General features: G+C 45.7%; 1 protein-coding gene across 1 annotated transcript; it reads left to right on the forward strand.

Annotated features, from left to right (window-relative positions):
* Positions 1 to 15316: 15316 nt before the first annotated feature.
* Positions 15317 to 119961, forward strand: GPC4 (glypican 4). Its single transcript, XM_032428274.1, has 9 exons — positions 15317 to 15696; positions 87489 to 87647; positions 100815 to 101206; positions 112420 to 112585; positions 117299 to 117429; positions 117553 to 117699; positions 118464 to 118600; positions 119244 to 119419; positions 119525 to 119961. The coding sequence occupies exons 1-9, from the start codon at positions 15537 to 15539 to the stop codon at positions 119725 to 119727; spliced, it is 1671 nt and encodes a 556-aa protein (XP_032284165.1). The 5' UTR covers positions 15317 to 15536; the 3' UTR covers positions 119728 to 119961.
* The last annotated feature ends 23653 nt before the right edge of the window (positions 119962 to 143614 follow it).

Consider the following 143614-nt stretch of genomic DNA (forward strand, 5'->3'; position numbering starts at 1 on the left):
CCAGTCACCAGTGAATGCCACTCAACACAACTTAAGCTGAAGCTTCTAACTAGCCTGTTGACCAGGTCCCCAAGGTCAGACAGTCTGCTACTTCGATGGAGGCTATGCCCTGTGTTGAGGACTGCTAGCCGCTATGAGAGCCACAGGGAACAAAAGAAGTAAAAGCCAGGGGCCCTTGTCCCCGACGGGTTTACAGGCCTAATTAGTGATCTCCAAGTGACTCTCTTGAGAAAAGATTTAAGGACACTTACAAAACAACATACAAGTGGGGTATAATAGGGAGAGAAGTGAGCCAAGGGGAGAGTCTAAGTTCCTTGAGGGGAGGGCCCTGCCTTTGTGTCCCTCCAGGAAGGGCCTCTCCACTTCCTTATTAACCTTTTGTCTGGAACCTTTAAAAGGAACTTTAGGCTGGCCAGCCTCCTCTTTCTCTCTGGTCTCAGGCTCGAGGATCAAGTTGACAACTGTGGGGACTTCATTGACTTTAGATGGGGGTATTTCAATATCTTGCTGAGATGACTGAATAGGCCTTTGAGGTACCTCCATTTGGAACTCAGCATTCCGGCGGGATAGGAATGATAAAGCTTTCCTCTTGAGGGTCTTCCCCTATCGTTTCCTGCTTTGTAATAATAATAGAAGTAATAATAATCATAACAGCAGCTGCTCATTATCCAAGCCCTAGTCTATGCTGGGCACTTTACATATGTTATTTTGTACTGTCTTTTATTTTATTCATTCAGAAACATCCGTCTGCAGAAACAAGAAGGCATTCATCCACTCCGCTTAGCACTGATGAAAACTGACCCAGAGGCCCGGGTCCAGCCTGAGGTTTTGCAGGAAGGTGAAAAATGAATCTGAAGAGGACACAGAAAAAAAAAAAAAATATCACCGAAGGAATAAAAAGTTTTGAACAGACAGGTGAGATCCTGTTATATAAATCATGGCATCCCAGCCACATCTCCCTATAGCAAAATACTGGCGAAAATGCTGGTATATTTACTGAAAGCAGTATTTAGAGCAATTGAGAAAATGAGCTCAATCCTTCACATGTTTTGAAATGGATTTTTGAAAGTCGGTGTGGCACATCAAGGGAAAGAAGGAAGGGAGCTGGGGCGCCCGGCTGGCTCCGTCGGTGGAGCATGGGACTCTTGACCTCAGGGGTTGTGAGTTCAAGCCCCACGTTGGGGGTAGAGTTTACTTAAAATAAATAAATAAATCTCCCCTCCCTGCAAATGGAAGGGCGCTAATATTTGTTATCTGTATTTTGTGTTCAAGATACTTTTAATCTTGGAGCACCTGGGTGGTGCAGACACTTGAGCATCTGACTCGGTTTCGGCTCAGGTCATGATCTCAGGGGCGGGAGATTGAGCCCCGCATCAGGCTCTGCGCTCAGCATGGAGTCTGCTTGAGTTTCTCACTCTCCTTCTGCCTTTGCCCCTCCTGCTCCTGCTCTCTCTCTCTTTCTAAAATAAATAAATTAAAAAAAATTTTTTTTAAAAGATACTTTAATCTTCACAACCACCCTTTGAGGAAGACACTATTTTTATTCCCATTTTCCAGATTAGGAAACAAGCCTGGAAAAATGAAATAATTTTCCCAAGATCGCATATGAACCAAGTGGCAGAAGATGCAAACACAAGTTTACCCAATTCCAAATCTAGGATTCTCTCCACTACATCATATTGCCCTCTAGCAATGGATGAGTTAAGCCAGACCATGGGACAGCAGAGGACAAACCCCAGGTGTGTTCATCCAGCTTCAGGCAGAGTGCTGAGCTGCTCTTCATCTCCCTGTGGGCCAGAGGAAGAGCCTCCAACCCTGAGCTGCAAGAGGGAGGGACCTCCCTTCTCCGAGCCTCGTCCCAGTAAAAGGGCAAGTGGCTGTCCAGGCTGCAGTTGGGGCTGAAAAGGCAGCCCTGTCCCAGGAGAGATGCCCAGGCTCACTTTGGCCTCCACGTGGGCCAGGCCGGCTCCCCTGGTCCCTCCGCAGCCTGCTGCCACTGCCACCAGGCCACAAACAAGGGCAAGGAGGCCCCCTCCTCCCTGCTGCCCTCCCTGGTGCATCTGGGGCAGCACTCTGTGCCTGTCAGGCTGCTTGAGCTCTGTGCCGGGTGCCCCGCTGGGCCGGTGGCCTTTCCCTTGACATCTTCAGCCACCCGCCTGGGTGGGTGGTCTGGTCCTGGACCTGCCTGACAGTAGGGGACCGGCCCTGGTGACCGACCCTTCTAGCACCGTGAGTCAGACTCCCCGAGGGCCCCAGGGCCCCGGGCGACAGGCAGGCCGCCTTGCTGGGACCACGTGGGAAGCCGAGGCTGGATGGATATTAGCCCAGGAGGCGGCTATGCAAGATGGTGCTGCCAGCACAGAGGGGCACCGTCTATCTTGCTTCTCCTTATGCAGAACGGATCATAATTATACTTGGAATGTATGTGAGGCCTGCTTTCCAGAAGCTCAAAGCCCAATAAGAGTACTTTAGCTTCTCAGTCGGTCTCTCACACACAGAGGCACGCACACACACTTTAAAGAGCAGGCCAAAAAGTGTTATAAATAAAATTCTAGAACATGAGTGGGAGGAATAAACAGGAAAATTTCACTGTAAAAGATGAAAATGCGCTAACTTCTTGCAGGATGGCATCACTCAGCCAACCCACAATTGTGCTATTAATCAGAACCCAGGCTAGATATGCCGTTGCTCTGCTTGGGCTTTTTCCTTTCCTTGTCAATACATGTTAGAGACGGTGTAAAGCCTGTTGGTTTTCGGGGTAAGGCTAGCAGGAAGAGAAAGAAGATGGGGTCTTCATGGGGACGGTAAGAGCGCATACCCCGATGGGTCACACTTACATTGCCAAGCATTCTTTCCATGCAGCCAGACAGGGCTCTGAGCTGCCAACCACGTCAGTAGGTGTGGCTCACTGGCTCTTCCCTCCCTCTGGTTCCACTCTTCCCCAAGCTGACCATCCCCCACTCTCCTCCCTCTGCCCATCTCCAAATTCTCATCCTCTAGACCTTTGTTCAAGGCATTCTGTTTATCTAACAGGCCCTCCTATCCCTTTACAGATCTTTGGTGTGGCTATCTCCCCTCGCCTGGACCCACCCACAGAAGGCCCAGTGACCTCACCCCTCCGCTGATCATGAGGACCACCGGCTATCTGGAGCTAACACACCCTGCCTGCCTTGTGAGTTAGTGGTGCAGTCCCTCCCGACAGTGGATGCTCCCGGATTACAGGCCAGCTCTGTGGCTTATTCCCTGTTCATAATATGTGCTTGACACGTGACCTTTTTCAAAACTTTAAAAGCAGAGTTGTCCAGGAGGCGGTCCTTGTTTTGATGACTTTAATTGAAGAAGCATAATTCACTAGATGGCTGTGTACATGATTCATAACTCCTGTGACAATTCCTCTATCACTCATTCTCCTCTTGGGTCCTTTCTCTCCCCACCCCACCCCCCATTTTTGGCTTAGTGTTTGTGATGGGCTAGTAATTCATATTTTGCAGGCCAAGGTAGTGTTTTCTAGAATAACATTCATAGCTCTAGAACTGCTTTCGGTTCTTAGATTCTACAAACTCAAGAAACGCACACACAGAGGTTGCTAGGAAGGAGAGAGACTTTTTTGTTGGCCTCCGCAAATTAGAAATAAAAGAGCCCTTGGGAAAAGATTGGGTCTGAACAGCTCAGAAGAACTCTTAGAGAATCTGCTAAATAATATTTTTGTCTGCTGTTTGTAAATGTGACTCGCTTTGAAACCATCTGTCATGCAGTCCTTTGCAGAGAGCTGAGAAGTATTTAAATCTGTGAAAATGAGTATATTTTTGTATATACCAAAGCAGTATTTTAATGGGTCCCTGCTGCATGTTGTCCAGTGCATTCTTTGAAACATGATTTTACCCAATTGTCAAGTAACATTTACAATGGAATTCAAAGAAGGGATGTGGCAGTGAATGGAGAGGGTGTGGTGCGGTTTGTAGCTGTGTTTTTTCACAGAACGAGCTGAGAGGCTGCAAGGCAGGTGGTGGAGCAGGGTTTCTTCAAGGGTCGGGGGGTAGGGTTGGGGTTTTTGCTCCTTTTCCTCCTGCTTAAGGAAGCAGCCCTTCCCCAGGGCGGGGGCGGGCGGAGGGGGGTTGGTGGGGAAGCAGGGAGGGGGATCGGGGCGGGACACCACGGCCAGCTGCCCCTCACTTCCTAGTAAAGTTCTAGCTTTGTGCAGCCGGCTTTGGGCATTGCTGACAATTCAGTGCCTCCATCTTTATGACATCGCTGTTTTCACTGCTGCCCTTGGTCCCTGCGGCTAATATCCCAACTGAGCAGAACCCAAGACGGCTAAATGACTGGCGGCGGCTGCAGCTGGTGCAGCAAAAAATTGGAACATCATTGAAAAGGCTTCCTCGTGTTGAATGGGGCAAGTAGGCTCAAAGAAAAACTTTCTCCAAACACCTGTGAGGCAAATCACTGGTGTTTCGCACATGCTGTTGTGGGTCATGAGTTGTCTCTTGGGGGATATGTCTTGCCTGCCCACTAAAATTGTAAGTTTCAGGGTGCCCGGCTGGCTCATTCAGTAGAGCACACGACTCTTGATCTTGGGGTCATGAGTTCAAGTCCCAACACACTGGGGGGTAGTGTTTACTTCAAAAATTTTTTTTAGATAAAATTGTAAGTTTCTCGAGGGCCAGGATCTTGTCTAAGGCAAAAATCAAGTGTCAGAGCTGGAAGAAACTCCAGAGCCCCAATCGCACAGATGAGAAAATTGGAGTCAAGAATAGTGGCAAAGTTAGGACTCAGTCGGAGGACTCTGATTCACAGCCCAGTGACTTCTCACCATGCCATTCTCCAAGCTCTGCCAAAGACAGACTACTCAGCTACTGCCCCACAAAAGGCAACAGGATAGAACCTTCTCTTAACAATACCGAGCCACAATCCGTGATAAAAAATAGTATGTCAAGGGGCGCCTGGGTGGCACAGTCGGTTAAGTGTCTGATTCTTGGTTTCGGCTCGGGTGGTGATCTCAGCGTCGTGAGATTGATCCTTGCATCGGGTTCCACACTCAGCATGGAGTCTGTCTGAGATTCTCTCTCCCTCTCCCTCTGCCCCTCCCACTTGTGTGCGTGCGAGCTCTCTCTAAAATAAATAAATCTTTAAAACAATAGTGTGTCAATACCCAGTGAGACCAGTGCTCACATACATGTGCATGCGTATCCATAGCAGCATTATTCACATAGCTAACAGGTGGGAAAAGCCTGATTGTCCATCAGAGGATGAATGGATTAACAAATTATAGTATATATACACACACAGTGAATATCCTTATAACTAATGATTTATGCATCTCCTTGGTTATTTCCTTAGGATAAATTCCTGGGCATGCAAAAAATGGAAACAACACAAATGTTTCCAAGCAATAATGGATAAATAAAACGTGTGTATCCACACGATGGAATATTATTCAGCCATAAAAAGGAATGAAGTATTGATGCATGCTACAACATGGATGAACCTCAAAGGCATTGTGCTAAGTGAAATGAGCCACACAGGGACCGATATTGTATGATTCCACTGTATGAAATGTCCAGAATAGACAAATTTATAGAGACCGGAAGTAGGTTAGCGGTTGTGAGGGGCTGCTGGTTGGGGGGGGTAAGTGGGGAGTTATTGCTTAATGGGTTATAGAGTTTCTTCTTGTGGTGATGAAGACTGTTTGGACCTAAGTAGAGGTGGTAGCTGGACAACCTTGAATGCCTTTATTCACAGTACCTAAAATAGTGACTAAAACCAGCAAATTTTCAAGATCATATCATTTGTATACATTTATTAAAGGTAGACGCATTAATATGAATCCATACTTTAAAGGAAATAAAGTTAGGAGTCATAGAAATTAGATTTGATTATTTAAAATCAGAAATTGGACTTCTGAAAATAAGTTTTTCTTTTTTTTTTGGACTTTTTTTTTTTAAGTAGGCACCACACCCAGCGTGGACCCCAGTGCGGGGCTTGAACTCACGACCCTGAGATCAAGACTTGAGCTGAGATCAAGAGTCAGATGCTCGACTGACTGAGCCATCCAGGCGCCCCAGCTTTTTTTTTTTTTTTTTTTTTTTTAATGTAAGGTCTGCACCCAACGTGGGGCTTGAACTCATGACCCTGAGATCAAGAGTCACATGCTTCACCACTGAGCCAGCCAGGCGCACCTACAGGTTTTTCTTGATACATTTTTTTTTTTAGCTGCCTCCTTCCCTTGACCCTGAGAAGTCAAGGGAAGAAAGGCAGGGTTCTCTTGGAGGTGGTGGAAATGAGTGAGTGTAAGCCCCTTCCTGGGTTCTGCCCACTTTTGTGCGTCCTTCCCCTTCCCCTGCCCCCCTCCCCCCAAGCCTGCATGCTGGAATACGGCACTGGGTACTCTGAGAATTAAGAAAATGTCGGTTTGAATTATCCAAAGTCATGCTGGGTAAGAGAAGCATGTATATGTGAGCATGAGCAGGGAGGGACATGGGAAAAGCCAATACCCACCCTCCCCACGCCCTGTGCTGTGTGTGCAGCCTGGATTCAGCTAGATGCTATGAATGTCTGTGCAGGTTCCTAGTTTCCTTGCTCATTTGAATTCATTATTGTTATAGCAACAGTTCTGTAGACATCACCCATCAGTGGTTAGAAAATGACAAATGTCAAACTATGTCTGACCCTGACTCTCTTCAGCTCTTTTTATCTGTGGTATCTCTTTGGAATAAAAATGCCTACTCCCTGCTGGGTCTTCTTAAAAATGCACATTGTCTCTTCACATAAAGGCAGGGATGATGGTGCTATGGAAAAAGAAGAAGAAAAAGAAGAGGAGGAGGAGGAGAAGGAGAAAAAGGAAAAGGAATTCCATCTGACTTTTCAGGTTGAAAGTGCAAGTCTCACTACCTGTAGGGTTCCCTTGGCATTTCATTAAGGGCCTTCTTATGTCGCTTAAAACATTCTGTCCCTTTCTAACTGGGCCTTGGTTTTGTGGCTGGGTTTCCTGATCCTCACGGTGGGGCGAGGGTGTGGGGTGGCGGGGGAGACAAGGTTTCATGATGTTCAGGGCCGGAGTTGGGGAGGGCACCCTTCAGATACTTGGAGCCCTGCGAGGTTGCGGGGGGGGGGGGGGGGGGGGGGGGGGGGGGGGGGCCGGGGGAGGGGCTGCCACCAGATAGCTTGTCTGTTTTTCCAAACAAGGTAGAGAATGAATATAAAATGCAGCATACGCTACCACATGTAACTACGTGTCCTTTGCAATCCCGAGGCACAACGTGCCTGAAACCTCGAAACCCTTGTTCCCTCTGAAACCCTTGTTCCCTCTGAAACCCTTGTTCCCTCTTGCCACCGTTCTAGTCAGAACCTATATTTTGCCTCTGACAGTCTTTCACGGGTTTGAAATTTCAAATGCAAAAGGAAAGGTCAAGTTTGAGGTGGATGGGCTAGACAAATGTCAAGGTCCCTTCCAGATCTCACATTCGAGTACCCTCTGCTTGGACAATGCTGGGCTGCCTGCCTCCATCCTGTCCTTTTGCTGGTGCAATTTTCTCAGCGGCTGCGTGCCATGTGGGAGAGTCGTACAAACCATTTTGAAAAATGAGTGTTTCAGAAGTACCTTCGCATGTATCGGTGGTTTTATTGAATCAAAAGGATAGGAAGAAATAATTTTCTTTCCATGAATGCTCCATTTATGTCCAGTGGGCAAATTAGAGAAGGAACTCTCCCAATTATATTGAAATGCATGTTTTACATCCAAAGCTGTAGGTCAAATCATAGGCCACAAACGAGGGTAATGAATATCTATGGCAACTGTTCTGCCATCACTGGGAAGTACACCCACTGAAAAGTGGGTTCTTTTTTTCAGTAATTACAAATGCTCTTTATAAATCAGACTATAGATAACAGCTTAGGGATAGAGAAGGCTAACCAGCTTTCCATACAGATTTTGGTCTTTGTTCTCCGATGAGCGTGAGATGTGAGTTGTCATTTTTTACAGAAGCTACGTACTTCGTGAAACCTTTGCCCCATTAGTAAAGTATGAGAACATATCAGTACCAGCGACACGAGAATGTCCATTTTACTCTCTGGGCCTCAGTTATCTCACTGGGAAAATGGGCACAAGAACACCTTTACTGGAGTGAGAGAACCCTAGTGGATAAAAATAACTCTGATCTCCCTGTGTTCAACAAGTTGTATAATTCAACGCTAACTATGGAGACCAATACGGATGTAATTCATATGTTCCAATACAAAATTATTAGACCAAGGGGCGCCTGGGTGGTGCAGTCCATTAAGCATCTGATTCTTGGTTTCAGCTCAGGTCATAATCTCAGGGCTGTGAGCCTGAGCCCCGCATTAGGCTCCACGCTCAGCGGGGAGTCTGCTTAAGTTTCTCTCTCCCTCTCTCTCCCTCTGCCCCTCACCCTCCCACTCTCTCTCTCTCAAATAAATAATCTTTCTTTTTTTTTTTTTTTTAAGACTGAGCCACCCAGGCGCCCCTCAAATAAATAAATCTTCAAAATCATTAGACTAGGGGAGCCTGGGTGGCTTGGTCGGTTAAGCATCTGCCTTCCGCTCAGGTCATGATCCTGGGGTCCTGGGATGGAGCCCCATGTCAGGGTCCCTGCTGAGCGGGGAGCCTGCTTTGCCCTCTCCCTCTGTGTGCTCGCATGCTCTCTCTCTCTCAAATAAATAAATCTAAAAAAAAATTATTAGACCAATATGCTATCATACTAAATAGCATTTCAATGCTGGCAAGGCTGGTTCTGAGCAAATTGTGAAGTGGATGGAATGTATAATAACCATAACGAGAGTATTAGCTAATATTTACTCTATTGAGCCCCAACTTTTAGGCCCCACGAGAGAAGGGATACTGTTTTATTCATAACTATGCTCCCAAAGCCTTAAAGAGTGTTGATCCCAGTAAATACTTGTTGAGTGAAGGAATGAGTGCATGGAGAGCAAATGAGTGCTTTGTACCAGGCAGGGTGCTAAGTGCTTTCTGATTACGTCCGTGTATTTCTGATTTCCATGCCTTGTGCTGAGGGCACAAAAAGCGCTCGGGGCCCAGAGGAATGTTTTTCATATGTTTTTCTCTTGTAATCCTCAAGGGGTAGGTGTGACACCTGAGAAAAAAAAACCCAGGCTCCAGAAGGGTAAGTTACTTATCTAAGGACACGCTGCCTGTAAATGGCAGAGCCGGGACTCGGCTCTCGGGCTGCCTGGCCCCACCGCCTAGCCTCTTTTACTGCCTTTCCCTTTGCATTTGTTTTCTGCTCTTCATCAGGAATCCCTGGATGAAGAAATGCCTGGGCCCTCACCACTTGGTGGAGGAGACGGCCGCGGCCTCTTTCAATCCATTCTATGCCTCCTGGCCTCCCCAGATCATTCTTTCTAAGGCACCACTTCTGTCTTTTCAGTCTCTGCTTATACGTCGTCAGTGTTGGTGGGATCAAGATAGCACGGTCATCCCAGGGTAGCGTGTCCCTGTTATCTGGCACCTTCTGTCATGATAGCCTCCCAGATGAACCTGGACTCAGCCCAAATCGGGTCTTTGCTAGCCTCCACTGGCCCTCTACATCCCCACTCCTCTCCCTGGCAATTCCTCCTGTCCTTCAGGGTCCAAAGGAAGTCCTACCTTCTCCAACATTTATCCATTAGCCTTGCACTGTCTTCGAAGTTTTCCTGGGTCTGTTTTGGGCTTGGGGCACAGTGAGAAGTGACTGTAATTGAACTTGGACTCAGAGGGCCTCAATTTAAGGCTCTGAACCAGTTTCCTCACCCATAAATTATGGAAAATAATACATATTTCACAGATAATACATGTGGAAGCAATTCCTAAACTCTGCAGTACTAAACAAATATCAATTATTGCAAGATTGGCTTCCCACAGAAGACTTTTTAGGCAAGGAGTGGGAAGCTTGCAAATGATGCTATCCGACTGATTTTGTGACAGCCCCTGGGTGGATGGATGGAGAGAGAGAGAGAGAGGTCAGAGGCTAGAAGACCTGTTAGGAGGTTGGCTCTATAGTCCAGACAAGAGGTAATGGAACCTGGACAAGTGTTGATGGCCATGGAGTAAAAAGGACGACTCGAATTGTCCGGGTGATTACTGAAGAAGAAGGGAGCACAGTGGGGAACACGGCACAAACAGGAAGTAAGGTGGCTAGGTACCCGTTGCTGGTGGTTAAAGTTGTAAACACAGATGAACTCTCTGAGGGAGAAGGAAAGGTAAGGCAACCTTCAAGTATTAGAGAAAGAATACTGAAGGGAAGTATGAAATTAGGAGACAGGAACAGACTACACACATCAACTCTTTCCAAGTGACTGATCCTTCAATTACGGGTACTTCTGTAAATCTCCAAAGGGACCAAGAGGAGGCTGACAACCATACAACAAAGAGCAACTTGAGGTGAACTTCCTGGGGGACAGGTCTTGCCTTGTGTTACCCTCATCAGTGTCTTTCTCCACGCAGCTATGGATCCCACCTCCCCAAGCAGACAGTCAGCTCTTTAAATGCTTCTGGTCTTCCAAGTTTCTAGAGCCTTCTCAGAACCAATCTTGCTACATAGCAAGTGGTCAGCAGGTATTACTCGCTTGGTTGCTTGAAAAGGAGAGTCACGGGGCGGGGTTTGGGGTGGGGGAGAACATTACTTGGTGAAATCTAGGCTGAAGACGGGCTGAGTTTGTGTGGCAAACTTTTATGATGTCTTAAGCAGTCACTAACATTTAAAAATCAGGAGATTTCAAATACAATTCAAGGTCTTTTATTCCTGTGGGACACGGGCTCAACAGATGAACCTGTACTCTTGCAAGCAGTAGGCATTCAAATCAAAATAAAGCCCGAGAGAGAGCGCTTGGAGGCTGGGGGCGGAGGAATCCTCATAGAAAACCTGACCAATGCATGGTCATGCTGGTGCAGCCAGTGCTTTGGAGGGCTCGAAGCGGGAGCCAGTAGTTCTGCTGGGGGGGAGCCAGGAAGGTTTTCCGGAAGAAGTGATATCTCAGCTGAGTTTCAATGGATGACTAGGAGGAAGTTGTCTAAGGAGTGGAGGGGAACGAAGGGTATTCCTAGCAGGGGCAGGGTATGGGTGCAAGAATGTCCATGGCATGATGGAGAAGGAGGGGCCGAGCACCAGATAGACAAGGTTGGGAAGGGCCAGTAAAAAAATAAATAAATAAAAATTAAAAAGATGGTAATGTAGATAATGGCCTGAGAGCCAAGATCCACATCTGCAGAACTATTTGGGAATTGATCTGGAAAGTGATGGGGTACCGTGGGGGGAGGGGCAGGGTTAAGCAGGGGAGGGACACTGTTCAGGTGGTGAGGTCAGAGGCTCACTCGGATGGCTGGGGGAAAGATGGGTTGGGTAAAGCGAGAGGCTAGAGGGCTGTAGGACAGCACCTATCCTAGGAAAGGAAGTCACATTCTACTCGCCATCCCTGTATTTGGCAACCAAGCTAGCTCCCCAGCAGGCCAGGAGAAGTGCCCGCAGAGCTGAGAGAGTGGACCTGACTCGACTAGTTCTTGGCTTGGAGGATAGCAGCGGTGAGTGCATACCTTGTTCTCTCTGCCCACCAGCGAATATACCCCAGGGCCTCATCAGGAGAAATGCCTCGCCTGGGAAAAGCAGGTACACCGTAAAGTCATTCTCTCTCTCTTACCCAGTGCATTCAACTGCAAACTCCGTCTGGCGTCTATGTCTTCCCTCCCTCTAGGGATGAGCAGCATCGGGCACACGGTGGGTGCTCAGTGAACATTTAGTTCTCTGAAATAGGGACGCTTCCACAGGATCTGGGCAGTTGCACATTCACAGCTGACCCTAAATGAGACCCAGACGACTGTGTTCCCTAACCAAAAAAAAAAAAAAAAAAAAAAAAAATCACACGGGATTTGGTCAGAGGCCTTATAATTTTCAGTCTTGGTTCAGCTACTCAGGATTTCCGTGGCTGTGAACGAGCCATGTAACCTTGCAGAGACCCAGTTTGCTCATCTACTTTTATTTTTTTTAAAAAGATTTTATTTGAGAGGGAGAGAGTGAGAGAGAGCACAAGCAGGGGGAGGGGCAGAGGGAGAGGGAGAAGCAGACTCTCCGTCTGAGCAGGTTGCGACGTGGGGCTCCATCCCAGGACCCTGGGATCATGACCTGAGCCGAAGGCAGACCAGATGCTTAACCGACTGAGCCACCCAGGTGCCCCTGCTCATCTATTAAAAAAAAAAACAAAACACTAAAAATGTCTAAGAGTAGAGGAGTGCCCCCGAATGCACTTTGCAAACGGTAAAGTACTATATGACCCAATGTAGCGTATCTGTAAAATGGAATACTATTCAGCCACAGAAAGGAAAGCAGTCCTAATATCTGCTCCCACATGGATGAATCTTGAAGACCTGATGCTAAATGAAAGAAGCCAGACACAGGTCACATATGGCAAGATTCCATTTATACCAAATGTCCAGAACAGGCAAATCTATAGATACATAAGGTGGATTAGTGGTTTCTGGGGGCTGAGGGGAGGGGGGAGAGGGGAATAGATTTTCCTTAATGGGTACGGGGTTTCCTTTTGGGATGATGAAAATATTCTGGAGCTAGATAGTGGTGATGGTGGCACACCTTTGTGAGTGTACTAAATGCCACTGAATTGTATACTTTAACATGGTGAAAATGGTAAATTTTATGTTTACGTATTCTACCACAATAAAAAAGCTCCCCCAAAAGTGCTATATGAGAGTTGATCACCGTGAGAAGCTGTTGATTCTTACATTCTACGTGCAGTACTCAATCCATTTTCTAGTATTCAGAGAACTTACAGAGTAGACGCATCTCCACTAAGGAGCCTCTTTATAAGAGAAAAGCTGGAGTGGGGGTGGGGGGAGGAAAGGAGGAGCTAGGGGCCATCTGAAAAGGGAAGCTGGATGGTATTTGTTTCGTAGATTGCCAGTTGTTCACCCTGTTTGTATTTAAATGAAAGGAGGCTTTGAAGTGGGAGCCGCCTCTGAGCAGGGCTTGGGGTTCCTGTCTTGTGTGGTAAAAGTTCAGACTTGTCCAGATCCGTTTCTAGCCAGAGGTTACTGTTTCTGGTGGAAAAGGCTCAAGTTTTGGTTAATAATACATGAACAGGAAAAGCAGGAGTAAATGGGGGGGGGGGGGCAAGGAATGAGTTCCCCCTGGACTTGTGAAAAGCAGCTTTCGGATTTGGGCTCCATGGTTTGGGAGGATCTTTTTTTCACTTATGGTCACTGGATTTCATTTTGTTATTACTGTTGGTTGCATCTCAGATTATATCATCTTTGGTAAAGAACATCTTTAAGTAAATGCAATCAATCAATGAAAGTTAAAAGTGCTGGGCTAAGCCCTAGCAAGAATTTGAATGGTATCAGTTTGAGAAAAAGGTGGACTATTCGAAAGTCTCTTGAAAATGGCAGAAAATTCACTGGGAGGGGAGTTTGCATATTTAGAAAAACTCCTCTGCTAGTTGCAGGGTTAAATGTTCTGCCAACCCACAGAAATTGTAAGTTTCACTAATAGACAGGTCACAATCTGTTTACCTTGATGATCTCCAAGAGTTAATAAAATGTAGAAGAGTCTGCAGTGGGCATTCAAAACAACAGCTGACCTAAGTTTCTACAACTCCACAGAGCCAACACGTCAACGTGGTTTACAAACAGCAGTGGACGACGTCTCAACAAACCCTATGAGGGTGATAATTGTAATGATGGTTCATATCTTCATCCTATGTAATTTTATGGGAATTGAGAGTCTAGCCAAATAATAAGTTCCAGCCCCTTTTATCTGCCCAGTTCCCAGCACATCCCGAGGTGTCTGAGGCACTGCTCACCCTAACCTCTTAAAGCAGATTGTAACAATAACAAGGGTAATGACAAGTTCCCAATCTGCACGGTTCCCTTCATTAAAGGAGCCCTGGGAGCTTCAAAAACACTCATTAATGGAATCTGACAAAGCTGGGAAGGTGGGAAGACTCGCCCATTTCCAGTTTTCTGGTGGCTAAGTGGAGACTGGGTCCTAGAGAGGTGTGTCTCCCTCAAGAGGCTTGACGGCAAAAGGGGATTGGGGGTCTTGGGCTACCTTTACTCCAGGTGACCTGGGAGTGTAGCCCAGGGTTCTGGACCCACATCTCAGCCTAATACTGTTAGCAAGTCGCTCCCCTTCTCTGGGCCTCAGTTTCCCCACATTCACGAGGAGGATTAGGGCCAGGTTTCCAAAGTCTCCGAGGTCATCCCTGACTGTCCCATCGCCTCGCTCTTGGGGTGGTGGGGGAGGGCTCTCTCACTTCAGGGTTTGGTTAGACTTGTAGCAGAACCGGGCGTGGCTGGGGGAAGGCGGGGGAGGAGAATGCCTGCCGGGGTTCCGAACAAGTCGGTGCTCATGGAGCACCGTTGGATGCGAAGCAGGGCAGAGAGGGCCAGGTGAGGGTCTAGGGCCAGCTGGGACTCCGAGGTGCCCTGGTGCCTGCAGCGAAACAGTGCGAGTCATGTCAGCGCCCTCTCCTCCTGGCGCAGGAGCCAGGCGGTTAGGGGTATCCTCCGGGCTGCGGGGCGGCCGGGAGGGCAGGTATCGAGGCGGGAGGGCTCCGCCCGGCTTTGGCCCACGGTCAGCGAGTCAGGTGGCCGCGTGCAGAAGGCCTGTGGCTCGGACGTGGGCTTCGGGACAAGTGCCCAGGCGCGTGGTCCCCCACGACTTGGGCCCTTCGCCCCGGAGAAGTTAGCCCTCCCTCTTCTGGGTGGGGGGCGGCGGGCATCTCCCGCCTCCCCGGGGGAGGGGAGGAGGGGAGGAGGGAGGAGCCCCGCGGGGCGTGTCGCGCGAGGGAGCGCCGCGCGCCCGGTGCGGCCCCCTAGGAAGTGGATTTGGCCGCTCCGGATCCCAGCCCGCTTCCAGGTTTTCTCCCGTCCCGGCCCTGCGTGCTCCCGCCCGTCTCTGGCCCCCCCCCCCCCCGCCCGCCGCCCGCCGCCCGCCCCCTCTCCCTGAGTGCCGCCCGCTGGGCCAAGTTTGCCGAGCGTCGCCGCGCACGCCGGCCAGTCAATCAGCGGCGGAGCTGAGGAGGGCACAGCCGCGCGGCCGAGGGCAGAGTGAGCCGAGCCGAGCCGAGCCACGAGAGCGGACCGGCGCCGGGCAGCCCGAGCAGCGCGCAGCGAGCGCCCGCCGCCGCCCACGCCCTCCGCGGCCCCGGCGGCGCCTGCCACCTTCCCCGCGCCCCTGTCCCGCTGCCGGCCGGCGCGCCCCGTCCGCCGCCCCGCGCAGCCCGGAGCCCACCGGCCCGTGCCTCCGCTCCCGTGGGCCGCGCACCGCTTCCACGCCCTCCTCCTCCTCCTCCCCCGGCTGGGCGCCTGGCACCGGGGACCGTTGCCTGACGCGCGAGGCCCAGCTCCACTTTTCGCCCCGCGTCTCCTCCTCGCGCTGGTCTCCCAACTCCTACCCCAGCTCCCTCGCCCTCTCGCTCCGCTCCGCTCGCGAGCCCCCGGCCCCGCGCCCCTCGGCCCGCGCCCGCCACTCTCCCCCGGTCCCAGAGGTGGGAGCGCGTCGGCCCCGGCCCGCACCATGGCCCGGTTCGGCTTGCCCGCGCTTCTCTGCACCCTGGCCGTGCTCTGCGCCGCGCTGCTGGCTGCCGAGCCCAAGTCGAAAAGTTGCTCGGAAGTGCGACGGCTCTACGTGTCCAAAGGCTTCAACAAGAACGATGCCCCCACGCACGAGATCAACGGTAGGTGGGGGGGCCCCCGGGAGGCGTGCGCGGAGGCAGGCACCCCGGGGAAGGGGCCGCGGAGTCCCCCCGCGCGGCCGCAGGTAGCCCGGGGCAGGGGGAGAGCCATGGGCAGGCGGGAGAGAGCGCGAGAGCGAGCCCCGGCGCAGCGCGGCCCCCCCAGGACTGCGAGTGGAGGGGCGCCGCCGACGGGCCGGGTGCCACCGCGCGTCTGCTCCCGCCCCGCCGCGTCTTCCCGGTCCCGGGGAGCCCCGAGGACTCTGGCCCGCAAAGTGCGTGTCACCGGCTCCCTCGCCTGTTCCGGGTTGAACTCCTTACTGGGCTCCCCGCTTTGTTGTGTGGGTGACGAGAGGCCGGGAGGTTGTGAGGGTCGCCGGTGGGGTGTGTGTGTGTGTGTGTGTGCGCGCGCGTGTGTGCGGGGGGGGGGGCAGCCTACAGCTTGCCGGCTTCCCGGGGACGCCAAACGTGGAACTCGAATGGAGGTTTCATTGATGTTCTTTAAAAACCCTCTCCCCGCCTCTCTTCCACCGCTGACGCGGATTAGGAGTTTCAGTAGCTACAGCGGCTTTAGAAGTCGCCCTTAAAAAGCAAACGACTCTCCAACCCCTCCAAACCCTGACTTTTGGGAACTCTCCTGCTTTCCGGAAGGTGCTGGACGGGAAGGGTACTTCCACCCCCCCCAACCCCCCACCCCCCGCTTTCTTTTTTCTCACCTCATTTTCAGGGTTAATTGCACATTCAATTACAAACCTTTCAAAGGACTGACTACAGGAAACCTGAATCGCAGTTTGGAGATGGTTATGCAAATGGAGAAGCCTTAGCCTGTGAAAAAGTTCACCGGATTTTGGCGCTGGGGGGTGCGTGGGGTGTTGGTGAGAGCCCTTCTTGGGGCGCTGGGGAGGCGGCTTTTCGGCGGGCGCCCTTCGCCCTTCCTCGGGAGGCCGGCGGCGGCGGTGGCCGGTCCCCTCCGGCTCGCTGTCTCTCATTCGCCGAGGGCAACTGTTGCGCGCAGCCCCGCGGGCCGCGCTGGGGCCAGCGGCGGCGCAGGTAGCCCGTTCGCCCTGAGGGTTCGGAAAGAACCACGGCTCTAGCTGGCTGCCGGCCAGCGTAACCTAACGGAGGAGAGAGAGCGGTTCGAGCCCCCGGGGGCCAAGCCTCCATTCCGAACCTTTCATGGAAGTGAGGCGAGCGCGCCTTTGCCTCGCGGGGCTGGTCACCCGGGTGGGGCGGGCAGGGGGCCGGCAGCCAGCAAAGGAAATACTGTAATTTTAACCAGGCGCTTCCAGAGGCTTAGGAAGACGCGGGGGTCATTTTTTGGAAGGGCTATTAATAACCTTGGAGATTAAGTGCAGTCATCAATTACATATAAATTACAAAGGTAATTGAGGGAAGTCGCTGGGCACTTTCCCAGTGTATTCGGCATCCGTCTAGAAATAGAACTCAAGAAATTGCTGGAGCAGCCGGGGAGCCCACTGCACCTTGGCAGTTATCAAGTAACTCGGCACACTACTGATTAGAGACTGTTTGCCCTTGAGCTGCCTGTCTTTTTGGGAACTCGAGTATGTCCTCACAGCGGCACGATTTTATTGGTTGTGGAGCCCTGAAAAGCCCTCTTTCTTTCCCCTCTCCCTCCCGCCCCGCCAGAAAAAGTGAAGTGAACCGGCAGCCACTGAAGCTTGGGGGCTCCACAGGTCAGACCCTGGGGTCTTTGTGCCCTGCACGGTTTGGGCCTGGGCCCAGCAGAGATGATTGGCGTGAAGGTTACAGTTGTCATTCCCACATTTTGAAGGCATAGATGCGGCGATGCGCTTAATGGGAAGGTGACAAGTTTTCATCTTCTGCTCCTGCAAACATTATGTGCCTTTGAGAGGGACCAGCGGCATTCGGGGAGGAGTGCGGTGTGAAGTTGCCCTCCCCACTTTCTCCAGCTTGGCTCTGTGCAGGCTCCTCATGGCAGGAACTCTTCCCCAGGCAGCATCTCAGGAGAAAGGAAGTTTGAAGGGTGCTCAAGGACTGCGCTAGGTGTTGCCTTTGACTGCCCTGGTCACCAGCCAACACCTGAGCGATATTTTTTGCATATATGTCTCTCTGGATATTTCCCCCCCCCAAAGATAGGAGAGTTATTAGTGACCAGCAGCAGGAAATGGAAGCTAATGTGCTCACACCCAAAACATTTTATTCTTTTTGTCTTGTCCTTCGTTTCCCTCCCAGAGCTGCTGCTTTTATTTCCCCTTTTGAATGACCTACTGGACTGCATTCTCCTGAGGAACAAAGGAAGTGCCTTTTTAGCTGGAATCCTTGGAAGACCACCAAGGACTTTAGCTCATGCAGTGCAATTTCGCACCACTTTCAACAATAACAAAAATGCATGACTGAATGGCTCAAAAATGTGGAGTGTTAGAGGCATTCATTTGAGTCTAGGACACTGTCACAACACAGACAGACCCAAGTAAATACCTTTAGACGGCCAGTATAGAAACGGGGTAATCTTTACCATCACCCTGGCCTGTCCAGATGCATACATTAGCCTTGTCTTCCCTGGGCTGCACTCAGATAATTGTGGTCATTTGGGGGAGCATAGTCCATATAGTGACTTGTATACAGGCCATGTCTGAATGAATTGCCAGGCACTTTCCCTGGCCAGGGGTGTGTGTGTGTGTGTGTGGTGCTGGTGGTGGGGGATGATGATCTATTTTATTTTATTTTTTATATGCAAAAAGTCCAGGATTATTTGCCAGGCAAAGGGTCAAAACGCCTGGGTGCCTAGAGCCAGGCTTAGCCCAAGTTTAAGGTTTTATTCCCCGACGGCCTTGTACTTGCCTTCTAGAGTTTTGAACAGGCTTTAAGAATACCGTGTTCTTAAGGAGGCTTAGTCTTTTTAGATCATAATTAAGATAATTTGATGTGCTCTCAAGGGTGTCAGGGAGTACATCTTGCTGACAGGGCTTCGGGACCCAGGCGAGGTCCCCCATTGCCTATCTGCTTGACCGCCGAACTTACCAAATAATGGGTAGATCAAAAGGGATCTTTACCACCAAGGATAAGGTTTTTGTTCAGCTTTCAACGGGCATATCTTTTTGGAGCACCTACTATGTGCAGGATTCGGTGCTGGGCATCGTGGAGGCAGCAAGAAGGTTTGGAGGGGCCTCTGCCGCCAGGACCTTTCCCAGGTAGTAGGGAGACAAGCCATGCGCACACGGAATCCGAATGCGACGTGGGACGGGAGAAGTACCGTCCCAGTGGTACAGATGAGGAGGGAGGAGCGCCCACAGGGTTCCAAAGGAGAAGGGATTTGGGACCAGATTATCAACTCGGTAATGCTAGTTCACTAGTAAATTTAAGGAAATTTATTTTTTTATTTTTTGTTTTTAAAGGTTTTATTTATTTATTTGCCAGAGAGTGACACAGCGAGAGAGGGAACACAAGCAGGGGGAGTGGGAGAGGGAGAAGCAGGCTCCCCGCGGAGCAGGGACTCAATCCCAGGACCCTGGGATCATGACGTGAGCCGAAGGCAGACGCTTAACGACTCAGCCACCCAGGCGCCCCAATTTAAGGAAATTTGAAAATCTAACCATTTTCATTGTGCCTCCGTTCCATAAAGACAGGGTTAGAGAGATGCAACAATTGGCATTTAATTTTATTTTTGATTTTTTAAAAAGTTTTTTAAGTAATCTCTACATCCAACATGGGGCTTGAACTCATGACCCTGAGATCAAGAGTCGCGTGCTCTACTGACTAAGCCAGCCAGGAGCCTCAACCATTGGGAGTTTATTACTAATCTAACTTTTGCTGAAATTGTCTTTAAGAGTGAGGCAGTTGGTTAGGGATGTTCTTAAGCCTGCCATAGGTCTCTTTCGTAGGGACATTGAAGGATACCAAGGAGAACTTCGTCATAGTTGTGATTTTTGGAGTGGTTTTTTTTTTTTTTTTCCCTGTTCCCATTCATGTTCATGAGCAATGCACTTGCAGGCACACATACACACATATGCACATATGTATGCTTCAAAGGATTCTGGGAATGACGAGCTATGTTAGGATTACGTGGCAAAAAGTATGTGTGTGTTGGAGAGGTAGGCATCCTTTCTGATACTGAGTTGATTATTGTATGTAAGACACAGCATATGTCCTCAAGATTTACATTTCCTCTTTCCCACTCTAAGTAGGTGGGTTGGATTTTGCAGAGAACTTGTGATCTTGTATTCTGTTGGAATCCTCAGTTTGGCTCCTTGGGTTTTGTATAAGAAAGAGGGTCTGATTGAGCCACAGGGCCTGTCAGTATAGAGATTGTCCCAAGTAGTATTGGAACTACTTCCTGGACATGCTCAAAAAAGAACTTAATAAAAGTTCTGGCTTATGCAGCTCAATCTCCAGTTAGAACATACAAATATAAAATGTTTGATTCAGCATAATTACTATTTTCCTTTTTTATTTGACTCACATTGGGTTGCATGCAATTTCAGGATTAGCTGGAGACTAGACTGAGGAATGAAAAGGAAGTTTCTTGTTGTCTCGACAAGGGAAACAACATCAGTGTTAATCTAAATCAGTTGGAAGGGAGTCTCTGGCTCCCCAGTAACATTAACTGTTTTAGCACTGACATTGTTCCCGCATATGTTCACAACAAATTTGTCCAAACATTTTGGCCTCAGGGAAAGAGTTTGTAGCTATTGGTTGCTTTCTCTGGACCTGGTCCTGAGCTAAGGGCTTTACATATTCTCTCAGTTAAAATCCACAACAACCACACGAAGTCAGAAGTATTATTATCTTCATCATCTTCCCCATTTTATGAGACAAGGAAACTGAGATTCAAAGGGATTTGGAAGTAGATTCACAGGCTCACAGCTAGTGAATGGTAGAAGTGGGACCAGAACCCAGGTCTTCCTTGACCCAGAAGAACAGTCTATGCATTGTTGTACAGGTCGTAAGACAGAGTACCTTCCCAACACCCATGGACGGCTGGCTTTAGAAATAGAAGCTACGAGAGGACCATCAACCAGCAAAAGACCATCCCAGCCCTGTTCTGATGGTGTGGTAGAGAGAGGATCCAGTCCTGTCCTTTGCAGGCAAGGTGTTAATACCCAGACACAGACAACCTAGTGTTACCAGTAGAAGGAATATAAATTGTATTTCTTGGGCCCTGGGGAGCTGGTGATGGTTTCTGAGGAGGGGAGTGTCATTAGTCAAACTGTTTTAGGAAGAGAGCCGGTGTCCCTGGGAGTTAAGGGTCAGTGAGGGCTGTCAGGAGGCTGTTTTAAGTATGCAGTTCTCTTTAAAAAATTTTTATTTTAATTCCAGTAGAGCGAACGTGCAGTGTTCTGTTCGTTTCATGTACACAATATAGTGACTCAACAGAAGTATGCAGTTCTTAACTGGTCTGCCTTCCTCTTGGCTTGTTAGCCTCTCATTCCATGCTGACCGGCCCAGCTTCCTTTCCTTCATGCCGTGCTTCGAACGGAGTCCTTCCTTGGCTCTGCTTCGAGCTTCAGTGGCTTCAGGTATCACCAATGATACTTTCATTAAGTCACCTCTGAACTTCCCAGAGTTATGTGCCCTCTTCCTCCTCATTCTTTGCTTGAATCAGATCGATGGTCTTTGCACATAACTGTCTCGTGTTATAGTTAATTGTGCGTGCAGGCACCTATGTGCCTTCTCAACTGTGAGCAACTCGAGGACAGAGGTCCAGCTCCTGGTGTTTTGAGTACTAAGTGCGATAGCTCAAGGCAATCTTCGGTAAATGTGCGCGGGGTGGGGGCTGGGGGATGACATAGACAATTCTTTCGCATTCTCTGCCAGGATCCCAGTGCCATAATGGGGTTTATGCTGCCTTGATGATAGATTGTCATCCCATGGTCTCATGCACTCCTGGGAATCCTTTGGAGCTAAGCATTCTGAAGTGAAATAAATTTAGAGTAAATCTCCGTGATACATCGATATAGCATATAATAAATGTTTTTATTCCATTTTTGGGGGGCGGTGGAGTACTCGTCTTAACCACTTCATTAATAACCAAGTGCCATAGGAATTTTTCAGCAAGATTCAGAATTGTTTTTCTTCTCGCTCTGAGATTTACTTCTTTAAGGAATAGATAACTGAGACTTCCGTGTTAGGTAATTTGGAGCAAATTCAGAGGAGTAATTTAGCACATCAGATTTGGCATGTGGAGCTGTTCGATGCACATTGGTCACCTTTTACAAAATAAAACCTGAAGTTTGTTGTCTTTACCAAGCAGAAGAACACAGGCTTAAGGATATCAGAATATTTTATATAAGCAGACCCACTAAAGCACGCACAGGTAAGAACTAGCATTTTCAATTCCACTTGGCGAAGCATCTGTTGCTTACTACAGAGAACATGAAAGTGCAGAAAATTCATGAAGCGATTCCATCCTGGAGGTAATTTGAAATGTTATATTTAAGTTCTGATGCATTTAATTCAGCAATCTGGTGGGAGAGAAAAATCAAAGCGATCCATCAGCCAGGTATTCAACTTTTGAAAAAGAAACTCTAACAAATGTTAGAAATTAGGAAAAAAATTGAATGGAAGAGTTACCCCCCCCCCAAAAAAGTCAATAACCTCCAGGAAGCCTGGAAACTATGTAAAAACATCTTATTGGAAGCCCAGATAAATGTGTGCCAGACATCAAAAAGACCAGCTGCTTGGGGGAAGAAAAAAAGAAGCCGGCATGACTAACTGGTAGAGTAAAAGAGGCTGCTGCTTCAGGGGAAAAGGAATCTTTCACAAAATGGAAAGAGCTTCGGCCAGGAGGAGAGGGGGAAGGCCACGAGGGACAGCAGGGCAGGTACAGACTAGAAAGCGAGCGAGCCGAAGGAATTGGAGGTGCACCTTGCAAGTGATTTGAAAGAAGGCCCATGTGAGGATAATGGGGAGAAGGGTGGGCTAAGTGAGTCCAGGAGGAAAAGCAGGATGGCTTCTTTAAGGGAAAACCATGCCTGACGAACCTCTCTTGAGTTCTTGGAGAGAAGAGAAGTGGATGCAGGGAAACAGGCAGCCATATAGGTTTTCGCGAATTATGCAATGGGATTCCAAGGCAAAGAATATTCAGAAAATGCATTTCCTTTGGGGTAGGTGGGGGATGTTGGTTTACTGAGGAGAGAAAATGGGAGAAACCCCACTGTCCTTGATGGAGTAGTTTTTGTTTTTGTTTTTAAAGATTTTATTTATTTATTTGACAGAGACACAGTGAGAGAGGGAACACAAGCAGGGGGAGTGGGAGAGGGAGAAGCAGGCTTCCCGCTGAGCAGGGAGCCCGATGCGGGGCTCCATCCCAGGACCCTGGGATCATGACCTGAGCTGAAGGCAGACGCTTAACAACTGAGCCACCCAGGCGCCCCTGGATGGAGTAGTTTTTACATGGAGAGGACGTGGTTTCCTGGAAGGGGCAGTCTAGCTTAGCCCTGACTGATTCGTTGTCTCCTACCTTTGCTCGAGTTCTTTCTCCTTTGTCTGAAAAATGGGAGCAGGGGTGTTAGAATGCTGTATTAGATCAGGGATTGTTGACTCTGGCTACACCTTAGAATCACCTGGAGAGCTTTTAAAATCTAACGCCTGGGCACCGCCCCAGACCAATTAAATCACACTTTCTGGCAGTGGGGCTAGGTCATGATCATTTTTTTTAAAGATTTCATTTATTTATTTGTCCGAAAGAGAGAGAGCTCAAGCAGGGGCTGCGGCAGGCAGAGGGAGAAGCAGGCTTCCCGCGGAGCAGGGAGCCCCATGCGGGGCTCGATCCCAGGACCCTGGGATCATGACCTGAGCCCAAGGCAGATGCTTAACGACTGAGCCACCCAGGCATACCGGTCATGATGATTTTTAAAAGCTCCCCACTGGTCCCAGTGAGCAGCCATGGTTGAGAACCACTGCCCTAGATTATGTCCCAGTCCCTTCCATCTCTGAGATTCTATGATTCAAAATTTTCCGATGAAATTCCTCAGAAAGTATTGTCTTAGAGGAGAGCTTTAATTTGCATGCAGTGCATGCTCATTGTAATTTTGGCTAACTTGGATTTAAGAGGAGGGTCTGCTGAACTTGGAGAAAAATATTTTTTCATCAAGGTGCAAGTGACCTGTAGCCTGTGGTGCTTTGCTGCGGGTAGAGAAGCAAGCCCAGGCCATTGAGAGTACTTTGGAGAGAATTAGAAAGGAATCCAGTCTTGCTTGTCCTTTATTAAGTGTCAGTGTGCTAGGTGATATTTCTTCCCTTTCTCCTTATTGGTAAAATAAAAAAGATCTCTTTATCCCTTACTTTAATGTCCTCTTTGCCATGTGTTTATTCTCTTCAAGTATCTTATCAAGAAATAGAAGTACAGTAAATCCCTAGGCTTCTGGCCGGCACAGCCCTCCAGAACACAGCTGGGAATGTGGAAGTAAGCAGAAAAGCTGCATGATGGAAACAGCTGTCATAAAGCCCGTGCATTCTACTTGGAGACAAGGCCTTTGGGAATTTATCATCAGCAATCAATGACTGAATAGCTCTTCTATCAAGAGCAAAATGCTAGGTGCTCGGGATTCAAAGAGGTTTAAAATGAGTCAAGCTTTTGAGGTGCTTGTGTTCAAATCCGGTGGGCGGTAAGAAGATAGAACGGTTATCCGGCTTCCCAGTCCCTGGCCGATGAGAAGTGGCCAGTAGTGCTGGTTGGGGAATGGAGGGGTCCCGGGGGGGATGGTTTTAGAGGCAGGCAAGACTTGACATCTGGGAAAAGTGAGAGTGAAACAGGGTGGGGGTGAGGGTGGCCAGGAGCTGAGCCGGTGGACCCAGGACTTGCTGATCTTGGCAGCACCTTTCAGTTCCTTGAGCCCCTCTAGGATGGGGCGAATGCTCAGAGGCAGCTCCCTAACCCCTGAGGGCACTAGAATGTTTCAGGGCAGTATTAAATAATAGTGTTTGGTATCATTAAATAGATAGAGCGTAGACTTTAGAAAGAGTAGACCTGTTTGAAATCCAAACTTGCTTTTGAAAGGGAGGAAGGTTCAGTTCACTTACACATTCACCCTTAGGGCAGGGCACCTCGTTTACCAGTGCTGGATCGATAAGGAGTCAAATTCTGTGTGTCACTTTGTCCTTTTCTTAAAAAAAAAAAAAAAAACAACAACTAAAGGCTGTATATTATTAATTCAGTGGCTTATTCACTTCAGAGCTTTTGGTTGGTGATCTCGCTCCTGCACACCTTCTCTTCTAAGTCCTCTGGGACATCCGAGTTCCATTTGGTTCCTTAATAATGTTACTGCCTGCCATGCTCTGCTTGGGACACAGGCATTCTGACCTGAAGTCACAAGAGGCAAGAGCTGGGTTTTGGTTAGAGGGGACAGGTTTAAATATTTGAATATTGATTTCCCTCTTAAACATTTACCAAGCTCAGTAAATGGATAATGATAATTAAAGAAGCATTAGAAGTTAAGGAGTACACACATTGCATAGTCCTTGTCTTTGACCATGTGCCTTATTTGAACCTTAAAAAAAAGAAGCCCTTCTTTGCCCCATCGTGCCTGATCTGAGGCCACATATCTCCAGTTTCTGTCGCACTGCAGGTGTTCGAGCCATGTTGGTGGTTCGAAGATAAGTTTGAGCGTGCTTTTTGACTCTTGTGTATTTTGAATATTTCTATTTGTCCCTTTTCAGTGAACTCATGTGAAGCTATTTGTTTGAAAATTTCTGCATTCAGTTCTCGACGCCTAAATAAGATAGGGCAAAAGGCAGAATCCTCTTTTCAAACCTACAACGGAGCATTACTTCTTGCTTGGAGGTGGGAGCGGAGTACTTCATGTGGTTTGCTTTAATCCTGGTGGACAAATGGTTGCTTCTTGTGCTGTCTGTTCCAGACGTTAAGAGGAACTCCGCTGTACCTGCAAATGTGCTTTTAGAAAAGGGAGGCTGGTTTTGCTCCTGTTCCTCGCTTCCAGCCAGAATGAAGCTGGGGGCAGGTCCCGGGCCGGCTTGGTGTTTTTGTCTCGTCTACCTCAAGGTCACCTGGCCTCACTTCATCCCAGCCATCCTTTTCATTCTAGTCCTTTCTTCTCCCAGCCACTCTGTCCGTTGGCTTTCGCAAGCCTCTTTAAGCCTGGCTTCATTCTTCTGTGTGGGGCTTCTGGGCTAGACTGGAAAGTGGTGGCTTTTGGACTTCAGAACTTTCCTTCATTCTCCAAAGCCTTGACGTGGGCATCCCAGCGAGCCCTAAGCCACAGGACTTTTTTTTTTTTTTACTCTCCAGTTATTGTTTCTATCCTACCACAGAGTTTGTCTCCATTTGCGTTTTCAGCCTGGTGTTTGGTTAGAGACGAAAACAAAGCACCAAGTCCTTGCAGACTGCAGTGTAAAGCGTGTGGGTAACAGTTACTACTTGCAATGGTCCAGTCTGAGTGGGAGTATCATTTTTCTTGGCAGTCACTTCACAGAAAGTCCTGCTTCTTTGGTGCCAGAATAAGCAGTCATTACATTCCTTACAATTTATAGTCAAATTATTATCTGCTATTGTTAAAATTGCCTTAATTATAGAATATTTCCCCATGCTAAGATTCTAAATTGCAAAACAAGACAACTTTGGGTTGTGCTTTGGGAAACCATGCTGCAAAATCACTCCCTGGCCTAGGATGTTGGAGGCTCTGAGGAGGAATGGTGTTTTGTGTTGATGGGAAGAATTTTTTCTTTTTTTTTTTTTTTTTTAAGGAGAGGAGTGCAGGGGGCTCGCTTTAGACTGAATTTGAACCGAAGGCCCCCGGTTGGCTGCTTGGTTACTGTTCTGCCTCGTTTTTTCCCCCAGTTTGGAACTAATTTTTTCTTTTTCCTGCCCCTTCAGGTCCGATGGGCCTAGGCACTCTTGGAAGAAGGCTCTGCTGATTGATCATTAAGCAGTGTGGCAATCTTAGAAGATGGCCTTGTATCTCTCCAGTTGGAGGGCAAATGAGGAAGTCACAGCCTTCCAAAATAAGGGACTGTGTTCCTGTGATCTGAACAGAGTCAGGAGACGGGGTGGAAAGTGGCTTCTGTGGAAACGCTCTTCCATAAGCTCTACGTTTGGGCACTGCTTTCAGGATGTATCCAGAACCTGTCCTTCTCTTACCGCCTGGGCGCCTACTGTCCTGGCCTCCTTTCCCATCCCCTCTTCCCCTGCCCAGTCTGTCTCAGCACATCAGCCAGTGCTATCCTTTTCTGTGAACCCTGATTCAGACCATGTCATTTCTCTGCTCAGAACCCTCCAGGGGCTCCCCTTGCCATCCGGAGTGACAGCCAAAGCTTATGAGGCCTTATGGGGTCTGCCCATGGCCCCCTCCCATGCCAGCCCACACTCTCTTCTCTTCTGTCATTCCCCCCAACTCCCCCCAGTCCCCCCCCCAACATGCTCGTCTCTCTGTTCCTTTGCCCTTATCCTCGGCACCTAGAACACTGCTCCCAGATAGCAGCATGGCTCACTCCCTCAAATGTTTTGGGGCTTTGCTTACCTATTCCCTCAACTGAGAAGCCTTTCCTGACCTCTGTGTAAAGTTGAACCCCCCCCCCCCAACACGCTTTGTCCCTCTCCCTCTCTGCTTTATTCTTTGCAATTACAGTTGTGATAACTATTTCCAAGGAGAAGCCCTTGGTCTTGGGAATGATGATCAGGGTGAAGCATAGTTTTCTTCAGCATTTATCCCTGTAGGGCTCTTCTCATCTCCCAGGAGTAGTGCTTTTGGACACCGTCACGAGGGCCCTGCTAGATATGGCCAGGGTCTTGTTTCTGTCATTGGGTCCCGAGGAGAATTCTGGAGTACTTGGTGGAGCAGTGCAGGGGAGACGGTCTAATTTAGTGAGGCTTACATGGAGCACTCTTCTCTGGTAATAAATCTCAGCCATCATTTTAGGGATTGGGATTACATGGGCACCCCAAAATGCAAAGGGAACTCTTACGTCCTTTTTTTCTGTTTTCGGAGTGGTCTGCAGAGGAACCACCCAGTAATGGGAGTACTAAAGCCTTCAGGTTTCTGGGGGAAAGTTTGGCGTCCACTTTTATGCCCACAGAGACTGAAGAAATAATAGGTTTTTTTGAATGAGTGGCTCCAAATGAAGCCCTCTGGTCCAGCAGTGATTGTTACAGAACTCTGGTTTGGCAAAGTATGGACCAGATGCGCCCTCCCCAAGCCTGTATTAATGGTGACCAAGTATGCAGAGGTTGCCCAGTGGGGAGGAAGGAGCTGGCTTGGGAAGCAAGTGTCCAGGGAGATAGGATTGTAAGCAAATACAGCCCCAGCAGTAAATTTGAGGAAGGAGCATCCCTGCCATGCACCTCAGCTCTGAGAACAGGGCTTTCTCCATTTCAAGAAAGATGGGTTTTCAGATTATTTATTTGTTTTTTAAGTAGGCTCCACACCCAGTGTGGAGCCCAACGCGGGGCTTGAACTCACGACCCTGAGATCAAGACCTGAGCTGAGATCAAGAGTCGGATGCTTAACCGACTGAGCCAACCAGGCGCCTCTCAGATTACTTGTTTTTAAAATCGAAATATGATGGATATTTTTCAGAAGTTTCTTTTATAAGTAATCTCTATGCCCAACGTGGGGCTTGAACTCACAGCCCTGAGATCAAGAAGCTCATGGTCAAAAAAAAAAAAAAGAGCGCCACATGGTCTACCCACTGTCAGCCGGTTGCCCTGTGATATTTTTCAGAATTTTAGATTAAAACTGTAAATAGGACCCTATTTTTGTTTGTTCAGAAACTTAAAGCCCTAAGGAGGAACTGAGGCTTGGAGTGTATATGGGCTTGACCTGGCAGGTTTACCCAGAGAGCCATGAGGAGTCTTGAAATCCCAGTATTCTCAGTGTTTCCTGGTGACAAGCCAGTGTTTCTAGCCATCTTCTAATTCAGACCCGTCCAGTTTTGAAGGGCAATCTGCAAGGCAGTGATACAGAACTGACTGCACTGTAGTAAATTGGGGCTATATGTTTATATGCAAGGGCCAAGTCTTGTTTGGACATGGAGATTAAAGTTGCCCTATTTAATTTATTTTTTTTAAATTTTTTCAAGTAGGCTGTACGCCCAATGCAGGGCTTGAACTCACGATCCTATGATCGAGGGTTTGCATGCTTTACGAATTGAGCCAGCCAGGTGCCCCTGAAAGTTTTTATTTTTAATATTAATTAATTAATGGAAAGCACACAGGCTGAACAGCAAAGGGAGAAAATAATGTTTATTTTTTAAAAGATATTATTCATTTGACAGAGCGCACAAGCCAGGGGAGTGGCAGGCAGAGGGAGAAGCAGGCTCCCCAATGACGCGGGGCTCGATCCCAGGTTCCTGGGTTGATGACCCGAGAGGAAGGCAGACGCTTAACCGACTGAGCCACCCAGGCGCCCCAGAGAAAATAAATTTTTATTTATTTTTTAATTTTTTTAAATTAAATTTGTTTTTTTTTAAAGATTTTATTTATTTGACAGAGAGAGACAGCGAGAGAGGGAACACAAGCAGGGGGAGAGGGAGAGGGAGAAGCAGACTTCCCGCGGAGCAGGGAACCCGATGTGGGGCTCGATCCCAGGACCCTGGGACCGCGACCTGAGCCGAAGGCAGACGCTTAACGACTGAGCCACCCAGGCGCCCCGAGAAAATAATTATCTATCTATTTATTTATTTATTTTTATTTTTATTTTTTAAAGATTTTATTTATTTATTTGACAGAGAAAATAATTCTTTAAAATGAGGATAGGGGCATCTGGCTGGCTCAGTCAGTAGAGCATGTGACTCTTGATGTCCAGGTTGTGAGTTTGAGCCCCATGTTGGGCATAGAGCTTACTTAAAAAAAAAGATGTCAAAAAAATAAAGTTGCCTTATTTTAAATATGAATTTAAACATAAAGATTATGACATGTGCCCTATTTAAAATACTATGGCTTGCTATCATTATAAGGATAAGTTGCCCGATTAAGGATAAAAATAAGCATTTTGTTTCTTGGGTTATCGATAGAATGGTCTATGTGCTGTGAAGTACTCCTGGTATGGGCTAAGATGTATGAGTTCATGATAGGGTGAATCAGTCCTTAGCTGTCTAAACATAGCTTTAAGTTTAGGGAGGAGTGATTGTCTCTGCTTTTATTTTTAAAGTAGACACAACATGTACTGTTTTCACCAATAACCTCTTAGTGTTTCCTTTGGAGCCCTGAGATTTTCTCGGTTGCTTCTAAGCTTAAGAATGAAGTAAACACACCATGAGATTCTGGGATAGTGGAGGCTGAGGCTGAGCTTGTTTATCTTAGCTGGGTCTATAATAAAAGGGTTTGCACATGAATGGCCTAAATAAAGTATTAGGGGTTGTTTAACACCTAGAGAGGGGAAGAGAGTATTTCCAAACACCTTAGAAACAACTGGTTTTGATTGAAACCATTGTGTTAGTTATCAGTGTATCTCTACTTATTAAAGTAGGTCTATCAATGTATCTCTACTTATTAAAGTAGGTCTCTAAGTTGCTTCAGTTACCCATACTTCTGGGGGAGGGTCACTTAGTGTTTGAAAGTGACAAGTGTGCATTTCTTTGCAGAGATATTGTATAGGTGTAGAGATATTGTAAAATATTGTATAATTCAGCCCATATTCCCTTTAATTAGTCAAATTTATAGAAGGCTGAATTACACTAGTCTCTCGTGTCACTTTCAAACACTAAGTGACCCTCTCGAGAGACTAGTGGCACCTCTGCTATTAGGATAGAGTATTTGTTTTCCTTCTTGAAGTTCCAGCAGCTTTTATATCGTATTTTGCAGAAAGGGAAAACAGCCCCCAAAATTGAGATGTGTTTTTAATGTGAGAGGAATGCAAGCTGATCACTAAGAATAAAGGGAAATGACTGCATTTGGCACAGTTATTAATTTCAGAAATGTCTTTGAATCTGTGCTGTATGCTTGAGCGTTATGCCAATGCTTTGTGTCTTCCTGGGGTGACATTTAAGAAATGTAGATTTAGATCCTACGTTTCGCCAAATAGAAATTGCCTCAAGTTTTAAGTATTTTTCCTAACAGAAATTGGTCGTAAAGGCATTTTTCACCATTTGCAACAGTTACTAGATGTGTGATCAGAGAGTTATGTCAAACCTTAAATTTATAGAGTGTTGTGTATTTAGTAGTGCTCTTGTGGAAGAAAGTATAACCCCCAACTGCAGACAGTTTCCAAGGGACCATTAAAATGTACTTCAAGTATTTCGATTGTGATTATCATTCTTTGAAATGAAGGGAAATTTTGATCAATTTAAATAAGGAGGAATAGCAAGGCATTTTACTCCAGATAAATGTAAAATGTTGGAAATTTCTTCAAATTCCACATAAGTGTGTTTTTTAGTTGTATTGAATTTTGTCCACTGAGGCTTTGACTCGGTGCTCGTGTTCCTTTTTAAACAATTTATTGTAACCCCGACTGGGCCTTTCTCATCTCTCTTCTCTTTCTCTCCTCATATTTGTTTTGTTTAATCAGTCAATATTGATCATTTTTTCCCCATTTAACAAAAACGACCAAGAAGAGACTGGCATGATTTCATCAGCCTTTGAATTGCTTTACTAATGGAAATCTGTTGGTCCTTAAACATCAAGGGTGCAGTTTTTATTTTTTTATTTTTTTGGAGGTTTATTTAATTTAGGGAGAGAGTGCACACGAACGTGGGGGGGGAGGCAGAGGGAGAAGCAGGCTCCCCGCTGAGCAGGGAGCCTGACGTGGGGCTCCATCCCAGGACCCCGGGATCATGACCCGAGCTAAAGGCAGGTGCTTAACCCACTGAGCCACCCAGGTGCTCTCAAGGGTGCAGGTTTAAAAGGAACTAGTGACCCATCCTTCAACCGTATGTCCTTAATATTTAAAAACCTTGCAGGACCTGCCACTTTAGGAAGTCATGTCATTTTCTTCCAAGGTTTTTAAATTTTTAATTGTAATATAAACCCTACCTACTTAAAATTATTTAGTCCATATTCAACAAGATTCCTACAATCACGGAGATAGGTGTTGTTAATTATTATCTTAGTAACCGTAGATAGCATTCATTCACCGAGCACTCACTATGGCTCTTTTTTGAATGCATTATGTAGATGAACCTATTTTATATAAACAGAAAAGAAAAAGACGCATGGAAGGAAGGTGGAATAAAGAACTTGAAAAGCAAGGCTATCATTACAGTGAATGAGCCATCCGCACTTGACCAGTAGGCTTTGCAGTTAGCGGAGGTAAAACAGGACGCTAAGCTGGTTCTGCATTTTCTGTTTATCTGATCAAAAGAAACCTTAACAGCTCCTTAGGCGAGACATTTCCTCCTTTTTGCTAAATCTAGAAAGCATTTGTTGCAGAGATCCTTAGGTCCAACAGTAAACAGTGTAATAATCCGTGTCATCAGGGAATTCGTTTCTTGTACCTATCTGCCATAAGAGCCCAAAGAAACGACACTTGAGAAGTCCGGTCAGGCTTTTGGGTCCACGGTATTGTCTTCAGTCTAAAGAATCAAACTCTTCTTATCTTTATTGGTAACTGCTTTCTTTTTGTGTATGAATTCATATCTCTTGGTCTCTGAGTCCAAGCTCTCCTGCTAAGTAGCTAATAACCCTACAATAACCGCAAACACAGCCGCCTGGAATGACCAGAAAACCAGAGTCGCACACTAGGGGAAAAGTGACCGCGGGCTAAGCCACTTGAGATCTAGGAATTCAAGCCGTTTGGGGGATGTGGACAGTACTTCCTCTGCTCCTTTGGCCATTTTTTCTTCTCCTTGCCCTAACTCTGCTCTTGGGACTTTGAACCTGGCACTGAGTTATTGTAGTGTCATTTGACCTCCAGAGATTATGGTTTATGGTAGGTTAAATTTTTTCCAATTGAGAAGATGGTATGACAACAATAACAAGGAGTAACTTCTAGATCCTTTGCATATCGTGGTCTGTTCCCTCCCTACGCGGTCTGTTCCCTCCCTACGCATGTGTATTTGTTTGCACTTGGTTTAAAGTGTAGTACATACTGCTTGGTAGATTCCTTCTTTTTTTTTTTTTTTTTTTTTGAAGATTTTATTTATTTATTTGACAGAGAGAGAGGCACAGCCAGAGAGGGCACACAAGCAGGGGGAGTGGGAGAGGGAGAAGCAGGCTTCCCGCCGAGCAGGGAGCCTGATGCGGGGCTCGATCCCAGGACCCCAGGACCGCGACCTGAGCCGAAGGCAGACGCTTAATGACTGAGCCACCCAGGCGCCCCAGATTTCTTCTTTTTAACGTAACATGAAAAATGCCCCCATTGTTACACACAGCTCTGTACAGTTACAGTTCAAATGGCTGCATAATATTCCCCAAAGTCAATGTCCCATCCTCTCTTTTGGGCTCCCCCTATGGACGTTGAGATTATTTCTGGTGGTTTGTAGGTGTTCATGTTTGTGTGTGTTTGGTTTTATATTGAACACAACAGTGATGATCTTCATTCCTCCATGTTTGGCTTCTGTTGCATAACTTCCTTAAGTTCAATTTTATGATGAGTTTCTTGTTTATTTTTTTTAAACTTTCAGAAGGTGTAAGAGCATGCAGCTTCCCCTCGTGCCTAAAGCCTAGCTGAAGGGCAGCGCACGCCAGGCCGCTGCTTTCCAGGTCTGCAAGGGGAGGAAATCTGAGGCTTAAACTCAGGTTGTTGGTCAGCTCTTAAGATTTCACTTTTTCCCTAGCATTTCCCAGATGCACCCTCTGAGCTCTTGCCAGGAACCTGCACCTACTTTGGTTCCTAAACACCTCGTTCAGCAGTATTCCCAGAAACAGCTAAAATGTTGGCTGGTGGGAGGAGATTCAACCCGAAGGTGAGTACAAATTAGTTGCTTGAAGGGCAGGGCCTTTATTCTGTGGTTCTTCTGCCCTTTGATTGGAGCAGAATGTCCCACATGTCTGTGTGTCTCACTTTAAACAACAAAACAAAGGGGAAGAAAACCCAAACAAAACCCTTCCTAAAACATTTGTCATCTAAACAGAACTTCCTAGAAAGCAGTGTCATTGTTTCTAAAAGGAGGAGCTCGTAATAACCCTCCATTCTCCCTCCTCTCCCACTTTTTTTACAATGAAGAGATTTTATGACTATTAGTTGTGAAATGGCTTAATTCAGCTGCTTCTTCTTTATGGAAAATGACTTTGCTATGCCTCATGTCTGCCTCTGGCCAAAGGGCGTTTCCTGTGTCATTGGCTTCCACGGTTTGTCTGCTTGCAGCTTTGTGATCGGGAGGGTACAGTCTCGCCTTTTAAATTGTCTGCTTCGTCTTTTATCTTTCAACAGGTCCTGGAAAGAAATCGTCCAACGGCTTCTTTCCAGTGTTAGTTTTTGAAAGATCCGTCGCTTGCTTTATTTTGACAGGTGGCTGGTGAAAGAGGTGCTTTTAAAGGGCGGGGTGGTGGAGGAGGGGCATGCGGGGGTGGGGGGGAGCAGGGGGAGAGGACCGAGGGTAGCTGCTGCTTTTGGGGCTGTCTGACAAATGGCGGGTGATTATTGTGCTCTTTTCCCTCAATGGGGCCTTGAAAGAGGAGTTTGCCAATAAGGCCTGCAGTTGGAAGACAGCTGTACGCTTTTTAGGACCATTTCTGGCTTTTCTGCCTTTTACTGGGGTGCCCTCTATGGAAACAGTGAGGACCCAGGAGAGGCGACTGGGTGGATGAATTTCCTGTAATGCACAGGAGTGATAAATCAACAGGAGTGATAAATCATTCACAACCTCGGTATCCTTATCAGGAGGAGCTGTCCCTTTGAGGGTCCAGGCCAGCACGGTGTCCCACTTGGTCCCAGGAACCCCAGTGTTCAGGGCTATCTCCCAGTATCCCTGACTTGGCTTTAGCTTGGCTTTCTTTAGTTGAGACTAGCTACTGGGGATAGCAGATTGGCAAATGAATGGCTCCTGGATGAGTTACTGCTTCTTTGTTGTAAGCGAAAGCACTCACCACTTCCTGTAACCTTTGGTTGTTGGTAGCCTCCTGAGATTGTCACGTCTAGGGTTCATGGGACTTGATGTCATGAGAATTATAACGATGTAGGTATCCCTTTAAATCTTCCCTCCTGTGCCAGACTCCCCCACCCCCATCCCCCGCCTTTCCTGAGCCATTTATGTTCAATTTATGTCTTGTTTCATGTGCACAGTACAGAATGATACAATAATATTCCAGGTGGTTTGAAGAAAGGTAGAATTTTTCTGATTCCCATGTCCTTCCTCTGTACATGAACAATTTTTTTTTTTTTTTTGGTATTGTCGGCTACAGTACATTTAACAGATTAAAGCCTGTTAATAATTAAGAGCAAGATGTAGGGTGCGAGCCGAGTTAAAGAGCTAACCAGTAGAAAGCACCGAAGCTACACTAGTGTATAATCACTAACAGGATCTGGGATCCAGGCAGTTCTTTTCCAGACCCCCTTTTCTTGCTCCCTCCCAGTCCTGGCTTACCAGTGGCCTCTTGGGAAGAAACGGAATGATCAGTAGGGTGAGTGCACGGAGCGAAAGCAGTCCACATTTGCCTTTTTGTGCTAGAACTCTGTTGTAACAATGAGTGGAAAGGGGGCCATCTGCTGAGGCCAAGAAAGCTTTCCGTCCTTGAAGGGAGGCTTGTTGCATGGTGTTGTAGGAATTCACTGTAACTTCTAGAGCCCTGATACTAAAGATGTCTCCGTCTCATAAGTGAAAGCAATTGATAGCAATAACAATTAAAATGTGATTGGGGAGGGATGTCTGGGAACTTGACAACATATATAGCGCTTTTAATTCCTTTTACTGAACTTTGCAGAAGTTCTAAGCTACTGTCTTTGCAGTTTGATGATGAATTTCAGAATTCATTACACTCTAAGCAAGCTGATTTTTGTCTTGTCTTGTTTTGCTGTTAAGTGGACACAAGCTATAACATAAGCACATAAGCATATCCCTGCCAGGGAGGAGAAAGCCTTGGGCCTGGAGCCAGGAGACCTGGGTGCTGTTCCCTGCCCTGCCACAGAATGGCTGGGTGATGGGCATTCAGGAAGTCAGCGTGTCAGGGCCCCGTTCCTGGTGTTCAGAATGAGGGCTTTGAACTTAGCTGGTCACTAAGATCCTGGCCAGCCCTGATATTCTGGGTTTCACTGCAAAGGCGTTGAGAGCTGATGAGATGATCTGGAAAGATAAGAGGAATAGGAGGAAAAGCCCTTTCCTCATTGCATATGTATCCTCGAATACAATAAAACCTTGAAATGAGCAGTTCTGGGTAACTGAGCTTTCTGAATGGTTTTTGTCTCCTTCCTTGCCGTCAGCTGTTATTCTGTACTGCTGTCAGCAGCGTGCCTGCTTTCAGCCACTTCTGTCCCTCCTTCTTGGCTGCTTCCCTTGTGGTCTTAGAAACTGGAGCATTAAGCTCATCAGAACTCTCTGCCAAGTTAAGTGCACATAGGTTGTGAGGAAGGGCCTCTCCTATGACTCCAGCCCTTGGACTTGGGCTGACCAGAGCCTCTGGGGGCTTATTTTTAGGCTCCAGATAGGCGATGTGTCACTATATCCCCATCTGTCTTAGGCTAGACATTAGTGTAGTTAATAAGCATATTTCTCCTCTGTACTAATTAATTAAGGAAGAACAGGTGGATAAGAGGAGGCAAGGGAACAGACCAAGGAGATGGGGCTGGGGAGGGGCCGGGGAGGCAGTCTATCCCCGGGTCCAGCCCTGCAGCTAAACCTGCATCAGAAGACACCTTGTTTCATAAAAGATAGATTAAAAAAAAAAAAAAGTTTGAGGTGAAGAGCTAGGCCAAGGAGCTGTTTGAGAAAGCTGGAGGCACACTTTTGAAGCTCGGATTCTAAAGAGAAAGCTGGCTTGGGTGCGCCTCTCTGCCTAAAGTGGGGTGCTGGACAGTACAAGCTGCCTCAGCCAGTGTGTTTATGGTTTGCTTATCTGGCTGGTGCCTGGCACTTTGCACACAAACTTCTGAGAGGCCACGGAGACCCCATTCCCCTTGTCTTGGGACATAGGCCAGAGTGGGAATTTGAACCAAACTCTTCTTCCTTCAGAAAGGTATAAACCACAAGGCATCAACATCCAGATATGTATCCTTACTCCAGAGTTTCTTTAAATTGCTCCTGCCCGAAACCTAACTCAAATGATCAACCACCATTGTGTTCGGAATAGTCTCTCCGGCTGTCAGACCAGTAGCGGGATGGACCCACCATCTGTGGTGCTGGCCACGTGTGTATTTTGTGGTTGCAACCATCATCTGAGGTGGAGGCCCTTTACCGCTCCACCCCCCACCCCCGATCTTTCTACCTCCCCAGTTTTATGTTCCCCTCTTCCCACACCTCATACTCTGTCTACACGTGGCCAAGTCAGACCCCTCATTCCCAGGGAATAGCTGGGACTGTCGCCTCATCCTGCTTCTGCCACTGAAACATTTTGCTCATCTCACATAGACCTTTGCATCCCTTTTCTCTGATACCCACGGGTGGACATCTCCCCTTCTTCCCCAGAGCATCCTGCTGTGAATGAGTAAGTGGAGAAATGAATGGACATCAGGATAGTGAATTGTTCATTTATTCCGCAAACATTTTATTAAACATCTTTGGTGTGCCCTGCTAAGTGTCAGGTACTAGGGATATAAAAACCAGAAAGACATGCGCTGTTAGCTAACAAAATTTAAATAAAATAAAGAAATGAATAAGACAGACGTAGTCTCAGTTCTTAAGGAAATAATACTTTATATTAAAATTGACTATTGGTTTTATTGCCTCTACAGGGTCATAAGCTCTCTGAAGTTAGGTATCGTGTCTTGTTCTGCTTTATAATCCCATCATGCCTTGCGAACCATCCAGGGGCTCACTGAATGTGTATTAGCTTGATTTGAAAAATACCCAACTTCTTTCCCATGACAACAAAGGGCATACATTCCCAGAAGCCCTTTCCAAAGCGGCATCTTTGGCATAGCACTTTGATCTAATGGTGGGGATGTTAGACTTTGAAGCACATTCTTCCCTCCATATTGAGCGGACTGAAAACACCGAGGGTTAAGACTGCTCACTGCCAGGTACAGGCAGGGTCTTCCTCTCAGTGTGAAGCCTCAGAAGTAAGGACTTCTGCCTGTTTGTGCTCCTGGATAAGTGCACACTCCAGCCTGCCACCTAACTTGTTATGCCCAGAGTTGCTAAAGTGCCTTTAGCTGCAAACCTTTGTTTATCTGTTGAAAGGATTTGATGCCATCTACTTAGCTATAGGAGAGCCCAGTGGTAGAATTGTCCCGGGAAGAAAATGGCTTTTATTTTTTTTTTTTTTTTAATATTTTATTTATTTATTTGACAGAGAGAGACACAGCGAGAGAGGGAATACAAGCAGGGGGAGTGGGAGAGGGAGAAGCAGGCTTCCCGCGGAGCAGGGAGCCCGATGCGGGGCTCGATCCCAGGACCCTGGGATCATGACCCGAGCCGAAGGCAGACGCTTAACGACTGAGCCACCCAGGCGCCCCAGAAAATGGCTTTTAGACCACACACAGGTGTTGGGGGAAACCAGCTTCTGATTGCCTAATTCTTGAGCTTGAGTCTAACATGAAGGCGATAGAGCTGGGGATCATTTACACTGAGTGTAAGTGGATGTTCAAAGTTAGAAACGGACAAGCTTACTGGGGGAAACTCCGTTCACGCATTTGAGCCCTCCTGTGTCAGGAAAATGAAGGGCTGCAGCCTCAGAAGTCCAACAATACCATGTGATTAATAATCAACAAACATTTCAAAGTACAAATGATAAAATTAAATCCAGCTCGCATTTACAGGAAACCCTGCCTCTAGTACAAATTATAGACTTATTAGGTTTATCTGGCCATGCCTGTCCTTTAAGTGGTGTATAATTATTCCTAAACCTTTCAGGAAAGAATTTGAGGATAACATTTTAAATCCATAAGCCCTAATTCACTAACAAGGTGGAAATCTCATTTAGTCTTCGGTGGACTCATTTATTTATTTACTTGATGTTCAGATATTAACCTTTACTCACCAGCATTGCTTCTACTTCTCTGCTGTTTCCACTCTGGCAGCGATAAACAAGGAATTAATATCACTGCAAAATGCTTCAGGAGAATTATTTGCAGCATATAATTGAAACCTACTGCTGTCTTTCATGCAGCATTACTACAATAACAGGAAATACTTGGAGACCAAAGGAGAGACTTTCAGCCCACCCCAGGGTAACTGTAGGCTTTCGTCCATAAAGCCACTTTGCTCTTGTGAACCGAGGCTGATGGCGTTGTGGCCGAGTAAGATTGAGTGGGCATTTGTGAAAACGGGCCTGTCGGGATCTGGCTGATCGTTAAGTCAGTGCGGATTTAAGCGGCCTGTTCACCAGAGGTGCAGGGACCCCTCCTTTATGTACTGCACGTTCCAACTTCTGCTGCCACCACCATGCCAGATTGCATGAGGAGTCCCTGATTGAGGGGACTGGGGGCTTCTGGCTACTGCCTCCCACCCCCCGGCCTGAGTATTAAGATAGAATCTGGTCTCTAATAGCCATGAGAATGAGCTTGGGCTCCTGAAGCACCGGGTGGATTAACACGTGAGTTATTTTTTTCTAAAATCGAATTCTGCATAAAATTAGCTCTAGTCTCAAAAACAAACTAAGCAGACTAGAAACTGGACGAGGGGGGAGTCCTTTGTACTCACAGAAGAGGTACTTCAAGTGTGTCAGGGCGAATTAGGACTATTAATGCTTTAACAACTCTGCCAGTTATTGAGCTGGTCCTTAAAACAAGGGAGGCAAGGGGGGGATCTGAATAGACAGATCTCTGACTTAATAGCCACTTCTCAGGTTGTTCTTCAGTCTCTGAGTATATGCACCTGCCTCCCATTTCCATTAATGGCATTAAGAGCGGCATATCGTGTGTAATACAGGATCATCAGGGTCTTTATTGCTGCTCTTTGAAAGGGAGTAAAATCATGTCCCTTTCATTCTCTCTGAAACATTACGTGTTAAAATTAAGAGCCCTTGTGCTTTGCCCAATTACTTTCCAGATAAAGTTTCTCGATAATGTGCCTCGAAGTAATTTTAATTTGAACAAGCAAATATGTATTCTTTGTTTAAACATTTTTCAATTCCATTTGTGTCCTTGCTAGAATCTTCTGAAAGAACTGCTTAGATTAAAGAAAGAAAGAAAGAAAGAAAGAAAACAAAAAACCCAAGTAAAATGGACTCCAGTGTCCTCACTGCTATTTAACCGCCTCCCCTCCCCCCGCAAGGCCCTCACATAGGAAAGCGCTGCACAAAAGAGCAGCATCGGTGCCCTCGCTGAAGCCGAAAGCCCAGTCCTATCCCTCTGCCAAACTGGTAGTAGTTCAGGAATGTCCTTTAATTTTAGCATTAGCTTGATTACACAGATGCATCCATACTCCATCCACAGATCAAACGTTAGTTTTGGCCGGGAGGTGGACCGTGGGGCGGCTGGGCAGTTTGAGGGCTTACGTTCCAACTAGTACTGCCGCGCCCGCCCTGGGTTAAGCGGGGGGCCGGGGACGCCCAGCATTGATCTCCGTGCATCTTCTCCCAACTTCACAAACCTCTCAGAAGCGGATTTTCATCTTCGTTTTTCTGATCGGAAACTGAGCCTCAGTTTCTGTAACTGTAAAATAGGATCATACCTTCAGAGCTTATGGTGAGGGCAGCATAATACATGTGAAGACGCTTTCAGTACCATATGAATGTGAGACATTCATGTCGCCATTGTTAAAACAGTTCCTTCTGGGCGCGCCTGGCTGGCTCAGTCGGTAGAGCCTGAGACTCTTTGATCTCAGGATCGTGAGTTCGAGCCCCACGTTGGGCATAGAGCCTGTCTTAGAAAGAAAAAACAAAACAAAACAGTTACTTCTGATGATAAGTACTTTTTAAGGAAAATTCAAAACCAAAGGAGCCCAATTCTTTTGACTGTTCCTGATGTTGAACAACTGAATTCCTTGGTGTTTCCTAAGACCATGGCGATGATAAACATTTTTATGCTCCTTTTCCCCTGCCACCCCATAAAAATTGATTCGTACATGTTACTGTAGGCCCCCCCAGTTTGCGAGCAGTACTGAGTCCTCGAACTAAATTCTCTACTACAAAGTCAAAAAGGACGCGTTCCTGTGAGGCAGAGGCTGTGTCACCTATAAACCCACTTACTTTATTCGCCCACAAGTTGGAAAAGTGCTGGAAATTGGTAAGGAAGTAATACTAGGCTCTTGGAGGCATCAATTACCTGTATCAAGATACATTTTAATATTTTTATGCAAGCAGAGGTGCATTCAGTATGAGTCTGGGCAGAGGGTTCCAGGCCCTGATATGAGGCCTCTGAGTTGAAAAGGGCTTTGGGGGGAGTCTGAAGGGCAGTGCTTCCCAGCAGGGCTAGAGATTGTACTGAGAAAGCCTTAGTTTGCAAGCGAGTCCAGATACTCTTCCTGTTTTGTTGGGAGCGTGGCGGTGGGGGGGGGGTCGGAAAGGGGAGTGCTGGCTAGTGAGAGATATGAGGGAGTGGGTGGGGATGGGTGAGCTTGAGAGCGGACATCTGTGCTGGTACCTTCTTAGGGCCCTGGGTTCCTGTTAAGGTCTTTGATGACACCCTTGGGGAGTGATGCCTGACCTTTCAAGGTCCCTTCTTGTACACATAGTTCGACGGCTCAAGGTCTGAAGCCTTCTGAAGCCTTCTGGAAATGCTTTACATGTGCCAAAGACAATGCCCAGAGTCTGCTTTTGGCTTGGGCTCTCCCTCCTACTCAGGTAATTGTGCGTCCTTATGTAACCTTTCAAACCGAAGACGGAGACATTTATAGCAACTTTCAAGTTCCTCTCCTCTCTCTTTCCTCTTTCAAAGTTTGAACTTCGAGATCCTCAGGGGGAAAAAAAAACCTTTCTTTTAAAGAAATAACTTTAATTCACTGCAGATTTAACAACAGGGTATGGCCCCACTCTGGTCTTCAGCTGAAGGACATGACTTTGTGTGACAGGGATCCCTGAGACAGACTAACTTTTACAAATTGGATAGCGCTATTCTTGCCATGAAGAAGAAAACGAAAGATTGCATGGCTTCTTTTTACACAGGAGTCAACATTGTCACAATTAGTTAGGCCTTTTACGTTTTATCTTGCACGTGGCCATTTGCTCTGGGTAGTGGGTTCGGTTGGACACCTTACAGTGCAATTCTTTGTGCATTTTTTTTTAAGATTTTTTATTTATTCATTTGAGACCGAGAGAGAGAGAGAGAGCATGAGCAGGAGGAGAGGCAGAGGGAGAGGCAGGCTTCCCGCTGAGCCGGGAGCCCGATGCGGGGCTCGATCCCAGGACTCTGGGATCATGACCTGAGCCAAAGGCAGACGCTTAACCGACTGAGCCACCCAGGCGCCCTCTTTGTGCATTTTGAGTTCTCTGGAGAAAATTCTCATGTTGCATTGTCACAATAATGAGTGTACATGTTTCTGAAAAGGCTTTTAACTTTGATTTGAGAGCTCTTAATATTTTTAATGGGCATTATTTTTTAGAGAAATTTTAGGCTCATAGCAAATTTGAGCAGAAAGTACAGAGTTCCCATGGACCTCCTGCACAGCCTCCCCTTGCATCAACATCCTGCTCCAGAGTGGGACATCTCTTACAACGGACGGACCTACACTGATATACCCTCATCACCCAAAGTCCATTCTTTACATTAGGGATCACTCCTGGTGATATACATTCTGTGGGCTTGGACAGTGTATAATGACATGTATCCATCACTGTACTATCATACAGAGGAGCTTCACTGCTCTAAAAATCACCTGTGCTCTGCCTGTTCATTCCTCCCTCCCTACAACCCCTGGCAACCACTCTTCTTTTTATTGTCTCCATAGTTTTGCCTTTTCCAGAACGTCATATAGTAGGAATCATCCAGTATGTGACCTTTTCAGTTTGGCTTGTTTCACTGAGTAATACAAATTTAAGCTTCCTCCATGTCTTTTCATGGCTTGATAGCTCACTTCATTTTAGCACCAAATAATATTTCCTTGTCTGGGTTGCCACAGATTATTTCTCCCATTTACCTCCTGAAGGCTATGTTGGCTGCTTCCAGGTTTTGGTAATTCTGTACAGAGCTTCTATAAACATCTGTGTGCAGGTTTTTGTGTGGAATAAATTTTCAGCACATTTGGATATATACCAAGGAACCCAAGTATCTTCAGTTTTGTAAGAAACTTCCAAACTGTCTTCCAAAGTGGCTGTACCATTTTGCATTCCCCCCAGTAACAAACGAGAGTTCCTGTTGCTTCACATCCCCAGCACCATTTGGTGGTGTCAGTGTTTTGGATTCTGGCCATTGTCATAGGTGTACAGTGGTATCTCGTTGTTGTTTTCATTTGCAATTCCCCAGTGACCTATGATGTAGAGCATTTTCTTATGTGCCATCTGTAGATCCTTTTTTTTTTTTTTTTTTTTTTTAGATTATTTATTTGACAGAGCACAAGCAGGGGGAGCAGCAGAGGGAGAGGGAGAAGCAGGCTCCCCACTGAGCAGGGAGCCCGAAGCGGGGCTCAGTCCCCGGACCCTGGGATCGTGACCCAAGCCGAAGGCAGACGCTTCACTGAGCCACCCAGGCGCCCCCATCTGTAGATCTTCTTTTGAGATACCTGCTCAGGTCTTTGCCCCATTTTTATTTATTTATTTATTTTTTTTTTTAAAGATTTTATTTATTTATTTGAGAGAGAGAATGAGACAGAGAGAGAGAGCATGAGAGGGGGGAGGATCAGAGGGAGAAGCAGACTCCCTGCCGAGCAGGGAGTCCGATGCGGGACTCAATCCAGGGACTCCAGGATCATGACCTGAGCCGAAGGCAGTCGCTTAACCAACTGAGCCACCCAGGCGCCCACTTTGCCCCATTTTTAAAGTCGGGTTGTTTTCTTATTATTCTTAATACTGTTTCATCCTGTGACGGATGTTAACTTGGTCCCTTCTGGCTGGCAGCTGGAAAGTGATTTTTGGTTACCTCCCCACTTAGATACGTAGGGTCTCGGGCACACATTGCCTGGTGTGTGTTCCCCTGGGTTTGTTGAAGGATTCACTTTATTAACCTGAAATTCTGGTGAAAGGGCAAGTAAAAAGTTAGTGATCAACTAAGTATGCAGCCGCCACTTAACCTATTGACGACACAGACCTGGCAAGAAAGTATAGTCAGTCCTGCTGTAACACAACATATTCATTCCTAAAGATCACTGTGCTCTGCACAATCTGGCAGTAAAACCACAGGCGTGGGAAGGTTGGGGTTAGGATATAGCACTAAAAAACTTAACTAGGGGCACATTTAAAAACTAAAGAACCTAATAAAGACAATTGCATAGTTCTGCACATGCTAAGTGCTTAGGAAATACATAAATACTACAAATATGGCGCAAGAATGCGAATGTGAAATTCACATGCTCATTGTTTCCTAAGAGATCAATCACATTGGAACAAATTCACATTTTTAAAATGAGCCTTATAGCCTAGCAGACTCAAATTAATACCCTTTGATGCATTCTTTTTTTTTTTTTTAAGATTTTATTTATTTGAGCGAGAGAGTGTGCTGGGGGGTGGTGGGGCGTGGAGGGAGGGGGGCAGGAACAGAGAGGGAGGGGGCGAGATAGGGGACTTTGTGCGGAACTCAGGGCCCAACGTGGGGCTCTGTCCCAGGACCCTGAGATCATGACCTGAGCTGAAACCAAACCAAGAGGGTCAGATGCTTAACCGACTGAGCCACCCGGGAGCCCCCGCTTTGATACATTCTTGAGCATAGTAGGTCCCCTAGGTTCTCGCAAATGACCTTTGTCAGTGCTGCCCGAAGTGCTGCCATCGACGGCCCACTGACCAGGGCTTTCATCACCAGTCTGCCCCCTCACCAAGGGCCTCTTGTGCTGCTTGGGAGGGCCAGGTAGCACGCAGAGAGCCGAGTTCTGGTTTTATATTGAGGGGTATGCTGGGTTGTTTGACCTCTTGCTCACTCAGAATTGCTGGTGTGGATGAAGCATTGGCCAGCGCCAAATGGCAAGAAGGCTTCCTTGGAGGCAGGTGAACTAGGGCTGGCTACCTATTTGAGCCCTCTGATGAACGGTCTTCACAGAGTCAGTGAAAGCATATTAGAAACAGGTCTATCCAGAGCTTGGCATGGATCTTCACAGGCCTGTATTCAGTCGTGTCTGCATCTCTTTTCTGTGCATTTTTCCCCTTATGGATTATGGAAACCATTTCTTCCTAGGGAAGCTTTCGATCATGTTAAAGACTCATTTTCAAAGGGAAAACAACGCCTTAGAGAGGAATTTGTTTTCAAAAATAGACATTCACATTGCATATAAATATATAGACAAGCGTTCTGACGACAACAACAACAAAATGCTGCCCTTCTGTTCTAGGAAAGAAATACCTTATTTTCTGTTTGGAGGGAAAGATTCCTCACAAACTACAAATGCTCTGTTCTGTGTGTATCATCTCCTATAATCCCCCTCACTAAAGATGCTTTGGACTCAGAGTGGCTCTATTATTCTTGAAAAGCCTTGGGTTTTTCTATATATTGGCTGAGATAGATTCTTAGCCTTAAAACTTTTTGCCATCCAGAAGCTACGTCAAATTTATGAAGCTGCTGTGCTTGATTGGGAATGGGTCCTCAGAGTTGGGGTCTGACGTTTTAAAAAGGTTTTGTAAAGAAAATTCTAGATTCTCCAGTCTCCAGGTCAGAGCAGTCCTGTTTTCATGGAGCCTCCAATTTCTCTATTATTTGCTACTTAAGACTACTCTTTTGTCTGCAGAAATGTTGACAGACGTGTCACTGTTTCAGGTAGAGAATAGTAGCTGGTATCTTCGCTCAGAGTGAGGGCAGTGGTTTTGATCCTTGGCTCACCAATGGCTTCTCTTACTCGAGAACTTCCTATGTGTTGGTACTGATTTCCATGTATTCCCTCCTTTAATTTTCACAAAAACGTCATCAAATCTATTTTGCACTTAATGGAACTGTGACTTCTGCCACTTGTACGGGATCAAGCAGCATGAGATTTGAACCCAGGATTTAAAAAAAAATTTTTTAAATGAAATCTTTACCCCCACTGTGGGGCTTGAACTCACAACCATGAGATCAAGAGTGTCACACACAGCACCAACTGAGCCAGCCAGCTGCCCCAGGATTTTTCCTTTATCTTTTTTCTTTTTTTCTTTAAAGATTTTATTTATTAGAGAGCATGAGCAGGGGTGAGGGGCAGAGGGAGAGGGAGAAGCCGACTCCCCGCTGACCGGGGGGCTCGACGTGGGGCTCTATCCCAGGACCCTGAGATCATGACCCCAGCCAAAGGCAGACAACCAACTGAGCCACCCAGGTGCCCCTGAAGTGTTAGCTTTTTATTTATTTATTTATTTATTTTTAAAGATTTTATTTATTTGTCAGAAGAGAGAGAGAGCAGCACAAGCAGGGGGAGTGGGAGAGGGAGAAGCAGGATCCCTGCTGAGCAAGGAGGCTGATCCGGGACTCGATCCCAGGACCCCAGGATCATGACCTGAGCCGAAGGCAGATGCTTAACTGACTGAGCCACCCAGGCGTCCCTTTTTTTTCTTTTTAAAGATTTTATTTATTTATTTATTTATTTATTTATTTTTTAATTTTATTTATTTGACAGAGAGAGACACAGCGAGAGAGGGAACACAAGCAGGGGGAGTGGGAGAGAGAGAAGCAGGCTTCCCGCCAAGCAGGGAGCCTGATGTGGGGCTCGATCCCAGGACCCTGGGACCATGACCTGAGCTGAAGGCAGACGCTTAACGACTGAGCCACCCAGGCACCCAGATTTTATTTATTTATTAAAGAGAGAGCACGCACCTGCGATTGTAAGAGCAGTGGGAGGGGCAGAGGGAGGGGGAGAGGGACAAGCACACTGCTTGCTGAGTGGGGAGCAGGACATGGGGCTCGATCCCAGGACCCTGAGATCATGACCTGAGCTGAAGGCAGATGCTGACTGAGCCACCCAGGCGCCCCAGGATTTTCTTTTGTAACTTTCTTTTTTAAAGTGTTAGCATCTTTTTTTTTTTTCTTTTAAAAGATTAATTATTGATTTTAGAGAGAAAGAGTGTGAGTGAGTGCGGGGAGGGGCAGGGGGGAGAGGGAGAGAGAAACTTGAGCAGACTCCTTGCTGAGTTTGGAGCCCAACACAGGGCTTGATCTCATGACCCTGAGATTATGAACCAACTGCACCACCCAGGTGTCCCCTTTTTTAACTCTTTTATTTATTTATTTATTTATTTATTTTGAGGTAAATTTCACATAACAGAAAATTTACCATTTCAACCATTTTAAAGGGTACAATCCACTGGCATTTAGTATATTTACAAAATTGTGCAACTGTCAACATTCAACACTCTCTAATTGTAGAACATCTTCATCCTCTCAGAAGTAAAATTCTGCACCTATTAAGCAACCACTCCTCATCTCCCAACCCCCAGCCATTGGTAATTATTAATCTCCTTTCTGTCCCTATGGATTTTGCATATTCCGGATATTTCATGTTAATGGAATCCTACAATATCTGACCCTTTGTGCCTACCTTCTGTCACTCAGCATAATGTTTTCAAGGTTTATCCCCAATTGTTGCATCTTTTGGGACTTGATTTCTGTTTATGGCTGAATAATATTCCATAGTGTGGACATACCGCATTTTTTATCCATTTGTCATTTGGCAGACATTGGGTTTCTGCCTTTTGGCTATTGTGGACAGTGCCGCTATGAACATTCACGCACAAATCTGTGGGACTTGATCCCGGGATCCTGGGATCATGAGCTGAAGGCAGACGCTTAACCGACTGAGCCACCCAGGTGCCCCCGACCGTTAGTGTTATCAGGTTTCTGGTCTATAGTAGGCTATTGGTAGTTTTCAGGGTATCTTGTTTTAAGCAGATTTTTGACTGCGTTGGTGGGGGATGGGGGTCAGTGCCCCTAACCCCTACGTTGTTCAGGGGTCAACTGTGTATATATACCTAGGAGTGGAGTTGCCAGGTCATATGGTAATTCTACGTTTAACTTTTTGGGGAGCTGCCTGACTGTTTTCCATGGTGGCTGTGCACCATTTTATGTTACTGTCAGCAGTGTGTGAGGTGAACACAGGTCTTTCCCACTCCAGAGACTGTGCCCATTTCTTGGGCCATGCTGTCTCCTACTAACTCCCCAAGGGCTCCGGTGTCCCCCTGGCACATCTCACCTCCAGCCACCAGCAGAAGCACGTGCACGGTCTCCTGTCTTGGGGGGAAATTGTTGGTTATAATATGGATTTGGCTTGGGGATGGAATGGGGGTTTGAGATTTGTCAGTGGACATCCTCCTCTTCCTCAGTGTCAGGTGGTGGTTAAGAGTATAGGTTCTGAACCACATACTATATGATTCCAGTTCTAAGAAAAGGTCCACAACGGGCAATTCCATAGAGTGTGTAGGATCAGTGGCTGCTGGCTAGATGCTTAGGACCTAGGAAGTGATGTGATGACTAAGGTATGGGGTTTCTTTTTGGGGGTAATATTGATTGTGGTGATGGTTGCACAACTCTAAATGCACTAAAAGCCATTGTGTTGCACACTTTAAATGGGTGAATTATATGGCATGTGAATTTTATCTCATTGAAACATTAAAAAACAGCGTAGGCCCTGGAACCTTACTGCCACTTACTAGCTCTGATCTTAGACAAGTTCCTTAGTGACTCTGCTCCAGGGTTCATATGTGTAGAAGGAGGTAAAATAAAATACCTACCTCATAGAATTGTGATGATCAAAGGAGATTAAATACAGATAATATAGTGCTTGGCATGGTGCCTGACACATAACAAGTGCTCAATGCATGTTGCTAACTATTAATATTAACATCATAAAATATTTTTTGAAGGTCCAACTGATAGATGGTATTCATGATAGGGCAACAAAGGCAGGAAATGGGTAGAATTGTTCTTAAAATTTAAGATCTTAGTTCAGCCCTGCTGCCAAGGGAAATGAACAATACAGGACAATGTAATGAGGCAATAATTCGGATAGTAATGAGAGATGAGGTCATGTGGCAGGGGGTGCTGGGTAGACCTAAGGGCTAGAAAAAGAATATTGGTGGTGATGCGGGAGAGGAAATTGTATTCAAAAGGCTTCCCTGCCCTCACTGACAACAGATGTTGGGAGGTCTTGGGCTCTGGGCTCCAGGGCCTGTGACCCCCTTGAAATTCTGTCCAGCTCCTTTGGAGGTCATGATCCCACAGTTGGAGGACTCCTGCTGTAGATTAGCTTCCTTGGGTATGTTTTCCTCTCTCTTTCTCGAATGCCTCCCTTCCCCAGGCTTTCGAGGACCTTGGAGGTAGGTGCTCATGCTAGTAAAGAAAGCAGCAGCTTTTCAAGGGAAACAGAGGAAAAGAACGGGACGGGGGCCGCCCGGCAGGAGTCTGAGCGACACGGATCTGTGAGTGAAAAGAAAGCAGAACAAAGCAGCCCGTCCAGTCGCTCTCAGGTTGAAGGCCCTCCAGAAAGAGCGTGCCCACTGCTGTCCGTGTTCGTCCTCGCCCACTGCAGGCGTGGAGCATCGGCCCGCCGCCTCCCAGTCAGTGGCCCCGGTGGGCGGGGGGGGGGGGGGGGGGGGGCAGACAAAGGCAGAGAGAGTCAGCCTCCCTCCCCCCAGCTCCTCGAGGAGGCAGGCCCAGAGCACACGCGCGAAGGGGCTGAAGAACCCTTGCAGACGACAAGCCGCGAGCGCAAAGCGGACAGGCGGGCCACCAAGTGCATGCAGGGCCCAGGCGGGCCGGGTCCCCGGCGGCGCGCAGGCGATGCTGCCTTACGGCCGGGAAACCCGTGCGCCACCAGCACGCCCAGTGACCTGTCACGGGGAGCGAGCGGGAGGCGTCCTCGCGCCGGGTTCCATCGTGGAGGCCGGAACGCCACGGTGGCTGGAGCCGCGTGCGCGCCCACGGCGCCCTGACGCGTGCTTGGGCAGTCGTGGCCGGAAGGCTGGCGAGTGTGAAATGCCACTGGCAAGGGGCGGGGGCCCGAGCGGGCAGCCCTGTCCCCCCCGGGGAGGTTCCTCTGCGCGGCGGGGAGAGGGCTCCGGGGTCAGATGTGTGGCTTCTCCCCGCCCCCTCCCGGCCTGCTGTCTGTCCATCAGCTGCAGGGTTGCCGGCCCCAGCACGCGGGCTGCTCCTTGGCTTTGAGCCAGTGGCGAGCTGGGAGCCTGTGACTTTGAGACTTGGCCCTTTTCAGTTCTCTTTGTTCAGAAAAAAGTTTCATCCTGGCTCTCTTCAGTGGCTGCCGAGGATTAGGAGAACCCCGGGGAGACTTGGCTATAGGACAGCTCTCAAAGCTGTGCTGGGAAATTTGAAGAGGGGCCATTTCTCTCTGTCTTATTTCAAGTTACATTCTTCTCTCCCTTCCTAAATGAGTTTTACTGTTGCAAACCCTACGGCATAATCCCCTGCAGCTATGGAGGGGATTAGACCAGTATCTGGACCAATAAAATATTTTAAGGACCGTTATAATGGACAATATGAAGGAAAGTTCAAATCTAGGCACTCGTTTTTAATAGTCGCACCAGTTAGAGCCGCTGCTTGCTTTCCTGGGTTAGCATTTCTCATTCTTGGGGGGGGGGGGGGGATGTCTGCTTTTCAGTGGCTGGAAAGCAAAAGAAAGAAGGGAGGCTTTGCTCTCCTGAACAGAGCTTGAGAATTGGATTGCTAAAGGGCCAAGGGCTGTGGTATTCCCAAGTACAAGTGGGCCATTTTCAAGAATGTGTAACTACTTGTAGTTTTCTCCAGTTAATATTCTTAAGAAATGGAAATTGCCTCAGCTGTAAAGTGGTTTCCTATTAAGCTTTCTTTTTTTAGTGTCAGTGGCTTTTACCTTTAAAAAAATGCTATTTAGTCTATGATTATGAAGAAATTGTTTTTGAGAATCTGGTTGTGACAATAGATAGATTTTTGCATTTTCCTTAAGCTGCCCTTTGGTATAAATCTACAAAAATGCCTCTATCCATCTTGTTACCATGCTTCTTTTGGTACTTGGGGAGAACTTTACTGTGAACTGCTTCCATTAAAATTATTTCCTTGAGGACACGTTAACAAAGCAGAAAGCTGTGGACTACTACATATACACATACCAGGGGTGGGTAGTTCAATTTCTGTAATCCCACAATATACAAATGTTGGCAGGATTTCAATGATCGTATTAATCCTGTGAGATACTTTGTCATGCATGATAGATGATATTTACAAATTGAGGACTAAATGGTCAGAAGCTTTGAAGATACTTTATTATGCAGTATGTGGAAGTGGAAGTGTTTATATTACTTGTTTTAGACGATATTGCCAACCAGGCAGCAAAAAATATACAGTCTCGTAATAGGCTGCAACAGTTTCATAACAAACCTGCAGGTTCCTGGGGAGTTTTTACAGCCTAAACCAACAACGTTTGTCAAAGGTTTTGCCAAGGTCTTAAAACCCTGTGGATACTCGGAGGGTTTTGATATCTCCTGTGAAATGCTAGTCCATTTGTATGCCATCCATATACCTGTTGAGTGACTTTCTTAGTAAATTTCTGTATTGGGAACTTAGAGTGGAATCTGATAGCCCTGCTATGAAGAGCTCCTGGTTCTTTAAGGGCTCTGCTTGATTAATGAGAAAGGATTTGAGCATAATTAGGAATCACAGTGCGTTTGAAGACTGGAAGTGGAAGCCCAAGAAGGGTCACTGATTTGTTCTCAAGGTCCTAGAGGCAGATTGACTTGTTTCCTCCCAACATGTGTAACCAACTGTAGGTTGCTTTCGTTTGCCCTTCTTCCCCCCACCCCCGCCAATTTTGGGTACTTTTAAGCTTTTAAAGGTTTCTGTGATCAAAGAAGCTCAGTTCACCCTGGCCATACTCTTTGTGACTTTGTACATTTTCTCTTTTCTTTCCCTGTTTCTCCCACTGGGCTTCTCCCTTCCTGTGACTTTTTCTTTTTTCTTTTCTCCCCCCCCCCCCCCCCCGCCCCTCTCCAGAAAGTCTATTCTGTAGTGTTCCTGAGCTGTAGAATAACATGGTACTCTGGGCACAATCGAATTACCTTTTTGTATAAAGAGTAGGGCTTTTCTCCTTAGGTGGCTGTGGGGGAGGTTTTGGTCTCAACCCCTCCCCATGATGCCAGGCACTTGCAGCCACAACAGTATGATAGATTGGTGGCTTTTTCTTCCCCAGTTTTATTGAAGTATAAGCCATATACTATAAAACTCACTCCAAGTATACAATTCAGTGGTTTTAGGATGTTTCCAGAATTGTGTGGCCATCACCACAGTCTGTTTAGAACATTTTTGTCACCCCAAGAAGAAACTTTGTACCTTTTAGCAATCAGTCTCCTTTCATCCCCCTTCTCTCAGGACTATGCAGCCACTAATCTGCTTTCTGGGCAGAGATTGATGTTTTGGGGGCCCAGTCTGCAGTCCTGTCCCTGTGATGAGGGGCCCCTGTGATGAGGGGCATCATTTGGCCGCCCACTTGCTCACCTTGGCGGTGGCCTTCCTGATTTTTGCCCATTCTCCCTCATTAGCCGGACCTGTCACTGACTACTTTAGAGGCAAGTCAACTTGAAGATGAGTGTATTCTGCACTGCCATTCCTATGCTAGAGATTCCAGAATCGGGCCTTGGAGAACCTCTCTGTGAACTTTCTCTCTGATGTCTGACTTCCTGCAACCTCATTTTTGTCAGAGGACCACTTACTCTTTGCCCCTAAGCCCTGGTGATGGGAAGCCCTGGACTGGAAGCTTCCTCAAGGCAGGGACTTTGTAACCCGAGCTTCAAGCCTAATGACTGCCTGCCACATAATAGACACAGTGTTCATTGAATGAGTGAACTTACACACTGATATTAACAAAGATTAAATTACCCTAGCTTTTATTTTTTAAAGATTTTATTTATTTTTTTAAAAGATTTTATTTATTTGACAGAGAGACACAGTGAGAGAGGGAACACAAGCAGGGGGAGTGGGAGAGGGAGAAGCAGGCCTCCCGCCAAGCAGGGAGCCCGGTGTGGGGCTCGATCCCAGGACCTTGGGATCATGACCTGAGCCGAAGGCAGACGCTTAATGACTGAGCCACCCAGGCGCCCCAAAGATTTTATTTATTTATTTAGAGAGAGAGCGAGCATGGGGGGGGGGGGGGAGCAGCACAGGGAGAAGGAGAGAGAGTCTTAAGCAGACTCCGCGCTGAGTGCAGAGCCCAACGTGGGGCTCAGTCCCATGACCCCAAGATCATGACCTGATCCGAAACCAAGAGCCAGACGCCCCAGAATTACCCTAGCTTTTGGACACATACCTGTCACGGTTTACTAATTGAGCTCATTTGTGCTGTTGTCCTTTTCTTTTTTCTTTTTGTGTGTGTTTGCTTTTTTGGGTGCTTTTCTTTAATTAACCTGACTGTAGAAATCATTAAAAAAAAAAAAATAGCATGTAAAGCGGATATCAGAATAAATTCTGGTTGTATCCCATTTTGGGTGCTGATCAGCAATGTACTCATTTCTCACTACCTTTTGTTTCTTGTGAGACTGGTTCCTATCCAGGAGCCAACAACATGATGCTCTGTGAAGTGTTAAGGGGAAATAAAAAAGAAGGTTTAGAGGACCAGTTATGTTTCTTTCCTACTAATGCTATAGAAATCTGTGGGCCAGGTAGCTGCTTTGATTCTTTGTAGCTCTTTATCTGCAGATGAGCATCTGGTAAGGAATGCTTTTACTTGCAATCGAGTACATGCCTGTTGCAGTCAGAAAATAAGTGGGAGTGAACAGTTTCTATCTCAGATTCCTCAGATTGCCGTCACTGTGGGCCTGGTGTAGAAGTCAAGAAAGTGTCAGTAAGCTGTTGTTAACGGGGCTCCCCCAAGAGCTCAGGGTGATCTGAGGCACAGCACCCGCCCGCCGCCCGCTGGCATCTGCCAGAATTCAAAAGTGAAGCCCATTGGGTCATTTGGTTCAGTGTTGTCCAACAATAGGATATTAAAAGCCACACACTCAGGAGCAGAATATTGAAAATTGCTTTGAACTTTCAAAGCTCGCTATCTAAAATATCCCAGCAACTTTGAAAAAAATGACAAGCAGGCAGTGCAGTGGTCCCTAAGACATGTGCTTGCTCTTAAGCAAACGCCTAAAATGTTCCTAATTTGTACCAGAGACCTTATCAAAGGGCTTTGCAAAACTTCCAGTTCGGCAATTATGCGTATTAGTTGAGCTTAACCTCTTGAGTCAGGGGTTGGGGAGGAGGGAATTATCATTTTGTTCTACTTTCAGCTATGGAGGCAGGTGGACCTCTCTCAGAGGAGACAGTGGCCTAGTGGGAAAGGGTTTGATAAGAAAAGGGAGGGAATTTGAGAGGATCCTCTTTTAGAAGTTGGCACAGCTTTCCTCCCGAGGCACTGTTCCAACTGTGCGCTGTAGACTCGCGCGCTCCGAGCAAAAATGTTCAAACCCCAGCAGTGCAAACCACCTCGTGTTAAGCTTTGGATTTTCACTGCTCCCACCCTCAGGCCCCATTTTAGCTATGATCCAACTAGGAAACAAGCCTTTTTTGAAAAATTGCTTCCACTGGTAATTCTTGGTAAAGGATGTTTAACAGTCCAAAAAGCAAAACTGCATGTTAGGAAAGTAAGTGACACGCACCTTGGTGTCTGTGGCCTTTACGTAATAATAATTCATTGTCCCAGAATTAGGATCTGTGTTTCTTCAGGAGAAGCTTTTAGGTAGATTGTAAAAGAGAGGGTCAGAGAAGTATTTTAGGAGATGCAAGGTATCTCACTTTGTAAAGACAACTGTCAGCAACCAGATTTTTAAGTGAGGCAATCTTCCTCAGGAAAGATGAAGGGATAGTGGTTTCCTTATCAGTAATCTTTTACTGTATTTTGCCATTTAGGAAAACTTATAATTAACTTTTGGGGGGTGTGTGTGTATGAGAGAGGGAGAGGGTGAGGGAGAGAAATATGTTCCCCTTTATGTCCTGGGTCTTGATTTTTAATCATTTCCAGAAAATTGTAGAAACTGGAAGAATTCTGAACGAGCTAGTAAGTAGATGTTATTATTGAACCAGAAACTGCATTTTCTGGTGTTTTCTCTGTGAACATCTCAGACTTGTGTTGCCAGGAGCAACCCTGAAGCTGATTGGGGGGGTGGGCTTGGTCACAAGTAGGTGTAGATGGTTGGAGAGTGGGTTCTAAGTGTTAAACTTTAGAGTGGTCAGGAGATTTCTTTCTAGAAAATGAACACCGGCCTGTTATGATTACCCTTAATTATACCCTTGGGTATATATTACAAAACAAAAAGACTTTCTGAAATTTAAAAGCAAAATTTGGGTTTCATGTAACCTCTTTCGAGCTGTGGAGTCTGGGTCTGGGTGGAGTAGCTTGGCGTTTGGGCTCAGGGATGAAGGAATGAATGCGCTCATTTAGGGTAGGAACAGCCGTCATTTCTGTGAAATCACCTGCAGCCCCCTTGGCTCAATTTTAGAATGACTTCTAGAATGTCCCGGAAAGTAAATTGTTTGTCTTGGGGCCTCAGTTTCTGTTGGGTGAGTTAATTGCCTTTCCCTACGAGAAACATGGTGACTGGTCTAGGGGCCTAAGTTTCCTTGTATTAACCAATTTGGAAAAAGAGAAATCAACTCAAACATAACCTTTTTTTCTTATCCAAGAATTGATATACCCATTTGATAGAATTGATATACCTGTTAAGGACAAGCCTCTCATATGAAGATGGCTTTATTTATATTTAGCAGTGATGGCTGCAGGCTTTTATTTGCTCTGCTTGAGATTACAAAATTGGAGCTTGTTACAGCATCGGGGCAGGGGAGGCTGCGGACTTGTCCCAAAAGGCAGCAGTGATTTGGGTAAAGCAGAGAAATTTGTAGGAGAGAGAGAGAGAGAGAGAGAGAGTGTGTGTGTGTGTGTGTGTGTGTGTAGTCCTGAAACTGAAAGTAACTTAAAATCATGAACACTGTGATTTAAACGACTGCATATTTGCCCTAAGAACATAACCAATTCAGAGTAACTTCTTAGCACTTTGTAGTTATGCCCTGTCTTGTTTGTTCCACTGGTCCCTGAGAAGAAGAGATAATGAGGCCAGTCTAGGCCTAAAACTCAAGAATTAAAGTAGGCTTTTAATTAACAGTTTTTAAATTTGTCATAGTTTGCAATTACGTTTATATTTGAACAGGAAGAAGGCTTAGGACTTGACTTATTTCCTAATGTGCTCCTGAAACGCTGAATGGGAACTTGCTCTTGAAGACTAATTTCAGATGTGTGTAAGGCCATACATACACGCACATCCAGACACACAGCAGCTACATTGGGATGCCATAGCTTGATGAATTTTTCAAATATTTTAGCAAAGGTTTCAGAGCACTCATGAAACAAAAGCATTAAGGATTGCTTGTCATAGTTAATAAAGTTTGCTTGGATCTCACTTAATTTTTCTGCTTCACTTCACAAAGTAATTGAAACTTCCTTTTTGCTTTGAGAGCCACCCCACCCCCCCAAGAGCTACAGTCTTAAAAGAACATCTCTTTTGGTTAGCAACTCTGTGGAATTTTTCTGAATGTAGAACTAGGTCCTCAAATCGTTATTGAGCTTATGGTCATTCAATCCTTGGAAGGGAAATTAGTTAAATCTGCAAGTGGCTTCTGGAGGCCAAAGAACATCCAAGGAGAAAAAGGGCTTATTACAACTAGAGCATTGAAAGCATCTCTTGGGTAAGGCTGGAAATGTGATCCAGGATGAAAAGTAGAGATGATGGAACTGTCCCTCTGGAACACAGAGGTATGAAAAACTAAGCTGCAACTGACAACAAAACTGAAGAACTTTATAGGAGCTATCAATGGATGCAGATGAGCTAAAATGATGAACTTCCCAGTGCTCCATGTCTAGCTGTTTGCTGCTTTATTTCAAGTGGTTCTCTAGAAAATTGCTTTTTCCAACAAATACAAACAACGCTGGAACTCTTAACTGACTCGTGCAAAATAGCTCCCTCTTCCCTCCCTTCTGACCATGTTTTGTTTTGGGTTAACAGTAAAAGACAAAATAGATTCTTGACTTTACCAGAAAATTTTGGGGACAGATTTTGCTCCTGAGGCTGCCGAGGTGAACAAAAGCCTCAGATTGCATATCCTCTCTTCTCAGGGCAAAAGCTTATTTTTGGAGCGTTGTGGGTGGGTTTTGAGGAGCTCTTCTGTTTTTGTTTTAAAGCATTTGGTAAGAAGACACTTGACTTTGAAATTTTATTTTCATATGTACTGGCTTGAGAGACCTGACCTCCCACCTCCACTCAATCTACCTTGTCAACTTTCATTTTTAACTAAGTAATCAACTAGTTGACAGAACTTGCTTATTTTAAAAGCAATCATATGGGAGTAATTTGGCCTTTTTTTTTTTTTTTTATCAAGTTGAGTGTTAATTATTTTGATCTGCCTCTTGAATGGCGGGTTGTTAATAGTAATATTAGTCGCAGCTGGGCTGTGAGTGCTTGACTCCAGATCCTTGGTTGAATCAATTTTCTGTTGAAAATGATTTATTTAAACCCCAGTTCTCAACCTCTGTCTTTCCCCCAATCCCTTAGGATAATTAAATGCCCAGTACTGTACGTCTAACTAGTTACTTGCTGTTCAAGAATCCTCATTTAAATGTTCATATCATATGCAGAAAGAATGATTTATTCTGGGAAGAAAGCTTTGTAAATACTGGGTTGTTTAATTCAATTTAAATTCATTTTGAAGAGAATAGCTCCGTGCATTGAGCATAGTACTTTTATCATCTAAGAAAATATTGAGAAAATTACTTCAATATAAAGTAATGTAATACTGGGTGATCAACACTTTTTAATGCTTTGACATGGTTTCTTTTATTTTAAAGAATTTATTTATTTAAATATTTGAGAGCAAGTGTGCATGCATGTGCACAGACGAGTCGGGGGCAGGTAGAGGGGATGAGAGAGAGAGAGTCCCAAGCAGACTCTGTGCCGAGTGTGGAGCCTGACTCGGGGCTCGATCTCATGACCCCGAGATCATGACCTGAGTCCAAACCAAGAGTCAGATGCTCAACCCACCGAGCCACCCAGGTGCCCCTACTTTGACGTGCCTTCTTGATTTTGTTCATATATCCAAGTGCAGAATTCTACCTTACACATAGGTGTATAGGTGGAAAGATGTCATAAATTACAGTACCTTAAGATATGCAAAACCAGGGAATTAATTGAGTGTGACTGCATTATAAGTCACTGTGCAAGTGAAGCATTTGAAAAATATTTTGACAGTCTTGACTAGGTTTTCATGTCATTTTTTAATCAACTGCATCATAATATTAGGTTTCATTGCTTAGCTCACACTGTCTAATGGTTATAAATACAGTATCATTTAAGACAGACTTGAATTATGTAAATGATGATAGTTCTGTGAGAACTATAACTTAACAGAAATATAAGAAAAACAGGAACTAGGGTCAAAAGCCCCACAGGGTATAAAAGGGTCATAACCTTTCTCTGAGGAGGCAAACTTAACTGATGTAATAGTTTTTCAAGAGCACTTGATTGTGTGAAGGAATATGGTAACAGGATTGAAAGCAAACCTAAAGCACCAATAAGGATTAAATTAATTGTACATCCTACTTCTTGGGGAGGGATTAAGGCTGTGGTTTTCTATGAAATTATTTAATTGCAAGTGGAATAAAATTAATTCCTTGGTTTTGCATGTCATAAGGTATTGTAATTTATGACATCTTCCACGTATATACCCATGTGTAAGGTAGGATCTGCTCTTGGATATATGAACAAAATCAAGAAGCCACATCCAAGTATAAAAACATGTTACCTGGGGTGCGTGGGTGGCCCGGTTGGTTAAGCATTTGCCTTTGGCTCTGGTCATGATCCTGGGGTCCTGGGATTGAGCCCCGCATGGGGCTCCCTGCTCAGTGGGGAGTCTGCTTTTCCATCTCCCTCTGCCCCTCCCCTCCCCTGCTCTTTCTCTCTCTCTCTCAAATAAATAAATAAAATCTTTAAAAAAAAGTTACCTAATATTATATTACTTTATATTGAAGTAATGTTCTTTTTTTTTTTTTGAAGTAGTGTTCTTAATGTTTTCTTAGATGATAAGATTACTGTGCTCTTAAAAATCTTAAGAGGGAAGCTGTAAATGAATCAACAAAACGTCTTAGATGATAAGGAGTATAAAACACGCTGAAAGACAGCTGATTTTGTTTTAAAGGTTTTATTTATTTATTTGAGAGAGAGAGCATGAGCAGGGGAAAGGGGCAGAGGGAGGTAGGGAGAGGGAGAAGCAGAAGCAGACTCCCCGCTGAGCAGGGAGCCGGATGCAGGGCTCGATCCCAGGACCCCAGGATCATGACCTGAGCCGAAGGCAGACGGCTTCACCCACTGCACCACCCAGGCGGCCCTGAAAGATGGCTGATTTTATTAACAGCCCTTTCATGAATCGAAAACATCCCTTTAGACTTTGGTGTGGAGGATAGAAGGAATGAGGTCTACAGTCAGTTTGGATGTTGGGAGTACTGAAAAATGTGCCGTATTGCTGTCTCCAGAGTGTCTTGTTCAGGGAGACCTGCATCTTCATTGAAGGGCCTACATTGGCCATCCAGATAATTGAGATGGAATTAAGACTTCGTATGCTGTCAGGAAAACAAGCGCATCCAGTTCATCTCCAGCACTGTTTCAAGATGATTCACAGTTGGGAGATGGCAAGGAGTTTAACAGTTACGTGGTTTTTTTGTTTTGTTTTGTTTTGTTTTAGCCTTTTTATTTGAAAGAATCTCAGCAGAAGATACTGTACTTGAAAGATTATAGGTAAGAGAGGAGCTCATTGTTCTGGTTTGCCTAGCTCAGCTCAGGCTCACACCTGTTGTCCCAGCGTGATGGTTGAAAGGGCCCCCTTTCGCTCTCAGATGTCCTGGTGTGGACTATCATTTATGGTCACTGTGAGGACAGGAAATGGGATGTTCGCGAAAAGAACTTGAGAGTTAAAAATGATTTGAGATAGTTTTGCTTCAAAAAAAAAAAGGCTAAGTGAACTTCAAATTTTTTTCTAGATGTAAGTCAGCCTAAGGTTGTGGAATGAAGCGCCATCAGGTTGATCTCCTGGCTGAGCAGGTTCTGCGTATGTTGGGAGAGTGCGTCTCAAAGAGGCAAGAAAGCCATATGTACCGATGTCTAAAAAAAATCCTACAGAACAGAATCGAGTCTGATTCTGATGGCACGCCAGGGCCGTCACTATGAACACCCCTTCTCGTCACCCTCGGCACGCACGCAGATAACAGTCGGAGTTGGGGCTCTCACCGTAGGAGAAGCTGTGTGGACTAACTCACAAATAGCTGCCTCCCTCCACGGAGCTTGTGTGTGAAAGTTGACTGCGTTCCTCCAGGGCCTGCCAACGTTTTGTTTTTGAAACGACCGATAAAGCAAATCTTTTATTCTTTATGCTCCTCTTCCCAGGGAGTAAGAGGGAGTAGCAGCGAAGCACTCTTTTCTGTTTTATTTGTGCATTTTGTTTTTTTTTTAACCTGGTTACGGTGCTGTAGGCTAAAGTATGAATTATGGTTTTGTGCCCAGTGATCAAATATCGTCAGCCTAGGGAACACCGTAAGACCTGAGCTGTGCAGAAATGTCCAAATAGTGTAGAATAGGTGTTTTGGAATCAGATTTATGTGTTTATTGTTATGGCATGTGGTTTAGTGGCCTTGGAGCTAGGAGACTGATTCCTGGGCTGTAGTAGATGACCTTGGATAAGTCACTTAATCCCTCTGTGCGTTCGGTCCCTTTTCTACTTTCTGAAGCTTAACAAGGATACAGAAATCCTCTTCGGGGTTAAAGAAGTGAGTTGCTTGCTTGCAGGAGATGAATGCACTCGCTCAGCCTCGGGCCTCACTTGCTAACATGGGGGAGGTCATGGAGGGCTTTCTGAGTGCCTTCAGCTCCAACCCTTGCTCCAAGCGAGCATAACGTGCTTCAGGATGTGGAGGGTCCCTGGACAAGAATGTGCCCCCCAAGTGTAGTGGGAGGTGGGAAGGCCTGCAGGATTAGGTTTAGTTCTGGGAACACAGGGGTAGGTCATCTCCCTTTCCAGTAAACTGGAGCCTTGAGTGGCAGGCCCTCGTGGTGAAGCCGTAAGTCCGGCCAGGGTGGGGTCCCAGTCGAGCCCTTGCTGATGACGGGAAAACATCGTTATTTGGGCAGCAGTGGGTTAAGACAGTTAAGATACTTGCCAGCGAATATCTCACGAAGATCACTGGGTTACCCTATAGCTGTTGCTAAGTGCCCCCGAAGCAGTCCGGTTCAGAGGGACCACAATAAGAGAGGGGAGGCAGCCCAAGAAGCAAGGATGGAGCCACAGATCTCCAGGTTTTGAAAGTACCTTAGCTCATAATGTCCAGATTCATTACCTGGAAGTTTCGGGAACCCTCTCAGCATGCTCTCCATGGAGCCACGTGGCCTTGCAGTTCATGGTCGAGGGTTTCAAGTGTGGACCGTTACAGTGGTGTGAACAGGTTAAGTTAGTCTTGCTGACTTCTGGTTTCGGGGGCCGTTAGAACACTTATTCCTTAGGATTCTATTATTTCAATCAATTGCAAGTGATTTCCCCTAGATTCCTTTTTACTGAAGTCTAGTTGACATACAGTGTTCCGTTAGTTTGAGGTGTACAACAGAGTGATGTGACAAATGTGTACGTTAAGCAGTGCTCATCACAACAGCTGTAGTCCCCATCTGTCACCGGACAACAATATTACAATATTATTGACTATGTTCCCCATATGACGCATTTATTTGTTTTATAACTGGAAGTTTGTGCCTCTTCGCCCCCTTCACCTGTTTGGCCCATCCTGCTGCACCCTGCCCTCCACAGCCACCAGTTTGTCTTCTGTACTTGTGAGTCTGCTTTTGTTTGTGTGCTTTGTTCTTTAGATTCCACATTTAAGGGAAATCGTTTGGTATTTGTCTTTCTCTGTCTGACTTCATTTCACTTAGCACAGTGCCCTCTAGGTCCATCCATATTGTTGTGAGTTAGCAAGATTTCACTCTTCTTTATGCCTGAGTAATATTCCAGTGTGTGTGTGTGTGTGTGTGTGTGTGTGTGTGTGTGTGTGTGTGTGTGTCTTCTTTATCCATTCATCTTCTTTATCCATTCACCTATGGATGGGCACTTAGGTTGCTCCCGTATCTTGGCTGTTGTAAATAATGCCACAATAAACATCAGGGTGCATATATCTTTTCCAATTAGTGTTTTCAGTTTCTTTGGGCAAATACCCAGTATTGGAATTACTGGATTATATGGTATTTCTATTTTTAATTTTTTAAGAAACCTTCCTGCTTTCTCCACAGTGGCTGCACCAATTTACATTCCCACCAACAGTGCAAGAGAGTTCCTTATTCTTTTTTTTTCCTAAGATTTTATGTATTTATTTAGCGAGGAGGTGAGCAGGGGGAGGGGCATAGGGAAAGGGAGAGAAAATCTCAAGCAGACTCTGCACTGAGTGTGGAACCTGACACAGGGTTTGATCTCGTGACCTGAGCCAAAACCAAGAGCTGGATGTTCAGTTGACTGAGCCACCCAGGCGCCCCGATGGTTCCCTGTTCTTTATGTCCTTGCCAACACCTGCTATTTCTTGTCTTTTTGATACTAGCCATTCTGACAGGTGTGAGGTGATATTTCATTGTGGTTCTGATTTGCATTTCCCTGATGATTAGTGCTGCTTTGCGTCTTTTCATGTCCTGTTGGCATTCTGCATGTCTTCTTTGGGAAAAAAAATAAAAGTCTGTTCAGGTCCCCAGCCTATTTTAATCAGATTATGATGTTTTCTTTGGGTGCTGAGTTTTATGAGGTCCTTATATATTTTGGATATTAAGCCCCTATCAGATATTATCATTTGTAGATCTCTTCTCCCATTCAGTAGGTTGGGGGTTCCTTTTGTTGATGGTTTCCTGGGCTGTGCAAAACCTTATTCACTTGAAGTAATCCCAATACTTTGTTTTCCCCTGGATTCTTTTAATTGAAAAATCACATAGACGAAGACCAGGGTACACTAGAACTGGAAGTAGCCTACAGGGCATCCAGTGTGAAAGGGGAAACTGAGCCCCTAAAAGTTAAGTGCTTTGCTTGGATACAATTTATGAAATTGGTCTTATGGCCCTATCTCCATCCTGCCAGGCTTGCACTGAGGGTAGGTTAGTCTGTCATTGGCCACGGGAAGAATGTTTTGCTCTAATTCATTACTGCTTTTCAGTCCTTCACCCTTGATAGAATGGCAATGATATTCTGTTTGTCAGTGGTATAAGTTTAAATGGGCTTCTAAAGCAAAAGTCTGCAAAGGGGCCCGTTTATTATCTCTAGAAATGTCCCCCCATTAGCTTTGGCAGGCTTCCAGCCCTGCAGACGTAATACCTCTGCTGGTTCTCAGCTTTTGGCATTCAGAGATTGGAATGTATAAACTGAACCACCCCGCAGAGGTAGACATAGCTTTAGTCTCATAATCTATTAAAATACAGCTACCCTATTTGCCCTGCTACTAAATGCAGAATGTAGAAATTGCCATTGAACTTGGAGAGGCAGGATTAGGGAAGAGAAAGTATGCTCACTGCAGAAGGAATCAGAAATTATCAGAAGATTTCCCTATGAGTCTCTAAGGACCTCAGTTGACTAAGAAATGAGAGATTTTGGTCTACATCTGTGGTTCTGAAGCCCTTTCCAGCCCTCACCTTCATCCAAAACAAGTATTTATTGAGGGCAACTCAGCCAGCTCCTGTTGCTCTCGGGATGCCCAGGTGAATAACATAAACTCTTGGCTACTGGAGAAGCGCTCAGTGGAGGAGCTCATTTGGGGGCTGATGTTCGTCAGCTCTGCCCTCCACGGGAGGCCCCTGGGTGCCCCTGAGCAACAGAATCATGGGAACATAAGATCTTAGAGCTCTTATGAATGTTGGAGCCAGACAGGAGGTCAGAAGTCATTTTACAGAATGAAGTCTTTGAGAGCCAGAAAGGGGGGATTCTTGCCTCCAAAGCACCCAGCCACTTTGTGGCAGGCAGTTTGAGGACCACGGTTTCTCATTGCTTCCTCATGGCTCCTTAAATGATACTGTGCTGTGTTGAACTCTCCCTTTTTGGCTCCCAACAGAATGTGGTTTGATGTCATCTGTGGTGGCCGTTTGCTGAGTACATAAGTGAGAAGGGTTCACTGTCCTTTTTTCTAAACCGTTTTGATAATTTGTCTTAAGTGACTCAGCTCATTGAATTTTTACCCACAACTTTTTCTGCCCACACGGTCTCATGAACTGGCTACGTTCTAGTCCCCGATGATTTCCCTGCACGGTAGTGCTGAGTGTTGGCTGCAGTGGATCCCCACCTTTTGTAGTCTGAGAAAACCATAGTGTGTTCTGTAAGTGAGACCGTATTCAGTGTGGAGAGAGTCCTTGGCAGACCTGTAAGTCCGTAGACTTTGGAAAATACCTCTAAGACCCACAGGATGGGAACCACTGAACAGAACCATTGAAAACATATGTGTATGATTTATGTAATGATAACATTTGGAGCTTGGGTCTTGGAACTTGATATTATGAACTGAAATGCTTTTAAACTTGAATCATCTCCATGCATACCTGATTCGTGCCTTCATTACATTTGACCTGAAATCCATGAAGCTGATAAGAACTTGAGAAGGCTGCCCTGATAGCATGTAAACACTTGGAGAGCCCATGAATGACCTGCTACAGTATTCTGTCCTTCCTGCACAGCTCCTGAGGGATTGCTTATGAACGTTTCACCATCCAGCCGTTTGCCATTTCTGATCTTACTGTCTAAAACATATGCCCTCTAACCTAACATCCAGGGTAGGACGCTGCTCCATCTTTTTGCAGAGAAAAGCTTGCAAAACAGCTGCAACTATTTAGGAAAGATGAGTAATGCAGAAAATAGTGCATATTTGCAGGTTTTAACAGGCTTGTTTCCTTTTTCTACCAAAAAATAAAGAAAAACCTACAGACTGTGATTAAAAAAAAAAACCTTAGAAAATAAAATCATTCTAACTTTAGCTTATTAAAATAAGGGTGGAGATGAAGATTCTCATGTTCAGAAGAGATTTCCCTTTCAATGTTTGTATCCTGTCGCAGAGGGTCTCCTGGGAAGAGGGAACATCAAGACAGCCAGTTCTCAAACTCAGTAGGCTCTCAAATAGATAGTTTTGACGTGGACACTTGGTAGGATGTTGTCATAACTGGGAGGGAAATGGAAATGGGAAGGAGGGTGCACTGCTGGAATAATCTGTCCTAGACTCTGAGCTCCTTTAGGGCAGAGAGTGTGCTCATTTCTTATCCTCAGAATTTGGCACCATGCCTGACATATATGAGGTAGCCAGTAAATGTTCATGGACCAGAGAAAGAAAGGAGAGCTCGTGGGAATATAGATAGAACAAGCATGGGAGTGATGAAAGGTTAATGAAATTGGGATGAAAAGGTGAAATTTTAAAAATTAGGTGGAAACCATGGGGGTGTGCCTTCCAGGCAGCCACCAAAACTTATACTTGAAATGGAATAAAACATTAAGAAACAAGAAATCGGGGAGGTTGTAAAAAATTACTTATTTGGCTTTGGGGCTAAAATTCTGCAGCTGTGATCAGGGAAAATGCTCTGCACAATAGCCTGAGTAATGAATAAAAAGAATCTTCAGAATGAAAAGAAATCAATAAGCTCTGTGCCTCTCCATAGAAAGGCCCATTGCTGCCCCCCCCATCTTTGACAAGAATGACCTTTTACCCACCCAGGCTGTCCTCCTAAAATGAGTTGATAAGGTTTGCATTAGTAGGGTCTCTTAATAGAGAATGGGACTATCTTAAAATGTCTTAGTTACTCTAGGAAGCATAGTTTTTTAGCTGTGTCAGGAAGAGTGGATGTTCTTAGATTTTCAGCAGCGTTCATATCTAGATCTCTTTGAGATAATTTGTGTTCCTATCCAGAAAGTTATGTATTCCTTTTACCATTCCTGAAAGATGTAATTCATATGGGAGTTATTAAAGAAAGGTGGGTATCTGATTCTTATTTACCATTTCATTCCACTTTTACAATTATGCATGTGTATTGAAGTTCAGAATGCCTTGTCTAAATTTTCGGATGAAAACAGGAAGTAGTGACTAAATTTAAGCGTGTTTTCTTATTTGAGAGATTAAAACCCACGTTTTGGACTTTGTTTTGTTTTGGTCATCACTCCCAATTTAAATGTCATTGTTGTTTCTGGTGGCCAGAGCAGCTAGCTTGTGGAGACCAGTAACTTGTGTTAAGCTCATATCTGAGGCCAGTCCAGATGGAATTCTTAACTCCAAAAGGTCGATGGGTGGCAGATTCCCGAGAAGTTCAGCATAGACTTTTTGGCCTATGTGACCCAGCGCTTCCACTGCTAGGTATGTGTATATATATACCTAAAAGAATTTGAAACCCTTTGGGCAAAAGAAGAAAGAAAAGAAAAAAACAGAACTAAGTTTGGGTATTACTAAGATTTTAGTGTTGCTGAGAGAGTTTCCTGTCAATGTCTGTATCCAATGTCGAAATAAAAATCAAATAATATAATTTAAGGATGTTTGTGGCAGCATTATTCATGGTTGTGAAGAGGTAGAAACAATCAATATTCATCAACTGATAAATGGATAAACAAAACATGGTATAGTCCACACAGTGGAATAACATTCAGCCATAGGAGGAAGGAAGTACTGAGACACGCTACAACGGATGAACCTGAACAACCTGGTGCTTCATGAAAAAAGCCAGTACAGAAGGACTCCATGTTGTACATTTCCTTTTATATAAGATGTCCAGAATAGGCAAGCCCACAGAGACAGAAAAAAGATTAGTGGTTGCCTAGACCTGAAGTGTGTGGGTGTGTGGAGGGGATGGAGTGGCAGTGACTGCTAATAGGTATGAAATTTCTTTTTGGGGTGATGCAAAAGTTCTGGAAGTAGATAGTAGTGATTGTGCAACTCAGTGAATAAACTAAAACCCAATGAATTGTACACGTTAAATGCATGAATTGGATGGTATGTGAATTATATTTCGATTAAAGAATAGTTGGGGGAAGATACTAAAAAATAGTTGGGGCTGGGGGATAAGCTATGGGTCTAGCACCACGTTGGACTCGTGAATTTCCCATTTGCTTTTCCCTAATGGCTAAATGTAAGGGTTCACTTGATTGACAAAGGGATACAAAAATCCCAACCCGGATGACAGGAGACCCCCCGTAACTTAGTGCCATGCCGCCTTGGACAGTTTTACCCATATTTGCAGGGAACTTCATCTTTTCTTCCATAGACTGAGGGACTCAGATCTCAGGGCCACGGGTTCCTTCCAGTTCTTAGTGGTTGGAAACTTTGATAGCCTTTACTTAACATAGAACCTTATTTCACCGTTTTCCATCCTCCAGAGAAGGCAGGCAATGTTGGCAGGTGAGGAGTGGGTAAATGGCATCTTTTCATAATAAAAGGCTTGAGGGTATTTGGGGAAGGGTGAGAGAAAAAACTAGCTTGTCTCAGTCTGTTTTGGCTCCTATAACAAAATCCCCGAGACTCTGTGTCAAACAACAGAAGTGTATTTCCCAGGGTTCCAGTGACTGGGAAGTCCCAAGATCAAGGTGCCCCGGAGATTCAGGGTCTGCTGTGAGGGCCCCCGGGGTCCCTTTTATAAGGGCATTAATCCCATTGCTGGGGGATCCACCCTCATGACCTAACTACTTCCAAAGTACCACCTCCAAACACCCTCCTCACATGCTCAGTTTCCACATGTGAAATTGGGAGCAAGACAAGCATATTCAGTCTATAGCAAAGCTGTGTGTTTAAAAACAAACCTTACTTGTCAGCTCATTGGCTGAGGGCTTGCATGTGTGGTTCATTCCTGCTACAGAACCATTAATGCTGATGACCCTGACCCAGGCGCCTCTTGACGTTCCCGGCTCGCTGTCACACCCCGGCTTTCTGTCAGACGAGCAAACCATCACCAGCATTTGTCTTACTTGCTGAAAGGCCCATCCTCCCCTCCCCCTTCCTACCTTTAGCCAGGCTTTCCTGACTCGACTCACCTGTTTCTTGTAGTGGGCGAGAGCAGTGCGGTGGAAGGAGCTCGAGGGGGTCCAGACCCACAGCAGCACTCATTCAGCTTTCCAAGAGGAAACCAGGAGTGGACAAGCTTTCACTGAAAAGTCACCATTGTGTAGGTTTTCATGAAATAAAGATTGTGTGAGCCACCACAGAGGGCTGTTTTCAGGACAGCCCTTACAGAGGATGTTTGTTTCTCTCGGAAATGCTGGCAATCTTGTAAGCTTTTCATCCCTTCTTTAGCAAGGCATCACCCTGGCGCTTTTAGTGCCCGATCCTGCTAAGAAGTAGGAAATGTTAAGAGGCCATTGTTCCAAAGACACGATCTCCGAATATCAGTGCTAAGTGCCGTCTGTAACCACACACATGTTCATTTATAAAACGGTCTGCAAGAGACTGGGAGCAATGATGGGTTTAGATCAGAGTGCAGTCTCCAGACCAAGGCTATTTAAAACTGTAAAACCGTTCTTACCTCGTTCTTTCAAATGTAGACCATTTGTACTGTGTTACATGCAGGTTACAGATAGGGCACGTGACATTTTGTACACTGGCATTTGTAGGATGAAAATGAGTGAGCCGCCGTTTCCCCCGCCCCTTTTCTGTCCATTTTATTTTTTCAATGTCTTTGTTTCCACTATTGTATTTCATTTGTTCGGGGGTCTTTTCCTTACTCAGAATCCTGCCTTGTCACTTTTTCTTTTCTGTGAGAGATGAGAACTTTTGCATTTGGGTCTCTGATAGAAAGGAGAAGGAACGATAGAATTTTTGCAATCTAGTTTTCCAGAAAACGTTGCTATTTTGGCCTTCCATGCTGTTACCCAGGGTTTGTTTCATTTCATTTCCCTGGAGCACTTAATACACATTATGACAAAGACCAGAAATGGTGCTTCTCTGGTGTGCACAGTGGCCTGTCCTGAGGCACGTGGTTGGAGAGTTGGCTTTCCTTGAGCATCTGATTTTCGTTTTCTTCTCAGATATGTTGGATCTTTTTCCTTCACCAAGCCCAAGTTGTCTTGAGAGAAAGAAAGAATGGTGTGAAGTACAGTTAGCAGAGTCTCTCTTCCCAAAGGGGAAATATGTGTTTGAAGAAATAAATAAGCCCATTCTAAGAAATAAACCTTATTTTCATGTTTACTTAACTCTTTTCTTCTAAGTCTTCTGGGATTAATGTTTTTGGTAATATGAATCAGCTGTTTGATGTCTTTTGAAAGGAAAAACAGCTTTGCCGCCTGGGTCCATTCTCAGGTCAGTTGTGTCTCTGGCAAGGACACCATGGTCAGGTGGAAGGAAAATGAATGTTCTTTTTTGGAACACAAATTCAAAGCATCTAAATATATACAACACAAGTGAATTTTCCTTAATAAATCACCCTGTTGATCTGCTCTCTGAATACATCTAGAACTTTTGTGAAGCTTTTGAGTTGCATCCTGTTCCAACTGTTGACCTTAATGCTTGTGGCTTTAAAATAACATTTTTGTTATCTTGCTTCATCTGAAAAGGAAATATTTTGAGTACGAGATTTTTCCAGATAATTACCCTTTCACATATCAAACAGTTTTAAAAAATGTTCTAAACATTTCAATGAAAATATTTCTGGAATATTTATTCCCCTGGCTTACAAACAGAAGGATTAAAAACTGTAATCAAGGAAGACCCACAGTCATCATCATGAAAATCATATAAGAAAGGGTACGCTAATGCAGTCATGTCCTCGGGGCTCTTTTTAATCCAGGGCAGAACTGAATGTCTAGAAATCAGACAGCAGAGTTGGTTAAATATGCAACTGGAATATTGGTGTGCAAAATAAAAGGCTATGTCTCAGAGGGCGGCTCCAGTATTCTACAGTAAATTTCACAGACTTTGAATGATTTTTTCTTATCCTTCCTTTTTTTTTTGGTTAGACCAAGACTTCCCTTGCTTATTGGGTTGTTCCAAAAGTTGGAGCAATGTGTGAGTGAGCTGTTGCTCTACTTCTAGGGTTGCTGATTGAATAAGTTCAGTATATCAGGAGGCTATAAAAGAACACTTCTAAAGCCTCTCCATATGCTTGATTAAAAGAAATAACATTCCCATCTTTCCACACCAAACCTTAATTTATTTTCCTTTGTCTCTCCCACACCCCTTAAAGAATTGCCCCAGTCTTTTCATCTAACCTCCAATTTTTGCCGATCTCCTCTCTCTACCTTTTAAGATTCAATGCCAGGACATGGGGGCATAGGTACAGGGTAATCTTTTCTGTTGTGTTTTTAGCACCCCTGTACATTTTATCTTCAGGGCCCCCTTTATCCAACTGCACGTTTTTCTTGCACTGCCCACCCCAGGAACTCTGGTTTATTAGATGACTTGATTTGTCTCCTTCGCCAAAATATTTGATTTTCTCTTCCTCCCTCCCCATAGGCTTTATTTTTGTAAATGTGCAGTGACTGCACCTTTGTTGTCAAGTTTGCCAGCCTGCTTGATATGGAAATGAGTCTTACTAGTTTCTACTTCCCAGGGTCCCTCCTGGAACCCTTCTTATGAATAGGAATCGCATTGACAAGCACCAGTCTCTCGGGCACAGTGGCTGTTTGTAAAGACGGCCTACACATGTTGGCCAAAACAATTTCACCCTCGACTTACTTCAAAACTGGCTGGTGGATACCATCTGGTCACAGTGATTTATCTACTCCTGGTTTGTTGATTAGATGCAGAGCATCATGTTTACCACTATTTGATCTAGTACCTCTGACCTGCCGAGTTCAGTGTTCTGGTTTGGGAATGCGAATCTCCTTAGAAGACAAAGAATTCATTCAGTCTATCGACCATCTCCTTTTTAGTCCGGTGACTGTGATTAAGTGGGTCTGCCGATGCTCTAAATGGTTTCCTCCCTTTGATAGAGCGAAAACAGCCTCTTACTCTCTTGGCTTTGCAATCTCTCGCAAGTTGCTCCCGGCCTGGTTTTTAGTTTGTGTCTAATCTGCAATGCCTTATGGGCTTTTCGCTCTTCTCTGCTTGGACTAGCTCTTTATCTCATCAAAGATACCTTCACTTCTTTTCACTCTGCCTTTTAGCCACACTAAAGGATCCCTTCTCTCTGCAGCCCTCTTGAAATCTTAAGGACTTGGGAGCACTTATTCTGAGGTAACAATAGGTAAGGCTTGTTTTTCTCTCTGTTTTTAAACCAGTCTCCAGGCATCTTGCATGTTGTTTACTCTTGGAACTCTTTCTTTCTCCCTCAATAATAATGCCTGGTTTTGCCAGAGCTTCTTAGCCTTAAATAGGAAAAAGACATTGAATGAGTTTGGAACTTTTCTTTTCCTCATCACGCTGTTGGATTTAATAGTGCTGCCCTCACATGCTTGTTGATCCTGTTACTTGGTGCCCTCCGTCCTATATACTACTCAGGACCAAGGCCAGGGTATCTCCCGGAGCACCTGTTCCTCCCTCCCTCCCTGCACGCTCCGCCCACACACGCTTCTAGAAACACTTGTTCAGGAAGCCCTCATTTTTCATCTCCAAACCTTGCCTACACATCTTGGCAGGTTAAGCGTTATGTTGATGAATTTTCTTTTTCTTATTCATGTCTGTGAATCTTCTGCATAATTGTAAGGGGGTAATGGAGGGAAATCTATGGTACCCGTCTAAAACCTAGCAGAGGAAGATGTATTTGACAGAAATATTTAAGAAATAGAGTATGAGGAGGTGATCAGGTGCTAAACTGACAGACAATCTGAGGTTGATACACTCTCATCAGAAACATCAAAAAAAATCGGCACTTAAATGCATCACAATTGTGCAGGGAGCTGTCATTTCCATCTTTGTTCTCCCTTCCTTTGATGTGACAGGGAACAAACTCCCTTCATCTCAGGGTGGGTTCATTGGGGTTTTTTTTCTTTTTTCTTTTCTTTCTTTCATTTTTTTGTTGTTTTTTTTCCTGACATACGTTTATCCTTAGATATTCCAAATATCTGAATCATCTACCTTTATTTGATAGAGCTTTCAGCAAAGCGATTGCCACAGTGGAGGAGCCGATCATTAGTCAGGACACTGCAGTGACATAGTGCACACCCTAGACACACACATTTTTTTTTAAGATTTTATTTATTTGACAGAGAGAGCACAAGAGAGCATGCACAAGCAGGGGGAGTGGCAGGCAGAGGGAGAAGCAGGCGCCCTGCTAAGCAGGGAGCCTGATGTGGGACTTGATCCCAGGACCCCAGATCAGGACCTGAGCTGAAGGCAGATGCTTAACCAACTGAGCCACCTAGGTGTCCCAACACACACATTTTTTAAAAAGCAAGATGCACGTTTAAGGAAGTAAATATTACTGTCTTTCACACTTCTGAATTGTATTCACGAGTGCCGGAATTCTAGAATGCAAACGGTTCATAGTTGATATGTAGAGATATTTGGATGTTGATACAAAGTTGATTCCTCAAAATCATCAGGCCAGGCTATATAAAATTGCTGATACTTGACCTTTTTGACCTAAAACAATGGCAGTTTCATATGAATCAACCTTTACTTTGCTTTTCATTAATTTCCAAGGTTATAACAGGCATTCTAGAGCTAAAGAAAAGATTGTCTAGCCTGTAATCCCAGAGTGGTATTGCTGTAGCCTGGATTTTTACCAACAGACCATTTATATTTGGCTAAATAAAGCTAAATTGCTCTTTGGTGGGTAAATTTTAAAAATAAATGCTTCCAAAGATGATGACGATGACTACTACTAGTAGTAGTAATAGGAAGTAACAGTAATAGGAAAACAACACTCTTCCTTTCAATATAGCCAAACTGAGAGCATGGAAAGGATCCCCCTTCTGAGGAATACAGAGTTCTCTTCTGATGGCAGTATTTATAATAATAGCTACTATTGAGTGAGGCACCATATACATTTAATGCTTTCAGTGATTCTGTGAGGTAGGTTCTGGTTTTGTCCCTATTTTCTAGAAGACGAACTAGTCTCCAAAGTGAAGAGACTGATGCAGAGTTACACAGAACTGAGTTCAAGTTTAGTCCTGTTTAACTCGGAAGTCCTTACGCTCTCCGTATCACGTGGAGCCTGCCTGTCTTAGAGACCTAGAGCAGGACTGTGTGTAGAAAGCTTTTCTAGTCCCTTTATTTCGTGAGTCTCCTACTTGTTGTGACTTTCTTCATTTGTTTTGTACTGAAAAAGCAGCTTGGCTTCTGGCTGCTCTCTCAGGGCCACCAAATTTGTCAGTGCTATTATAAGAGTTTTAACCAATAAGCAAAATGTGTCATGACCTTTTTTTTTTTTTTTTTTTTTAAACACAGGCTCGTTTCGTAATAATTCCTGGCATAATTTGTGTTTCTGTTTGCTCCCACAAATCATGAAATCATGAAAGTTCATCTCACAAGAATGAAACCATGCCTTTTAAAAAAAGATTTATTTATTTGAGAGAGAGCTTGTGTGCACGCACATGAGTGTGAGTGGGGGGGGAGGGGAAGAGGGGGAGGAAGAGGGAGAGAAACTGAAGCGGACTCCCACCGAGCACAGAGCCCAAAGCAGGGCTTGATCTCCCCATCCATGAGATCATGAGCTGAGCCAAAACCAAGAGTCGGACACTTAACTGACTGAGCCACCCAGGCTCCTCAAAACCATGCCTTTTTATAAGTATGCCCTACACTTAACCATACCCATCTGGTCATTTAGGCAAAATGAAAGCTCAGACTTGTGCTACCAAGCACCTCCTCAAATGTTTGTGAAACCTGAGATCAAACTGTGCCTCTTCTCCAAGCTTTTTGTAGTATTATCATTCTGTATGATTGACTTTATCACAGTAGAGTTACCGTTGAGTTAGGTTAGTTGATGTTTTTTTTTATAAATTTTTTTTTTTTAAGATTTTATTTATTTGACAGAGAGAGACACAGCGAGAGAGGGAACACAAGCAGGGGGGAGTGGGAGAGGGAGAAGCAGGCTTCCCGTGGAGCAGAGAGCCCGATGCGGGGCTCGATCCCAGGACCCTGGGATCATGACCTGAGCCGAAGGCAGACGCTCAACGACTGAGCCACCCAGGCGCCCCAGTTGATGTTTTTATATTAGGCTGGAATGATATATTAACAATAGAGATACCCATGGACAGAAACCTAAGTATTTTTCCCCGTAGCCTGGTCAGACTCATTCTAACTTAAGGCCGCTTATTTGCAAAAAGCAGGACTTATAATGCTGGACATTTGCTTTCGCTTCAGCTTTTGAAGTGGCTCCTTTCCCCCACATTGAAACTGATTTCCAGAATATGATTTAAAATCTTGCACTGTGGTAATGTATGTGCTCCTTTAACATTGGCTAGACTAGGGATTATGATTTAGTTTCAACCTAAGATTAGGTAGATTAAGAAAAGAACTAAAATGGGACCTTGCATGGTTTGTGATCCTATAAAAGACAAAGAGAACAAAGCGAGCTCTTCTCTTTTCTTTCATATTTCTAGTTACTAATATCCATCTAAGTACATGAAAATATGTACTAATTCCAACGGATAAGCACAGCACCACCAAGTGTTACCTTTAAACCAAGACTGACATTTGTCTGTTGCCATTTGTTCTCATCCTTAAAGACTTTTATTTTTATTATTTGTTTTGAGTTCTTTTAAAGTAATCTCTACACCCAACATGGGGCTTGAACCCACAACCCTGAGATCAAGAGTCACACATTCCACTGACTGAGCCAGCCAGGCGCCCCATGACCGTTTTTAAAATGACCTCTTGTTGGTTACTGTGGGAGCAGGACAAACTAGGAGCTTGTGCAAATCACACGTGTGTCTGCAAGGAGAAGTTTACTCTTTTATTTTCCTTTGAAGTACCCTCAAATGTACTCTTAAAATATATCATGAACCACATACCATTATTCGTTTTCCACATGGGATAAAACGTCTTGAAGGGGAGAAGCTGAAAACACGTATATTAAACTGATGACCTCTTTTCTGGCAGAAGGTCCTGGTAAGAAATTGGTCCTTGAATTTTGCAAAGGAGGCTATATTTATTGCCCTTCTTTTTCTAAGAAGGGCCATTTTAATAATTTTTGCTCTCACATCAAAGACTTTTCATAATTATAGCCAATAATTGCAGTAGTAATGGTGTGCCATCTGCAGGCTCTGTATAATGGAAACTAGAGAGAAAAACCTCTCCCTGTGCCTGCTAAGACTTACCGTGGAACCTGAGCACCAGATTGCCACTACTCAGCCCCCGGTCATTACACCATCTTCCTTGTCTTCCTCCCTCCCCCACTTCTCGTCCGTTCTTTCTCTCTCACTCCTGTGGCTTTCATGATGCGTCACATTCTGGAACTGGGGGAGTGATTGGAACTTCCTTGGGATCAGATATTTGGCCAAATTAATTGCCTTTCAAGTGAACAGTTGACCCATGACCCCAAAGATTTACGGAAGGCAAGTTGGATATTGACATAATGAAACAAGCACCCACTTATCCAGTTGGTCCAGCCCATAGCAAGCTGTCTGACGCCGGACTATGGACATCCATCTCAAGCTTGACTTTTGCCCAGGTTTTGAAGCTCTGCTGTCTTTCTTAGGTCCTATGATGGCACCGTTCTACAGTGACTCCAATGTCAGCCCTATGACAGCAACTTCCATATCTTCCTAGAGGCTCAAACTAGAATGGCCTCTTTCCTTTCATCCCCACCCGAAGCAAAAAATGGTAACAGGCAGCCCTTCATTCTTGGTTATCTGACAGCTCGGCACTAATGAGGGCCAGGCTACCTCCAATGCGTTAGGTTGTGGGTTTTTTTTTTTTTTTTTTTTTTGAACATTCACATCTATGTGGCCCTGGGGTAACTATAAGGCCTCTTATCTGGCAGGCCTGCATCTGAGGATGGTCAGGAATTGAATAGGCCTGTGGGGACTTGAATGCAGAGCAAACGACTGGTTTCTTTCTTTTCCTTGTCACTTGCTGGCAAAGCAGCAAACACTGTTCCATCATCTTCTGTAAGGAAGTAAATTTTTTCATGTCGTCAATAAATAATCACATTAATACTTCAATTTAGTGCTCAAGATCTGCCTTTACTTTTCCCTCTCTGTGATACTTAAGAAGTAAGAGTAAAATGGTAGGTGGTTGGCATGGCGGCAGTCCAGCTGAAGAATTCTCTAACTGATACCTTACGTTTTGCTTCAAGCACTTTTTTATCAGAGTTCCAGAGCCCAGAACAAACAGGGATAATTCCCAGTGTGGCACAGAGGAGTTGTGGGGTATCTCAGCTCCTTTGCTGTTTGGTGTGTCGGTCACTTGAAGGCATAAAAGCTCTTCTCCTGAGACCTCACTTGCAAAAATTGAATGGGACCATGTCAGTGATTTATTGCCTGTTGGAATATAAGTTTAGGGAAGCTCAGCCTTAAATGACCAGAGTTTGATACTTGTAAAAATCAAAGCATTAACATCCTCTTAGAGGTGGGAGGCTTTAAAATAAATTTGGATGTTTAGTGACGTGACGTGTCAAGCCAAATAACTAAAAATAGCATTTGTGTGAGAAGTTTTTTTTTTGCTTTGCCGATTTTGCTTCGTTGACCAAGGAAGGTAGCAGTACCAGATCCCCAAGGAGTTCGCTTATTCCCTTCATTACGGGATTCTCCTTTGAGTCCAAACGAACATCTGTTTTGGATGACTCAAAAAATGTGTGTGACTCTTGCTCCCAGTTTGTCCAAAGGCACCTCCAAAAGCACCTCTGCCGAAGTCCCGGTGTGAGAAGCATGGGTTGGATGGCTTTGCCCCGGGTAGGGTCAACTCTCCTGTCTTTTGAACTTGAGTTGTTCTAAGAGAAGATCCGAGGACCTCAGAGATTCTGGGGGCTAGGGGCTGGAGGAATTCAGATTAGAGAGTAAGAGGGAGAAAGAAAAAGCCTGTAGAGCAACAATAAAATCCATGTCTGCGCATCTTGTAATTTTCAAGAGTAGAGACCACGCCTTTTGTATTTTCTGCACTGATGGATGGCATCTGGTGCATGAGAGGCACTTGATAAATACCGCATTACTGTTTTTGTGTTGCCAAATTGGGTCAAAGGTTAGTTTGGGTAAAGTGAACAGTTGTTGATTTAGGCTTGGGGAAAAATTTAAAGCAGCATTCTCTTCCCAGATAATCTCTTGCGGTGGACTGGTGGAAGTAACTAGTTCAAGAAGTGATAAAGATACTGGATTTTCTAATCCTAAGGAACAAAGCCAATGTAATTAATCAACAGGTCTGATCCTAAAGGAAAGATCCTGAAGGGTAAGATTGGGGGATCAAGTGGTGCCAAGGAGCTAGTAGATTGCCATTAGGATAAATCCCGATCAGATGTGGGCTTCCTCCCTATACAGGTAAGCTGGGAGAATCTCAATAAAGAGTGGGAACACTGAAAACTTAAGCAAAGCCAATCTTCTGGGAAAGGCAACATCATTTCTATAATGGGAATCTATGCTTGGCTAATGAATGACCTTGTGGTTTTCAAGCAACTAAAGCATATGTGGACCAAGGGAAACCAGGGCAGATGATCTACTTAGGCCTTCAAAAAGCTGTTTGTGAGTTTGCACACCAAGCCAAGGAAACTTGAAATGATTGGCATCACGACAGAAATGTGGGACTGTTCCATCAAACATTATAATGGTTGACTTTGAGGAAGGAAGCAAAGGGTATGGATAGATAATTCTCTGGATAGCAACATGAACGGTGGCATGCTCTGCAAAATTAGGACCCAGACAGATTTTACTTAGAGCTCCAAAAAAATGCCCCACAAGAGGAAGTTAACTTTTGTTGACAAAATTTTAGCAAAGATCCCACTAAAAGGGAATAAATTCTAGGGTGTATGCCCCAAAGGCAACGGGCCCAGGTGTTAGGGTATTTGATAATGGTGAGGAGAGGAGCTTTTTTGAGGGCCGGAGAGACTCAGCCTGGCAAAAGGAGGACCCCGCCCCTCCTCCATCTACCTGTGCTAAGGTGCAGAATTTTTCCTCTCATGTTATAGAAATTAACTCCTGTTCAGCTGTGGCTCATGTCCATGTGCGTGGAATGGAGACTAATTGAGAGTCCTTCAATGCAGATCTGTATTAGAGTGAGCTGTAACTCACTGTGACCTTGAACAAGAATTTTGTGGAAGTGAATTTTAAGGGATGTCACTAAGTACAAACACTGGAAATGTAAATGTTTCTTTCTTCTTTGCCATTTCATTGACGCTTGGCTAGAATTTTAAAGAACGGTTCCTGTGGCGTGAAATCTGATGTTAGAGAATCATTTTTCTTTATGTGAGCTAGCAGACTTTGCTGTCACTTAGTGTAAAAGCTTTCTAGATAGCCATTTGGAGAAATATCTTTGGGAGGATTCATGATTAATGAATGTGCTGTTCTTTAGGTGTATTTTTCCTAGAAAGTAGGTTTACTGAAAACCTATTCTCACACTATTTTGGAGGGAGGAATTTTAGGTGTATCATGAAAGAGAGTAAAAAAAAGTTGAGGGTGGGGCGCCTGGGTGGCTCAGTCGGTGAAGCGTCTGCCTTCGGCTCAGGTCATGATCCCAGGGTCCCGGGATCCAGCCCCACATCGGGCTCCCTGTTCCGCGGGAAGCCTGCTTCTTCCTCTCCGACTCCCCCTGCTTGTGTTCCCTCTCTCACTGTGTCTCTCTCTGTCAAATAAATAAAAAACCAAAAAAAAAAAAAAATGTTGAGGGTTTTTATTTTCCTAAGCACCCAAGCTGAAAACAATTATGAAAAAAAGAGAAGCTACTTTTAAAAATGTTCATGACCTGCACGACCCATGTAGTGTATATGAAATGGAAGGTATTGATATTTATATTAGAGCAAGTGTCTGTGAACTTCTCCATCCACCAGCTGCATTTTCTTCTACACCTGTGATAAACTCGGGACTCATCCGCCCAATCTTTCTGATCTTGCTACTTAACCTAAATGGCTTTGGCAGGTTATCTGAGGACAGGGCTCCTGGGGGTTCCTGGAGAGATTATTTAGGAATAATAAGGAAAATCACTCCTGTTTTTTTCTGAGGACACTTTGCCTCATCCACTTTCTCTGTAGTCTTAAGTGATTGCCCACAGGAGACTGCTTTCAGGGGCAACCATTAAGACTTCTGTACACTAGGGGGTGTGCAGAGAAAGAGTGAGAAGCTGGTGGCCAGCATTCCCCGACCCTGGGAATCTCTGTGGCCCTCCAAGCCTGGCCCTGACTAGCTGTCTTAGAGATGACCCTACTAAGGCCTCAGTCTGCCAGGGATTGTGATCCAGAAGTACTGTTGGGCGCCAGAGAATAGAATGTTCTAGCCAATGAATGGTATTTTGTCTCGAGGCTACTTTCTTATGGGTCGCTGAATATGTAACTGAGGCGTTCGGAATTCTTTACCTCCAGGCATTCTGTTAAATTATGAGCCCAGTGAAGATTATAAATTGGTATTGGAGAGAAACTCTGAATTGATGCTACCAGGGTACGTGCACCTGAAGCTCAGACAGGAAAGCTCTCTTACGTTAGTGGTAAAGCGAGAGAGCGCCGACTTTTCCTGCCAGCCCCCCAGGAGTCCCTAACACAGTCCTGTGAGCCTTCATTAGCACCCACTGCTTAGGTAGTATGCATTGGAGCCTCCAAATTATTGAAGAGTTTTGGGTTAATCACCAGTATTACTATTCCTGTTTAGAGTCCTGGGCCTGTTGTAACTGTGCAAAATCGATGCAGGTGCTCTCACTGTTCTAAAGTGACGGTAACCTAGGTGGGAGTGTGCATTTCCCGCCCCTTGCCTTGCTCACTCGGGCTGATATTGCCTTACTTCAGGAAACCTTTGGTTTACTACTACTACGAGGGGGTTCCAAGATTGCCGGATAGAAACTTAGGTTCATAATTTCTTATCATTTAAAGAGCAATAAAAACCCTGCTTGATTTCTATCTGGAGTGGATTTGAAAGCTGTTGCCAGCTCACTGGAGTGGCGCATGGAGTTTGAAAATAGCAACCCTAACTCTTCCAACTACACTTACAGGAAGGTATTCTTAGAAAAATACAATGCAGCTGATTTTCAAAATATATGTGTTTCTGATTGGCTTTCTCTAGCCTACCTTGCAGGATTAGTGGACCTAAAAATAATTGGCAGTCTTAAGCCCTCCAGAGCTGTATTTTGGCAAGGTTTTGCAAAATACTAACTAGCTGCATTTCTCCTACTGATTGGTAGGTGATCTCAAATGCTACGTCTGCATAATAACTATAATTTATGTGCTTTCTTACTAAGGCTTAGGTCAAATGACTTAAGGCTTTCAATGTGCATCGCATATCCTATGTGGTAATTCCACTCCTTTTCGCAAAGGGGTGGGTGGATTAATGTATATGCTCCCCTAGCCCCCCCTGGGAATATTAAAACCCTTTAGAGATTTTCTTTGTTCCCGTGAAGCAGAACATTGTATATTCCTCCTGTGGTTCTCGGGTAGCTTGGAGGCACTGGAGTTACACAGCAGCCTGCTTTTTAGCTCACTTTGTGGCTGCATGGATTTAGGTCTAGAAAGTGAACAGAAACCATTTTGGTAACTCTTGACCAACGGCAAGGAATTGTTTTACTTTTGGAACAAATAAAAATTAGAAAAAGAGTAAAGTAGCAATTGAGGGATTAGGGAAATCACCTCCAGCAAATAATAGCTTAATGTAGCTCCGATTAGTAAAATTACACCAAGCATTGATATTTTTTTAAAAGCCTGATGAAAGCTCCCCCCCAAACACACATATTTACCCCTTTTTCCTTTGAAAATGGAAGTTTGCTTTTTAAAAAGTAGCAATAAACTTTTTACCCTAGAAGAGTTTCAGATTTACAGAAGTTGGGAGGATAGCACAGATAGTTTTCCTGTCATTAGCATCTTACCTTAGTGTGGTACATTGTCACAATTGATAAACCAATGTGGATGCATTATTATTTGAAGTCCCCATCTAGTTCTGATATTCTGATATTCTTAGTTTTTTTATTTTGCTAATGGCTTTTATTGAGATATAATTCATATCCTAAATGATTTGCCCATTTAAAGTGTACAGGGGCTTTTAATATACTCACAGAATTGTGGATTCATCACCAAAATCAATTTTAGGACATTTTCATCATCCCAGAAAGAAATCCCCTACCTTTTAGCTGCAACCTCCCCTTACTTCCCGTTCCTCTAGGCAACCCACCAACCTACTTTCTGTCTCTGTAAATTGACCTATGCTGAACATTTCATATAAATGGAATCATACAATATGTGGACTTTGATGGCTGGCTCTTTCACTGAGCATAGTTTTTGGGTGTTTGTTTTGTTTTTGTTTTTGAGATTCAGCCATGTTCTAACACATTTTGCTTATCCCCGCCGATGGACAGTTGGCTATTAGGAATGATACTGCTGTAAACATTCACATACAAGTCTTTGTTTTCCCCCAGTGTCATTTTTCTGTTCCAGGGACCCATCCAGGATACCATATCTTAGTCCATCATCGTGTCTCCTTAAGCTCCCGGAGCTTTGCTTTTGATAGCCCTTGAGAGGTCTGTGTTTCGTTTTCATCAGTTCGCTCTCACTCATGCAGGCTGCTCAGCACCTCTTGTCTGGCTGTCTTGAATTCTCTCAAATCCACCCCGGAACAAGAAAGTTTCCTGAACTAGCCAGAGGAGAGAAGGTGTTGCCCTCCTGGCCACTCTCCCTCAGCTAGTACAAGTTGTCGGGAAGGTCTCTTCCTGGATGACTTCAGTAGCTTATTGGGGTAGAATAGATGTTCTTTCTTTCTGCGTTTCCTCATTGTACTTTTTACATTTACAGACTGCTTCCTTGTTTACAAAGGGCTTTGTAAGGCTCTAGTGGGTAAGCGACTTTCCCCAGAGCCTGCAGTGAATCATGTCCAGCTGGGACTCAAACCCAGGGCCTGACTTCCCACATCAGTCTTCTCATCCCGAGACTACCAAATCGTGTTAAGTATTTGGAACCTTCTAAACTCACTTCCTAAACGCCCTTGTAGAGAGCTAAGTTTTCTTCAAAACCCAAGTGAGGCACTCCATTTCGGCAAGAACGAGCAATGTGAAATTATAGTCTTCTTATGTTTGCAATTTACAAAGTGCTTTCCAGTCTCTTCTCAAATGTTCCTCACTGCAGCCCTTACCCTTAGGGTGCAACTTGTGTCTCTGTTAGTTACCAGCGGCACTTGGTCATTGTATTGGTAAAAGTCAGTTGGGGTGCAGAGGATGTCGTCCTACAGAAGTTGGGAGGATAGCACAGGTAGTTTTCCTGTCGTTAGCATCTTACCTTAGTGTGGCACACGTGCTGGTGCAGGCGACCCTGGGTTCTCTACCACCGTGTCCCGGAAAGGCTTCTGGCTGCTGTTCGCCCCATTTAGAACTCTGGGGGGACTAATGACTAGCATCTCCTAGTTTCTCCTACAGATACAGAAGCTAACACCTTGGTGGTGACCACGAGTATTCTTTTATCACCATTCCCCCCGAATGCGTGAGAAGCGGAGAGACATTTTCTTGGCATCTAGTCAGACTTCAAAATGAATTTTCTGAGAATGACCTAGAAAGTGGTTGTAAGATACAGGTGAAAATAGTCGAGTTTTTAGTAAATAAGCAGAGAGCTGGCCTGAGAACTGCTCACCATTTGTAGCACTTTCTAGGGGGGAGTGGGTACGAGCAACCGAAAATCCATGGACATTGGCTGCACCCCATTTGTACCTCAGAGCCAGCCTTTGGTAAGAGGAAGTGAACGAGATAAAACGAGAAAGCGCATTTCCACAGATTGTTTTCCACTGAGTCCTGATAAAGGATCGAATAGATTTCTCATCCTCAGTGCCTGCTTCTTTAGCCATTGGTTTGAAGAGCTTCCAAAAAGGGACAAATACACACTCGGCAGGATCGAGTAGTAATTTATTGTGATTGTCTTTGTTCAGCTTTGAAAACTAAGGCATTGATATCAAGACTAAAGAGAAATTACATAGAGCTGGTGTGATTGAAAAAAGTTTGGCTCTTTCGAGTGATTTTTTTTGTTTTTAATGACATAGAGTTAAGCTTTAAAAGCACGCTTCATTGAATCTCATCCAAGCCTCCGAGGACAGGGCTAGGGGACCTTTTTTCTTTAGAAGGCCACTGACCCACAAAGAAAAAAAAACGAATCAAGGGCCGTGTACAAAAAAAGCAACTTAATTTAGGTGCTTCCTTAGAAAACCATAAAGCATTCAACTTACCTGCTTTTTAAATGAAGATCAGGGAACTCTAAATAAGTACAACAAATTTAAAAAAAAAAGCCTCCGGGTTCATATTTGGTGCGGTCCGAAGCTGTGGAGGAGGGTGATGAAGAACAGTCTGGGGGAGGAAAGGGGTGAAAGCAGCCAGGAGGAGATACATGGAGAGAAGCCTGCACCCACAAGGGTCATTGGGAGGAGGAGGTTGAGCTGGGGAAATAGAGGAAACAAAGAATAGTTGTAGATCATGACCCGCTGTTCACCTGAGCCATTGGACTAACTGGTTCACGACTATTCCCAGCTCTTCTGTTGGTCTACTACTTAAGCGTTTCAAGTACTAATTCTTATGGAAGTGTATGTAGCAGAATTACCTAGGGCCCTTTAAAAAAAAAAAAAGGCACATGCCCAGTACTTACCCCTGCACTGTCTGCGCACCTGTCCCATATCAGGTCCTCTTGTCCCGGTGCTTGCTCACTCAGCCCGAAGAAAACATTGCTCCTTCTTTTCCTAAATGAGAAAGGATCACCAGGTTTAGAAAGGAGATCTCCAGAAAGAAAAGAAAGGCATTTCTCATTCAGACACAGCATTTTAGGAGCAGTCGCAGACAAAGAGAATGTCTTTCAAATAATACGTGTGCCCTTTTAATATAAACCATTTTGGGTACTTAAAGTAGAAATATTCAAGTTCAAGATCAAGAGTGCTCTTCTGACTGAGCCAGCCAGGTGCCCTAGAAATAGTCAAGTTTTATTTATTTATTTAAAGCTTTCTTTCTTTTAGAGTGAACTAGTATGTGGGGGTTAGAGTGAGCTAGTATGTGGGGGGTGGGGTGGGTAGGGGCAGAGGGAGAGAGAGAGAATCTCAAGCAGACTCTGCTGAGCATGAAGCCTGAGATGGGGCTTGATCCCACAACCTCAAGATCACAACCAAGAGTGGGATGCTTAACCAACTGTGCTACCCAGACACTTCTAAATTTTAAAAACCAAATGAGTTGTTCGAGTTCTTACGAGAATGTGAAGCTCAGATTCCATTTTCAAACGCACCAAGACTGCCCCCCGCCCTTTCCTCATATTTCTCATCAGCCGAAACTGGTTACGGCACTGAGCCCCCAGTAGCGTATGTATGTCTTGGGATTTAATTCACAAGTGTGTCTTGGACTGTGTGTGTCTCAGGCAGGGCTTTGGGCAAGGATGTCAGATTACGTTTTCAAGTAATGCTTTTTAGAAATGCAGACAGAGTAAGTGGTGCATTCCAGGCTACATAGGCAAAGTGGCCTGTTGGAGTAGGCTTCTTGGAACAGAGAGGAAGACAACTTTGACAGCAGAAGCATTAGCCAAGTGTCTACCCTGTTGTCGTCCTTTACACAAGGAGAGCCTTTTACCATTAGACAAAGTCTTCCTGGAAAGACCTTCTCTCTAAAATGAAAGTGGACTCTCTCTTATTAGGTATTGCCAAAACAAATATGTACTCCAGTGTTCTGGTATAAGCTGGTCTCCAGAAGGCCCTGCTAAGGGCTCCTGATGGCTATGAAATGGGCAGAGTACACTGGCCGTGCTGGACTATTTATTTATTTATTTAAAGATTCTTATTTATTTGTGAGAGAGAGCATGCGCGCAAGCGGGGTAGGGAGAGGGACAAGCAGACCCTGTGCAGAGCGCAGAGCCTGATGTGGGGCTCAATCCCATGGGCCCGAGATCATGACGTGAGCTGAAATCAAGAGTCGGCCACCCAACCAACTGAGCCGCACAGGCGTCCTGACACACTGGGCCTTTTCGATGCTCTAGTGTACGTGTATGTGAGTGGAAATGGTGCTCTCGGCGTTTGGCAGGTTACTGGTAACTTTTATTGCTGTTACCCATTTTTGAAAGGTGTCTCCTTAGTGTAAAATTCCCGTGGGTCATTTTATACCCCTCAATGTCTAGCACCTTCTAAAGTACAGGAAATTATTCTTTCCTGCTGTCTCTGAATTTTCTGGCTTCAGGTTGTGTGTGTGTGTGTGTGTGTGTGTGTGTGTGTGTGTGTGTGTATGCATTGGGGGTGGGAAAAAGGTGTGTTTTTCCTTGAATTTAGAAACCTATTTCGATAGCATCCATTAAGTGGCCCCTTGGTTTATTATATGTGTGAACCCTGTTAAGATTTGGTGAATGTAGATTATTTTCCAAACTCATGAATTGTTTCGCCTTGGAAATTCAGTGCATACCCCAATGGAATCTTAGCAGGCGTTTGAAAACCAGCATGTGATGAATTTTAGCCTGTGACGATCTTAAAAAGTAGCTGCTCCCTTCTTATAATTCATTTAAATAGCCCTGCGTGTCTTAAGCTCTCACTCTGAGCATTCCAATTAATTTTCTATGTGGGATGTGAGTGTGATGGATTATTTAATACAGCTACAGCAAGTGCTGTCCTAGTTGGGGTTCTTCATATTATTTCACATGTTAAGACCATATTGGGGGAAATCCTCAACCCTGAAACCTGGAGACAACTGGATCTCTCTCCGTTAATTATGTGTCTCAGTACCAAAGGCCTGCTGTGAACTTGTTAAGCCAGTGAAGAGGGAGTTTTGTTTTTGGTTGTAACAAAGGTGTTTGCAGAAAATTGAGCCTTAGCAACCTTCTTTGGCTAATGAGATCTAAGATACTCTGCAGCTTCACAACTCCTAAACTCTTAGACACAGTCTTACCCCCCCCCCTTTTTTTTTGGTTAGATTGATCTGTTGACCAAGGGTTTCAAAAATGCCAAAAGAAACGTTTAGCAGTTTCTGGATGAGGAAGTTGTTTGAAGATTTTTTCCCTCCCCCCTTTCCTAAATAGTCCTTGATTACTGTACCCCCCTCTTTTGTGTGGCAGTAACATTCTCCCTACTTTTTAATTGCTGGGAAGGAAGATGATCGGGCATTCGTATGATTATGTAATATTTGTGTACATGCTATAGACGATCCTAGTTTAGTCAAATTAAGTTGCTTAAGTCCATTTTATCTGCAGTACCCCACCTCTCCAAAGCCACTGCAGTATCTATCTTAGGTCAAGATTATTCTTCTACTAAGCACACTCAGCCAAGAAGCAGCAATGGCCGGCTCATGGCCCAGTTCATTTCCTGTGATTGGTGGTGTTTGACTGGCTCATCATTCTCCAACCCTTTATTTATTGTTTACACTTATGGTTGCCAGGTGCATATGTCTTCAACATACTTAATTCCTGAGTTCCCGAGATCTTGATTTGTTTTCAGACCCCTCGTCTTAATGTGGAACATGGATGGCAATAGCAGAAGGAACAGTGTCAGTGAATCCTTGTAAACATCTGTAAAAATTAGATCACACCAGTTAATGGTGGTGTGACTCAAGGGGTAGTAACTGTTGGGGTGCAGTTTTCAGTGGCACCACATCTCTTGGTCATTATGAGGGAGAGGTATGGTCTCTGCAAAGCACAGTTGTGTTCTGTGGCAGGAGGAACGAGGTGTGGGTGAACTTTGGAATCTAGTAGTAAAAAAAAAAAAAAGGCTCTCCAAACCTTCCTGTCCTAACCACAAGCAGAATATAGTCGGTGTAGAGGGAGGGAGATACCTTGTGGGTTGAGTGGCTGTGGAGTGATGCATCTTTTGGCACTTCTCTTGACTCCTAGGACTACATCACTGCACGAAGATGACATTTATTGGAAGCCATTAGTCTATATTGGGATCAGTGGCTACATATCCCAGTATTATGAGGTCAAATAGTGTCTGACAACTGCACAGGAGATGCTGGATGAGAAAATCTGAACTTTGAGGATCATTTTCCATTACACTTTGTGACTTATCACAGCCTGAAATTATCCAGCGCGAACTCCCATTGTTTCCTCTTGGCCAGCAACCCCTTGAAATCCACTTACCCCTTTGCTTCCCCACAGTATAACTTACTACTGGTGTGTTTGCTCAGTCTTTGGCTGTCATGTATTTTATTTTATTTTTTATTTTATTAGAGGGGAGGGGAAGCACAGTGGGAGAGTGGGAGGGAGAAGCAGACTCCTAAAGCAGGGAGCTTGATCCCAGGACCCCAAGATCATGACCTGAGCTGAAGGCAGACCCTTAACCAACTGAGCCACCCAGGCGCCCCTGTCATGTATTTTATAAATCATTCTTCGTTAAGGGTACCTTCTCTTGGAATGTAAACTCCCAAAAGCTAGAAAAACTATGTCTCACTTATATGACTTGTACAGTATTTAGCATAGAATCTGGAATAATTTATTAAAAAAAAAAAGCCTTGGGTTGACCTTGAATGATACTGTTTATTGGCCACACCGATTTTCCTGTGGTGTAGCAATCTTCTTGATTCGAACGTCCTCTTGTCTTTTGTAGGTGGCTTTCTTATTTTAGCTGTCCCATAAGGGAATGGATGTTTTTGGTTTATTTATCCCCCCACGTGGGGCTTGAACCCACGACCCTGAGATCAGGAGTTGCATGCTCTACCCAACTGAGCCTGCCCACTGCCTTGATGTTTTTAGTTTTAGTAAAACATTTCAGATACACATGATGTCTAGGCTTTTGCGGGAACCTTGCCGGTGGAAATGAAGCAGAGTGTATGCACTTAAGCCAAACTCTTCCCTCTTGGACTTGATGAATGATGATGGAGATTGATTGTTCTACAATTTTATCTTCCAGGTGATCATTTGAAGATCTGTCCCCAGGGCTATACCTGCTGCTCTCAGGAGATGGAGGAGAAATATAGCCTGCAAAGTAAAGATGATTTCAAAAGTGTGGTCAGCGAACAGTGCAATCACTTGCAGGCCATCTTTGCTTCCCGTTACAAGAAGTTTGACGGTAGGTATTGGAACTTTGGTCCAAGTAAGCGTCAGTATGTGCTTTGTTCTTGAATTTGTTTGACACCTTTTATGCAAGTCATGTTTTAGAGGTGGGGACAGTTCAGTTTCTACGATTGCTTTTTCAGAGCTCCTCTGTCTTTTCCCAAGACATTCTCCTTGTTGGAACCTAAGGGCAAGTTAGCCTTCCAGCTTCATTGCTAGGATCCTTCTGGATGCACTAGAATCTGTATGGTAGGCATTATGGAAATATGGTCACAAGAAGCCAAAAAAGAGATTGAAGTAGTTTAATTTAAAGGCTTTCATTTATTTTCTTGGGTGAACACAAAATAGTGTTGTTGACGTAAGTCACTTAAAAAAAATCTCCCTAATAAAAAGCAGGCATCTGAAAACTTAGAATAAGCATAGAGATTCTGCAGATGCTGGACTTCATATTAAATTTCAAACTGGATTTCCCAGAGACAACTAGAATCCTAGAAGCCCTGTAGAACATAGATAGGATTAAAATTCAGCTCTTGAGTTTGCATACAGCAATGACCCAGAAGTAGCTACTATATTTATAATTGTTGTTAAGCTGGGCTTCATCCCTTAGCTGGCACTTTGGCATCATCTGTCCATGTAAAGCCACGACCAAACTCATTTCAGTCCCATGTGCCAAACATGAATTCTCATATGCACGCTGTCTTTTAATAGTGAAGAAATAGCCAATATGAGCCAAATGAGAGGCACTTCAGTCATATCTGAAGCAATGTTACAGATAATAGACTTTAAAAACTATAGACTATGGGGTCCAAAACACCTCAGGATTCTCTTCTCTGGTGCTCTTCACTCAGCTTGAAGATTGTTATGAAGTAGATTTAATTTTAATGGGAATGATTTCCTTTGTGCCTGTTTTAAAGGCCATTCTAATTACATAGTACCTTTGAAGCATGCTTTTCTTGACATTATGTGTGGTGAAGAAGTACAAGGCAAATTTTCAAGATGTGAAATGTCTTTGAGTATTTCTGCAAAGGGCTTGTTACCATGGTGAGAAGTTGGACTAAATTAGATTTATATAGCTGATAAGGCAGTCCCCAGCTAAAGAACAGGTTGTATTTCGAATGTTGGCTTTTGAGATTTGTTATTTGAAACTTATAACCGATTTAATAAGTGTTAGGTTCCCAGGCTAGACCATGAGAGCATATTTAATTTGTAATGTAGTTGAATTAAAGTTTTCTCTATGTAGCATGTCATTTATCATACCCATTTTACCACCAGTTACTGTGCAAAATTGTGTTCTGTCTTGATTTTATCTCCTCCTTTTTCTGGATGGATGAAAATGTTTTATATATCCATATATCCTGTTTATTAGTCCACGCCCCCCTCCCCCCACATGCTGTAACTATAAAGAGTACTTAACAACGTGTTAACACCATGTGAAGATGGGTGTTATTGTCAAAAGACATCATTAGGCCACCTCTGTCTCTCTTGGTCACTAAACTATTAGTGTGATTATTGAAAAGACTGGTATTCACTTGACTCTGGCATTTCTCATTCAAGACTGTAATCTTAGCATTTTCTTTTACTTTGAGGAGAATACTTAGATAATTAGATGGCCATCTTTGAAAACTTGAGATGCTGGTACATAAAAATGACCCCTTGGGGTTTAATAAGGGCATTTAGAAGGGAAAAAGTCCTGCTCTTTACAAAAGGCTAGCCTGTTGGTAGCATGATGGAGTGGAGATAAAGCTCTTTTCAAGTTCTGCCACTTCCAAGTCGCCCCATTTCCTGTTGGATATGTCTCCTGCTGGTTCGGAGCCCACGGACATTGGTGACCTCTCTCGCCTACAGGCCTGCCGCTTTAGCTATTCTTTCCCCTTCTCACTCCCCATGGTTTTATAGCATTACTCGTATGATTCCAGTGTGTGATTTTTAAAAAGCCATACAGAGAAACACTATCAGTAAGTGTTAACATATGTTTTTTTAAAAAGGACGGAAAAACAGTTTCTCTGACCTTTCCCTACCAGGTTTCACATTTCAATAAATGTGTTAACACTGTTTCTTTATCAGTTTCAAAACTGGTCATGAAAAATGATTATGAAACTTTAGTTTGTTTCTTCTGACTTCAAATTAAAATATGGCATAGACAATAAAGGTAGTGAGCACAGATTAAGTTTCTTTTGAAGGAGTAGTAGTTGAAATGTGTTTGGTCTGGAGATCAAAACAGAGCTCGGATACGTTGCCTATTTCCTCCAGACTAGGTTTTCTGAGATAATTAAATGCTTTTGTATGGTAAAACCTCAGTTGACTGGTATCCAGCAAACCACAATCCTCAAGTGGGTGCTGTGTTTGTTGACTGATTTTTAAGGATGGCAGTTAGGACCCCCCAGCTGTCCTCAGGCCTAAAGAGAAAGTTGAGTGAAATTGTATAGGGGCTGTCTTGATGCTCAGAAATCCAAGGGCAGGGAGCTTGGTCAAAGAATTTTCCAGGCCATTATAAAGGACAAGCCCGAGCTAATTGATGTGAATGAAAGAGAGGAGGTTGGGCCGAGCAGCAAGATGGCCACTGGAGAACCAAGCTGGGGCGGCCAGGTAGCAGGAAGAAGGCTGACAAGTCATGAGGAAATAGGAGAGGGACACATGGAAACCCACAAGGTCAGGCAACTTCAAAGGAGCATCTTTTGCCATCTTTAAGCTTACGGTATAAATTTAAAGTGGTGACCCTGAGCCCAGGCATCTGCCTGTACCATCAAAACTTAAGTCCTGTTTATGAGATACTGCTTCTTTCTAAGGCCAGAACAACTAACTTGTTATAAATTTTTTTTTAAGATTTTATTTATTTATTTTGACAGAGAGAGACAGCGAGAGAGGGAGCACAAGCAGGGGGAGTGGGAGAGGGAGAAGCAGGCTTCCCATCGAGCAGGGAGCCCGATGCGGGGCTCGATCCCAGGATCCTAGGATCATGACCTGAGCTGCAGGCAGACGCCCAACGACTGAGCCACCCAGGCGCCCCTAAAATTTTTTTTTAAAAGATTATATATTTATTAGAGCGCACACACACAAGCGGTGGGGGAGGGGAGGGGCAGAGGGAGAGGGAGAAGCCGCTGGATCCCAGGACCCTGAGGTCATGACCTGAGCCGAAGGCAGACACTTAACCTAACCGAGCCATCTAGGTGCCCCTCTTAGAAACTTTCCAACAAAAATAAGGTTCGTAGGCTTTTAGTGGGTCAGCCTTCTTTAACTAGAAACCATCCCATTGCCTCAAATTTCTGTCCTTCTCGAGGCGCTCCAGAGTTCAAGTGCCAGTTGTGGAGTTTCAGGGCCAGTTCCCTTATCTCTAAAGGCTTTTTTTGTTCTACATGTTCAATTTTTGTACACGTTTAATTTTTTACTGTTTGCCCATCTAAAGAGATTATACAGTCTGTAAATCCATTTTTAGGTTGTGAACTGTGTGCATGTGTGTGTTTTCAGACCTGGGTAAAGTACAGAAGTATACTTCCTTAGGCAGCATCCCTCCCCACCAAAATTCTCAGGGTTCTCCTATTTTAAACTTGTATGTCTGAGTTTAAGGTCTCACTTCTTTATTTTTCTACACCGTAATCCCCCTTCTCCACTCTCTAACTGGGGATGCTCCAAACCAGAAATGTACTGTCCTAGGCTGGAGACCTAGAGCCAGGAAGTGAGAGTGGCAGAGCTAGCTGCTCCCCCTCTTGGTGAGTTCTGGGGAGAAATTTTTTTTTTTTTTTGAAGTAGAACTGCTAATTAACATAGCTGAATTGGTTGTCTCATGAATATGCTAATCAGATGCTCAGTTCAGGGGGCTTTGAAAGAATCGCCAGGCAAAGGAATAGAAATAATAGAAGTGGGGCATAATCCGTGTTTTGGGACCACAACATAAAGGCCCACCCCAAAACGTTGCATTTTGTGAGAGACTAGTTGTTTTTAAAAGAAGCATGGTTCAATCAAACAACCCAAATAGATTAAGAAGATTAGAGCTGCCACGTTAAATATATCTCTGAATCACATAGTAAAAATGATGTAACAAGTGTGAAAATACATTTTTGCTTAACTTTCCGAATCAAACGGTTTGCATGTTAAAGAAATCTTAAGGAAATAGAGCTGTCTGAGGCTAGTCCATTGCAAAAACTCTGTTAATTCCTCGTGTTAGGGAACAAATGTAGTAACTTCAGGGGCAGAGCGCATAGAATTGTCAGCCTGGTTCTGTTGTGAACCCACTGTGACCTGGGGCAATTAACTGGGTCTCAGTTTTCCCATCCATAAAATGAGGGGGTTGAGCTAGATGCTCTCTAAAGACCCTTTCAGTTCTAAAAATTCTGTGAATCTTCTAAACATGTGACTAGACCAGCTGCTTTAGTGAAAGGTCTTACAAGATGTTAATTAGCCGCCTGTCTGGTACCCTCTATTTTCCTGCTATCATTTCTTAACTCCACTACTTTCCCCAGGTCTTTGAAAACCCTCCCATGAGCCTGAAGCTTGTTAACTCGAATAATAGTAGAAATTTTCTGAATTAGCTTAAAACGCACATAAAAGAAATAATTGTCCCATCTATCTGCACAGGCCAAGTGTAAATCAAAGTGGCCACCCTTCCCTTAAGCCCTCAAGTCCCCTTGTTTTCTATCATTTCACAAAGGCAGGACTCGTCGCACTCTGCAGATTTAGCCAAATCTGTGTTTTAATCACTGACTGGAAATTTCCCAGAGTTCACACGGGCCATCCCTTCATTAGGCCAGTCGGAAAACCAGCGTGGAGGCGCAGGGAGTTGACCCCAGCGTGGGGGCGCAGGGAGTTGACCCCAGCGTGGGGGTGCAGGGAGTTGACCCCAGCGTGGGGGCGCAGGGAGTTGACGGCATTTGCATTCACAGGCCCATGAAAGCAGTGACCTCAGTGGGAGGAAGCTGGCCACTCACCTTAAAAGGCAAATGCGTCTGACTAGGCTTCATGGCCATTAGCTAGGCTGAAATTTCTGGAATTTTCCTGACCTCTGACCTCCACTATTTTTTCAACTACGTGGTCTTATTCTTGTCCTTTGCACGTCCATATTGACTGACTCAAGACCCCCCCCCCCCCCCGGGAGGTTTTTACGTTTATTAAAAAAACAAGTCTTAAATATCCTCCGAAATGAACATGTGGTAGAATGTAGAACATCCTAGGGCTTCCTTTTTTAATCTTCACCTCAGATTTGATCCATTCAGACATTTAAAAAAAATGTGTTGCTTTCTGAAACCTCTGCTGTAATGCAGTGGACAGCATTTCACGGGATGCGTAGCTCAGAACTGGAGAGAGAGGTGTGAGGCCTTCTGGCCATCCTGTGAATGTCACGCTCTTTCCAGATCCTAATGCTAAGGGTCTTTTGATTTCCTTGGAAGGCACTACTCCTCTTTTCTTTACAATTCTATTTTCTTTTCCTTCCATGTGAAGGGGACTAAAATGCCGGGCATTTTTGCTAACTCTTTCATAATCTCTCTGTGAACCTTGATGAAAAAAAAACCACTGGCAGCTTTACTGTAATCAAATCAAGAGCTCAGACAAAACACATGCATTTCTGTATTGACAAAGGTTTTCTGCCTTTTGAGTTGTTATCTGAAGTGTGACCAATCGTGGCTCTAGCATTGGCTATCTCGTCGGATTGGAAATGCTTGTGCAACTTGCAGGGCGCCCCGAGCCCGGAGCACCAGCGCTGTGGGCCTCTGCTGTTAGCTTTGACTTCTTAAGAAGTCAGGGCATCAGCAAGAAGCAGCTGATCTGTTTGGAGGCAAGTAAATAAAATGGAAGAGCTTCAGCTGAACGGCTTTTATCTACTTTGTTGGTTCATTGCACTTTGAGCCTGGGAGTGGAGAACGCTGTTGTTCCTCTCTGCCCACCCTCCTTCTGTGTGTCTATCTGTCCAGGCAAAGAAAAGGGCGTATTTGATCTAGCACTGCCTCCCAGCTGATTGGGGGAATTCTCAAGCCAGCCAGGCCTCTCTTGTTTATTGTCCCTGCCCAGCTCCAGCCCCCCTCCCCTTGAAAGAATTGGCCAAGCCATTGAAACTCTTGTAATAAATATGACTCAGAGAGAGTGTTATGTGGGCACACCTTTTCTAGAGGTCAATGTGTCAGAAGTCTTGAAAACATTCATACCCTTTGATTTAGTCATTCTACTTTTAGGTATTTCTCTCAAGGAAAGAAAGATGTCTGTACAAGGGTGTTCATCACAGCATTACTTACAATAATGACAAATAGGAAATGGGTCTAAATGTCCTATGAGGACTCTGGTCTGTCCACATGGTGTCCTATATATGCAGTTGTTAACCGTTGAGGTTTCTGTTACGATCTCAAGCCTGTAACAATACATATCTTCCTAGGAAGAAGAGCATTTGATAAGCCGTTGTTGCTGTCTTTTAGTAGTGGGGTTATCGGCAACTTGTTTCTCTTTTCTTCATATCTTGTCATACTTTTTAAGTTGCTACAATTTGAAGGGGATACTTGATAGGAAAAAATTGTATTTTTTTCATGAAAAATGCTTCGGTGGCATTTTAAGAAAATATTTGGGTTTTTCCCCTTAAAGTATCACAGTGGTCACTATAGACCATTTGTAGACAGAAAAATGCATGGAAACCTCCAGCAATTAAATGAGTAGAATAAGGGAAATAAAGTACTCTTTGAATATGTGAAGGTACAGTATTTTTCTGGTTATAAAATGTCACTGAAAAATTTGGGTGAACAAAATTGAGAAACATCTATTGAAAAAAATTACCCCAGGTCCCTAACATCCGTTGTATTTACATCAACATTGTATTTGCCTCATCTTTTTTTGTGCAGGTAGATGCAAATTGGAACCATAACAGATTATTGTTACTTTGTGTCCTGATTGTTCTTTTAATAATAGGTCATGAGCACCTAGACCATATTATAAGGTTTGTATGTGAGGCCATAGAATAGATCCACCTAGAGGTTAGTATATGGAACTCTTGGGTGGCTTCTCCAGCCTCCTGGCTTCCCTAAACATCCCCTCAGCCTCCTCTGAGCACTTGAATGAGAAGGAGTATGTGTATTAAAGGGAATTGGCTTAGCTGGTACTGGGTGTACCCTTAGTATGGATGGAATGGGGTCTAGTAGAAGCTTACAGTCTTTAGCCCATGTCTCTGGCTACAGTAGAGCATGAGGCAGGGGCCATGAGAGATAACATGAGGAGCTTTAGCACTCAAAATGGGTTAACTAAGAAAATTAACCTTGCAGAAAAAGAGCCATGCCTACTTTGGCAAGCTCCCTAGCACCGTTTCGTATGTTCACAGCCCCTAGTAAGGGCTGCAGTTGGCTGTTGCCCCGTCATCCTAGGGAAGGTCTGTTGATGTGCTGTCAGTTGATGAACATTCGTCAAGTACGTGTCCTTTCAGTACATCAAGCACTTTTGAGAAGTAAGATTATGCCAAGACGGAGGAAAGTGCCTGCTGAAAACTTAAGCAGACGTTACCGAAAAAGCAAGACAGAGGGAGGAGATCGTCAGAGACCAAAGTTTCCGTTTCGTTTAATTTCCTTTTTCTCTTCCATTCGCAGATGCTTGTGTTAGCCGTTCTTGATTAAATGCGTTGATCTCTGGTGAAGGGGTGAATAGAACTCTTCGAATTTTCTTAACAGTGAGAAAAGTATGATTTGTAGCACTTAGAAGGAGGCTTCTTTTCTCAGGAGTTTTGTTGAGGTGGTAACTTAACTGTTCGCACACCATGCCAGGGCTGCGTAGTTCGGTCTTTACAGTAAAGAGGAAATTGATCCTTCAATGTAAAAGGCAGCTTCCTAATAATATAAATACAAGGTGGTAATTTATAACACGCAGCCAAGTGGATTGAATAGAAAGGGCTTCTAATCTCTTAAGGTCGTGGGTTAGTTCTAGAATGTTTTCTAGCTCATTCATCAATAGCCAGTTGATTGTTTATAATGGAGTAACTAATGGCGTTTAATAGCAGAACTGGGGCCTTTTGACCTGTTTCAGGAATTTTGAATGTTTATTTGATGCGAGACAAGTGGCTGGGGATAGAAGAACATGGTGTTCTTCTTCGTTCTTTTAAAAGACAGGATATTTGCGTAGAAAACTTTTATATGGAAAAGGCGACCTCTCGTTCTAGTTTTTCCCATGTTAAACTGATACTCCTGACTTCCACATAATCCATTTTAGAGCTGGCAGATACTTTCAGTCCCCTAGCTCAGCCCTTGTACTGAGCGGACTTCTGGCAGGTGAAATGCGTGGGAAGGGTTGGGGGTTGACCTGCTGCTTCATTCTTAATTTTCCTTTCCCCGATTCTTTGCTTAATCCCTGATCTGTGTTTATATATGCGTGATGTGTGTAATACTCCTCTTCCATGGGTTGAGGTTTCTCCATTCGGTGTCTTTCACTCAGTGGTGGCTCCCACCCTTGTAGATGTCTGGGACATTTCACAGCATTGGAAGCCAGAGCCATTAAGCATTTCCTTTGACTAAATTGCTCCCAGTTTTATAAGGCCTTGGGTCTTCTTAACTGACCTCCATCAGCTTTGGCTTAATTCATGTTCCCCGAGCTGGATAATATTCGACTCTGCCAGGAAAGATAAAAACCAGCCTTAAGAGATTTTTAAAGTGACTGTAGATAGGAAGAAACCCTAAAGGTGACCATAAGAACCCTTCACCGATTACAAGTAGTGTCCATTTATTGAGCATCTCTGGCGTGCTGGGCATTATCCATATGAGGTGAGCAGTAACAGCGTCATGTTATGGATGAGGTCAAAGAAAATCACAGAGGTTAGATCTTCTCTCCATTCAAGGTCACACTGCTCATAAGTGAGGGATCCCATGCTTTCCCCACTGTATCACTCCAGTTTAGATACGTAGCATGTTACAGTGCTTGTTTCCACCCCTGTGTTACGTGCTCATCCTCGAGCCCTGGGAGTAGCAGTTGCTTGATCCTTAGAACGTAAACACTTAAGCCTCCAAACTGAAAGCTGAAGGAGAAATAAACCCTGATCACCTCTTTGACTCTGTCTTTCAGACACCTGTAGCATCACTGGAAACAGACTCCCTGCCCAGCATTTTCCATGAGTACAAGCAGTTGTCACAAGGGAGATCTAATTTCCCCATTAACTTAAGCTTCTGATCGTTGCGGAATACTGGGTTACACTGCTCTGGCTGGTCCTCTCTTAGCCACCGAGTGTCTTATAATTGGCTTCAGGCATAATGATTAAGAAGGAATGATTGCTAGCTGTCTTGGGCCTGTACAGTTTCTCTTTAGCAGTTAAGATCAGACCCTGATCCTGAATTCTGAATAATGGGGGAAAAAGTGAAGATGAACATTACAGTGATTAATGAAGCTGCTACTGATGGCCGGGACTGGGACCGGGCCCCGAATGTCTAATTTTGCTCTATTCCTCATTGAGAAGAAAGTCTCCTAGGAAGAAAGGGAGGAGTGGGGATGCAAAAGAGTTATACACGAACATGTGAAAGCTGCTAGTTTGATAGGAGGAGCAGATGTAAAAGCTCCCCCCCTTCTCCTTTCTTCTCCTTACAGCAAATTATTATGTTTTGGTTGATATTGGACCTAACTGGTATGGATTTTGGAATTTAAATTATGTCTGCCATCCTTACAAGGGCTCTGAGGCAAAAGGCATGGTTTGAATAAATCTAAAGAGAAGGGAGTTTGGATCCTTCAGGTCCCTTGGCTTTTGTTCTGTTGACTTCCATAGGCGAAAGAGATGAATATTTTAAAACTTGCTATATGAAATGAAGGATTAAGGATTTTATAGGTGCTTTAAAAATCTCTGGTGCACGTAAAGCCATGTGTGGAGGGTTGGCAGTATAGTAAAGGTGAATTGGATGAAGGAAATTTGTCTTCGCGGGAATGTTGATTATAGTCTGATTGGGCAGGAAGGTTAAGATGCGTGGTAAAACTGTGTGCTTTGCTTTGCTTTGAGCCCATAATAGCCACTCAGTACATACTTGTCAAATTGCATAGCCATTAGGAGGGATTCAGTGATCAGATTTTAACTTGTTATATCAGTTTTATAGAATTTCTGTATATAGCCCACTCAAACAATCTTTGTATTTTCAACTTATATGGCCATACTAAAGAGTCTTTTAAAGTGTGTCAGAAAGGAAATCAATTTTCTGAACAATCAAAGGAATTAGAATTGAGTATGTATGTAGCACCAAGCTAATCTCTTAAAGTTTAAATTAACATCACACACAGCACGCACGCACACACCCTTCCTAGACAGAATTTGAGTCATGGGAAACAAAGTAAGGTCCATGATGGTATTGGACAGAGGGCATGGCATGCTGGTTTGAAATCAGTTCTCCTCTTAATTATACTCCAAAGCAGCTACGTTATACAGAGTAACACCAACCCATAGGTTCTTGATCTGAATGAGGAACTCTAAGACTTTTATTTTTTTTTCCCATAAAATGTTCAGTGTCTTAGCATTTCTTTGACCTGGAGCACTTTGAAGCTTAGACAGTGAACTCTGACATTGTATAGCTGTTTTAAATTAAAACACCTCTGAAATGCCTCTCTGCCCCCACCCTTAAAACCTATACAACTGTAGGTGCCATTCACTAGAAATGCAAGTAAGTATTCAGAGTTATTTATTAAATGAGTCATCAAAGCACAAGTCAAATAGTTTCCAACATCCTACTTTTACACTAAATGGTGTGTGCCAATTTTATGAGCAATATAATAAAAATCCAATATTAGGGAAGGACCTGTGGTTGCCTTTGGAATCTTCTCTTTTGGATCGTGAACTAGTAATAGCAGTGGATTGACACAAGGCTTTGCATATTGATCTCAATGACCAGGCTTTAGTTTCCCAGCATGTGAGAGCTACGTGTGCAACCTGCAGGACACATACTAACGCAACTCAGCGTACCTTCTTTATTATGTCCCAGACGAACCAGCAGCACTTGGCAGGGCTGCTAGGGATTCGAGCAAGGTGTGGGAAGTGGACCAGATGGCATTTCCAGGTCGCTTCGTACCCCAACACTCCCCAGCTTTGAATTCTAGAAAAGTGCTACCTGCATCTGGACACTCAGTTGAGAGACTTCCACACAAGAAAATTTATCCCCCCCCCAAAAAACATCATAAATCACACCCAAGAATGCAAGGAAAAAAATGGAAAAAAAAAACCCAAGTCACTGGAAAGACATTTTCCTCTAATTAAAACGCTTAACCCGTATGCTTCATATTTAGCACAGCCCCGAGCTGGTGTTGATTGCTATTGAGGAGTGAAATGGGACACGTTTCCTTGGCGAGAGCAGCAGTTCTCAAACCTTAGGGGAAGCAGAGTCGCAGATGGTTAGGCTCCATGCCCAGGGTCTCTGATCCGGTGGGTTTAGGGTGGGGTCCAAGAACTTGCATTTCTGACAAGTGCCCTGGTGATGTGGTGTTGATGTTGGCCTGTCGTGGGACCACACTTGAGAATCACTTGGGATTTTGGAGAGAATTAGAGGCCTCTCAGGTACCTGATTTGAGTAATGCTTTTCATATGGTTCCCCTAGCTCCTTGCGTACTTTCTGGTCTTCTTCCGGGGAGAGAACTTGGGCAAAAACGCCAGGCTGTGCACTTGTAATGGAGGTGAGGAGTTGACTTGCGTCCCCGTTCCCCCACCACCAACCTTTTTAGCTCTTCAGAGGGAATCCATTTCCCTTTGTCTCCTTGAAGAGGGCCCAGGAAATACAAAACAAGCAAAACTCAATCAAAGGAAAAAGAAAGAGCTCCTCTCCCCACAAAAATACCCCGCAAACAAAACACACATAGTTTGAAAAGCTGGAACCCAGAAGACTGTGGACTTTGAGGCTCAAGCCACCATGTGGTTGACGAGCTGGGGGCATAGGTATGGCATCTCTCGGAAGGAAGCAGTCACACGCATCGCCTCCAAAAGGCTTCAGTGTTTCCAGTGCAGGTTTTGAGAAACTATTGGGAAGTAGTTTTCAGCCTCTGATTTGCCCGCCCAACATGAGAAGATAATGGCTTTGTCTCGCTATTGCATTTTGAGAAGATTGCTAATGTTCTTCTGGCTTCAAAGGAGGCACCAGATTTTTTCTTCTGCTCCATGTTCACTTGGAGGCACTTTCTTAATTGATGTGGTCCTTATATTTTGCTTTAGTATTTATTACATTTCCTGCTTGTAAACTTAATATCGTGAAGTGTTTATTTTTATACCAGCCATAGGTTCATTAAGAATGATTGTTACAGATACACCATTAGCTCTTTTCTTCTTTGAACTGCCTAACAAAAGCTTCAGGAGAAACTAATTTGCCCTTTGTACTTGAGAGATTAAAATCTTTTAACACTTGGGCCAGAAAGTAAAGGTGGAATAACCAGGTATTCTTACGTATTTTTCTGTTATTTTCCCTGTTGTCCGGTAAATATACCAAATCTGTGGTTGAGTCGGCTAGGCATTGCACGTCTCTCTACCCCCCTCCCCCCCTTCCCCCTTCTTTCCCTCTCTCCCCACCTCCACCCCCACCCCCAAAGAATCTCATGATGTTACCATATGAATCCTTTAAGAACCCAAGGTCAACTTGGATACCCCAATTTTTCACAGGGAACACCTGAGAACTTATTTTCAGAAAACCTCAGTGCTAGCTTTTGTGGTATTTCATTATGTTTCTTGGCCTCCAGCATGTCCCAAGCAGTGTTCTTGCATGTCACGTAGATGTAAGGAGAAAAAAAAAAAATTGTGTCCAAGTAAAACAACATGTTTTGAAAATACCTGTCCTGGTGTCAGGTTTCAGTTAGGAGGCATTGTTAGCTTTGGTTTAGATTCTTGCAGTAGAAAGTTCTGGCAAACCTCATGTTTTAGATTTCATGTACCCATTTTTATCAAGTTCTTTATTTACCTTGTGACTGAATGAGAGAAGTGTGTGTGTGTGCGCGCGCGCGTGCGTGTGCATACAAGCATGTTTTATATTGACTACTGGGAAGTTGTTGGTCTAAAATAATCATTTTTCCCCTTTCTTTAAGTGTAGACATGTGTAAGTGACTGTGACTCGTGACCTAGATTTCCTTTCATTGACACGAAAAGGAATCCACCTTATATACGAGTGTGTTTTCCAAATTCATTTTGTCATATTTTTTCCAGTTTTCAAACTGACCTGAAAAATGCTTTGTTACTTCATTACTGAAAACCCTTTCTTCCTTTTTTTTTCTTTTTTTGTTTTGTTTTTAGAATTCTTCAAAGAACTACTGGAAAATGCAGAGAAATCCCTGAATGACATGTTTGTGAAGACTTATGGCCGCTTATACATGCAAAATTCTGAGCTATTTAAAGATCTCTTTGGAGAGCTGAAGCGCTACTACGTGGCGGGAAGCGTGAACCTGGAAGAAATGCTAAGTGACTTCTGGGCTCGCCTTCTGGAGCGGATGTTCCGCCTGGTGAACTCCCAGTACCACTTCACGGATGAGTATCTGGAATGTGTGAGCAAGTACACCGAGCAGCTGAAGCCCTTCGGAGACGTCCCTCGGAAACTGAAGCTGCAGGTTACGCGTGCATTTGTAGCTGCCCGTACTTTTGCTCAGGGCTTAGCGGTCGCAAGGGATGTAGTGAGCAAAGTCTCTGTGGTAAGTGCTCTTTGCATCCTGTGTGTTTGTTTTTGTTGTTTCACTTTAAAAGAAAGTTTGGGGGGGGGGGGCGCAGTCGGTTGGGCGTCAGACTCCTGATTTCGATTCAGGTCGTGATCTCAGGGTCATGGGATGGAGCCCCAGGGCGGGCTCCATGCTCAGTAGGGAGTCTGCTTGGGGTTCTCTCTCTCTCTAGATCTCCCCCTCTTGCTTGTGTGTGCGTGCTCTCTCTCAAATAAATACATTTAAACAAAGAAAGTTTGGGAGGTAGAAAAATCAGTAGAATTCCATGGACTCAGTAACCATTTTCTTCTCTTCTGCTGTCTTCTTTCTCTTGGCCTTTCCCTCACACACTTGATTCTGATACAGATACGCTCTATAGTTAGATACCATGCTGTGATGAACATCGTCCTATAACATCGTTCTTTGCAGTGGTTTCTTGGGTAGCTATTCTTGGAAGCAGAATGCATGTTCACTTTGGAACCTGGTTTAGTATTGCCATACTCTTTTCAGCTCCTATTCTACTTCCCCTCCAGAGAAAGCAGCAGACAGGCTCCATATTTGGTTGCTTTGAGTGACTAGGTTTGGGCCTGCTAGTTACAGTCTAGAGCAGTATTGAACATGCATTAGTACGTGGTTCCTTGTTTTAAGGTACACTCAGAGCTCTTTAGAAGGCAGAGCTTTTTATGACAGTTAGTGGGGGCCACGTGCTCTTGACTTACGGCTTTGTTTATAGGGTTACCAATAGAGAGAATGAAATTGGAATATGTAGGCAAGAGCAGATTGAAATGAGGCACATTTCCCTCATTTGTAAGCTAAAGGAATTGGACAATGTTCTTTGAAGCCAGCTTAAGGAGGTATTTCAGGGGCCTCCTTGAGGAGAGGCAGGGGAGACGAGGGGAATCTTCTAGTAAGCGAGACTCTGCATCTGTGACTTTACCTCCTGGCTGCACCAGAGAAACTTTGCTTTTCTCTCTTTTCAAAGTAGAGGGTTTTTTTTAAGATTTTATTTATCTATTTTGAGAGCAAGCAGGGGGAGGAAAAGGGAGAGAGAATCTGGAGCAGACTCCTGGCTGAGCACGGAGCCCGACGCAGGGCTTGATCTCACGACCCTGAGATCGTGACCTGAGCCAAAATCAAAAATCGGACACTTAAACTGACTGAGCCACCCAGGTGCCCCTCAAAGTAGAGTTTTGAGCAAGATTTCAAGGGGGAAAAGGTTCTATGGCTCCTTCACTCCCTGCTCCCCCAGAAAAAAATGAAATTTGAAAACTTCTGGAAGGTCTTCCTGCCTCTACCCTTCCATGACTTAATACCAGCAAAGAAACAGTAATCTGGGACAAGTTACCTTTGGAAGACTCATCTTGGTGCTGTTACATTTCAGCCCTCAAAGGAAAAGCCAAATTGTAGTCCATTCGCTAAAAAAAATTGCAGACAGAAGGACAGCAGCTCCTACTGAGGCCATTTGGTGGTTTTGAGGACTGGAGGGCATGGTCAAAACGAAAACTGAACAGCGATACAAACATCTGGGCTATCAGTCTGATTGCCTATCAGTTCATTTAGAGTTCGGGTGACCACATAATTTATTGTCCAAACCAGGATGCTTATTGTCTAAACCAAGAGGTGCTTCTTACCAGTCTTACCCAGACAGCATGTGCCGCTAAGTTTGAAGAAGCAACCAGGCTTGTCCTGATCAGGCCAGGCTTCGTGGTTACCCTCGTTAGAGAGGAAACTTAGACGTTAACCCAGTGAAGGTAAGATTCTAAAGAATCGTGTACCATAAAAATTAGGTGTTTTGGGGCTCCTGGGTGGCTCAGTCGTTAAGCGTCTGCCTTCGGCTCAGGTCATGATCCCAGGGTCCTGGGATTGAGCCCCGCATCGGGCTCCCTGCTCGGCAGGAGGCCTGCTTCTCCCTCTCCCACTCCCCCTGCTTGTGTTCCCTCTCTATGTCTCTCGCTGTCAAATAAAATCTTTAAAAAAAAAAAAAAAAATTAGGTGTTTCTAAGATAGTTCATCCTAAGATTGGGTGATAGGAGGCTTAGTTGATTGGTCATCGTCATTATTGCAGGTTTGTATGTTCTCTCTCATCTTCAGGCACATAAACTTTCAGGGAACAACAGTTCTTTCCAGCATGTTTTTGTTGACTCCTTTTCCTCCTGATAATTCTCCTTATAATTTGCAAAAATTTGTTGGGGCATATGAGAGTAGGTGGGAGCAAGTAGGGAGGGTGATGGTTATAATTAAAGGAATAATCTGATTCCTGAACTTCTGCCAACCTCAGCAACCATTATGAATTTTGCAGATGCTCATGTCAGAGTCCTGAAACAAGGCACAGTTATTCCACATCACAGTTATTGACATGGTAGCTCACCTAAAACATCTGCCCTCCTTCATTGAGTCCTTGCATTCATCCTCAGCTGAATAGGCGGAAAGGCACTGCTCTGTGGTTTGAATGAGTGTGTGTGTGTGCGCGTGCACACTCGTGTGGAAGAGGAAGGCAAGAAGTAGAAAGACCTTTGCAAGCATCTGAAAATGGTTGTTTTCCATTAGCCATCTCCCTTTCAGTTCTTGGGAAGAGGGACCAGGCCGGCAGAAGTCTGGTTAGCCTCACTTTGCTAGGTTGGAAACTCCCTTAGAGAACTGAGATTCCAGAGCCTCCAACTCACAGCTGAAAGCAGTAGATGAAACAAGGAAGTGCTTTAGAGACCCTTCGTTGCAGATTTAGAAGATCAAGGGCTAAAAGGCTTGCGGTTGTCCACTCCAGCCTACCTCCCGGGGTAGGGAGAAGGAAGGAGTTGTGGCTTCCCAGTGTCACATTCTTCTTGACATGGTTCTCAGAATTCATGGTGGGAAATCCATAAGATTGGCTTTTGTATAAACGATTCAAACACCCTTAACTATACAATAAAGAGTATGTGGCTCAAAAGAGTCACAGTTTCTGGTGTTTCTTCTGGTATGAATTTTTTTTCCAGCAAGAGATTTCCTGTGTACCTTAGTATTGTTAGGTTGTTTGAGAAAGTTCCTTTCTAAATATAACCCTAAATTTGCTTCAGAATTGATCTGTATTCTACGTTCATTGTATTTTCTCATATCTGTGTAAGAGATGTTTGCGTAGTTACATGAGAATACAATGAATACAAGCTATAAGGCTTGATTTACTTTGAGTAAACATTGCTTGCCAATTGTTTAGTTAAAAATACTCTTTTATGTCTACTTAAAAGTTGAATTTGTAACTGGAAGCTTTTTAATAATGTTTTGCTTCCCTACTGAGCTTCTTCTAGACTTAAGGACTGATTTGAAATCAAACCCTTCAACTAAGTTGGGTCATGTTATCTAAATTACACAATGATAAGATACTCAGGTATCAGGTCAATTTCTAAAGGAGTTAAAACACAAATTATTGAAAAATCTCTCATCTATATAATGTTTCTGCCTAGAATTATCTAAGGAATACTTGGATATTTGAGAAAATACTTAATACGTTAATTTCTGGAGTATGACTCCCAAACAAACCAATTTTAATTTAAGATACAGTGGTGTGGGGAAGAAAGTAAATGATCTGACTATCAAAACCTTATTTCAAGGGGCGCTCAGTCCCTGGGTGGCTCAGTCGTTAGGCGTCTGCCTTCGGCTCAGGTCATGATCCTAGGGTCCTGGGATCGAGCCCTATGTCGGGTCCCCTGCTCCGCGGGAAGCCTGCTTCTCCCTCTCTCACTCCCCCTGCTTGTGTTCCCTCTCTCGCTGTGTCTCTCTCTGTCAAATAAATAAATAAAATCTTTAAAAAAAAAAAACCTTACTTCAAATTGAGCATGTTGGAAACAAAGTCTGCAGTTGCTGTCCAAGGGTTGTCTGCAGGTGGGACTAGAGCAACTCAAGAAATAGACACTCCTTTTGGTGTCCAGTAGAATGAATTACCTTGGGCTTGAAAAGACCATTCAGAGTGGAGAGTATATTTCCTCATTAAAGAGAGTCACCTCACCCACCTCATCTACAAAGAGGTCTCTGAAAGTCAAATATGAGAAGCACTGGGGTCTTGGGGGTAGTTACTGCATACTCAACTCAAACACGTTCCCACTTTCTCTTCATAAGTGGATGCCCTGTTTTTCCAGCTTACTTTTGCCACACAAGGGTTTTAGTTAAATGCTGAGCAATGATTTGATTATCACTAAGCCTTTTAAAGGCCATTAGCACCAGTAAGCTTAACTTACTTCAAGAGAAAGTCACTTCTTAGGCCAAGTATACTTGCCTTGCTTCAGATTTTTGGGCCCAAACCTGCAGTGACTGCAGCTTACTCCACTGAGCTTTACAATTCCAACTGCAGAAAAGTCCCTTTAATTGGTAACAAATGGTCCAAGAGCACCCTGGCACTACACATCTCTGTATGACTTAGTCCTTCGTTACATGTCATGGTTCATGATGCATTTCTTACTGACCTGCTCTAGCAGCAGTTTTGCCTGGAAGGGTGAAGTCTGTTGTGGTCTTTCAGAAATGCACGAGTGGTTACATGCACCATGAAAATGAATAGCTCCTATGCCAAAGAGAGTTGCATTCTCATGGTTTCAATTAACACTGACATAATGGGACTATGTGTACACCCCCACCCCAAACTCCAGGGGCTATAATTAGAAAGCAGTGCCTCACCATTGTGATGTCTAAGTGATTGTCCTGCCTCGAGAACAATTTCCATTGCCCCCCTTCAGTTTTGTCTGTTCACAACGCCCTGACACCTGCAGGAGTACTGCACGAATGATCTTGCCATTTCCTGCATCATTATAAATGTAAATTCTAATAAAGGTCTGTCCAAAAAGCTTTTAAGAAGCTAGGCGTAGACACTTGTTCAACCCTGAATATTTGTTTACACTCACCCCCTTAAACAACTCGAATTGTGAAGAGGAAGGTGGGACTGTAGCTGATAGTGGGGGACGAAGTGGGACAGCAGGAGCGTGGAAAGTGTTAAGGACTTGAGACGGCGTGCTCTCGGAACAAAAATCGAGCCCTCTGCAAGGAGGTTAACACAATGATGCTTCAGTTTTATCGACAGCGCATCAACAAATATTCCTGAATGGGCCCTGGTTTGTTCCACATATTTTGTTATGTCTTGAAAATTCTGTTCTCGGGAATAGGAACATCTCATCCTTCTTTCTTTTTGTGTGTGCAGTGAATTCAGACCAGGACGTTGTTGTGGCGCCTGGGTGGCTTAGTCGGTGAAGCGTCTGCCTTCGGCTCAGGTTGTGATCCCAGGGTCCTGGGATCAAGTCCCGCATCGGGCTCCCTGCTCAGTGGGGAGTCTGCTTCTCCCTCTCCCTCTGCCCCCCCCCCGCCCGCCCCCCCTCGTGTTCGCTCGTGCTCTCTCTCCCTCATCCCCTCTCTCACAAAAAAAATCTTAAAAAAAAAAAAAAAAAACCCTAGGAAGTTGTTGAATAAACTCATCACATCTCACAACATGTTTGGGTTTCCTATCTTTTTTTAATCATAATTTTGGGAAATATTTCCCCTTATTTTTATTGGGTGCTTATGTTACCAAGCAACAGATAAAATCTAGGTCTTTTTTGTTTGTTTGGTGCAGTTGGCTTTGCAGACCAAAAAAAATGTTGCAGCAAATGTATGTTAGGGACTGGAATAAACTAAAAGGAAATGTGTTTTTAACTTGAGTGCAGCATGTTGACTGCCATCACTGTGTAGTGCGGCTTAAGGTTCGTCCGGAATCACCGAAATGAAATCCAGGCTGCATGAAGAGTTCTTCTCCAGCAGTTTTCTTTTTTCAGGCTGCTTGCAGTAGTTTTCAATGTGGTGTTTGGAAAATGCAAGTTATTGAGTAGAAAGTCTCAATCTATATTAAAAGAGTCTTTGCAGAGAAGGGGCCTTTTCTGCAAAGGCTTTTTATAGCAGAAACGGCATGCAGATGTCAGATGTCTATCGGGTGGCAGGAATGAGTATCCTACAAAAGGGAAATGAGGATTCCCCTCCACACCCTCCCCCCACTGACTTTTACCATGAAACACAGACAGCCTCCTAAAATCCTAAGGCACTTCAATGTTTAGAAAGACTCTTGTCAGTCTTGAAGGATTTTATAAGACTTGGAAGTTGGCTATTAATATCTTGTCGTTATGGGTCAGTAACTCAGATAGATTTTGATTTGAGGGCGTATAGAAGTGTTGAGTCCAGATGATGTCCCCTTTCTACAATACTGTCCCCCAAAACTAAACAAGTCAGACCACCTCATTCTCACGTAAGTGATGTCAGACCTTTTTCTTACATAATATCCCACTTCCTAGTAGAAATTGATCATCTCTGCTACATTTAGCCATAATTCTTTAAAAATGTTAAAACTTTGGTAAAATATGTGTATTGTTTTCTGGTGTTCGTCTGTTTAAGTGAGCTCTTTTTTCCTCCATGTGCAGCAGTGTTTACTGGAGCTTTTGAATTCTTCGTGAGCAGGGGCCGGTGGGTGGTATATATATATATATTTTTCCCTCGCCCCTGTGCCATCTCGACCTATTGTGAAGATATAGCAATGGCTGAGGAAGTCCTTGTTGTTCATTAAACAGTATGTCATTTCATCGAAGGGTCTAGTCAAGCACATCCACCATGTGGATGAATCCTAACTTGCCCTCCAACGTAAAAATGGTTTCATTTGGTCACTACATTTGAAAACCACAAATTCTCACCAGAAAACCATCCAGCCTCATAGCTGAGCGTTTGCTGTGCGTGGATCCCCTTTGCTAGGTCTGGGGCGCTGTGGGGAAAGGACCAAGCTTCCTGTGCCCCCCTCAAGTTTCTTTTACTGTAATGTTCCTCAAAAGAAGCCACTCTGATACACATCAGGGAAGCTGAGTGTACATGCTCTAGAACCAAAATGCCCACTTTCAAATCTTGGCCATTCCCTTGAAGATCTTGTCTGAGTCCCTTAATCTCTTTTGACCTCTGCTTTCGCATGTGTGAAATGAATTGATAATATGCCTCTCATATGATTATGGGGAGGCTTAAATGAGTTAATACATACAAAGTACTTAGAAGAGATCCTGGCACATAGTAAATACCTTGTAACTGTATCTTATATATCAATAAAATCCATTAAAAGCTATCAGTAGACAGGTAATTCTGACATAGAACAGAATATTCTTCTCTTCAGTTTTGACATCAAGACCCTGCATGATCATGAAACCATAGAAGCTAAGTAAGCATTTTTTCCTGAGACCATTGATCCATTCTTTGTGTTAGTGCTTCGAAGGGGGAAGGGAGGAGTGTACAGTTTCCCTCCTCTGCTTCTAAATATTTTGAGAAATAACTAATCTCTAAGAGACGTTTGAAAAATGTGCCTTTTATCAAAGCAATCATAACCCCCCACTCCCACTCCTACCCCAGCCCCAAGGATTCTGGCATCAGGGCTCAACAGACCCTTCTAAACAAAAGGAAGACCTCAAATGTTAGTCAAGAGGACCTATGACCCAAAGGAACAATTATGTTGAATATTTTAAGTGGCATGTCATGCCATAGAGCATCAGTATAGAATTGAGGATTAAAAGACAACCTTGGAGTATAGTTGCCCCTTGTGTTAATCCTCATGGGGCAGGATCTACCACTTGGACTTGGGTCCCCACATAAATGTACTTTAGTAAGTAAGTTATTTAGGGACTCAAGAAGCAATTGATTTTGAGGATTATGAGGGAGTAGAATGTGAATGAACTTGAATTAAAAAAAAAATTTTTTTTAAAGATTTTTATTTGAGAAAGAGAGAGAGCACTTGCACACGAGTGGGGAGAGAGGCAGAGGGAGAAGCAGAGTTCCCGATGAGCAGGGAGCCTGACATGGGGCTCGATCCCAGGACCCCGGGATTGTGACCTGAGCCGAAGGTAGACGCTCAACTGACTGAGCCACCCAGGTGCCCCTGAACTTGAATTTGTATTCAAAATAAATAAAGCCCCGGAACAAAGCCCCTGAAAATTCCAAAAGCTAGGCAACCATTTTGTTTGTCCACTGGGTACTCCAGAGCCAAAACGGAGAAGTGGTCCTTGGCACTCTGGGTTCACCATCCTGAGCTTGGTTGGGTCCGTGAGAGTGGGGACCGAAGGCCTGGGGAATGGTCACGTTATTGGTACTTCCTCTGGGGGGCTGAGCATTGCAGGGGACGCCTGTTTCTTTCCTTTTCCTGACTGTGTTAAAACCCTTCTCTAGGGGCGCCTGGGTGGCTCAGTCAGTTAAGTGTCTGCCTTCAGTTCGGATCATGATCTTGGGGTCCTGGGATAGAGCCCCATGTCGGACTCCCTGCTCAGAGGGGGAGCCTGCTTCTCCCTCTCCCTCTGCCCCTCCTCCTTCCTTGTGTGTGTGCGCTCTCTCTCTCTCTCTCTCTCTCTCTCTCAAATAAAATCTTAAACCCAACCATTCTCTGTACCAGGGCCTCATTCCCACGCAAGGGTTTTGTTTCCCAAGTCTGAATAATGTGAAGTTGCACATAGCGGTCTCAGTAGTGGTCCTGAGACCACAAAGACTCCGTTTGATTTTCTCCAGCCTGGGTATTGCTCATGTCCTTGCCCATCGTGGTTTTCTTAGAACTTGGCCATCTCTCTTCTCAGTTCTGGTATCTAGTATTTCCATAGCATGTTATAGCTGAGTTCTTGGTGATCCTTTTTAGTAGTTTGACAACCAGTCACGTGCAGAGCATGAGCCAGCACTTAGCCAGGGAATGAAGTGGAAAAAGTCAGCCAAACCCAGCTTCATAATCTTCCTTTAATAAAACTCTGTGTCATTTTGTTTGGTCCCAGTCTTTAAAACTTGAGCTGACATCTCCCTGTGTAGTAGACCAGGTCTGCTGCATCACAGATTTGACTTACAATGGAACAAAGAATGGAGCTGACCTTGGAGAGAGTTAAGAAAAGAAAACAAACGGAAAGGTCTTTTTTTTGGGGGGGGGGGAAGTTTGTCAAATAGATTATTGTGTTTTAGATTTTGGCTTATTTCCTAAAGGCCCATACCATTTTGGAATGTGTTTGTGCTTTTGAGAGCAGGTTCCCTACTCTAATACAGAGATTCCTACTTGCTACCTAATCACAAGTACATTCCAGAATAATCCCCAACACGAGATAGGTGCTCAGTAACTATTTGTTGACACTTGAGCTTTGTACATGTTTCCGTAGTAGGGCATGGTTTCCGCTGAAGCATAATATTCAACAAATGCCACAGGCTGTAATCCGATTTCTCATAGGCATTTACGTACTAACCCTTCGCCTCTCTGCAATACAGCCAGTTAGGGGTATCATCAACGTGGAGCCGAACTATAGCAATACAGAGGGAAACAAGTGTGCCTAAGATGAGGGTTCACGGCCTGTGTCGGAGAAGGTCGGGAACCGTGAGCTCTCTGGGCAATGTTTGATAAGGTGCGGTGCTAGAATCCAATGTAGCGGGGACACCGTCAGCAAGTCCGTTCATCTGTGTGGCCTTGCTTTTCTTGTCTCTTAAATGCGAGAGCCGGACGATGTGACTTCTAAGGCCCATCCCAGCTCTGACTTCTGTGATCCTGACATTCTCCAGCCACCTCCTCTCTCCAGGCTTGCGTGCTCATCTGTAAAGTGAGGGGGTGGGGCAGACAGGTATTGAAGTCCTAACTATCGATGACTTTAAAAGAATGGACTTTGAGCTATCCAGAAAATCTAGCCCTCCAGACTGGCCATCCCCCCAGGATATTGGGTAGCCAAGATTTCACTGCCCATTAAAGCACAGTGAAAAGGACTAATTTGGGCTCGGTTAAAAACTGCGGCAAGGTCCTAATTCTTGGGAGGGGATGTTGACTTTGACATACACAATTACCAGCTTGTTGTTGGAGGCCAGAGTCCTGGTGGGGATAAGAGGCGGTGTGTGTGTGTACATCAGATAGGAGCCCAGTGGTGTTAAGTTTTCCTCCTGGCAGTTCTAATCCCTCGTTCCTGTTCCTAAGGCTACTGTTGATAAGCGGTCTCCAAAGTCACACTCCAGAGCAGGTGAAGTGCATCCCAGCATCTGTTCCCTGCCCTGGTATCTGCTTTGGAAAGTTTGCTCAGAACACTGGTTGGTGCTGATAGAGAGGAACGCACTAATCCTCTGATAGTGACTCAGAAAGCAGAGGGCGGGGCAGAGAGAACAAGAAGACAGAAACCTTGGGTTAGCTGCCCATGAGTGATGGCTGGCCATGATCCTTTCTAAGCATTGATGAAGATGCAGGACAGGTGGCACCCGCTCTTGTGTGCCTAAGACACTGTCACTGGAGAAGCGAAAAGAGGACACGACGCCTCATTTCTCTGCCGAGGACGGCCAGTACCACGTTTATCCTTGCTGCTTCGCTTCCTCGTGAACTTTTCGTAGCCCCTGTGGCCTGCCGAATGGTATCTCTGTTTCTGCCTGGTCTTCACGTGCCTTTCAGTTCTGACCACGCACACGCTCCTTCCTGGGCAGCCAGCTGTCTTTCCCACAATTCCTCAACCCCAGGCACTCTGCGTTCTCCCTGGTGGGGGCGTTCTCCCTTCAGTGGGCCAATTAAATCCAACCCTTTCTCCCCAGTGTCACCGAAGTCTCCTGTCTTCCATCGAGTGTTCCCTGAGCACTCTGCTTTACTGTTCCCAGGCCTTGGAAGGCCTTCACCTCACCCCAAGTTTAAATGTATTCACGTTCTTGCCTGTAGGCTACATTGAGTTTGGCCTTCAGCACAGCTACGGGCACAGAAGGGAGTACACGCTAGGTTCCCCGCTACACCTCGATGGGGGGGCTGAGTGTCCGAGGCCGACCCAGTGATGGTAGAGGCCACAGCAGGCCATGCACGGTGGGCAGGAGAAGGTCGTCTCTACTCCTGTGTCTCCTGGCTGATCCTGGAACTGTGTGTGTACGAGGACTTTGGAAAAACTGAGCCACATAAAATGAGTGAGAGTGAGTGTGTGTGTGGGGGGGAGGCGGGGAGCGGGATGGAGGAAGCATGGGAGTCTACAGGGTGGGAAGTATGTGCACCTGGGTTATTTATGGTCAAGCGGTGTTCTTGCCTCTACCCCCACCCACCCACCTTCTTCCCAGCAGACCCCTTCCTTTTATCTAATCTTCCTCTAGAAGCAGCAGGCCAGGCCTGCTCAGTGTGACCCATCACAACTCATTCTTAAGTTCAATTCATGGCCAAACCTTCAAGGTCAACTGGATGCACTTGGAATGTCTGTGTTATCACTGCCCCACGTTGTCTTTGTCTTCCCCCAAACTAGGTCAGTCCCACAGCGCAGTGTGCCGAGGCCTTGCTGAAGATGCTTTACTGCTCCCACTGCCAGGGGCTCGTGAGTGTGAAGCCATGTTACAACTACTGCTCGAACATCATGAGAGGCTGTCTGGCCAACCAAGGGGATCTCGAGTTTGAATGGAACAATTTCATAGGTGAGTGAGCAAGGCAGGGGTTTCCGTCGCCGGAGAATGCTCAGCTTCCAGCCACGGGGAATATTGTAATTACTGTCTGTGGAAGTTCTTCTGGTCCTTATTTCTTGTTGGCCAGGGTTCCCACTGTACCCAAAGTTCACACCAGTCTACAAGTAAATGTTCCTTGAACAAGTGGTGGTGTTACGGAAGACCTCAGACATGGGGAATCGCAAGTTGTCATAAGGAGAATGTGACTTCTTGGCACTTCCCCCCCCAAAAGGTCCGTTTTAGTTACGCATCATAGGCTGTGTCCCTGTAAATGCTGGAGTATGGCCATCACTGACTGAGCTTTGAAATCATTCTGTCACACTGCGACCGAGCCTTCCGCACAGCGGCCGGATGCCCGTTGGGTATTTGAATCAAGTGAAACCGGATTGGGGGGACTTTAGGGGTTCTCTTTCTATAGAGGATTTAACAGTAACCGACTGCTCCGGTGAGCACGGAGGCCCTTTTGCTCTAGTCATTTTAGAGGTAAGCATTCTCACAGGTCCCTGGCACCCAGAATCCAGACAGCAATGTGAGTGGGGTACCCACTTTCCAAGAGGATTCATCAACATCGGTGGGAAAGGACAAGTTAAGGATCATTTAAATGTCCAGCCATCGACTTGGTTGATGTGCCCTTCATGCACAGCTTAGTCCTGAAACCTCCATGACCGGTACGGAAGCTCCTGGTCCCCCGTGCTGGTGGCACCACGCGCGCGCGCGTGCGCGCGCGCACACACACACACACACACACACACACACACACAGACGCGCACGTGCGCGCTAACGGCTCACAAAACAGACTTTGCTCTTCCCCCATCCCCGTCACGTTTGTGTAATTGCAGAACGTAAGTGGCTTTAGAAGCACCTGTTTTTCACTTAATTTGTTCACATCATGGGAACATGTATGCAATTTGCTGGCACCTTTGGGGTGGGGGATTGGAGTTGGAGAGAAGGCTTTTTAGTCTGCATGAGAGCTAATTACCATATTAACTGTTTGAAAATGCATCAATAAATTGGCTCCAACAGATTCTTGAGAACACTGACACAGGAATAAAAAAAGATGTGAATATTAAGCACTTCAGCAAAATTGTAGCCTAAATAGCTCAAAGCGAGAAGACCTGAGAAAATCTACACACAGCAGAGCCGAGTCCCGTGAAAGGGAAGGCGGGGCAGCGGAGGCCCATCGTGCCCAGAAGGAAGCCATGGGAGAAATTGTTGCTTTAAAATATTTCCCCCGGGAAAGAAAAGCTCGTGGCATTTCCAGATCTGAAGTTGATGTTTTTGCTCTTTTTTCAATCCTACCCTCACCCCCACACCCACTTGCCAAATTTGCAGTTCGTTTCTGCTAAATTCATTTTTGTAAATGTTGGTTAGCCTTTTTATTTTATAGCATCTAATGTACTTGTTCTCCGGGCAAAGGAGGAGAATTCGCTGTACAGCACAGTGTGGAGTGACAGCCCTCGAGTTTTGCCAACTTTTCTATGGATCGATCAGGAGTAAGGTGCAGAGGGCCGTGTCCCTCGCACTATTCTCTTATTCTAACAAACATGTCTGGCAGAAACTGTAACTCATTGTATTAAAATACAAATTCTCTTGTGCGCTTTTTTTTTTCATATTTTTCTGTAGAGTTTGCAGGTCCACATCAAATCAAAACCACACTGTGGCCTGCTTAATTAATGTTTTCAAGCAGGTACTCTAAAGCAAGGAGGAGTGAGTTACTGTTGTTCTTGTTGAGAATTTTAAAACCTACATTTGCTCTCTTTCAAGAAACAAAATTAAACCCAAGTGGAAATTGATCAGATTTCTCAATCCGTTTTCTTCAGTTCTTTGAAATGATCCTTTTTGGAGGGGTGAGGTATATAATTGTATCTAAACTTAATTTTTAATGGGTATTTTATTCTTTATGTCCCATAAGCTGATCTAACAGGCCAGGAGTAATAGACATTGTTAATCCCCATGCTTTTTTATGAATTTTCACCAGGGTTTAATTTGCTCTGTGGTTGTAGAATTCAGTCCCAATTTACATGCCTCTGCTCGAAGTTCCTTTTTTTTTTTTTCTTTGCAAAGAATTTTTCTTACCCCTTTAAATGACTGCAGTTAATGAACGGCGAAGAGCTTTTCCCCCCACTTCTTTAAATCAGATCTTGGGGTTAAGTCGGGAAACTGCCTTTTGTTTTCCCGGTGGGTCATGAGGCTGAAGATGAGGGTTTGTGGTTATTGGTGGCGTAGTGCGAAAGGATTCACTTTGCCTGGTACAAGGGAGGGATGCTCTGTGGCTGGGTGGGGGTGACCCAGTGCCCATAGCCTGAGCGCTGAGAGCCCGAGGTTGGACCAGGCCCTTGAAGAGACTCAAGCTTAAGTTTTCCACATCTGCCTTCTTGCGGCCGTGGCCTCCTTTCCCTCTCTTGAATTGTTGTCAGCCTTGATCCAGATGGATCCAAACAGTTGAAACACCCTGGACTTGGTTTTGTAAGAGGTTGCCTCAAAAGGTCGACCAAATACTCCCCACCGCCACCCCCAGAACAGTCAGTTTCTAGAGAACCATACATTCTGCTTGGTGGCACCTTGTTTTCCATCACGCACTGTGGTTGCCTTAACATTCACCTGACGCCAACCGTACTCGGGTCGCAGGACTTTCGTGTTGGGGTGTTGGGGTGTCGGGGCTGCTGGAAGGAGGCAGGGACCCGTCAGCTATCCCGGAAATGAGGGACCTTTAGCCTAGACCCACCAGAAGAAAAACAACCCCACACCCACCATCTTTGGCTCTCCCTCGGGGCTGGCTGCTTCTAGGGCAGGGCCTCGTTGAGAGCCGACCAGGACTCCCCCCAGGGGCGGGAGGCCGCTCAGCGCATTCCTCAGCCGCCCCGTGCAGGACGCCATGGCACCGGCCCCAACAAAGGCCCGGCTTCCCTCCAGTCCCAGAGTTGACAAAGACGCCAAACAGCCAGAAGAATCGGGTTTATGTTTCCTTTGAGCCTTTCACAAACATATTAGTGATCCAGCCTTTCCTCGCCACTAGGGGAATGAGTAGTTTCAAAATGCTCTGTTTTCTTTTCTTTTCTTTTTTTTTTTTTCTTGTTTAAACCTCTGCATTTTGGATGTTGATTATCTGTCTATTCATAATATTTTTATTTGGAGCAAGCGACTTCTTCTGCAAAGAATGTGCTTTCTGTACGCGGCAGCCCTGATGCTTTGACAATGATGAACACACTGACGTTGTGCTCCACTTGTTTACAAAAGTCTCCTTTTGCTAGCACATCAAAAGCATTTTTCCCGCTCTAGTACAATGCTATATTCATGCTGGCAGTCTTTACTTAGAGGTTGGAAGCGTCACTTTATTGGTGCTTAACCACAGTGCAATCTGAAACTTCATTTGTTATTTAAAAAAAAAAAAATGCATTTCACGGAAATCTATTTGTGGTTTGTGACATTGGAATTGCAGCTTAGAGAAAGGACCCCCACGCCTTCAGATGTTGTGTTGCGTCTGTTCTAGGTGGAAGGTGAAAGGTTGATGAGCAGATTGGATTTCATTGACAGGCTGATGCCAAAACTCCTTTGCACCAGAAAGCTGAGGTAGAAGATGGTGGTGGCCTGCAGTCTTCTCCGAGAAGGGCCTATAGTCTTCTGGAAACTAGCCCTCCTTGCTGGGGAGCTGTCCTTGGCCTACCTGGAGGCTGTAGATAATGTGGGCCTAAGGATCCTTTCCCTGCCGGGCCTTAAGCACCAGAGTGGAAAGGAGAGCAAACAAGTTGAAGAGTTCAGTGCTTGTCAGGAGTGAAGCAGCCTTTTCCTCATTTCCAGTTTCCTCTAATTTTGACCAGGATAATCAGGCAAGAATACTAAGCCTCATAATCCCCACAAACACCTACGGCAGAAAAACAAGTACCACATATTTTGTTTAAGAGATTCGACGTGTACTAAAACATTCTAGACTCCTCCAGAAGGCCAAGGTGACTCGCAGAGTAATCCGCGAAGACTCACACTGTGAGCACAGGCTTTTTGTGTACTGTGTCTTGTGTTGTCTTTTCACCCGAATGAAAAGAGGCACATGTTTTGCTTTAACTCGAGGCCCTTGTGTTTGAAATGGGAAGTTTATCTTAATACAAAATTGCATCTTTCAAATTTGCATTATTTGAAAAGTCATTAGAATTCCTAGGAACACTGTCATTTGTACTTTCCAACTGTGCGCTCAAGGAGCTGAAAGGGTTTCATTTAAAAAATGAAAGAAAGGAAATGATATGCCAGGATTTTAACGGATTTATGTTTTTGAGTCTTGTAAATGGAACCTAAATGAAAAGATCCTAGGAAGTCACTGGGAGAAGTGGCATGTTATTCTGCCCCCAGCCTTAGGTTTGTCAGCAGGAGCTAGCTCGGAGCCTTACAGTGACAGCCACCGACACATGAGGAATGAATAATCAGTACAATAGAACGTTCCCGATTGGGTTTCCTTGCTGTGGAATAAAGCATTCACCTGGCCGTTTCACACTTCAGAGAGCTAGCAATACACGGTGACTAAATGCAGCTTGTGTAATAGAAACAGACATAAAAACATGAATTGATTATGACGCATGCCTTCTTCCCTACCCCCCACCGGAAACAAAGGCAGTAAGATAATCAGACTGATGACCCAGGGCCGAACTAACGGTTTACTTTTTCTGCTGTTTTGTTTTTCCCCAAACGTCCTATTAGATGCGATGCTGATGGTGGCGGAGAGGCTCGAGGGTCCTTTCAACATCGAGTCGGTCATGGATCCCATCGATGTGAAGATTTCCGATGCTATAATGAATATGCAGGAGAATAGTGTGCAGGTGTCTCAGAAGGTAATGAAGGCAGGATAACTGGCAAGCAGAAGCAGAGCCCTCCCTCCCCCACCTCCCCCTGCCCCCCCCGGGGGGAGCTTGGGACCCAGCTTCCCTAATGGGACTGTGTTCGCTTCAATGCAGGTCTTCCAGGGATGTGGACCCCCCAAACCCCTCCCGGCCGGCCGGATTTCCCGATCCATCTCCGAGGGGGCTTTCAGTGCCCGCTTCAGACCGTATCACCCCGAGGAACGCCCGACCACGGCAGCTGGCACGAGTTTGGACCGGCTGGTGAGCACTTCGGCACAGGAACGGCCGCGTTTAATGACAAAGAACTGACAACATTTGCTCCGAATGCATTTTTAGTTGGAAGGCTTTCAAGTGCGGGTCTTTCAGGTGAAACTTTCCAAGCAGGTTGCATGGGGATGTCCATAAATCTGCCTCTCATTTTCTAGCTCATAAAGCTTGTACTTCGTTAGGAAACGCGACGCATCTCCTGTGAGCACATCACTGTGCCCATTATAGGGAGCACAGAGCGATGAGACTCCTCCTTGTTCAGCGGGAGCAGCAGAGACCCCGGGCTTCACTAGCAAAGGGGATGAATAGGAAGCGCCCGGGGGACAGGGGGTTGGAAGCGAGCCGCTTTGCCCTTGGCAGCAAGCCGCATGCGCCGTGGCCGGAGGGGGCGCCGTGGCAGGCGGTATAGACGCTGCAGCCAGAGGAGGAAAGCCTTGCGGGAGGAGACGGTGGCTTCTCCTTGTACCCACGGGGCCCGGAGGCCGGCGGGCCTCAGGTGGTAGCTGTAAATACAGGGGGAGAGTGGCCGGTGGATCGGGGCCACTCCTTCGGGGCCTGTGTTCCAACTGTTAGTTCATTTGAGCGAGTTTGTTCTTTTCTGTATAGATTTGATCTGCATTTTTCTCTTGTGACTCAAGCTGAAAATGAATCGCATAGCGCTCTGGAGCTACTTTAGACATGATCAAAAGACACATCTGTAGGCAGTTGCGTGTTTTTACAGAGGTCTTTCTTTTTTTCCCCCCGCCCCTGCTAATGAGGTTACTGATGTCAAGGAGAAGCTGAAACAGGCCAAGAAGTTCTGGTCCTCTCTGCCCAGCAATGTGTGCAGCGATGGGAGAATGGCCGCTGGGAACGGGAACGAGGACGACTGCTGGGACGGGAAGGGCAAGAGCAGGTTAGGCTCGGGCGAGCGGGCTGGCGGGCTCCCTTCCCGCCTGCCCCGGGGAGGGGGGGCGTGGGTCAGACGGCGGTTGCTCAGTAGTCACTCGAGGGAGGCATCACGAAGCACCGGACGGTAGGTAGCAACAGCGTGGATGGCTTCTAGACGGTCTGAGGAACGGGCTTTGTCCCGCAAGCCTCGGGAAGGCACCCAGCTGCTTGCGGGGAGTCCTGGGCCGGAAGTGTGCGATGGTGGCTCTGGTCCAGCACGAGGGCTGCAGCCCGGGGTCAGGCTGTTCCCGTAGCCTCGTCTTTCCAGGATTTAATGCCTGTGGTTCTCGGCCCACCGGCCTGGCCTCCTAAAGCTGCAGTTCCCCCAAAGGCCTCATTCTCTTCTTGGGTGATACCTTGAGTCACTGCCCTCCACACTCAATAACTTTGCTAAGTCCCCACTGTATCGGCCCTTGACTCTGACCCACCAACCTCCGTAAAAGGGGGAGCGTTCCAAAAGGTCCCCGTCAAAGCGGAGAAACAAGAAATGGGGGCACTTTCCCCTGAATTGCACTCAGTAGGACTACTAGAATCGAGGCAGAATTCTCTGATCTTCGGCCACTTTGAGCTTTACCGATCATCTTAGCAGAGTCATTTTTCATTTTTAGATACCTGTTTGCGGTGACGGGAAATGGCTTAGCCAACCAGGGCAACAATCCGGAGGTCCAGGTGGACACCAGCAAACCGGACATACTGATCCTTCGCCAGATCATGGCTCTTCGGGTTATGACCAGTAAAATGAAGAATGCTTACAACGGGAACGATGTGGACTTCTTTGACATCAGTAAGCATTTGTGGTTGGAAACTCACACGTTGCTCTCGTACGCCGTGTGAAAGAGAACGAGCGGAATGAAATCTCTCTTCCTTTTTTTTCTTTTTTTTGAAATAGGTGACGAGAGCAGTGGGGAGGGAAGCGGTAGCGGTTGCGAGTACCAGCAGTGCCCCTCGGAGTTGGAGCACAACGCCACCGAGCCCTCCGGGAAGAGCGCCAACGATCAGGCCGGCAGCGCTGGTGGCCTTGTGCGGGCGCAGCCCTCCCTCCTCGCCGCCTTCTGCATCGTGCTCCTGGTCATGCAGAGAGAGTGCAGATAATTCTGAATCTTAGAGAGTTTTCTTCACAAAGTTAAAAAGGCACCGGTTATCACTTTTATACCATCCTAGTGACTTTGCTTTTTAAATGAATGGACAACGATGTACAGTTTTTACTATGTGGCCACTGGTTTAAAAAAAATGCTGACTTTGTGTTTTCATTCAGTTTTGCGGGGGGGGGGAAGGGACTTGGATGTATAAAGGCGGTTCCTGACGCCCCCCCCCCCCCCCCCCCCGCCCCCCGCATCATGTTAAACGTGGCTGACAGTGTAGGTACAGAACTGTAGTTAGTTGTGCATTTGTGATTTTATCACTCTTGTTTGTTTTTTTTTTTTCTTTTTGTTTGTGGGGTTTTTTTTTTTTCCCTTCAATTATGATCTCACCTTGTTTCTTACAAGAAAACCAGGGTCCTTTCTTGGCATGTAACATGTACGTATTTCTGAAATATTAAATAGCTGTACAGAAGCAGGTTTTATTTATCATGTTATCTTATTAAAAGAAAAAGCCCAACAAGCAGTAAAATTTCCATTTATCCCTGTTGTTTTAGTTGCCTTATCTGGAGAGGAGCGGATGTGATTTTGTTTTTTATTATTATTAAGTTAGGACAGAATGTGAAGGCACAGGGGGGCTTCTGAGCCACTTGGTAGGTTGTATTCAGGCATCGATACAAGAAGGCGGCTCTACTTCACTGATAGCCAGGGACTGGAAGAGACTGCAGGTTATACCCGTCTTGGTTGAATTGAATTATATAAACTACGGTCACAGGTCCATTTCTCGAACCCGCTTATACTTAGAGCGGCGCCCATTTAGAAGAAGATAAGTTATCACACGTTCACACTTAGTTTGGGGGTGGGCTTTTGTCTTTTTCTGTCTTATCCAGGCAAGTTAGCAAGCCGCTGTGTGCTGGTCTTCATGTCCACACTGACCTGCTTTGACTTCCTATCCCGATGGCAGAAATAAGTGACCAAGGAGTTCATTTGGTCCCCCTTGTTACAGCATACCAGATTTCACACCCCACCATATAGAATAGGGAACTGTCTGGGGGCTAGCCAGAACCGGGGTGCCGTCTGGGCTCACCGAATAGCTGTCCACACTCCTCCAGCAAAGTTTTCGTCTTTGCATTTGGTTTTGGATCCCAGTTTTTGTAAAACAAGATTGCTAAAGTGTCCTACTTGAGTCGTCTTGCCCGGGCCCCTCTGATCAGAAAGGCAAAGGGCTTGCTGTGGTTCACAGCCGTGTGCTACCCTATCAGCCAAGAAGTCTGCTTGGGGGGGATCTGGGTGTCCAGACTTTTTTCACGTGTTGTTGTTGTTTGGAGGGGGACGGGAGGGAGTAGAGAGCCCAGAAGGCAATAGCTTAGCTGTGACCCTTAGCCACAATTCCGGGGTGGGGGTGGGCGGGGGGATCTGGCAAAGGCCATAACTGTTGTCCCAGGCCAAAGACAACTGCCTTGGCCCCTTAGTACCCCGTTCCTTGTATCCTTACCAAATGACAGCTTCTAAAACTATGAGAAGGTAACAGCTCCCTTTGAAAAGGAGTTCCCAAAAAGTCTTCAAAAAGAGAAAACGCTGCAAGTCTCTTCCTGCTTGAGACAGCCATTGAGATGTCCGATTCCACAGAAGCTAACACCCACAGAGAGGTGGTTTGTGTTCCTGTTCCATCTTCGGTTGTAAGACTAATTCTCTATTTTTATATTGAAACGTAATTACTTGATAGCTCAGGGTCTACATTTCATTCAGCTTTTCACACCAAATTCTGCAAGAATGGTCAACATGGAATATTGGGGGCTGTTGTAAACAGAGGCTTAATTTTATTAGAAGTAGCCAGTTATTTATTAAAGCATGATGTTAATAAAATAGGCATATTCTGGCTGGTGTGTATAAGTGTTTTTTTTTTTTTTTTTTTAAACAAATCACAGAAGACCTAAAATTGAAAAGGTGCTCCATTTATGTATGAGGAAAAATGGATTGTAAATAGCTAAGCTGCCTTGTGAGAACTTGGAAAATGTGCTGATACTTAGTAACTACCTCAGTTGTGAGGAATTTCCTTTTTAGCTTAGACTGCTATTACTTTGACTTGGTAGAAATGAATCTGGTCTCCAAAATGTGGCTCAAAGAGTTATCCCCGTAGACCTTGTGAGATTGTTTTTAATTTAAAACCTTGAACTCTGCCCAGCTGTTTTCTTTCAGTCAGCTTCTCTACACCAATAACATTTTCCGAATTAAATATTCTTGAAGGTTCTTCTGGACTCTCACTGATTTGTTTTCTTTCTTTGCATTTTTTCCTGTTACCCTTTTATTATTTAAATTGTCTCTTGCTTTTGAACTTGAACTATGAAATAAACAAATCATAGATTTTTCCATTCAGATCTGACTGGGTAACTCTTGGCTTCTAACCAGCCGGCAGGCTCACCATTGCACCCCGTCCCCCCCCCAAAAAAAGAATAAAGGCAAGTTGAATATTCTAAAATCTTAAGAGTTCAGAGTATGAGGTAGAATAAAAGCTTTGTTGGTAGACCTGACTTTTCCAAAGTCTCAGTTAATAGCATGTGACTTTGTGTTTTACAAAGTCATTTGGAAATTATTTTTTCTTTCCAACACTTCACCACCCTGTACCTTAGGAAAAAAACATTTTAACGACTCTTCGATTTACATTTTATTTCAAAAACAGTCCGTAATTAGCACCTACTATTTGATAAAAGACAAAGTACAAAGCATTGATGTGCATTTTAAAACTTTCGTTCCTGCGTGTTAGAAACCTAACAGCTTACGTGAAGAAGAATTTGTCATTTGTGATTCTAGAACCGGCATGAAAATAGATGTTGGTGATGCTATGCAAAATTCTGCTTGCCCTTTGGTGTCTGCAGAATACGTCCACTTGCAGAGCTAAAGGGTGGCAAGTCAGTGACCGGATCTGCGAGAGGAGGCCTGCACGTGCACCTTCTCACTCTCGAGCAAATGCCCAACTACCAAATACAACTTTCTCTCTTCCTTGAAATAAGGGAACAAGGACTGGGAACTGTTTTTTCAACTTAGAACCTCGTGGGGAAAATATAGCTGTGCGTTCTGGGATACACTTTATTGTACAAGTTCAGTTTCTACTTTTAACCTCTTCTAGTTATTTTCTTCTGGAAGCCCTTACAGAGGTGAAAAATCTCTGAAAGATAACCTGTGGTAATCTAGGAATACCAGCCCATCAGTAAGGCCAATCCATGTAATATTTACTTGTCTAATTTAGCTTTTCATTAGGTAATGTTATGACAGGGTTTAAAAACCAAAAGCTACACAAAGGTATAGAGTGAAAGTTTCCCTCCTGTTTCCCCATCCAACCTGTCCAGTTACCCCATACTCTAAATTCACTAAATTATTAGTTGATTATACACACACATACACACACACACTTTGGCTTCTTCCAAAGTCTCCTTATGCATATGGAAGCAAATATGAATAGAGATTTCCCCCCCTTTTTTTTGGTCAATTACATTATTGAGGGATCCCTAAAGATGTGGAGTCCCATTCTAAAGGCAGGGTTGCTCAGTGGTACCCGACTTGGGATTTTTACTGTATTTTGGCCCAGTTGAATCGAGGTGATTTTTTTTTTTCTTTCAAGAAACCAATCTTGAATGAGGAGCGGTTGGCGTTATAGGGCTATAATCCCAGAGTGCATCACTAGGATACCGTCTGTTCACATTAAGATTCGTTCCTGGTAGTTTGTCTCCATATCCTCATCGGTGAAGAAGATACTGACTGGCCAAAGCAACTGGGAAGATCCTCTTAGAACACAGCACATGAACACCACTGTTAATGATTGGGAATGGTCCAAAGGAAATGTACCCCGGAAATGACTCCTATTAGAATAATGTACTCCATTTTTTTTAAGGTTTATTTGAGAGAGTGAGCGTATGTGGTGGGAGGGGCAGAGGCAGAGGGAGAGGGAGAGAGAATCTTAAGCAGACTCCACACCCAGCATGGAGCCCGATGCCAGGCTCGATCTCATGACCCTGAGATCACAACCTGAGGCAAAACCAAGAGTCGGATGCTTAGCCCACTGTGCCACCCAGGCGCCCTAGAATAATGTACTCTTAATGTTTCCTCAAGCCCAGAGGACTTGAAGCCGCAGCTGCGTCACGCAAGGTGGAGATGAGAATAGTGGGAAATGCATACCTAGATCTTCCCAGTCACCATATGAATGATCTGTCCGATGGCCAGCGAGCCATTAGAATATGTAAATGATTGTCAGAGTTCAGTTGTCCTGTAAGGTTGAATTTTTATTCATCAGTGTTTGGAGACACGTTAGTCCATAAAGTCTAGAAGAATCCATTTCTCAGCAAGAGTGTCCACATGTGGCATTAAATGCACATTTTACTTTTGACAGTTCTTAAAGATAGATGAGGAATCCTGGGAAAAGGCAAGATGGTTGGAAAGCAAAAAGTTTTCATGCATCAATCCTGCCGGGTAAAAGCTGATGAGAGTTGACCGGTCTGGTTAAAGAATGAAGAGAAAGCGTGTGTGATGCCCGCAATGCTTTTCTAAGGGGTTTTAAGGTATTATTCTCCGGTGTTTGGGGAAGTTTTGCAGTAACTCTGTGTTACTGTGTTTCTTACCTGCGGCAGAGTTGGAAGTCCGTGTGTGTGTGTGTGCGCGTGCGCGCATACACCTACATACCTACATACAGGTTTGTGTCTTTTCAAACACTTAATCCCAGGCAGACCTTACCCTGTCACTTACGGAGTGCCTTCCCCCTGCTGTCAGTGCTGTGTGCTTGGGGAATGCAGACCGATTTTAATAATAGCCGAAGGGAAACATAATTAGGAAGGTAAGCCTCCTGCCAAGAAAAAACTACACACACGCACATATAAAATGCATTCCAGATAGAGTTGCTTAGGTTTACCACGGCCTGGGACTTGCTTTTCTGCACCAACATTGATAACCCAAAGCTGACTGTAACCCACTGTTCTCGGGGACCCCCCCCACAGGGCAGTTGGTGCCAGGCCAGCCACAAAGAGAGAACCCTGGTGGGTGGGTAATTTTCTGGACCCTGGCATCGGGCTCTGAACCCGTTCGCTGCACTTGTCTTTATAGGTCTTGAGTGTCCCTGCCCTCACCTGGCTTTTAAAATGTAATGAAAAACTTGTTTCAGTTCTGAATAATTTGCAACAAGCTCTGGCCGCAGCAACCGAAAGTTACTTGAACGTATGGACTGTAAAAAGAAAGTTCCTTGCTGTTTATTCCCCTGTACCATCCCGACTGAGCAGTGAGGCAGGACGAACCCGGGTCCGGGCCACTAAGCCAGGCCACGTCCGTAGTCACAAGTAGAGGTCGCTCCATTTTGCACATGAGGGTAAGGACTGGAAGACGTTAGGTAACTTTCCCAAGGGTGACCTACAGGTAAGAAATGCGAGAACCAGATTTGAAACCAAGGTTGTTTGGCCACCAGAGCCTGCTGGTTTTTTCCCCCCAAGTGCCCCTTTTCCTTCCATTACCCTTTCCCCCTTACTCTGCTGTCTCAGTCATCAGGAAGGGACAGGCCTGTCGGGCTTGCCGCAATGAGCACCGTCCTGGCCGTGCAGAAGACCAAGTTAAAGGTCATGGCAGACTCTGGCTGACCCGAGTACAGGTGAAGGAGTCCAGGGCCACCTGGGGACAAATCTTTCTTTTCTTCTTTTTTTAAAATTCTTTGTTTATTTGATTTTTGGGTTTTTTTATTTTTTATTTGTTATTTTTTTTATTTTTGGAGACAAATCTTGTCGAAAAGGTTTTCTAACTTCACACGGTGGCTCCTTGCTCGGTGAACTTCAAAGCAGGAAGAGCTCGGTGGACAGCACGTCGGGACCATGTGGCCTCTGTGCTAGTTCTAGTCCTCTCCAGGCCATGTGACCCTGTGTGGCAGGGCTCTGTGGTCACCCTGGCAGCTGCATCGTTGGGAAGGGGCCACTCGCGGAACACTTAAGCAAACACAATCTGTTCAGAAAAATACCATGGTTTACATATGGAAAATTCATACCCGCTTAATCAGCTGGAGCTTCGAGAGGAGGTAAATATATCTTGGGATGAATGGGGCCCAGTGAATAAAATCTGGGCTTCTTAAAGAACCCTCCACAGGGGCGCCTGGGTGGCTCCGTCGTTGGGTGTCTGCCTTCGGCTCAGGTCATGATCCCAGGGTCCTGGGATCGAGTCCCACATCGGGCTCCCTGCTCTGCGGGGAACCTGCTTCTCCCTCTCCCACTCCCCCTGCTTGTGTTCTCTCTCTCGCTGTGTCTCTCTCTGTCAAATAAATAAATAAAATCTTAAAAAAAAAGAACCCTCAACAGGATTTCACCTTAAAAATTACACGTGGGGGACGCCTGGGTGGCTCAGTCGTTAAGCGTCTGCCTTCGGCTCAGGTCATGATCCCAGGGTCCTGGGATCGAGCCCCGCATCGGGCTCTCTGCTCCGCGGGAGGCCTGCTTCTCCCTCTCCCACTCCCCCTGCTTGTGTTCCCTCTCTCGCTGTGTCTCTCTCTGTCAAATAAATAAATAAATAAATATATTAAAAAAAAATTACATGTGGGTCAGAAATTGGACACAGAGAACCAAGATCATAGTCAGTGCAACAATAGGTGTGTTTCTCCTGGATTGGTCTCAGTGCACATTAGAAAAGACCACATCCAACGCCAAAACCTGTGCGCGAGGGACAAGAGAATTTGACTTGCCATTTCCGTGGCCTTTGTTGGTTGTCCCCCGAAAGCCTGTACCGGCATGCCCGTCAGGTGGTATGTGCTGAAAACAGTTTGGAAAGGGGCTGACCTAGGGGTGCTCTGACTCCAGTGTTTGACCTCAGCCTTGATCCAAGGTCCAGAGAGAGACCTGTGAGCCCAGCAGGGACAGTGGACTCCGCCTCCAAATGAAAGCCAGAGGATGTCTCACTCGTCTGCGACCACGTCATGCGCACCTAGTGACTTCGAAAATTAGTTCAACCACAGACGCTGAAGGCTGATGGGGACGAGCTGTTGGTGAACAAAATCCCTGGACTCCAGAGGTGGGTCAAGGTGGTATGGGTAGGGCAGGCAGCCTCTGAGGTGGCCAGCAGAGATGGTGTTACTCTTCTTCAACCTGCTCCTCGGGCCATTGGCCCACACAGTCAGGGCTGGATGGGCCCTTAGGTGCCCCACATTGCGTAATTTGTCCAAGTTCCCTTTTGGAGAACTGTAATTTATGTCCAAAGAATTTGAAGGTCCCTGTCGTACTGAAACACGCTCCAAAGAAGAAGTACCCGAAGAGGCCAGCCCTTGGTTAACAGAGATTGCTAACGGCGATCCCTCTGGCTCTGGGTGTGTGTGTGGGGGGGGGGGTGCCAAAAACCACATGGGATTTGAGGCAGTAATAGGATTGATTTATTTATTCATTTATTTAGAAATTTATAATTATTAAAGAATTTTTTATATTCCATATAGATAATGTACGGTGTTATAGGAGTTTCAGGCGTACAATATAGTGATTCAACGATTCTGTACACTACTCCGTGCTCATCATGGTAAGTGTCCTCTCAGCAGTAATGTGATTTATGACACATCTGGCTTTGGTCTCTGTGTGGGAGGATGAGCGAGGATGTAAATGGGGTCCTCATTCTCAGGAAGCCCGTCATTCCACTGGGGAGAAGAGGGTCACCCAGGAAACCATACCAGTGAATACAGAAGTTCTTGGCTGCCCTGCTGATCGAGGGAGAACAGCGCAGAGCGCAGGGGGCAGGGTGACTTCCTGGGAGGGGGGGGACGGGGCTCTAGCTGGACTTGAAGCGAGGAGAGGGAATGCCCCTGGGAGCTCCTTGTGGTTCTTAGTACTCTTTGGATGCTACAGGTTGCCTCCCAGTAAGGTGCTGGCTGCTCTGGAATTGAAGGGGTAAGGGCAGACAGGTGGTCTGAAGACGGTGGTGGGATAGATGTGGGTTGACAAGCGGCAGGAAAACGATGTGTCTGAAGAATGGAGGTGAAGGGGCGCCCGGCTGGCTCAGTCAGTAGAACATGCGACTCTTGATCTTGGGGTCGTGAGTTCGAGCCCCACGTTGGGTGTAGAGATTACTTAAATGAATAAAACTTAAAAAAACAAAAATAAAGAACGGAGGAGGGGTGCCTGGGTGGCTCAGTGGGTTAAGCGTCTGCCTCCAGCTCAGCTCATGGTCCTGGGGTTGAGCCCCGTGTCAGGCTCCCTGCTCAAGTGGGGAGCCTGGCTTCTCCCTCTGCCTCTGCCCAACCCCTGACCCCACTCGTGCGTGCTCTCTCTCTCTCAGATAAAGAAAGAAAATCTTTTTAAAAAAATAAAAAATAAATAAAGAATGGAGGTGAAGATTTGTTAGTACAGGGCTAGAGAAGAGTCTGGAGCCCTCAAAAGCCAGGCAAGGCAATTTAAAATTCAAGTGGGCACCATCGAATGGAAATTCTTGCATAGGCCTTGACATGCTGCCCAGGGTGTATAAAGATGAACTAAGAAGCATGTGGCGTGGATCCCATGGGGTTGACCTTGGGCTTGACAGTGCTCAGCACTCTACCGTACATCCCGAAGGGGCTCAGCATCCCTTCACACCCCCTATGCTCTAGCCTGCCCCAAACCGTCTCGATTGGGAGCTTTGTGGTAAAGGCAACCCAGTTCCATACGGGAGGTACTTGTTGGATGTCCAGGCTCACAGTGCAGTCAGACGCGTTACAAGTGGTCCCCACGGCCCCCCACCCCGTCACACCCTTGGACGTCACACACCTGCGGCCAGCCACCTGGCCGTGTTCTCTCCATTTCTTCCAGCACTGCTTCTGGCTCACCCACAGAGCCCCAACCCCGCAGGCATCCCAGACTTGCCAGGCATCTTAGGCCACTGTCTTCGGCTCTAGCCTCTTGGTTCTGGAGAGAAACACAGAGAAGCATCTCTGGAGTCTGGTTCCTCAGACGCCATCCCGCAGGGACTTGGGATTTCAGGGAAGATGGGAAACTTCTTCAAGCATCAGGCAGCTAGCCTGCAGGATGAATGGGCCAAATATTTTTCAGATTAAAGAGGGGATCCTCTGATGGGGTGAGAGGGGCAAGGCTGTCCTAGGCGGCTTCTGTCACATTACCCCTTGGGTGACCTGGCTCACAGTTTAAAAACTACGAAGCAGCTGCTTGACTTCTTTCTGGGGTCTTCTCTGAAATGAGGTCTCTCCACGCCCTGTCTATGGCACAGGGTGGTCATGAGGAACTGCTAGGAAGATGCACCCGCCGGGACTTTGGGAGCTGGAAAACACCGTGGCGTTCCAAGGGAAGTGCCCTTCTGGGGGCCTAGGGTGCTGGGAGAGGCTCCAGGACAGGGCTTGGCCCAGAGCACACGAGGTCCCTGCATGAGGGGTGACTGCACTTCTAAGGCCTGGCCTCTGGGCCCCACTTCCGGCAGTGGGCACAGGTTGGAGCCTGGGCAGGAAAGAGCTCCCGCTGAGGACTCTGAGATGGACCGTGGCCCCATCTGCACTCTTGGCGCCCCCTCTGTGGGCTACACACCACATGCATTTGGAAGGGAGCTACCCCATCCACCTGCCGTTGCCAAGTGGTAGCAGGGAGGCTGCATTTAGATCAAAGTCTTATGGTTGGGGTTTTACAGAAAATGAGCAGATGGGAGTATGAAGCCTGGTTCTTCCTGACAAGAGAAGATTCTAGGTCTCTAATAATGACATATTTTGATTTAAGTGTTCAAAACACAATCAGCTTCAAATGGTCCCTTTCCATGGCCCACGCACTGTCTTCCGTCCTTAAAACACACCTCTTTCGGGCGCCTGGGTGGCTCAGTCGTTAAGCGGCTGCCTTCGGCTCAGGTCATGATCCCAGGGTCCTGGAATCAAGCCCCGCATCGGGCTCCCTGCTCAGTGGGAAGCCTGCTTCTCCCTCTCCCACTCCCCCTGCTTGTGTTCCTGCTCTTGCTGTCTCTGTCTCTGTCAAATAAATAAATAAAATCTTAAAAAAAAAAAAAAACCACACCTCTTTCTACTCCTCTCCCCCCGTGCAGCTAGGGGGGAGGAGTCCCACACCCTGAGCTTCCTTTCTAGGAGGCCGGCAGGCAGGACGCTCAGGAGAGCACCCCTCGGTCCTCTTGATTGCGCACCCCCCACCCCACACCACCCCACCACTGTCCCCAACTTCCCGCCAGACTCTGAGCCCCCGGGGGGCTGCCATCTCCTTTGTGAACCCAGGCTCTTCTCTCCTGGTCATATAGTGAAGTTACATCAGCTCCCCTGATTCTGGAGTTGACAGCGAGGAGGGAGAAAGCTATGCAGAAGTGTTTCCCAGCATCCAATTCCCATCCGTACTTTCCAGAAAAATCCAAGGTGGTCTAGGAAGGGCCAGGAGTGAGTAGGGTTGGGCTGGTACCAACAAAAAGCCCTGTCGGGCCTTCTGGGCATTTTGCATGTTTCCTCTTACACTGGCCCTGGGGTCTTTGGTGTTCTGAGGGCCAAGGCTTCTGGGGGGTTGGGGGGGCGGGGGAAGGAACAAAGGAATATGGACTTCCATGCACATCCTATAGCAAACAGTAGCCAATATCCATGGCTCTTTAGCGTGACAGCCTGCTGAGTGGAAGTCACTTTCTAGAGGAATTTGAAGGTGTCTTCATTGCTTCAAGTCGGGCAAACGTGAAAGCCAATTTACCAGTTGTGCCCAGCTTAGAGAGAAAACGTTGTGCCACGTGAACAGCTTAGCTAGATACTACCGTGAGAATCTGCTGAATTCAGTATGGAGCAAAATACGCCACCTGGTAGCTTATGTGGCCCGTGGGGGCCCTTCTTCACCCATATTCCACAGATGCTGACAGAGTATATGCCATGGGCCAGGCATTGTTCTAGGCACTGGGGATGCCGTCCCGAAGCAAAATAGACCCGGTGACCATTCTGGTAGAGCTTGCCATGAGAGAGGGAGATAGAAGATCAACTAGTCACAGGGAAGAAAGCATAATTACAGAGTGAAATGGGACCCTTGCAGTAGGAAAGAATCACGTTAGAGCCCTGGGAAACTGCCACACCCACAGTTACCAGTCCTGGCGGCAGCCAAGGTCTAGGGCAGTGGTCCTCCAACTTGAGCGTGCAGCAGAATCTCCTGGAGGGATGGATAAACTACAAATGGCCGGGGGCCATCCCCAGAGTTTCTAATTCAGTAGATCTGAGACGGGGCCCAGGAGTTTGCAGTTCTACCAAGCTCCCAGGTGTTGTTGCTTCCGCGGCTCGGGAGGCTACGCCTTGAGGCTTGTTGGCCCAAGCAAAGCAGGTTTGTTTTTTAAGATTTTATTTATTTATTTGAGAGAGAGCGAGAGCGAGAGCGAGAGCGAGAGAGAGCACAAGCAGAGCGGCAGGCAGAGGGAGAGGGAGAAGCAGGCTTCCCGCTGAGCAGGGAGCCTGATGCGGGGCTCGATCCCAGGACCCTGGGATGACGACCTGAGCCGAAGGCAGACACTTCACCGACTGAGCCACCCAGGCGCCCCCAGCAAAGCAGTTTGGGGGCCTGGCCTTTGACACAGGGCACACAGCCCTGTTGGGCAGTCAGAGGCAACTGCAAAGAAACACCGGGAAGAAAGGAATCAGGTAAACTGCCCGAGACGGCAATCATCTTGCCACACTGACAGGTTAGGCTTTAATATTCCCAAATGGAGCCCACGTTCTGTCCACCACACCTCAGGCTCCGGGAAAGGCCAGGCAAGTGGGGGTGGGGGGCAGTGAGCAGGACCCACGAGGGGTCTAATTTCATCAGGGATTAAGGAGTTACCTGCGCATGATCACACCACAAGGGAAGCTTGAGTAAGGTATGGGGATGCTTCTAGAGCAGCAGTAGAGGGCAAGGATGATTCGGAGCACTTGCCTTGTCTGTCTTCCCTGTAGTCTTCTGGCCCAGGCCACACGGATTAGAAGAGTGGCTTCACCACATCTCTATGCCGTATTGAGAGGACAAGATCCCATCAAAGCCTGTGATATTCATTAAGATGCTCTTGGCTACAAGTGAGGATAAATCCAACTCAAAATGAGTTAAACAGTAAGGGGTTTATCATCTCCTGTAACAAGAAGCCACGATGTAAGGAAGCTCCAGGGATGGTTATTTCTCAATGTTATTATCGAGGATCCCGATTCTTTCCATCTTTCAACTTGCCGACCTCAGCAGGTTGCATAGCTTCCCTCATGACTGAGAGCGGGCTGGGAAGCCTCCATAAAGCTGAAAAACATGGCCGTCACGGTTACAGTAAGAATACATCTTGGCACACCACTTTCTGTTGGTGGCAATAAGAGACTTCTTTTTTTTTCCTCAAGTTTCTTTTGAAGAGCTAAGAAATCTTTCCTAGACGGTACCCTCTTCCAGCAAGCATCCCCTCACCTCTCGTTGTCTCGAATCCCCTCACCTCTCGTCTCGTAGGCTCACCTGCCCTAAGTTGTTGAGTAGAAAGGCTAACCAAGATTCATGCCCCGGGCTGAGGCCGGTCCTCTCTGAAAGACGTGGCTTCAGCGGGGAGGAGAGGCACTAACAAATCAGGGGCAGACCGACAAGCAAGAAGGGAGGAATGGCTACGGGGTTGGCCAACGACTGGGTGGGCCACACCTGTGCACTGCTAGAGGGTAACACTAGTAGGAGTATAGGGTGCTCTCGCTGCATCCGGGATGGAGAAGCGCAGCATTACATCAGTGCATGAGCCATCAGCAGCTTTGGCAGGGGTAGGAAACTTCATGTGGATTCAGGCATTCTGGAATGTACGCAGAGCTACACGGAGATCAGTTTATCATCTTCTAGACATACACCAGCTCAACTCAATTTCCCCCAATCCCTTAAAGGTCAGCCAGGTCAATCTTGAATCCTTGATGATTGATTGTCCTCTACAATAGTCCTGCCACGTGGTTGCCCAGCCACTTGTGCTTGAACACTTCCAGTGATGGGGATCTCACTACTTACCATTGCGTTCTATCTCTAGGCAGCTCTAAATGTTAGAAAAGGTTTTCCGCCAGCTCTAAAATGTACACACCTGTACTGGTTGCTCAGTGACTAGGTGACAGAGCCTTTGAAGTCACTGTCAGTGTTTCCATCGTAAATGGGAGTTTTCAGATGCTCCTAACTAAATTTTCCTTGCAGATCCGTACATGTTACCAAAAGATACTTTAAAAAATAAACAACCAAATAACTGGGAAAATTTTGGCTTGTTTGCGTCAAGATCTTTAGATATTTTTCATAATTCAAACCCGTTTTTGGTTTGAATGGTTTAAATTTTAACGGGAGATTAGACCATAGCATAACCTAATAACTAACATTTTGGGGAGGAAATGTTTTAAGGAAATGCCTTGCGGTATCAGCTTTAAAAGTAGTTGTTGTGGGCCACCTGGGTGGCTCAGTCGGTTAAGCGTCTGCCTTCGGCTCAGGTCGTGATCTCCAGGTCCTGGGATCGAGCCCCGCCTCAGGATCCCTGCTCAGCAGGGAGTCTGCCTCTCCCTCTCCCTGCCCTCCCCACTGGCATGTGCATGCGTGCACTCTCTCTCTCTCTCTCTCTCTCAAATGAATAAATAAAATCTTTGAAGAAAAAAGTAGTTGTTGTATGTAAGACCCACGGTGCTCCTTGCCCAGTTAGATCAGCGAAGGCTAGCTAAACTCCTGGTTGTCCCCATGGGAGGAGGGGATCATTTCCCTCGGTGTCCCCTCAGAGCGAGAGGATGATGGTGTATTTGGTGGGTCCACATGAATCCAGATGAATGCGGAAAAGCAACAGCTTTCACCTTGGCCAAGACACATCAGCGGGGGTTAGGGGCAGGGTCCCAGGCAGGGCCAAGGGACCATTTGTGCCCTGGGGACTCTGTTCTTCTCAGACTACATGGATCACCACTGCCTGGCCAGACCAAAGGGAGTTGCCCAGGTTCACCAGAGTCCTGGATTGTGGTCAGTTGTTTTCAAACGTCAGTATGATGCTGTGGAAAGACTTGTTTCCTATTTCCAGCGGGAAGCGTGCCCGTAAGTATGTGTGCATTGTCAAAAATGCAGAAACTTTTTATTTCAAGGTTGATTCCATCTCTGACGCTATCCCCTCTTTCCCCCACCCTCCTGATTCGTGTTCCTTTCCTCCCCCACCGACTCTGAAGCTGCTATCCTCGAAGCGGCCTCTCCCCCCCCCCCCCCCCCTTCTTTGGGCTTGCCCCCTGGTCCCCCCCCTCCCCCCGCCCAAGTCCAGACATGGCTTTGGATTTGGTTTTGGTTTTGTCAAAATAGGGTTAATGCAGACTCCTACTTCTCTAGCAGTGGCCGAGGGCTTGACGCGGCCTGTGGAATCAACCTTGGGAAAACTGCTCCCACTTTCCAATAGTTACACTTGACCTTTCTTCTTTAACAAGTGTGCCTTCATTTTTCCAATGGCATGTGTGTAGGTTGACTCCTCAGAACATTTACCAGTGCTCCTGCAACCCCATAGGGATTGCCTTCCCAGCTTGCAGCACACTTGGAGTTGCCCCCATTTGGGGGCATCTCTCTCCTGTCACTGATGAGGGATATATTTTTTTTAATAGCCAGAAGTTAATAAAGGCCATGCCTAGAGCACTGGTCAAAGGGTTCCATCACCAACTAGATCCGTTGGCATGTAATATAGATGCCAAGAAAGCCAAGTTCTCATGGGGTTCCCTCAGCCTCAAGGTCAATAATTTTGCTCAGGGGGCTCCTGGGTGGCTCAGTCGGTTGTGTGTCCTATTCTTGGTTTTGGCTCAGGTCATGATCTCAGGGTCGAGGGATCCAGGCCCTGGGTGGGGGGGGGGGGGGTCTGCTTGAGATTCTTTCCCCCTCTTCCTCTGCTCCTCCCCCCCGCTCATGCTCTCTCTCTCTCCCTCTCAAATAAACAAAACCTTTAAAAAAATAATTTCGCTCAGAAATGAGATATGGTTATGAAAGGAGGAGAGGGATTTTCTCACATGGCTTAGAAATGCTGCAGAAGGCAGGTCACGTGAACAGTGCCCCACGTCACGTGAGTGTGACAATATGGCCGGAGCTAGTCAACAACCTCCCAAGGCACCTCTGCACTTGGAAGGAGCCAGCACTCCTTGGACGTGCAAGTTCTGCTCTTTTGTGAAAAGTCATCAGTTTGGTGGATGTACCGACGTATTTCGACGGATGGGAGGATGTCCTATGGGCTTGGTGGTAAGCTTCCTCATTAGCTCTTATCCAGCCTCCTTAAACGTTGGGCCCTATCATCTTGTCCTCTGTGACATCCTTCTCTGGCAGTCACCGCTGGCCTGGTCAGCCATCTGTGTGATCTCTCACTGACAGATTCTGAGACTGTGGGAAAAAATGTGAGGAAAAGCAAGCTTTGTCCCAGGTGCACTCAGCCTCTCAGCTATCAGCCTTTTCCGACCACCCACCGCCCCTCCCCCCAAGCCCCAGAGGCTCTGATGGCCCCGCTTTCTCTCCTGGAGCATCTGCATTTTGACTGGGTACAAAGTGTTCGGCTGAGGCAAGGACATTGTCATTTAGGGATTTGAGGCCAAGGTGGACAGGAAGGTCAGGGCTCGGGAGGTTCCTTCCAAGTTTCCCAAATCACTCATTAGCTCCGAAAAAAACCCCAGCTGCTGGACCGTTTCACGTCCTCAAGAGATCGTGCCACCAAGAAGGTCTCTAGAATCTTGCCCTGACCGGCCAAAAGGAAGATGGTTTCCATGTAGTCTCTACTTTCGGCTGTTTCCTGGAGGGAAGGTACGGCTCGTCCCCATTCACTGCTTTAATAACAGGCAGGACCGTGTCTGGTGACGTGGCAGACTTGCGGGGTGGCTGTGTGGAGTGAGCACTCAGGGTTGAGGGCACCATGGGTGGATGCCAGCCAGACCACCATGGCCCAGGCAAGCCGACTCTACAGGCAGATCCCTGCTCTGGGGAGGGCTGGGCTGCTGGCGAATTGGAGGCCCGCTTAGCATTCGACCTAATTTGAGGCCTAAGTAAAAATGTGTGTTCGGTAATGGAGGCAGTCATATTGAAAACAGGTGGTGTTTGGGCTTTTGCCTAGTCTCTGAAATGGTTTGTCTGAGGTCCGCATGCTTTTCTGGTTCCAAAGTCTCAGCCTGCTGTGGGTTTGGATTTCCACTAAGGACAAGGCCTACTTGAGCCTCTATTCTGAAGGGGCTCCTTGAAGGTCACCACGGATGTGGAATTACGGTCAAGTTGCGGGCCTTGCCTAATGGGGAAGAGCAGGAAGAGAAATGGGGGCTGCCTGTATGAGCAGCAAGAAGCTCACGTTCTGCCCTGTCGGCCAATATGTGCGCCCCGAGATTGTTGGGGGCAAATTGGTGAAGCAGCTGCAAAAGTTGAGCCCCAACTCTATGCTGGGTGCCGTGTGGAGATGTTGGAGAGAGAAAGCTGGGCTTACCTGCTAATGGAAGACAGAAGGTGTCCGGAGAATGATACCAGAATAAGGTAACGGAGCTACCAACCAAGTAGTACTGAGTAGGGCTTTTTAGACCCTTCTCTAGAAGGTTGTTCTAATTAAATGGGGCTGTTTTATAAGTGGAACTGGTTCATTTGTGCATTCCTTGATACATTGATTCATTTGTTCTGTAAACTCTTCTTCCATGGAGAAAGATGTCAATCAGAGAGGAAAACAGGTTTTTGTTTTTGTTTTTTTTAAGTGAGGACTGGTTATTATTTAAATAATGCATTCCGGGATGCCTGGGTGTCTCAGACAGTTAAGCGTCTCCCTTCGGCTCAGGTCGTGATCCCGGGGTCCTGAGATCGAGCCCTACATCGGGCTCCTTGCTCGGCGGGAAGCCTGCTTCTCCCTCTGCCTGCCACTCCCCCTGCTTGTGCTCTTTCTCTCTAATAAAAAATAAAAAGTCTTTAAAAAAATAAAAAATAAATAATGCATTTCTTTCTTTTCTGTGCAAACCATAGTCTCATCTTTACCCTGTAATGTGTTTATTGTCAAGTGCAGTCAAGAATAAGAGCGTGATCTGTCCCAGTGGTGCCACCTATAAAGTCTATTCCATTTGTGTGCCCAGTAAGCCCCACTCCCCCTATGCTAGCTGACGTGGCCTAATCATTTTTAATATTTTATCATTTCTTAAAAAGAGAAAAAACACTCATCATTGTAGATTGGTTACAACTGGTCGGTGGAGGGCTTCATTGGAGTTTTTGTAGGTTGGTGCAGTCGACGTGCTAGTTCCGTGGCTGAGGGCACAGGGTGCAGATGGGTTGAAAGAGGGAGTGCGGGGACTCGGGCACCACCAGCCCACCCTGAAAACCTCATTTGGATCTAAAAGGACCGTTAGGTTTAGGTAATACTCGGGCATTTGAATGTGATGTCGAAAGTTTCTACCTGCTCTCAATTTTGGTGATTTGAACACAACTCAGTGGATTACACTGAGCTCTACACAGCTGGGAGAGAGTAGCCGGGGGCTTAAGATGAGCCCGTATTTGTTGGCATCACTTTTGAGTGTGGCTTATTTTCGAAGGCTTTGAATACAATGAAGAAAATAAATTCCCCGTGACATTTTCCAGTGTGTTGGGCCACAACTGGCTATCTGTTGGGATGAATGGAATTACTGGGAAAATTACCCTGCAAGATTTGACATAGTTTTGGTCTCAAGTGCTTCCTGGAATGCACTGAATACAGAATCCCTGCCTCGTACAAATCCTCACGAATCTGCAGGTGGGTATCTGCAGCGAGCTAGGCAAGTCTCTGCATTCAGTTCCCCCTGGGTAGCGATGAACTTTGTTTCATGTAAAACGAGGGGCAAGCTTGGTGTGGTTTTCTGGTTCCCATCAAAATGCCCTGCAGCCTCTCTGCCCCTCTGCAGCCCGTGGCTCTGAGCCTGCAGTTGGAGAGCAGAGCTGTGTAGCCTGAGGGGATCTGAGATTGGAGACCATTTCGTTTATGACCATTTGGGAGTCTTAAACGCTCCTGGAACTGAATGAGTCTTTTTAATTTTGTTGCTGAGGTAGTTGGGGAATTGCTTCAAATTCTGTTTTGTTCTGCCCGGGGACTCCTGCTCTTGTTTTTGTTTCTTGAGGACTGTACTCGATTTTCTCGCTCGAATCCTATAAAGGTGCTCTCCCCAGTGTCTCCCAGGGGCCCCTTATTGGGCCATGTTCTCCGATACCCGGTAAACCACTGCAGAATCCTGGTCCTTGCCAGTGACTGATGGAGGGCGAATTTTGATCCCGGTCATGAATTTTTCAATGAAGCCTACCCAAAGTGGCTTCTGGAGGACACTTCCTCATCAAGGGAGGACCAAAGGTCTGAAGGTAGTCTGTGCCATATGTGAGCAGAGGGAGGAAAAATGGGGTGGGAGGTGCTTCATCTAAGTTTTGGGAAGATTTCTCTCTGCAAATATGTGTGTGTAAAAATACACATTGTGGATTTGCCTTCTCTAGCATGAATTCACCGAAGCCACCTAAGTAACGAAGGACATAGGGAATATTCGAGATCGTGTCTGGTTTCTTTATGCTTTGTAGAAATTCCCATATTGTTAGCCACTCATTTCTAGATCCAGGAGAAATTAGTCATATTTGTAGAAATAAAGAGTAGGGACGTCTGGGGGGCTCAGTCGGTTAAGCACGTCTGCCTTTGGCTCAGGTCACGATCCCAGGGTCCTGGGATCGAGGCCCACATCGGGCTCCCCGCTCAGTGGGGAGTCTGCTTCTCCCTCTGCCTGCCACTCCCCCTGCTTGTGCTCTCTTTCTCTGACAAATAAATAAATAAAATCTTAAAAAAGAAAGAAGGAGTAAAGGGAAAAGGTAGAAAAAGATCAGGTACAGGAACAGTGTATGTACTTTCATTTATTTTTCCTGAGACCCTGAAAAGAGAAATGAAGTTTTACATTTTCCAAGTTTATTAGGTTTTCTGATTTCAGAACAAGATAAACTGGGTTTTTCCTTCCCAATTGTAAGCTAGAATTTAAATTGAGGCCAACCTCATCTTCTTGGACTTAGAAACTATTTTCCGGGCAGAGTATTTTAAAAGCACGACTTTCCTTGTAACTGAAAGTATATACAAAAATGTTTGAACAAATGCCTTCTTCATTCCATGGCAAATAAGGTGCTGATAAGATACAGGGATAAAAATATAACCACCTGTTCAATAAGGAGTTCCAGAGGGAAGAGAGAGGGGAGGAGAACGTGTGTGTTCCTGCACGCCCAACCCAAGGGCCTTCCTGGCCCAAATGACCTAAGTCACCCAAAGAAAAGTTGGCGAGTCCCATTCAGTATATTCATAAAGTTCACGGCTTTCTTAGCAGGAGGTTGCAACCAAACAGTGGACAATTCTCCTTGGCTTGGGTGGGCATTGTTCATGGATTCCTTGGCAAAAGTAAAGTGAATGAATAGCTTGAATGTTCTTTGAAGAGTGCTGGGCAGACCACAGCTTCAAGGAGATTGATCCAAGGCCTTGTCGTTGCTTCTGAAACAAAGGAGGAGGGGTGTTATATCTAAACTGTGTAAACCTAGGGCAACTGGGCTGGAAGGCAGCTGAAGGTGAGGCCGTTTTCGAGAAGCCAGCATTCTGCATTCACAGTCCCCCTGGTCTTCCTTCGCCTACCTTCTCGGGAATGGATTTGACAATGACAGGATTGACCTAAAGAATTTCCTGAGAGCAAGGCCTTGTTATTGGACAAATAATGATCGTTAAGAACGTGAAGATTGGTGCTCACGTTGTATTTGGTTACACCGACTCCCTTCAGACGCAGAGTCAGGACAGTAGGTACAGCTTTAACATGAAATGATCTCTACGAAGAATTTCCTTTTCCCAGGATCTTTGAATGAAATGGATACCTACCCACTATTGTTTTCTCCCGGGGCTGACCTGGAGGGAGAACAGAGGCGCTATAGAAGCGTGTGCTCTTTCTTTGGAGGAGAGATGAAGCAGATAAGAGCAATGGATCTTCAACCAGCAGGGAGGGACTGCACTTCAGAGCAGGAATGTGAGTTGGGTCAATGAATTCTTCCAGCTCTTGATACCCCAAAGTCTCGAGTTCGTGTGTATGCCCATGTATAGAATCGGACAAGCTAGCCCTCTCCGCTTGGGGTCGTGAACAAATTTGATCAAGAGACTCTTTTTGTTTGCATCTTTCCTTGACGAAGCATGTTCATCAGCACGGGGCTGGCGTTCTGGGGGGCCCATTCCTCCCTCCAGCCTGACACTGCCATTAATCAGTTCCCTGGGTAGAGGTAGCCGACCAGGAGCAACCCTCCTGAAACATTATCAGCCGGCCCACACCGCACCGTTTTATTGACGAGATTATCGTCAAAGACAACACACGGAAGATCAGCAAAATTTAGACTATACAAGTTAGGGGCGTCCCGCTGGCTCAGTCAGTAGAGCATGTGACTCTTGATCTCGGGGTGGGGGGTTCAAGCCCCACATTGGCCGTAGGGCTTACTTAAAAAAAAAATCTATGTAAGTTACAAAAAGGATACTTATTGGACCAGAAAACCTGGAGAGGGGAGTTCACGGTTTTATAAGGGAGGAAGGAATTACAAGTCAGTATCAGAAACTGCCTATAAACTATTCTAGGTTGTTTGTAGTTTTGTTTACATATGTTTGTAGCAAAATATAACCCATGCCATAGGTTCAGTCATGCTCAGTGCTCCCCATTATCTTCGTGATGCCCTGTATTTACAGCCTCCTCCAGGTGTTGTCATAGAAACGGCCCCACCATGGCCCTTCCTGCCTCCCATCATCAGGCATCGCTCCTTGACTGGAGCTGCTCAGAGGTCTCCTCTTTAACCTTTTCAAGCCCAGTAGTGTGTGGGCTCTGCATTCTTTTCCAAATACGCAAAAGCCACCTGTTTGATAATGTGGTCCAGAATCTTGCTGGGGCTCAGTGTCAAGTTCACCACTCTGTACTTGCTGGAATCCACCCATATGTGCGTCTATATTTAGTTGCCACCATCAACATTTTCCATCTCTTACATGTTTCGCCAACTTTTGTGTGGGCTGTTGCTTTGACCTTGCAGTGAGGTTCTAAGCATGCAGGGGACCCAAAATAAATAATTCAAAGATGCCCTGTTCACCGCAGTCGTTAACCTCTCCAACCTATTTCATCTCAGCTGTGGGTGGGACCCGAGCCGGGCATGCTAGGGAGAGAAAAGGCTCTTCTCCCAAATGTCTGGTGGGCAGCAAGGTAGCCAGTGGCTTTTGGGTGGCCGAGGGTCTCACACCTGCCCCTCGGCAGAACCGCCCCCCCTGCAGAGACACAGCGGGGCCCATGCTCACGAGGTGGGGTGCAGGCTGGGGGATGGGGACTGGTCACAGATGCCAGGGCCACAGCATTCTAGAAGAGCCCCACCCTTTAGCTGCTTGAGTGGGACAGATTGGTGACAGGGGCTATTCCTGGGAGATCCAGAAGAGGGAGGAAATGACACTGTGTAGATACCTCCTGTTCGATAATTTCCTCCGTAACATCTGCTTAAAGTGAATCTCAAGGGCAGATGAGCAGGGAGAGAGGATGTTACAAAAGGTGAGCCCTCAGGGGCAGGGGAGCATGGCGAGAAGGGCCTGAGGATAACCCGGTGACAATGGCATTCTTGGAGCTCTGGATATGGACGGTCACACGTTCGCGTCTGGTGCAACGTCCCCTCTTGAGGCGGTGGGGTAGGAGAGTGTGTGGTGCAGCCAGCCTGGGCTTGCAAACCGCGGGGGGCTAGGGCCCAGGTGGGTCTTATCCTCTATTGTAGTCCCAGGGCCTAGAACCACGCCTGGCACACAGTAGGAGACCAAAAAGTATTTGTTTAATCCATGACAATAAATAGGGTGATGTTGCTTACAGCACAAAGCAAGAACAAGACAATAAACTCGTTGATCCCCTTTGAAGATGGGAGGTAACGAACTCATTTGGGAAGTGGTGCATGAAAAGAAAGAATCGAGCCTTTATCTTCCCTCCCTACATAAACCCTACCGCAGAGTGGAACAAAAAACGTTATGAGGGGAAGATTCATTTTATAGAAAGCATTCCAGCTAATAAATGAAGAGCGAGTGACAGGGTTGGGACGTCAACCGCTTGCATCCACTAATCAATCAGCGGGTCTAGGCATTGGTTACCAATTGGATTAGCATCCCAGGCAGAGTGACAAGCAGACAATGTGTGCTTCCTGACGACCCACGCGACACCACCTCTGAAGGAGCTCGGCCCAAATAATCGAACCTGAACCTGATCGAGCTTCTTGTTCTAACTTCCAACTGACAAGAAATCTAGGAACAAAGAAGTGCGTTGCAGTTAGTAAAACCCAACCTGGGTGAAATTGGACAAGACAAACACGAGGGAAAAGGGGAGAAAGAGGAAACGGGGACCTTATCGATTTTAAAAGTCTTAAGAAACACGTTAAGTAACTGCAATGAATGAATTTGAGTTTGATCCCGCTTCGAACAGGTACATTCTTCTAAAATGTAAAAAAAAAAAAAAAAAAAAAAAACAAACCCACGAAGAAGTATTTGCTGACGAGTGAATGATGGGAAGGTGAAGGGGAGAGCTGTAGCTTGACGTGCTCAGGGACTGGCCCAGGCCACAGGGCAGCCGGACTAATTTTAGTTCCCACCTGCTGGTGGAAACAGGGCTCCGAATATTCTGCCAGGCTTGATTGGAATTAGTATCTGCTCCATTTCAAAGCTGCGAAAAACTGGGTGGGAATCTTCGAGCGAGCGAGCAGAGACCACATCTGTCTTCCTCGCTGCTGTCTTCCCAGTGCCTAGGAAAAAAACATGAGGCGCATAGTAAGTACCCTAAAATACTCGCGGAACCGGGAGAGCCGGATTCTCGCCCTGCCCATGCCACGAATTTGCTCTGAGACAGGCAGCTGATTGCGGCTTCTCTGGGCTTCATTTCTTCACACAAGCAATGAAGGCATTGGTGCCGTAGCTGGCAAAAACTTCCAGTTCACATAGTCTGTGATTAGAGAAGGAGCACTGCATCTCCCAGAAATCTGACCAAGCTTAAGTCGCGATCGGTCCGTGGGAATTAGTTAAGTGACACGAACACCACGACGCTTCCCGCCTCACACCATTAAACGCCCTCCTTGACCGCAGGAGAAGGACTACTGCCTTTGTCCAATCATCGGGCACTGATGGGCCCCGGGTTTTCCTGGGAATTTCAAGTTTGCTTTCTGTTAACAGGAAAGGGACCACATTGACCCAGAGGCATTTCGGTTTGTTTCCCCCCTAGGGAGCCAGCTGAGTGAATGTGGAGCTCCCACCTGCCAAGGCAGCGTTAAGCTGGCTGGAGCTCATTAAACCAAGGGGCGAACCTTCGGAGTTTCCCGAACTGCTCAACAGCTGAGTGAGCGAGTTCTGGCCCAGGGAGCATGCTCACGGGGGTTTCCTTAGCTGAGCCTCAAGGTAGGTCCGACTCTGTATCCAGAAGCAGCTCCCCGGGTCTCCGATCAGAGGAACTCCCAAGGAAGAGGGAGGATCACAAAGCCCTGGGCCGTAGGCAGGGCAAGCAGTCCTGGTTTCCCCATTTGCGGAAACAACTATAAACCTCCCGCCCCGCCCCCCAGCCAGGCACCAGCCCCCTGTTTATTCGTGGGCTGGGAATGGGAGGAGGGCACAGTGATCTCAGCAGACCCCTTGAGGGAACAAGGACACCCTCTGGGGATGGTGGTTTAACTACAGCCCACCAACAGGCTTATTTCAAGGCTAGTCATCAGGTCATCCAGAAAAAAAACCTTTGTAGCTTCCACGGGTTCCGTTTGAGAATGTGTTGTGGGATCGATCCCCCTACACCAGGCTTAGGGAGGCTGCAGCCTGACGAGTGGCCCAGAGCTGGACCCTGGAGGCATCTTCGAGAGTCAAGGGCAGCTCGAATCGATAGTCCAAAAGGGAATATTAAAATCGAAGAAGGTGTCAACATGAAGTGGCCAAGTTCATTGGAAAGCTCAGACAGGGTTAGGAGAGAGAAAATGTGAAATTTGCCCAGCAAGTGA

This window comes from Phoca vitulina, unplaced genomic scaffold (genome assembly GCF_004348235.1).
Source record: "Phoca vitulina isolate PV1807 unplaced genomic scaffold, GSC_HSeal_1.0 scaffold39, whole genome shotgun sequence".
In the NCBI taxonomy this organism is placed as follows: Eukaryota; Metazoa; Chordata; class Mammalia; order Carnivora; family Phocidae; genus Phoca; species Phoca vitulina.

Bases quoted from the DNA above. Each gene is read 5' to 3' on its own strand.
- GPC4 (XM_032428274.1), top strand. From the start codon at position 15,537: ATGGCCCGGTTCGGCTTGCCCGCGCTTCTCTGCACCCTGGCCGTGCTC. The intron at 101,207-112,419 runs GTAAGTGCTCTT...CCCCCAAACTAG, and splicing joins TAGTGAGCAAAGTCTCTGTG to GTCAGTCCCACAGCGCAGTG. The intron at 117,700-118,463 runs GTGAGCACTTCG...CCTGCTAATGAG, and splicing joins GCACGAGTTTGGACCGGCTG to GTTACTGATGTCAAGGAGAA.